General features: G+C 47.8%; 1 protein-coding gene and 2 long non-coding RNA genes across 9 annotated transcripts in view; 1 reads left to right on the plus strand and 2 right to left on the minus strand.

The window, feature by feature from the left end:
* The window catches only part of LOC122223728, a 26,630-nt gene extending 25,812 nt beyond the window's left edge, over positions 1-818 (minus strand). For both annotated transcript variants that reach the window (XR_006204437.1, XR_006204438.1), the window contains exon 1: positions 694-818. This is a non-coding gene — a long non-coding RNA (uncharacterized LOC122223728). The remainder of the gene's footprint in view (positions 1-693) is intronic.
* Positions 819-39,853: 39,035 nt separating this feature from the next.
* NUAK1 (NUAK family kinase 1) lies at positions 39,854-112,301 on the minus strand. 6 transcript variants are annotated; one of them, XR_006205068.1, is made up of 8 exons: positions 111,766-112,301; positions 79,848-79,968; positions 62,391-62,542; positions 59,247-59,312; positions 49,862-49,981; positions 47,923-48,055; positions 41,843-44,175; positions 39,854-40,471 (listed from the first exon to the last, which is right to left on the minus strand). XR_006205068.1 is itself a non-coding variant. In XM_042947596.1 (8 exons), exons 3-8 carry the CDS (start codon positions 79,918-79,920, stop codon positions 43,022-43,024), a joined length of 1,698 nt encoding a protein of 565 aa, XP_042803530.1. In that variant the 5' UTR covers positions 79,921-79,968; positions 103,395-103,510; positions 111,766-111,837; the 3' UTR covers positions 41,751-43,021. The 6 variants fall into 6 exon arrangements, 5 of the variants coding, with proteins under 5 accessions (XP_042803530.1, XP_042803527.1, XP_042803528.1 ...); XM_042947596.1 differs by lacking the exon at positions 39,854-40,471 and adding an exon at positions 103,395-103,510 and having other exon boundaries at positions 41,751-44,175; positions 111,766-111,837; XM_042947593.1 differs by lacking the exon at positions 39,854-40,471 and having other exon boundaries at positions 41,751-44,175.
* Positions 57,664-61,447, plus strand: LOC122225032. The gene is made up of 2 exons (XR_006205069.1): positions 57,664-58,554; positions 61,288-61,447. It is a non-coding gene; the product is annotated as an uncharacterized LOC122225032 (long non-coding RNA).
* Positions 112,302-142,123: the final 29,822 nt, after the last annotated feature.

Genomic DNA, 142,123 nt, shown 5'->3' on the forward strand with positions numbered 1-142,123 from the left:
AAGCAAACAAAAACAAAGATTCAGTAGGAGCTGGGAGCGCCTTACAAGTATACCCACATCAGTCAGCTCAACGTCAAAGAAACACCCCAAGTCAGACTCTGCCCAGTGTATGCCTCCTCCATGTGCTAACTGTGTGGCCAAGGACAATTTTCATAACTTCTCTGTGCTTCCTCTGTAAGTACAGATACACTCATAATGCTACCTCGCTGGGTCATTTCACAATAAAATGTACAACATGAACAGGTGCCTAGGTCATGCCTGACCACCGTATATGCTTGGGTAATAGCCAGCCCCTCTCATTCCTCCTACACATTCGCTTTTTCTGAACAGAATGAAAGATCAAGTAGAGGTGTATTGGCCAAATAATGGACTCCATTTGCCTGGCGTTTCTTAGCCTACTAGCTTCACCTGATTATTTCTAGGAGGCTAATACCTCATTACAATAACACTGCACTCTAATACCAGTGGGCCCATAAACAGAGGCCCCACTAAAATAAAACCATTATAATCATGGCTCAGATTTAATCACTGGCTAGTGGGCTCCCCAGTGGTTTGACCAAGAGCCAGGCAATAGTCAAATAATCAAACTGCAGATGCCGGGATAGCAAATCAGCTCAAATTTAAACAGTGGCAGAGACCCAAACTACAGTGGGGAGAAAAGGGGGATGGGGAGGGGGGGAGACGCAGGCTTACACAACGTCGGAATTTCCCTTCCACGGCCTCCCAAGTTAATTGGCCCGTAAAATAACTGGGCTTGTTAATGAATAATAGGCTCGTTCCTGAGAGGCATCTAGGTCAGGCAGTCACTCTGGGCCTGCTGGCTGTTGAGGCTGCTCTTAGAGGTGAAAGGGAGCCCTCTTGAAGACAGAGGCATTATGATCTCCATCCTACTGGTTGCTCACGGGCACTCCACTGGTTGGAAAGAGGACCCCGAGCCATAGAACCAATAATGGGAGGGAAGGAGAGGCAGGTCAGTTTTAGCGGGCTGAAGCTTACACAGTTTGAGTGCCCACTAAAGAAAAATAAGACTGGGCACCTGGGCGGCTCAGTCAGTTAAGCGTCCAACTCTTGATTTCGGCTCAGGTCAGGATCTCACGGTTTGTGAGATCGAGCCCCGCATCAGGGTCTGTGCTGATGGTGTGGAACCTGCTTGGGATTCTCCCTCTCCCTCTCTCTCTCTCTCAAAATGAATGAACATTAAAAAAAAAGAAAAGACAAATAAGACAAACTATGCATATAAAACATGTTCGACCATTCAATACCACCTTGCATGAAAGAGTGGTCATGCCAACCAACCAACCCAAGGAGAAGTTTGAGGGAGGGGAACTGGAATGGGAAGAGTTAGCAGTCTTAGCCCACTGCAGCTCAAACACCTTACAAAAACGTAGGGCCACGTGGGCGTCAAGCTAGAGCTGCTCCTCGGCGGGTGAGAGGTCTGAACCTTCATTAGCTTCACGGTATGCCCACTGCAGTAGGGAACTAAGACCACCAACTCCTGAGTGTTTCCCGTTTTGCTTCCCGCTGTCATCCCATCAGCCCATGAATGCTGGTGCTACCTAACTTCAGAGATGGGCTGCCACTAAGAGCATGGTGAGCGGAGCCCATCCCAGGGTGAGTGTCTGAAGGCACACCAGACTCTTTCCAAACCCAAAACACCAAGTGCTTTTGATTCCTCGGCGGGCAGTGCTCTCCATGAGAAACTGTGTATTTAAACACTAGGTGCTTCGCGAAATAGGTAGACATATTGTTTCAAGGAACCCAGACGTTCAAAGAGAATTGCCATTCAGACCCTCCCCAGGCAGGCTGACCGTGGCAGGAAGCATTGTGGCTAAGAGGAAATTCAGCAGATTTGGGTTCAAGTTCTGGCTCGGTCACTTGCGAGCTCTGTGACCTTAGGTAACTTACTTAACCACCTTCAACATTGATTACTTCTTTTCTTAAATGTTTTATTTATTTATTTTAAGAGAAAGAGAGAGAGAATATCCCAAGCAGGCTCTGCGCGGTCAACACAGAGCCCAACATTGATTACCTCTTATGTAAAACTGAAGTAATGATAATATGTTTCACAGAAGTGGAAAAGGCTAATGAAGGTAAGTCACATAAGTCACTTGACCTCATTTCTGACACATAATCATAGGAGACCAAGATTCCCTGGGATTAAGAATAAATCTACTGTCCCTTCCCATTATAGAAGGAATGTCTATTCACCCCCGCCCCCACCCAAATCCATACCTTGAAGTCCCAACTGCCAGTGGGACTGTATTTGGAGACAGGACTTCTATGAAGGTAATTAAGGTTCCATGAGGTCATGAGGGTGGGTCCTGCTCCAATGTGATCAGTTCCCTTATAAGAAGAGACACCAGAGAGCTCTCCAGCATGTAAGGACACAGGAAGGAGGCAGTCATCCATAAGCCAGGAAGAGGACCTTCGTCAGACACAGGTACTGCCAGACTTTGGCCTAGGACTTCCAGCCTTCAGAACTGCAAGGAAAGAAATGTCCGCTGTGAAACCACCCAGACTGTGGTGTTTTACAGCCTGAGCACATTAACACACTTTCACATCAGTCCTCTGCAGCCAACATTGAACTTTCTTTTTGCAAATGTGATCAGTCCAGAAGGAAAGCACCATCCAGAAACATTGAGGCTGGTCCTTCCAGACTGGGTTCTCAGGGGCTCAAGAAGGAAACAGACATGCATGAATAACTTCAAGTGATGGCCTTCTTGCCAGGATCCTTGGAAATGTGAGAAATGGAGGGAGAAATCGACACACTGTACATCAAGAGTACAATAACCTCATCTTGTTCTCCTTTGAGATGGCTTCAGGGTGATGGCAAATGTTGCCCACTGAGGCTCAGAAAGCAACTTAAGTGAGGGGACCCATCCTCCCTAAACTGAGCCTTCATTTGTTCTTCCTATAGTGAACACAGATTTTTATTGTTCAGGATCCCTTCCATCCTGCCCACTCCAACTCCTAGCTCTGGGGACTGCCAGTCCCCTGCTCCAGCTCCAGGATGACCAGTCAGAACACCTTATTTACCTCTCCAGCCACAGTGATTGCACAAGAGGGGGGCATTTGGCCTGAGCCGAGCGAGTCAGTCTTCATCGAGACTTTTCAGCTAAAGCAATCTGGGAAGATGGCTTCCTATTACGGGATTGCTTGAGAGGATGTGAAGTCAGGGGTTTTGGTGGTTGTCTTCCTCCATCACAAGGAGTTAACCTGTCTGTAGGAGAGAATAGGAACAATGCAGAGAGGGAGGAAAAAGCGTAAAGCGATGAAAAAATAGAGTACGCTCTGAAGATGCCTGAGGCCTGGATCCAGCTATGCCTGAAACCTGTGGACTTCCCAATCACGCAAGCCAACAGCTTGCAAGCCAATCAGCTTATGTTTTCCTTAAGCTGATTCGACTTGGTTGGGTTGATTTGTTGTTGTTGGTGGTGGTGGTTTGTCACTTGTATCAAAGTCTTAATACATTTCCCATGATGCCCAACCTGACTAGAAATCGTTGGCACCATCTGGTCAGGTGGGTCACTTTCGGGCAGCAAATTTCCCACAGCCCTTCACACTCAGCGGGAGCTAGACTCCCTTGCAGCCTCCTCTTACGACTTTTCGGTCCTCAGCCACCAAGTGGCTCGGGTGGCATCACATCCGCAGCTACCCACACCGCAGCATTTGAAGCAGGAGGGACAGAGCGGAGGCAGCGGGGCTGGTGTCTACTCCAGGCACCTTAAAACCTGCAAATCCAGTTTTCTGAGGGAAAGTTAGTGGAGTGCCAGCCGAGCAGGGGCAGCACGGAGCAGTTACAGTTTTCCTGTCGCCCAGACGGACGGCTTCCAAAGCTGGTACCACACGTCCAGTGTGTGCTCTGCGGAGAGATGCATTTCGTCTGCCGTGGCTTGTCTTTGTGCCACGGGGAGGGCGGGGCAGGAAGAGCCAGCCCCTCCATCCACAGGACACAGAGACGTGAAGTTGGCTTGCATCCGAAGACCATCCTGGCCGTGTGACATGTGACCAGGGCACCAACTTCCGAGGAAAGCACAGCCCCACGTGTTCATTGGATAGTCCAGGGTCTACCAAACAGACCTGCTCCTGTCACCGCCCCGGCCCTGTGGGTGACAGCACATCCGGGAAGTAAGAATCCACAGCTTGATGGCATTTCCTTCCCTTCGGACCCGTGAGGGGCTCTCACAGGAGTCGGCTCCCACCAAGTCTGAGGACAGGAGGAGGGGACAGGGCAGGAGTGAGTCTCTTCCGTGTGTTTCATGGAGAGAATGAGGTTAAGTGACACCAACTGCTTCCTCAAAGCCACATTGTCAGCCCCATGCCTCACTTTCCCTTCCTCAGCCTCTCCCAGCTGTACCTCATCTTGGCCTCTGGGCCCATCCACCCACAGAACTCATGAAGACTTAAGCAATCCTGTGGCAGCCTGCCTGACCAGCCGGGACTGAGGCAGAAGTTTCTTCAGCACACACACCAGCAACCACCTAAACACACACACATCCTTACACGCATGCCTATACACACGAACGTACGCTCACATGTTCCCACGCACGTACGTATATACTATACATTCACGCATACAGGCTCGTGACAAGCACACACGCAAACGTCCATGCAAATAAATACGCAGCAGAAAATCACACCCACACATTCACCTAGGGTGGCCTATCGTACCCTGGCACATTTTTTAGTCAAGTTCATAAAACTGAGGCCTTTTTCCTCCATTGAGCTGAGTCACTGAGCCCGTAAATCCCTCCCCTCTACCCCCCATTCCAGTTATTTCATCCAGGATGAAGATCTGAGTTTTTCTTCACTTACAGCCTCTCACGGATGCTCCAAAGATATAGCTCTGTCATGACAGCTGGAACAAAATCTGTCACTAACATATGTGGAAATGAAACAGAGAGGAGCCAGTGGAAAGACCACGGACTCACTTGCGCCAAAAGCCCAACACTGAGAGCACACAAATAAAAAACCATAGTCCACAGGGGCGCCTGGGTGGCTTAGCGGGCTAAGCATCCGACTTCGGCTCAGGTCATGATCTCGCGGTCAGCGAGTTCGAGCCACGTGTCGGGCTCTGTGCTGACAGCTCGGAGCCTGGAGCCTGCTTCGGATTCTGTGCCTCCCTCTTTCCCTGCCCCTTCCCCTGCTTGCATTCTGTCTCTCTCTCTCTCTCTCTCTCAAAAATAAATATTAAGAAAATTTTAAAAAACCATAGTCCATATTTACCGAAATAGATGATAAATTCCAAATGAATATTAACAGATCGCTCTCAGCACTCTAATAACTGAAATACAAGCATCATGAAGTAAGGCATCTATTATTGTAATTCACTCCATTAACATTCAAAACTAGTTATTGTGTTATTTGAATACTCACTCTTTGCCAATGTAGTATTGGCTTCATTACAGAGAATCAGAGCAAAATAGATGGATGAATATGATGACGCCTATAAATACATTAACAGGAGAGGAGATTCCAGAGACGGACCCACACAGAGGGAGAAATTTAATGGTAAAGGTGACAATTTATTTTTTTAATTAAATATTTTTTTAATGCTTTTGTTTATTTTTGAGAAAGAGAGAGAGAGACAGAGGACCAGCAGGAAAGGGGCAGAGAGAGAGGGAGACACAGAATCAGAAGCAGGCTCCAGGCTCTGAGCTGTCAGCACAGAGCCCGACATGAACTGCGAGATCATGACCTGAACCAAAGTCGGATGCTTAACCCACGGAGCCACCCAGGTGCCCCAGTGACCGTTTAAATCAGAAAGGAGAAAGGAAAGACCATCAGTATGTGGCCCTGACACAACAGTTCATTTACAGGGGAAAAATAAAATTAGATCCTGCCCCACGTCATTCAAAACAATAGATCCCAGATGCATGAAGCTTCAGTATAAAAACCCAAACCAAGAAGCTGACTCGTAACTACAGAGAACAAACTGAGGGTTACTAGAGGGGAGGTGGGCGGGGCGGCGCCTTAACTAGGTGCTGGGGATTAAGGAGGGCACTTGAGATGAGCGGCGGGTGTTGTTGGAAGTGTTGAATCACTATATTGTACACCTGAAACTAATATTACACTGTGACTAACTACCTGGAATTTAAATAACAACTTAAAAAAAAAAAAACACCAAAACTACAGAGCATGCCCAACGGCAAATGAATTCAGATAACATGACGGGGCTTGCCAATTAGCACAGTAACACTGAGTCCACATTTTGAGCCATAATACTTTGGGCCCTGCTTCTAGCATTATGCTGGGGTTTCGGTATGCTAGGAGAGAACACGGTAGAACATTCTTACAAGCTTTGGACGGAGAGACGGTCTTCCTAAGCAAGAGGGAAATCTCGAAGCTGCAGAAGGAAGACTGACAGATGTGGCTGAATCAGAATTTAAGATTCTAGGGGTGCCTGGTGGCTCAGTTGGTTGAGTGTCTGACTTCGGCTCAGGTCATGATCTCGAAGTCTGTGAGTTCGAGCCCCGCATCGGGCTCTGTGCTGACAGCTCAAAGCCTGGAGCCTGTTTCGGATTCTGTGTCTCCCTCTCTTTCTGACCCTCCCCTGTTCATGCTGTCTCTCTGTCTCAAAAATAAATAAACGTTAAAAAAAAATTAAAAAAAAAAAAGAATTTAAGGTTCCATCAAATGACCACCAAGTGAAAGTTCAGATGTGAAGCGCTACATTTTTTCAATAGAAATATCATCAGTGTGTTCGATTACATCATTTATTATACAGCCTTAAGTAGTGGTTACCAAAAATGATGCAAAGTTGTATATACAGGTTTGGTAAAATTTCCAAGACACAGAGCTAAGGGTCCAAAACAAGTTACAGAGCTGACTAGATAGATAGATCCCATTCATGTTTAAAAAGTGTGTGTGGTTTGGCCATAAGAGACTCTTAAAAACCGAGAATAAACTGAGGGTTGATGGGGGATAGGAGGGAGCGAAGGGTGGGTGATGGGCATTGAGGAGAGCATCTGTTGGGATGAGCACTGGGTGTTGTATGGAAACGAATTTGACAATAAATTTCATATTTAAAAAAAAAGTGTGTGTGAGGGGCACCTGGGTGGCTCAGTCGGTTAAGCGTCCAACTTTGGCTCAGGTCATGAACTCACGGTTTGTGAGTTTGAGCCCCTCGTCGGGCTCTGTGCTGCCGGCTCGGAGCCTGGAGCCTGCTTCGGATTCTGTGTCTCCCTCTCTCTCTGCCCCTCCCCCACCACACTCTGTCTGTCTGTCTCTCTCTCAAAAATAAATAAACATTTAAAAAGTTTTTTTAAGTGTATGTGAAAATTATTATAAAACTTCATGGAGACTCCTTTTTAAATTTTATTTATTCTTGTTTATTTTTGAGAGAGAGAAAACCTTAAGCAAACCATGCTCAGCGTGGAGCCCGACGTGGGGCTCGATCCCACATCCCTGGGATCACGACCTGAGCCGAAATCAAGAGTTGGACGCTCAACTGACTGACACACCCAGGCGCCCCAGCGGGGACTGTTATCAATAGAGAACAGACTGAGGGTTGCTGGAGGGAGTGGGTGGAAGATGGACTGGATGGATGATAGGTATAAGGAGGGCACTTGTGATGGGCACTGGGTGTTGCACGTAAGTAAGAATTACTGAATTCTACTCCTGAAACCAATATTGCACTGTGTGTTGGCTAACTAAAGTTAAACAAAAAAAAAACTTTATGGAAAATGGACTATATTCATCCATAATGAACTGTTCGTGCTGGTATCTCTGGGCAGGAGGCTGGCATCAGGGGGTGAGGGATGGATTTCACTTTCTAGTCCATAAGCTTCTGAATTACTGAGTTCTTACAAAAAGAACGGATGCATGCATTTCATTGTGTCACAGGTAAGAGACAAAGAAAATCATAACATTTGGAATCGGGCCATTGTCCTGACTCCCATGTATTTTTAGCTTTGTCGCCTGTGGCAATTGGCTCCATCAAAATGAGGCAATAACCGCCTGCCTCATAATAATGATTTGAGCACTGACTAAGATAAATTACAGCTACCCTTTATTGAGCGCCCACTGTATACCGGGCTTTATAAATGCACTGTTACCTTTTCAATATACTATCGGCTAATTTTAGTGATTTGCATATAAGGAAACTAAGGCCCAGAGAGGTGAACTAACTTACCCAGGATCACAGAGCTGCTACGTAGCAGAGCTGGGGGGAAACCTAGATTGTTCTGATTCTAAGATCAAGCCCGTTCACCCATGTTCGCCACTCGAGCTCCTTTTGTTTGCTCTCCCAGAAGGGTTCTGGCACTGGCTTAGGCAACACCCAGGGATCGACCAGCTCTAGCACAGCCCCCAGGCTGGACCCTGCAGAAAGGGGACCAGGAATTCCTGACTCATAGCCACAGCCGATTGCTCACAGGCCGTGTCTGGAAGCGCCCATCTCCCACTTCCTCTGAAATAGATAACAGCTATTTTAGCCTCAAATGCCCCTGGCATAAACACATGAACAGTAATAAATCTGAACTGAAAAAAAAAAAAAAAAAAAAAAGAACCTCCTAAAATAGCAGCCAGGGACCTGCATTATAAAACTCTCCACCCCTCTACAGCCTGCTAGAACCCTCACTCTGGGGACCCCACCCCCCCCCCCCCCACCAAGGAAAGGGAAGGAAGAAGAGATCAGGAGACAGGTACCACAGTCAGTAGGGACTAACTAGAAATAATCAGTGGCGGAGGCTACACATATGTTAAGGACTAGGAATGGCTAATTGGGTATTCTAACTTTTCAGAGTATACACAGTCTGACTTCTCTCTATGAACCTGAAATTGTAGGTGAAGTCAGATATACCTACAAATACTAGCTAAGCCCTTCAAGGACTTACTACGTGCCAGCAACTGTTTTAGGAATCTTCACAAATTAACGCATTTAATCCTCCGCAACAACTCAATTGTTACCCCAATTTTCCAGATGAGGAAGCTGAGACACAGAGAAGGCAGGTATGTTCCCAAAGCTAGTAAGTGACAGGCCCAGAACCACTTCAAACCGCCTCCCACATGCTTGGCGTGGGGAAATTGTTTGCACTGAAATCAAAGAAGGAGCTGGAAGTCTGGATTTATGCAGTGCAGAGAGGTTAGCCTCAAGACGAAAAAGACCTTGAGGATATCAAGATACTCAGAAGTCTGGAGAGAAGAGAGTTGGACTGGCCAGTGAATGGAATGAGGTTTCAAGCTGATCTTATCTGGATCAGAAGGTTCAGAGACCCAGCTGTCACCTGGGTTATGCTTCCGAAGGATGTTACCCTTCCTCTCCTCCAGATCGCCCTTGGGGGTGAAGAAGTCCTACTGTGTGCCTGGCCTGGCATCCTCTGGTCCTTGGCCACTGGGGTTCTCCCTCCCAGTTCCCCTCCCAGGTGTCCCACTTCTGCCATACCACTGTCCTTGCTTCGTATCACTGGGACTTCGTATCATTCTAACTCTGCCCCACGACCTCCAGGACAAAATACGTCTAGAACTATAATCACAGAGGTCAAATGAAGGATACACAGCCCGGCTATATTGTTGGTATCGCCTGAATGGAGGGCATGGCTGGTACTCCCTGGCTAATTGGTTCCATCAGCTTTCCCTGAAGTCTAGCCCAGTGCCATCCAACGGAACTTCCCGCGATGAAGAAGATGTCCTGTATCTGCTCTGTCCAATAGGAAGCCACAAGCCATGTGTGGCTACTGAGCAGCTGAAACGTGGCTAGTACAACTGAACAAGTACATTTTAAATTTGTACTTAATTTGAATGCCAAGAGCTATATATGCCTAGTGGCTACTGTTTGGGACGGCACAGCTCTAAACCATGGGGAAGAACCAGACACCATGGCAGCAAGAAGGGGAAAAGAAGCCTAATGTCACTCGAGTCTGTATTTGTTTCCTATTGCTGCTATAATAAATTACCAGAATGTAGTGGCTTCATGCAACACAGCTCTATTATCTTATAATTCCGGTCGTCAGAAACTCAACACATATTTATTTCACTGGGCTAAAACCATGGTGTCACAGGGCTGCATCCCTTCCGGAGGCTCTAGGGAAGAATCTTTTCTTCATTCCTTGGCCCACAGCCCCCTTCCTTTATCTTCACAGCTGGCATTATCAACACATCACCTTCCCTCTTACAGGGATGTTGTGATTACATTGGGTCCACACAGATAATCCAAAAGAAGCTGCTCATCTCAAAATCCTTAACTTCGTCACATTTGCAAAGTTCTTTCTTGCCATGTAAGGTAATATATTCCGAGATTCAGGGAATTAGGATGTGGACATCTCTGGGAGTGGGAAGTCATTATTCTGCCTACCACAGAGCACTATACTGGGACAGTGAGAAATGGACTTCCAGATCTGCCTCTAAAGCCTGTCTCTGGGGCCTGATCCAGAGGTGTTTACCCCATTGGGGCTGGAATTGGAAAAGAATACAGGGTACCTGGATCAACTCCAGGGAGTGCAATTTGCTCCTTTTATGTAAAGGAGACGCCATGGAGTTTTTGCAGCGCACAACCTGAGCAATTGTACATGGGGCTCTGGGAGAAAGCTTCTATCCAGCAGACAGGCCATCACAAAAGGAGAGAGAGAGAGGAAAGGTAAGCACACATACTCAATTCCTTTTCCTGGTTTGGTGAATCAATAAGGCCTTCTTCATCCCTTGGGGAAAGATTCAGTGAACAAAAGGTAGGAAATGCATTACTTCCAAGTACTTTCCTCCTCTCCTGGAAAGTGGGGTGAAAGTTCCTCATAGAAACATTAGGATAGGAAAAGAAATTTCCACTAAGGGGCTGTCTAGCTCAAAGTATCCAGATCCTAGTTGGCTGGAGATTCCTCCCCACACCGCAAGACATATCCAATACCTCCCCACCCCAAATGCTCTTGGACTGACGCAGCCACAAGACTGATAAGACCAAATGTCCCTCACTGGCAAGGATCGCCCTTTACGACAAGCCCACAAAAATGTCCTGTGACACTTGGCCTTTCCCCACTGTGGAGGACTCAGTGAAATCAGCATTTTTTACAGTTCTCTCTGCCTTTGGCCAGTTAACTGAATCCCAGCTCCCTTAAAGAAGAGCGTTTGTCATTTTAGCCTAAATTTTCCCCCTGAAATTCCCAGAATTTCTCTGGCTCCTTCCCCACAGTTGGGCAAGCTCCAGCTACCACGGGGGAGTTCTCTGGGAGTCCTCGGGGAGGGCTCATGGGTACTCACCAATGTCCCCTCGCAGCCACAAGGTAGCCTCATCGGACACTTTCTCTGCTGCTCCAGCAATGGCATCTCGTGGCCCCTCCCAGCGTCCAGGTGCATCCGGGCCTCTCCAACTTCTCTGATGGTGTGGCGGGCTGGGCCTGCTCCCAGCTTGACCGCTCTTTGTCCCAGCCCCTCCCACAAAGGCTACCACCTGAGCTGCCTCGAGTGTCCAGGGTCTGACGAGAGCCACCGGCATCATTCCCTTAACGTCGCCTCCTACTTTGTCACCATGGCCCCTTTCTGGGGCTCTGTCTTAAATAGCAATGAGTGTCAGGAAAGCAGTGAAACACAGAGCTCTGTGTGTGACTTGAGGGCGACGGGAGGGTAACTTTAATCAGGTGGGCGTGACGTCTCCTCTGAGGAATAAGATTTGATCCCTCCCTTAACCTGAAGGAGGAGACGAAGCAGCCTGCAAGAGTGCCCCAGGCAGAGACCCCCAAGGCCAGAGCAGGCTGGCTTCCGTCTGAGGAACAGAAAAAAAGAGCAGGGTAACTGGCACTACGGGAGTGAGGACAGAGGGCCCAGAGACAAAGTGGGTAAATGCAAGAAAAGAAAGTGGTCAGGTCATCAGGGCTTTGTCGGCCACAGCCAGACATTTGAGTGACTCCTAAGTTGGGGGGTCTCGGAAACTCAGTAGTTGGGGTACCATTTACTGAGGTGGACAAGTGGGAGAATAGAGGAACGGGTCTGTGAAGGATTGTGAGGTGGAGTCAGACTTCCCATCCAATGGAGCCAGTAGGACTGACTGCCGCGAGCTTGACGCTTGGGACCGTTGTCCCAGCGAGAAAGGTGATTTGAGCAGGGTGGCCCAGTCTCTCTTGTGGCTGCAAAATCAGAACGAAACTCATAGACACACTGACAGACGACATTCCCACTCCATTAGCCCCACCCTCGCTAAGTCAGCTGACAAACTACTCTGTCCGAAATATTAAAGCAACCACGATTTAAATCAGGTGGTTTTGTGCTCCCGCTGAAAACCTTCTGCTGAGCTCCCATTACAATTAAAGGAGAAAAAAAAAATCATGCCCCCTTTCCAGGTGTTGAGGCAGCACTAGCTGCCTCTCAGGCACATCCCCGAATCTCGGTGGCCAAACCCAATAGAAGTTTACTTCTGGCTTATATGCTTTAGACTGAGTGTGTGCCCTGCAAAGAAATATGTGGAAGACATAAGCCCCAGTGTGATGGTGCAAGGAAGTGGGGCCTTTAGGAGGTAATTAGGTTCAGATGAGGGGTGAGGGTGGCGCCCCTGTGATGGGACTAGTCTCCTCCTAAGAAGAAGAGACTAGAGCTCTCTCTCTCTCGCTTGCTTTCTCCTTCCTCTGCCACAAGAGGATACAGCAAGAAGACAGCCTTCTGCAAGAGGGCTAGCACCTGACCTTGGACTTCCCAGCCTCCAGAACAGTGAGAAATAGATGCCTTGGCTAAAGCCACCCAGTATGGTATTCCATGATAGTAGCCCAAGCAGACTAAGACAATCAGCACAGTCCAAACAGGTGATCCTGGTGAATGGTCAGCAGGCCTCCAAGTAGTGACTCAAGAATTCAGGTCCCTGTCATCTATGCCTCCACCATCCCAAACATGTGGCTTCTAATGTCACCATATTGGAGAAAGAACAGCAAGCACCGCACCATTGGAGGTGCCATTGGCTAGAGCTCAGTCACATGACCACACCTGCCTTCAAAGAAGGCTGGGAAATGTAGTCTAGTTGTGTGGCCAGGGGGGTGAGGAGGACAACATCTAATGGGCTCTGCCCTCCACGCTTCCAGAGTCCCTCACAATCTGGCTCTTGTCTACATCTCCAACCTCATCTGCCACAATTCTCCCCTCACCTACTATGCCTCAGCCTTCTTTCTGTTTCTTGAATACCCAAACCCAAGCCTTCCAAGCTTTTTCCTGCCTCAGGACCTTTGTACTGTCTGTTCATCTACCTCTCACTGGCCGATTCTTCCCATCATGCTCACTTTCATTCAGAAATTACCTGCCAGACGCCACAAGATTCCAGCCTCCAGTCAAGTCCCAGTCCTTGATTGGGACTTTGATTGTCTTAATTACATTTGCAGCATCCAAAACTATATTATTTATTTGCTTATTTATTGTGTCTTCCTCTATTAAAATGGAAACATCAAGAGTCCAGGAACTTTGTGTTGTCCTCCGCTGCACTCTCCAGCACACATAGGGGCTCAATAAGTATGTGTTGAACAAAAGGATCAATATCACCAGGATTGCATCTCTATCAGGGATCCCCTCGGCACTTTCAAGGCAGCCTGGAGCAGGGCTTAAAGTGTGAGTTTTGCAACCACGCAGCCTGGAATCAAATCTCATTTCCACATGGTCTGGGACAATAAATTGACAAGCCTCTTAGCCGTAAATCGTAATTATACCGACTTCAGTTTTTGTGAAGATTAGCAGTAATGTCTCTTAGATGCCTGAGACGTTATAGGTGCTCAGATAGGTGGTAAGTGTTGAGAGAAATAAACGGCTATTTTAACTAACTTTTGAAGAGATTCCACTCCATGCCAGCCACTGGGCTGATGACTGGGATGAGCGATCGTGGTGATCATATCATGATCATAAGAGAGGGACTCCTCCTATTCCTACTGTGCAAATGAATAGGGTTGCCAAATAAAAACATAGGATACTTAGTTTAATTTGATTTTCAGACAAATGAATGATTTTTCAGCATAAATGTGTTCCATGCAATATAGGAGACATACCTATGCTTTAAAAAATTGAAACACAATGGTACAACTGAGTTTTATGTTGAAATCTGTATTGCATAATAGATGTCAGGCATGGCCTAGTAAACAAAGGTAATAAAACCGAATCCCCGTCCGTTGAGGAATAATGTTGTCCCAGCTGCGAGCATTCTGGATCAGTCTTTTGGGGGGAAATTTGGCAATGACTATCAAGGGTCTTAAAGACATTCTCATTCCTGGGGCACTTGGGTCGCTCAGTCGGTTAAGCATCTGACTCTCCGTTACAATCTCACAGTTTGTGAGTTTGAGCCCCGCGTCAGGCTCTGCACTTTGGATTCTCTCTCTCCCTTTCTCTCTGCCCGTCCCCTACTCATGCTCTCTCTCTCTCTCTCTCTTTCTCAAAATAAATAAATAAACTTAAAAAATATATATTCTTATTCCTTAACCTAGAAACTCCACCGCATATGAATTTCTGACATATTAGCTGATTTTCTAAGTCCTTAATATATTTCACAATTTTTTTTGGCAAAGCAGGTTACACTTGCAAAACATCTGTTGTTTCAGAAAAATAAAAAAGAATGATCAGGACTAATATCCTTACGGTAGTAATTGGGAACTGTTATCGATTGAAGTGTGTCCTCCCCCCAAAAAATTCTGCTGGAGACCTAACCCCCAGGACCTCAGAATGTGATAGTACTTGGACATAGAGTCTTTGCAGAGGCAAACGAGGTAAAATGAAATCATTAGGGTGGACTGTTATTCAATATGACTGGAGTCCTTATAAAAAGGGAAGGTTGGGACACAGAGACAGACACACAAGAGGGAAAATGATAGAAAGAGGCACAGGAAGAAGGTGGCCAACTATAAGCCAAAGAGAGAGGGGACAGGTCATTCCCTCACAGCCCCCGGAAGGACCCAACCTTGCTGATATTCTGATTTTGGACTTCTGTTTAAGCCATTCACTTCGTGGTATCTTGTTACGACGGCCGTAGCAAACTCACACAGGAACATCTTAGCTCATTTTCAAATTGGGGTATGAAACTAATCATGAGTTTCTTTTTCCTGTTTTTTTGTTTTTGTTTTTTTTTTAATTTGGCACACGATTTGAAACCCATCTACCTTTTGGGTTAAATGAATCGTGGTACAATAGAAAACACGGCAGCCATAGTTATGCACAAAGTATTACTATGGCAAGATATTCCCATCTATTGTTAAGTGAAAAACATCGGGGGTCAAGCTGCCAAGATTCAAATACTGGCTCCATCACTTATCGCTGTGCCACCATATTTAACCTCTCTGTGATTCCGTTTCCTCATCCCTCATTTGGGGATGATTGTATTAATACTTACCTCTTAGTATTATTTTGAGGATTAAGTAAGCCAGAACAAAAAAAAGATTAGAATAATGCCTGCACATAGAAGGTCCTCTATAAATATCAGCTATTAGAATTAGTACAGTTTGATTCCATATTTGTAAAATCACTTATTTAAATGATATAAACGGTGTCAGGGATAGAGATAGAGATGATAGAGAGTGAGATATGGAGATGATAGAGCGAGAGAGAGAGATGACAGAAGAGAAATAGAGATGATAGAGAGATAAATGTCCTAGGTAAATAACAGCTATTAATTCTGGAGGTGGGATGACAGGTGATTTCTATCTTCTTTTTTTTTTCTTTATATTTTTTAGCTGCTACAAGAAGCATGTGTTACTTACATAGCACATTTTAGTGAATATTTTCGTTATTTTAGAAATGTTGTGTCTTTTGACATTCCTAAAATTATACTGCATCACAGTGATACAGAAGGAGTTGATCAACAGCCAGTTAACAAAAGAGCATTTCATCCCTGTGGCCTGAGCTTGGGCTTTTGGTGGCAGAGAGAGAGACCAGCAAGTTTGCCATTGGCAGAGCTTGGCAGTTCTTGTTTTGGGACGGTCAGCCTGAGGAGGAGGACTGTGGGCGAAAAGGGGAAGGGGTCACGGACCGCAGCCCAGGAACAGAGGGAAGAGCTAACCTCTGCCAACAGGTGGCGTTTTGATGATTGCTTCCTCTGTATACGATGTGTGCCTACATTATATGATGCGTGCCTCACGTATCTACTCACGTATGTTCGTTCTACTTACGCGTTCAAGAAACATTTATGAAGCGTCTACCGCACGTCAGGTCCTATGTTAAGGATAAAAAAGACAATTCAGATGTAGTCCATGCCCTCAAAAAGCTCACAGTCCAATGCCGAAGACAGACGACAGATGCCACACCATGAACGGTGACAATACACACCAACAGCCGCAGCAACGATCCACGCGGGAATGCAAAGGCCCTCAAGAAGGCCGATTGAGCCACAGGAGCTGTGGCCAGCATCTCATCTCAAGGACTCCCGCAGAGCCTGTCTGGTTGATTCGGAGTTGTTACGCCCCATACCAGATCCCCTGCACCCCTAACCCAGGGGCAGGGTCAAACACTGCCCTTGACATTTTGTTCTTTGATATTTATACAACCAGCTGCGGAGATGAACCCGGACATCTGAGAATAAAAAACATTCCAGTCCCACCAAATGCAAGCATTCCACTTTCGGACACAGGTATACCCCTGTTGGCTTAATAACAGGCATCGTAAAAGATCCCGGCCGGTGTTGAGAGATACGTCAATGTTCCAGTAACAAGCAATCATAACTGGATAGCATTCGATAAACTCACTCCTGAATCTCAGGCCTCGGGCCAAGAAACCGCCACTGTTTCCCGTTATGGTCTCCGGGGCCTTGCCTTCCTCCCCAACGCTGAGCTGTCTCCTTTTAAAAGCTGCTCTGTGGGCTGTTCTTTGCAACAGGTGCTGCCTGTTATCCTCAGGATGCCAGAAAGACCCAGGGCGAGGCTCTGAGGCGGAGGTAGGTCGGAAAAGGAAAAACAAATCTGAACCTGGGAAGGAAGGAGGAGATGAACGAGTCCTTCTCGTCGCCACCGATGCCACTGCCACCATCACCGTCATCAGCCTGCCCTTGAGGAGGTTTTATTGAGCACCAACTCTGTGCTCAGCATTACTGGGCCTGTGGCATGAGCAGCACAGAGGAACTCACGTGGAACTCCCATGCTCCTGGAAGAGAGACAATAAAAAGTTCTCAGAAATTTCCAGATGATGATGAATGTTAGGACAGAGATAAAACAGGGGCACCTGGGTGGCTCCGTCAGTTAAGGTCTGACTCTTGGTTTTGGCTCAGGTCATGATCTCACAGTTGGTGGGATTCTCTCTCTCCCTCAAAATAAACAAACATTTTGAAAAAAGAAAAGAAAAGAGCTACAACTAGGTGACGTGCTAGCGAGGAGCTTGGGTGAGAAGAAAGCTTACTAAGGTGATGAGAGGGTGTATCATTGGAGGTTAGAGCCTGGTGATAAGAAAAAGCCACGAGGCCAAGAACCGGTGAGGAGAGTTCTCAGCACAGAGGGAGCCGCATGTGCAAAGGCTCTGAGGTAGGAATGGGCGTGGCCTGTTTGAGGAGCCGAAAGATTGGTGAGCTTGCACAGCAGACGATAAACTGCTGGGAGAGGGTAGGAGATGGAGTGGGAGACACACAAAGGGCCGGATGAGGTGGGGCTTGTAAACCATGACCAGGAGATTGGATTTTGCTCATAGCTTTATTGAGCACCTATTGTATGCCGGGCGTTTTACGGACACCATCTCTTGAAGTCCTCCCATAGTGGACGTAATGACCACCACATGATAGACGACGATGGTATGACACAGAGAGATTACAAGATGTGTTTTATCTTGGCAGAGTTAGAACTGATATCCACATTTGTCGGACTCCAAAGCCCGCACAGCTAACCACTACACCATGCTTGGTAAAAAGATAGGACTTTAGCGGTGACAGTCCCTCCACGGGATCCCCTCTCCTCTCTCCTCTTCACACCCCCCAACTTCCTGTCCCCCCCTCACTTCCCCTGCTCTTCCCCCTCAGACTCCTGTAGTATAGGAATAACTGGAGGGCCGGGGCAACACAGCCTCCCCAAGCCTGACACGACTCTCAGAGCCCAGGACCCTGCACCAACGACCAGTCCTCGTGCTTCCTCCCATGCAGTGCAGGAGCTCCCCTGGGGTAACTCTCTCTGCTTCTCGGGGCCCCTCTCTGCCCTCCCCACAGGGCAGAAGGGCTGACAACGTGATTGGAGAGGTGGAAAGGAAGCCCCTTTCCCTTCCCTCTCCTCCTCTCTCACTTCCTCCTTCCCCTTCCTCTTAAGACCATGTTGCCCCCCCACGGCACATCCGCTGTGCCCTCCCACATCATGGCAGGCTCTGACCTCACTGGGGTAGGTGGGCCAGGGCTGGCTGCCTGTGGCTAGTGGGCAAATTCGTCCATTGCAGGGTTAGCATCAGGACACCCACGAGTCCGCCATCCGACCCACAGCTAGCTCACCTCGTGCGTTCTGAGGAGCAAATGGCATAGGGGAGCCATTAGTGTTCAAGGGTGTAATGCCTTTATTAAACAGCCAGTGCATGCCACCATCATCCACAGGCCTCCGCTTAGGTCCCCTGAGCGTGGTTGGCACAGCAGGAACAGTTGAGTTAATAATCTGAGCTCTGCTTACCTCCCTGAGTTGCTGTGGGAACCAGCTGGAACAACGTAGTGAACAACAAGGTGGTCCATATTCAGAGACCTGGATAATTGGAGCATGAAATTGCACTCATAGCCAAGGTGGCTTGTTCAGAAACAGACACATGAATCTCTTCTCATTCTGAGACTTTAATGGAAACTCTCAAGAAGAGGGGATATCATCCGATTTTGAAGTGGGTAGATTATCAAACTGGAGCTACTGGAAGAAAAAATTGTCCCAACAGGCAGCCTGATTGAGAAGCAGATCCAAGGGGTAGAGAAAATAAGACGAGGGCCTGATGACATTTTCTGAACTCCTGGATCTAGCCATACCTGAAGCACAAAACTTTTCCAATGCAAATAAATTATCTTTATTTTGCTGAAGCCAGTTGGAGAGATAACCTGTTACTGAAAGTTTCAACTAATTGAGCATTTAATTTAATAATGTAGTCCAAGTGCTTCAAGCCATGCCTGGCACACCGTAGCTACTCAATATCTCAAGGCCATTATTCTCAAGCTCGTATGAATCCACCTCGGTAATAAGGCCTGAACTGAAGGTCTTAAGGAGGCTTAAGTTAAGTCTATATCATAGAAAGCAAAGGGCACTTTAGCCCTCTTCTACAGCTTCTTGCCTCCTACAAGGAGCCTGTGAGGCATCTCTGACATTGGAGCCTCTGGCTGCCAGCCAAGCACTGTCTGACACACTAAAGTTCTGCCATCCTCGGGACACTGAAGGAAAGGTCTGATCCCTTCTTATGCCTCAAAGCAGATCCAGTGACTTCCTTCCTCAGTTACATCTAAGTCAGAGTTCCTTAACCTTGGCACAATTAACACTCTGGGCCACATAACTCTTTATTATAGAGGACTTCCTGTGCTTGTAGAACATCCCTGGCCTCCACCTCCTGGATATCAGTAGTGCCCCTAGGATTGCAACAACCAAAATGTCCCCAGACCTTGACAAATGTCCCCTGGTGGGGGGGGGGGGGGGGCGGGGGGGAGTCATCCATCTGAAAATCACTGACCTAGACCAAAGCCATGAATGTTCATTTCATTGAGTAACCTTGGTATTGAAATGTACAACCCAAAGACCCCACAATTTTCAAAGCACAAGCAGTGTGAGGTTAGGAGAATTTAGTGGACAGCTTGGACAGCAAATTACATGATAGTGGCGAGAACCACTCCGTGGGCAAAAAATACAACAAAGCTTGTGAAGCATTGTCATTGTCATCATCATCTCCATCATCATCATCACCATCATCATCACCATCATCACCATGACCATGACCATCACCATCATCACCACCATCACCATCACCATCAGCATCACCATCAGCAGCATCATCACCATCATCATCACCATCAGCATCACCATCATCATCACCATCACCATCACCATCATCACCATCACCATCACCATCAGCATCAGCATCATTATCATCATCACCATCATCATCACCATCAGCATCATCACCATCATCATCACCATCACCATCAGCATCATCATCACCATCATCATCACCATCAGCATCACCATCATCATCACCATCACCATCACCATCAGCATCATCATCACCATCATCATCATCACCACCATCAGCATCACCACCATCATCATCACCATCATCATCATCACCATCATCATCATCACCACCATCACTACCACCAGCATCATCACCATCATCATCATCACCACCATCACTACCACCAGCATCATCACCATCATCATCACCATCACCATCATATCATCACAAACCAGCATGTATTGTGTGCTAGCAAGCACTTTTCACTTATTATCTTTTATAATCCTCATTGAACAGCCCCATAAGAGGCACAAATATTAAGACATAAAGCACAGATGGGTAAACAGAGGCATAGGGAAGTTAAGTAACCTGGCGGGAGTCACACAGACAGCAAGGGGCAAAGGGCTTGTCTGGGATTCAAACATAGGTAGTCTGACTTCCCGGCCCAAATTTTTAACCATGATGCCATATTTAGATTTTGTCTGAGATCCATCAACTGAGTGCTAAATTTATTTGATAATAATCATAGGTGACATCTAAAGAATTCCTGAGACATAGCCTAGATAGATAGATAGATAGATAGATTATTGATAGATGATAGATAGATAGATGGACAGAAAGACAGATGATAGAATCAGAACTATGGAGCCAGAAAAGGTGTTCGATATCATTAAGATCTGTGAGTCCCATCTGGAGTCCTGGTATTCCAACACTGCTTACACTGATTAGAAGCCTTATTTGGCTACCAGGGCCATCATAAAAATTCCTAAAATGTGATTTCCTTATACAATCAGAAATACTTCCATATCTGAATCATAGATAGCAGAAAAGAAAATTAGTTACTATTTAACAAATAGTCTGCCCCGAAGATAGTATCTTTCAAAACACAGGGAGGAAAGGAATCAGAAAAAAGTCCCAGGCACTGAAAAGTGTGAGACCCTGCTTCAGTCTGATCTTGTTGCTTCTAATGAAGGTGGGAAATTATGTGAGCCAACGTAGACAAAACCATAAAAAGAAAAATTCAATTTTCCTAAATTCATAGTCCTGTCATAGTCCTGAGGACACTATCAGAGGAAGATGTACACATACAAGTGTATTTTTTTTTCCAGTTATGCGTGGACTGAACTTTCCAAAGGACTTCTTATTATGGCCAGCTAGTTGGCCAACCTTTCTAGAAAGGGAAACATTCCCATAGAGCCTCATAAGATGATCATGTGACCAGCAGGTGGCTCTGGAGAAGACAAAAGAACAGAATCACCAGCCTCCTGTATCCTGCCCGGACTAAGCGGGAGTCGGAAGAAAGGCTGGCTTGTCCAGTTCACACAGACATCGATGCAACACACACACATTTGCAGATGGAAACTATAAACCCCAACAGTTTGCCCATTTACTGATCTCCCTTACAGGGAGACTATAACCTCCTCTTTGCATCTCTAGTGCCCAGCACATTTCTTGCCATACACTCTATGAATGCTGGTTGAGCCATACAGTAAGCACTCCATAAATGTTGGTTGAATTAATTCATTTGAACAGACTAAGGTGTTACTCAACAATGATTAACACAGACTTACAGAGGACTTACGGACCCACAATTCAAATCCTGACTCTCACTGGAAAACTTTGTGACCCCGTCTAGGCCTCCTTGACTTATCTGTAAAATGAGTAAATTTGAAAAGTAAAAACTCTATGTCGTGTTGGTGGAAAAGTAAGTCATTACGGACATTTCAGAAAGCAATCGGCCAGCCCTAAGTGAAATGAAATGTGTATATATCCCGCTGCGTGCATGTATCCCAGAGAAACCCTGGCCTGTGGTAATGGGTGACACTGTCGAGGGGCGGTATGGGGGGGGGGGGGGCGGGAACAAAGTGAAACTGTGATGAATACGGTCTGTGGGAAGCAAGGCCGCAGAAAGAAGCAAGAAACTAGACATCCCTAGAGCAGCGTGGACAGATTTCAATGCAGTGTTAATATGCAAAACAGGCAAGCAGCCAGAAACACATAGAAAGACCTAGGCAAACTAATAATAATAAATAGAATGGAAGCAACCTAAATTTCCAGCAACAGGAAACCGGTGGAACAGCAGGCAACTGAAAAATCACCACCGCAAAGAAAGACCAGAAACCAATGTTAATAATCGTTACTCTTAATGGGTATGGGGGCCGGAAACAGGCTCGAGGGGGAGGGATGCAAGGGAGATACCTTCGAGCGGAATTTGTAATTTACTTTTGCCTGTTCAACTATGCAGCTTATGTAGTCAAAAAGTAAACCAAAGAGAGAAGGGGTGGGTGGGAGACAAACCTCAAAACTGAAAGCAAGCTTTTGAACACAACGTCCTAACTGTTCCTCCTGGAGTGGACTTTATTCAAAGAACCGCACAACAACCCAGGAATTTTGCAAAGAAGTCTTAAGCTTCACTCAGTATCTTTATCGTCAGTCGTAACATTTGTGCTTTTAAAAAAACCATAGTCTTGGGTGAGAAACTAAGGAAAGAGTAAGATTTCTAGCACAGTGCCATCTGTGAACATTAGAAACACATACACTGATGCCACCTGACAAGGACGCACCCCTATTTGAAGATGGAATTAGAGGGAGTGCCTTCTTGGGGAGAGGGAAGGTCACGGGTGTTGGGAGAAAGCGGGAGATAGAGGGCAAGAGTCTTTGTGGGACTAATGGTGACAACGTGCTGTGAGCTGACAGGAGTGACTTACAAGGTTCTCGGAGCTGAGGGAAAAGGTAGTAGGGACATAAAACAAATGAAGTGAATGGTCGGACTTGAGTAAGTGTCTGGAATAATTTCTCCTTGCTCTTATCTAAATTTTAAAGAAAGAAAATTTGCGAAGGAAATGAGCTACCTGATGTCATTCTTTTGCTTCCAGAACCCAGAACATCTGGCTTATGACAGGTGCTCATTAAATGTACATGGAGTCGATGCACATACAATATGAAGTGCGCTTGACTGCCACACGAAAGAGAATTAGAAGTAGGCAGTCCAGGACAAGGATGGTGGATCCCTGGTCGTTAGGGTCACAGACATTTATCTTTCTGCTCCACTGACCCCCATCTTACAGCTTTTGTCCTCAAGGTCACTTCATGGTCCAATACAAATGCCAGAGTGCCGGTCATTTCGTCTACATCCCAGGCCAGACGAGGGGGGAGACGTGGAAGACCAAAGAGAAAGAAGAATAGCTTGTCCCCTCCCTTTTAAGGAAACTTTCTGGAAGTACTAAAGAGTACTCGCCATTACATTTCATTTTATATAACTTAGTCACTTGGTCGCACCCAGATATAAGGGCCCAGTAAGGGAAGCTGGAAAATATTGTCCCTTATTTTGGATGATGTGCCCAGCTGGAAATTGGGGTTTGTTACTGAGGAAAGATAGTGATAGTTAACAGGTGTTGGGTAGACAGCCAATAGTCTCTGCCACTGGAGAAGGAAACGATTTTGGTTAGCAAAACCGAGTAATCCTATACCCTTAGGACTTAGTAAAGGTTAGCAGTTGATTGGGAGGCATACGGCTTAGTGGTAAAAGAAGGCAGACTCCAGAGTCTGAGTTCAAATCCGCATTGAGGATATGAACTTGAATAATTTCTTAGCCTCTTCCTACGCTTCAGATTCTTTTAATCAGAAAGTCTCTCTTAGGATGCGCTTGTCAGGATTAAGATGAGCTACGTGAGCAAAGAACCTAGGGCAGAGTATGTCTAAATAGATACAGGAAGTGGGGTTTGGACAATGGACCCCAGCCATCATCTTGTAGTCCCACCTCTCGGACACCCAATAGGCTGTGGTCCAGATAACACCCGTTACCACTGACCCTATACGTTTTGTAATCATGACTATGACCAATCATGATGATTAATCATAATAGCAGCAATTGTAATCATCCATCCACTGCACTTGGCAGGATAGGAGACCCATCCCCCGCACATTAGATCTTCACCGTATCATCTATAAAACACCAATGACGACACCCACCAGTGGCTGATACGGCTAGTGAATGAGATCCTGTGTGTTGAGTGCCTGGCGCATAGTAGGTATTCAGCAATCCTTGCACTTAATTCCTATACTCGACCGCATAGCCCTAGGTGTGCAACAAATATCAAAGATTTATGTATTGACCACTTTGTAGATTTGAGCGTTAAATGTATATTTATATGTGTCTCGAGTATATATGTATGTATTAAATATGTACCAGAAATAAATGTCTAAAACGAAGCGATTCTTGCCAGAGCTACTAGTCACCCTCACAGATGACTTTTCCTGGTGTCCCCTACTGCGAGATCTGAGTGTGGCTTGTTTGCCTGTAGCCTGGTCCTCGCACCAGTAACTCAAACCTCTTTCGATCAATGGCCTGTGTCTGGATGTGCTCCAGAAACCCCGTGTCAGGAAATAGGCTCCAAATGAGGGCTTTTTAGTTCTTTCTGGTATTGGCCTGGATTCAGAGCGAAGGGGATGGGGGCAGAAGGAAAGAACTACACAAAGGTGCCAGACGGTGCCCAGAGTGCTGGACGCACCAGGGGGATCCCATGCCCCACGAATGCTGGGATTTGTGCCGTCGTGCCCAGGCACAGTCCTGGGTGAGTGGGATTCTCAGGACTCCATCTCACTTCCTTTGCAATGTCGAGTGGGGAAGGACAGCGAGGCAGGGAGAGCGTTGATGTCTGGTGTGGGTGGGCAAGACAGAGACAGGTGAGCTCTCCCGATGGTGGTCTCCAGAAGGGCCTCAGACATCCCTTGTCTACATTTGAGGTTGACAGAGGGCAGGCCGTGTCACAAAATAAATGGTACAAAAGGGGACCACCTCGGTGTAGATATTAGAAAGCGTATTTTACCAAATAGGGAAGATAAAGTTCTGCCATGCTCAGGCCTCGCAAGCAAACGGGACAGGACTGTGTCTGGCGGGCTCCTGCTCCCATTCAATCCATCTATCCAGAGTCCTCTGAGCCAAGGACTAAACAGGATCCACCTGGCTCTTCTTTCCTCGGAAGAGATCTGAACCTTGACTTTCACCCAGCAGCGACATCCCATGTGATGTTCTCAAGGCTTAGGTGACCCGGGTTCAAGTCACTTTACCTCCCCAAGGGGCCTCAGTTACTTCATCTAAATGGGGATAATAAGAGCCTCCTGTGGATTAAATGAAATGACATAGGATGATCTGTCATTTGTTGTGGGTCATTTTTTTGGCTTCCCTACATCTGAAACTTCTAGGTCTACAACCCAGTCCAGAGAAAGCAGGCGCACCTGCCCAGGATTTCAAATCTCAGAGTGAGTATCCACAGAAGCAGGGAAGGAGGAGGGTCCATTTTGGCCATTCTGACCTGGACCGTCTCATTTTCTAGGGCAGCCGAGCCCTGTGGCCAGAGGTCAGACCCGGCTGAGGTAGCAAAGCAGCCAGGAGGGTGGTGGAGGTCTCCTCAGCAAACTGGCTCCGTGGCCCGATTCTGGCTGAGGTCTGGCCACTCGCTTCCTTTATATTCCCAAGCCTTTAGTTTCCCAAGCCTTGTTTCCCAGATCTTCTGGAGATTCTGGGAGTCATCTCCCGTCCTCTTCTGCTGAGATCAACTGGGGCTCCTCTCTGGTGTTTGCCGCTCAGGACGTGGTCCGGCCCAGCAGTGGGAAGGACCCACCACAGTGCCTGGCCAGGAGCAGGTGCACAGGGCGTGCTCAGCTCCCTCGGAACTGGCGTCCTGTTTGTACGAGTTTGCTAGGGCGGCCACGGCAAAGTACCGCAAATTTAGGGGCTTAACACAGCAGCCACATGTTATCGCACAGCTCTGCAGTTCAGACATCTGGCTTGACGTGGCTGACCTCTCTGCTCAGGGGCTCACAAGGCCGTAATCAAGGTGCTGACAGAGCCGCATTCCTTTCTGGAAGCTCTAGGGAAGAACCCACTTCCGAACTCATTCGCAGTGTTGACAGAACTCAGTTCCTTGCAGCAACAGGACTGGGATTCCCGTTTCCTTGACCTGCGGCCCCTCCATCTTCAAGCCAGCCATGGCTGGCCACTGAATCCTTCTCGTACTTGGAACCTCTGTGGCTGTCCCTTACTTAGCCTCCCTCGGCTGCCGTGAAGATTTCCTGTGATCGCACCTGGCCCACCTGGGTCTTCTCCCTATCTCAAGGTCAACTGATTCTCACCCGAATTACCCGTGCCAGGTAGGTAGCCCATTAGGGCTGGAATCTCGGGGGGGCCCCAAGCGTGCCCACCATACCCTTCTTCCCAAAGCCACTCTGCGATGCGTGAAATGCCCCTCCTTGCTAAGCAGGTCGATGTCACCTAGAAAATGTCTTGAAGTGGGGTCGGATGTATGTTTTAGAACGACAACTCCAGAGTCTGCGTGCCTGCGTGCAGGAGTGAGAAGGGGCAAAGCAGTTGGGGAGTTCGGCTCCTGAGAGAGAAGGTGAGGGTGAAAGCCAAGGTGATGGTGGTGGTGGTGGAAGGAGAGGCAGCCTGGAGACAGAGAGGGGGAGGAGGAGGGGGGAGGGGAGGGGAAGGGAAGCAGGGCTGGCTCCTCCCAGGTTTCCATCCTGTACATCCGGTGCCATTAAGCAAAATGGGAAACCAGCGAGGACGGGAAGCAGGTTTCCTGCGCGGGAGGAAGGGATTCTGATTTGAACGCAATGAACTGGAGAGGCCTGAAGTGTATCAAAGTGAACATGCATCCCCAAGCGCTGCGAGGATGCAGGCGAAACCTGAGAACACCGCAGCTGAAGCAAAAAGAAAAAAAAAAAAAAAAAGAGCGAAAGCAAGTGAGAGGGGAGGAGGAAGCCGGAGAAAGTGCAGTCGAAGGAGGAAGGATGAGACACATGGCGAACATATGACCACTCTGCCGGGGAGTCAGATGCTGCTGGCTGTGGCCGCGCCACTCCGCCGCGCGATTTAGGCTCCCATCTGCGGCAGCACCCTGCGCGGCCGCCTCTTCCCAGAGCACAAGGCTCGTGTGCTTCCGTGCGAAGCTACAGCCCAGCATGCACCTGCTGTCCCGATTTTGCGGGAATAAATGCTGCTTTGGGGCTCCGTGGAGCTCCAGATGGCACTCCGGGATTCCTGCCCACACGCCTTATGCTTCCCAGCCCCAAGAGGGTCGTCGCCACCTGAATGCCCCTCCACTGCCGCCCACCTTCTCCAAATGTCCCGCGCTTCTTTGCCTCGCTCTCCTTCGCCCTTCCTCTCTTGCCTCGTGCCGCTGCCCCATGACACGATGGAAGGATCATGGGCTCTGGTATCCGACAGACCTAGGTTACTACCTTACTTAATAACCCAGCTGTGTGGCTTTGAGCAAGTTACTTAGCCTCTCTGAGACCGAGGTTCTTCACACATGGAACGGAACCCATAACACCTGTCTCAACGGGCCTGTCACATTAACTGCCTAGTCCCTTAGTCTGACACAAAGATGAAACCCAGTCTATGTCAGTCCCCCTCCTCCAGCCTGGCACGCGGGCCTGCGGGTCTCTTGGCAGAGGCAAGAAGGCACAGCCAGAGGCGCCACGGGGACTGGTGAGCGCGAGCTGTATAGTGAGGGGAACGAGCCGTCATCTGTCTTTGCCACATCTTATTGCTAGATCCTTGGGCTTGTTATCTGGCCGACCGCTCTGAGCCTTGGTTTCCTTGTCTAGAAAACAGGGACAATGGCAGCATGTGCCTCTGCTGGGCACCTCCCACCCGCCCCTCCAGAGACACCCTCCGTCTTGCCCCACTTTGCTCAAGGTGACCAGTGGCAACTATGCCAACCGAGATCCCCGCCAGCGTGGTCATTTCTGAGCTTCCTCCCCACAGGGTCACGGTCGAGCAGAATTCCGCACACCAGCTCCAATCCCAGCAAGGACTCTAAACGCTTCTGCCCCCTGCATCTTGGTACCGGAGTTGCAAGAAGAACATGACACAGCCAAGTACCGAACAGAACAATGCTTTCCATACACAGAGAAGAGACAGAACAAGGTCAGCTTCAATAGTGGGCATGGGTCCCCAGGGCTGGTAGGTTTCTCCCAGTGGCCAATGCAAGGAAGTCAGCCTCTGGGCACCCTTCTGTGCCACGGCAGAAGACAACTCTCCTCTCCCCATGGAGGACAGATCATTAACAGTGGGGTTGGCCAAGCACCATATGACATGCATGCTTTGGACAAAAGAGTATCCGTCCTGCCTGAAACAGGGGAAGATATTCCCACACAAGGGGATAAGCCTGGCACGGGCCATAGAGGGTCCTTATCTCCCGGGAAGGCCTGAGAAGGCCTGTTCTTGCATGGCCAAGTGGGGCTGGAAAAACTGCACAGGAGACAGCCTTTTCCAGTGGTCACCTCTGGCCAGCCGCTTTGCCTGATGACAGCTCCTGTCACGGAGGCCTTCCTGACATAGCTGTGTCCTTCTAGAGCCCAGGACCCGCCCCATCCTCACTCCTTCTTCTTTACCCCTGGGTACTGAAGTTCCCTGGCGTCTGCCCTACTCCCTAACCATACCCCCAGAAACTGTCCTTTTATGAAAATCTCCTCAAGTTATCCTATTTCGTGCCAGAACCCTGCTGGTGAGAAACGAGTGAATAGATGCCAAGGGCTTAGAACATTTCCTGGCATAAACACTAAATATGTGTTAGCTCTTATTGGGTCATTTCATCAGGTTTTCATGAGAATTCAATGAGATCATTTTTATAAAGTGCTCAGTAGCCTGTCTGACACAGAGGAAGACCTCAAGTAATGATGGTACCAGGAGAGCATTTACTGCTCCCGTTTGGACAGAGGAGGGCGGATGTCCCTCCCTCTTGACAGAAGGGAATATTGGTAAGAGGGGCACACGCTGTCCTTACCTTTTCTCCTCTCTCCCATGGTGCGCAGCAATTATCTGCCTGGTCAGACGGGAAAAGGGGCATAGGGCAAGCTCCCCTGGGGCCATTTGGGGTCACTCTTTTCTTACCATCTGCCCACAGGAATTTCAGTTTCTTCCCCTGGTCCCAGGTGATACATCCTGCATGGGGGAGGCTGTGTCCATCCAGTTTCTCCACCTCTCCCTGCCTCCCTTAAAGACAGAAAGAGCAAAAGCCCCAATATGGCCGAGGGCCCAAGCCATAGCCTCTAATTTTTCTTTATCAGCAATAAAGCTAGTAATCAAGCTAACTACCTAGGTGGGTTTCTCCATAGACTCAGAGCTGAGAGTAGAAAAAGTGAGATTATTCGCTGCCTTATCAATCTCAAACTGGAAGTTAATTTTGTCTCATGTTTATTATTATGATTCTACTAGAAGGTAATTTGCAAGCAGGAAAGAATCAGCGTTCGTTGTGTGGCTTCGTGGGGAAAAAGGCCACATGCACCTACTTTGCAAAGCTCGTCCGACCTGGGCCTTCCATGCAGCACACTTCATAGTTCTTGGAGTTGGGGCTGAAGATGGTATGTGCTCAAACTTAACCTTCCCTAATATGGTCAACACTGTGGGGATTTGTCATCCTATCTGGCTACCTAACATATTTAAGGCATGTGCTATGTCCAAAGACGTCCCCATCTTGTGAGGCATGATGCAACGTAGAGGTTACTAGAGAGACCGGGTAATCACTTCCACTGCCATCAGAGTGCAGGCATGCAACCTCGTCCCCACCAAATCCATGCTTAGCTTTGACCCAGGTACAGACCCCACAGAGGGTCTATTCTAGGAAAGGTGGTGAAAGCTACCTCCAATTTTCAGAAGCAGTCACCGTGACAGATACTGTGTTAATAGTGGCCTGTCCCCAGCATTACCCTGTCAGATGTTGGCAGTGCAGGGGGCAATGTCTATGACCACTGGGGCTGGCTGGGGGGGGGGGGGGTCCCCTCCTGACAAGTTCTACAACAGAATTCTGTTTCTGCACCTATAGTCTCAAAGTCTGGCCTTCCTGAAGGTTCTGTGTTTACTGAATAACCTTCAATAATTTCCATTTCTGCATAAAAGAACCAGAACTTGGTCTGAAGTGTCTGAAGCTAAAAACTCTGACTAATACAGCCATTGAAATGACAGCCCTTTGGACCATGAACAATGTGAGGGCAGAAGCCAAGTTTGTCTTCATCACCACTATTCTACTAAGAGCTTCTTTTGGCTTTTGAGTCCATGTTATGCTCAGAGACTGTATCAGTCAAGAATCCTTCAGTTGCAAGGGACAGAAATCCAAATCAAACTAATTAAGCCAAAAACCAAAACCCAAAGCAAAAAACAGGGACTAAGTCTCATAATTGTAAAGTCCTGGGTTAGTGTTTGCTTCAGGGACAGCTGGACCCAAGAGTTCAAATAAAGCTACAATACACATTTAATTTACCTTCTTAGTTCTGTTTTGTTCTCTCTTGGCTTCATTCTCAGGTCATCTTTCTTACCACCTGGTGATAAAACTGGCTGCCATTAGTATCTCTAGGTTTCCATCAGTCCCATGGTCATTCCAAAAAGAAAAGAAAGAAGGAAAAGAATACAAGTCACTCTACCCCAACATGCACACTTAACCACCCACATGGTACTGCTGGGCTCTGTTTTGGAGTGAACCCAGGGCCAATCATTGGGTCCAGGAGAAAAAGAAATCCAACCAGTTAGGGTGGGTGAAGAGCTCATTCCTCCTTCAGGGTAGAAGGTGACGCCCGCCTGGAGCCACCTTGCATTGGGAGTGGTTGATCCCCACAGAAAGTGGTGCAGGACCAACAAAAAGAGCAGATTTGTATTATAGAGCTTTCAGTGACAGAATATTATTCAACAAAAGCTACTAGAATGGAAACTAAACGGGCTCGTCTAAGACTGATACATTTCTCTGTGTCCCTCTCTCTGTCTCTCTCCCTCCCTCCCTTTCATTGTCCCCTCCCCCCATGCACATCTCACATACGCATACAAGGCAGCGATTTCAAACAGTCCCTGTGCCACTAACAGAGGAAAAGGACCGTGAGGATCAATCCCAGAATTGCTCAGAGGACAGAGCTAAAGTCTCTTGTTACATCAAGAGGAAAAGAAAAATCATGAGCTGAAGCATAAACTTCCAAATTGTAAGGACCATGATTGCTAATGGCAGCGAAAACCTCATCATTCTCAACTAGACCATAATCTTCAGGAAGCTTTCAATAAATAACCTGCTACTTTGACATGAATAAAGTTGAGAAGAAGTGAGCTGTGCTGCGACAGTAAAGGCTGAAAGAGAAAAACAAAAGTTGTTTCTGATGTCCCTTGGTGTCGCTCTCTTATCCAGACACTGAAATTGAAGCACCACAATGAGCCAAGTATCATATTCTCAAAAAATCTGCCAGACATTCCTGCCATTTCAGCTTTATTGAATTACTATGGAGTGCAAGCTTAGAAATATAAATCAAGGGGAAGCAGGAAGTGCGTTTATTTCATTAACCCATCTAGCCTTCATCTGAGGCCTGCCGGTGCCTCTGTTGTAAACAGCCTTGCAACCTCACCCTGCAAATACGTTGCATTTTGTTTTCCAACGGCAGCAAACCAATGATAGGCTATCGCTTTGTTCCTGCTCTCCTCAGAAGCGTTTTCTGCCCAATTTAGTTGCCCAGATGGAGCGCAGAGCTTTAAGATGAGAACATCTCTGTGTCCTTTTGTTTGTCATTTCTTGGTCTCCCAGGCGCTCGTTGGCCAGACTTGCTTTTCACATCCATTCCAACCGACCAGCCACAAAGGGGAAGAACTGGTTCCCAAGATGGGCCACAAACATCTGGAGGACACGCCTGAGCCCAGATGACCTTTGGCACAAAACGTAGTGCTGTGTAGAGGGGTTGCACATGCAAAATGCTTAATAGATGGCAGGGGTAATGAAGGCAGAGATTTTTTGGTCAAAGCAAGCAACTTTGCATTTTCAGATGACAGAGCAGACTTGGGACGGGAATCCCCGTAGTCAGATTGACTGAGTTCAGGTTCAGACCATGCACTTACCAGCTGCATGACTTGAGCCCGTGACTTCCCTTCTCCAAGCTTCCATCTCTTCTGCGGTGTTGATGTTTACTTCCAGGGACTATCGAGAGACAGGACAAAATGAGCTTGGGGGGGACCCGTAACCTACAAGATGTCACTCACCTTGGTTGTCATTATGACACCCAGACCGAAGAGGGCAAGAGCCAGATCCTTAGACGGCTCAGCTTGAGGCAAAATTTCAGTCTCTCTTGCCACCTTTCTTGTGAGAATTCCCTTGCCTTCGCCTTCTGTCCCAAGGATTCCCAAGGGGTCTGTGCTGTTCTCCATTCTTACTCCCAGTTAGCACTTAATAAATCTTTCCTGAAACATTAATGGCTGGCTAAGGTTCAGCTGACAATAGCTTAATGTGTGATATCCTCCCAGGGATCCTGGTGCTTATTTTAATATGGGAAGAGGCCTTAACTTCCCTCCTAACCACTCAGAAGCTCCACCAGAATCCAGGGAGAGACAAACCTACAATGTCACCATCTGGGCCCTTTCCACATGCTCACGTTAAAGGTTTGGGGGAGTGAGCAAGGAGAGGGGGAAAGACAGTGAAAGAAGATCTTTAGGAGTTCCCTCTCCCTTCCCCTCTCAAAGAGAAGCCTAGTGCCCGGAACACAGTAGGTGTTCCATAAATAATCTTGAATGGATGAATCAATGATAGAATTGGTAAACGAGTCAGCAAATAAATGAAGAGCTGTCCCACGCTTTCTCCACTCACTCACCGGGGAAGAAAATAAATGAAAGCTCACTTTGGCAATGGCACCTCTGAGAAGCAGCCCAACTATAATAGCAAACTCCCTGGCTAACCCTTTTTACTGAAATTACCAGCAAGCAAAATAACCAATTTGCTTTTCACTGATAGAATTTTTACTTGACTTCTTTCTGGAATGTGATATTTTAAAAAGAGAGAGAGAGAGAGAGAGGTTGGGGGGAGAACAGGATCTTGATAAGAGTGAAAAACATAGGGGGCCCCTGGGTGGCTCAGTTGATTAAGTGTTCAACTTCAACTCAGGTCACAATCTCACAGTTCATGAGTTCGAGCCATGGGGCCCTGTGCTGACAGCTCAGAGCCTGGAGACTGCTTCGGATTCTGTGTCTCCTTCTCTCTTTGCCCCTCCCTCACTCACAGTCTGTCTCTCTCAAAAATAAATAAATATTAAAGAAAAAAAAAGAGTGAAAAACATAGGCTTTGACGTTTGTCATATATGAGTTTAAGACCCAGTTCTGCCATCGCCTATCTCTGTGATTGGGCAAATGGCTTAATTTCAACTTTTCTTCTATCTATGAAGGAGAAACTCCTATGAAATACCTCCTAACCCCATTGTAAAAACAAAATACAAGACAGAACAGATTATATTAAACAATTGTGCTCAGACATCAGGCAACAAGCAATGTAGAACTATGATCCCCAGTAGAAAAGAAAACACAAGGTAAACCCTCCAATTATACCAGCTTAACCTGGGGGAAATTTCTATGATAAATCTCTTCCCCAGAAGGAGGAACCCAAACAGAGATCATGAAGGCCATGGGCAGCTAGATTGTAGGGCACAGAGTACTGGAAAGGAGGGCACTATACAATCAAAGAGCTCCAGAAATCTGCATGGGGATACTGAGACTTTAGATAAATACTGATCCGTGCATGTGTAGGGAGAAAGCCCATGAAGCTGGGCAAAGGAAAATAACAGGAAGAAGAAGAAGAAGAAGAAGAAGAAGAAGAAGAATCATCACTGGGAAGCTACAAGCTAAACAGTTCTCAGAGTTCACCCAGGGCTGGAAATATTCATGTTTCCACCAGCCAGAGTACAGAGACATTGCTGAATGCATATGTATACCAAATGGAACTTATAGGGATGAAAAACACAAAATCTGAAATACAATTTCACTGGGTGGAATTAAGAGCAAATTAAACACTATCAAAGAAAAGATCAGTGAATTTGAAGACACACCAAAAAAATCCAAAACAAAGCACAGAGAGAAAAAAAGATTGAAAAATGTCAACAGCCTCATTGTCAGAAATGTCGACAATATCAAGTGGCATAACATGTATGTAACTGGAGTTCTAGAAGGAGAGGAAGAAGAGGAATAAATATTAAAAGTACTTGAATACATAATGGAAATTTTAAAAATCCAACTTTTGGGGACACCTGGGTGGCTTAGTTGGTTAAGCATCCAACTTCAGCTCAGGTCATGATCTCGTGGTTTGTGGGTTTGAGCCTCACATGGGGCTCTGGGCTGATGGCTCAGACCCTGGAGCCTGTTTTGGATTCTGTGTCTCCTCTCTCTCTCTCTGCCCCTCCCCTACTCTCACTCTGTCTCTGTCTCTCTCAGAAGTAAAAATGGAACATTAAAAAAAGTTTTAAATACAAGTTTTGATGAAATCTATAAACTTATAGACATAAGATCAATGAACCCAAAGAAGGCTAAACACACACACACACACACACACACACACACACACAAAGTATCAAGAGAAATCATAATCAAATTGCCAAAGGAAAAAATAATAAATAAAAAATATTAGGTGTTGCACAGAAAAGAAAAATGTCACAGAGAAGAGAGAGAAAAATGATCACAGACTTCTAATCAGAAGGTATGCAAACTAGAAGATAATGGAGTGATAACTTTGAGGAACAAGAGACAAAAATGATCACCTAAAATATTATAACCAGAAAAAATATCTTTGCAAAATAAAGTTGAAACAAAGATTTTTATTTCAAAGAAAGAAAACCTGAGAGAAGTAGTCTCCAGCTGACCTTTACTAGAAGAAATGTTGATGAAAGTTCTCCATGAAGAAGTATGATACCAACGGGCAGCTTGGAACACAGAGGATAGAAAACACAGCAAACATAAAGTTTGTGTAAATATGAAAGATATTGTCTGATTTTTAATTTTTAAGGTAATTCTATTTATTTGTTTCTTCATTTAAAAGGTCATTTTAAGGTCATTTAAAAGAAAACCAGTAATAATGCACAGCCGTCTCAACAAATTGCTCTCCAACAACTGAAGATCTGTATGTAAAAAAAATGAAACTCGACCCTTTCCCACACGGTAAACAAAAGTTTACCTCAAAATGGAGCATACACCTAAGTGTAAAAAATTCAATGTAAAGCTACTAGAAGAAAACAGAGAAAACATCTGCAACACTGGTGTAGGCAAAAATTTCTTTGGACACGAAAAGCACAAACCATTGAGTATTTTATGAAAAGGATTCTGGCAAGATTCAAAACATCTGCTTTTCAAATCACTCTGTTAAGAAATACAAAGGCAAACAAACAGAATGGGAAAAATATCTGCAAACATATATCTCATAAAAGCCTGTGTCTAGATATATAAAGAACTCCTACAACTCAATAATATGAATATTACCAACCAAATTTCTAAAACTGGCAAAATTTTGGAGAGATACTTTACAAAGGAAGATACTCAGCCCAAAAGCACATGAAAAGGTGCTCAATATCATTAATCATCAGGAAAATTCACCTTAAAACTATAATGAGATACTACATACCCACTAAAGTAACTAAAATTAAAAAGACTGACAACGTCAAGCGTTGGAATAGATATGGAGCAGCTGGAACTCGCCTATGTTTTCGGAAATACTGTCACACGGTACAACCACTATAGAAAACTCTGCGGTTCTTTTAAAGTTAAGCATACATGTACCATAAAATCCAGCGATTCCACTCCTAGGTATTTACCCAAGAAAATGCTAACATATGTCCCAATAAGGATTTTTACGCAAATGTCGAGAGAAGCTTTGTTCGTAATAACAAGTGGTGGTATGTTCATACAATGGAATACCACATAGCGATAAACAGGAATGAACTACATGGGGTGCCTGGGTGGCTCATTCGTTAGGCATCTGGCTGTGGCTCAGGTCATGATTTTATGGTTCATGAGTTCATGCCCCGGATCGGGCTTCCTGCTGTCAGCACAGAGCCCACTTCAGATCCTCTCTCTTTCTCTCTCTCTCTCTGCTCCTTCCCTGTTCACTCTCTCAAAAATAATAAATAAAAAAAAAATTTTTAAAGGAATGAACTACGGCTACTTGCAACCACATGGATGGATCTCAAAAGCGTTGGGCTGAATGAAAGAAGCTGGACACAAATGAGTACATGCTGAAAACTTTCATTTATATGAGATGGTGTCAGAAGGCAGATTGGGAGTTTGCCTAAGACCAAAGGTGTGGAGCGTAGACAAACTGGGAAGAAGCATTAGAAAGACTTGCGGGTGGTGAAAATGTTCTCTATCCTCACTCTGGAGGTGATCACGTGCACATACTCATTTTTCAAAACCTCCTCAAAACTAAACTCACGTATGTTTTATTGTATGTGAATTGTACCTCGATAAAGCTTATTTTTAAAAAGACACCCCCTTTATAATGGTACAGATAATGGAATAATAGCAGCCTCTAGCATTCTAGGTCGTAGTGATGAGGAGAGATGAGATGTGAGCACCGCGCCATGTGTCACTTCCAGTGGAAACGTAAAGAGCCAGGACGCATTTCCGCACCCTCCCTTTCCAGTGGGGCACTGGACACAGAAGAAGCACATGTCAAGATGCTCTCTCATTAGCTCCAACAGCCTCAAGGGCAGCAGCATCCCACGATTCTGGATCCCAAAAGGATCTGAGCATGTGATTATGAGTTGTTTCTCTGAAAAGGGGAGCTGATGTTTCCCAAGCCTCCACGAGTCTTTACTTTATCACCATGGTGCCCAGATTTACATGTTTATGAGAAGCCAGTCTAAGCAGCTTCCCCTGCCAGGAACCATCTGTAACCCACAGGGACTGAACCCACAACCATGGCCTCTTAGGAGCTGACCAGCAGGCCTGGTTCAGAGGTCTGCATCTGGCTTTCTGCTCTGCACACATCCTTTTGTCTGGGCTCCAAAGCCTAATGGTTGAAGCTTCTGGAATGCCCCAGGCACTGCCGCATCAGATGTTTTTCAGCTTCAGCGATTCACAAATTTCTATTTGAAGTACTTTCTCAGGATAGCTATATTATTGGAGCCCCTTTTCTCCAGCTGCCTCCAAAATGAGCTGTTCCCCACCCTCAGTTTCTCCTGACAGGGAGGTGTTCCTCTGGAAGTCTGATTTGAGGCCATGCCTGTATTGTCACCTTGCTCTAGGTTTTGAAAACACAGTGATGTTCTGTTTTTTGTGATGGAAGTTTTCGCAATGCCTGATGCCAAGCAGGTCCGTGCAGCCAGCCTGGCATCCTGTGTTTCCATGTGACTCCAAAGCAGTTGCTTTGAGCTTTCAGCCCTCCGATAGTGGGCTCCCCTGAGATGACACATCAGCACAGGAGAGAGTTTATACAGCACTGTTGGGTGTGTGTGAATACACATCTTTGGACAGAAGAAATCTAGCCACTGAAGGCCTACTACTGAGTTTGGAGCCACAGCATGTGCTCAGAATAGAGAAGGACTCATTCTCCATCCCGTTCCACTCAAGAGGAGTTAAGACGCCTGAACCCACTCTATTAATTTTATCTACTGAGATGAAATCTTCTAGACCGTGACACCATATTTGTTCGGAGAGTGCATTGATTTGGGCCCGTGTCTTCATTCCCGATTGTGTCCATTTAGCTCCTGCAGGAAAATGCCATTTACATGGACAAGGATAGTGACAAGGAGGGCCTTATGATCAAGGAGTTTGACTTAAGGAAGGATCATCCCAGGGGCACAACACAGCAGTTAAGAGCTTGGGCTCAGAAGCTAGTCAGCCAGGCTTGAATCCAGCTCCACATTTAATAGTTGGGTGACTCAGGCAAGATGCTGCACGTCTCCAACACCGTTTCCTCATCTTTAAAAATGGAGATCAGGAAACATTGAAACATTAAAGGAGCATTAAAAGGGATGATGTATGTAAAGGGTAAGCACACTGCCTGCAGCACAGTAAGCACTCAGTTAATATCAACAGAAATGACTTTTCTTTGTGCTGGACCTCCCTGTGGAGAGCAGACATAAGCTGTGGAAGAGCCGTTGTTATGTGCCCATCTGACTCCATTTTATTTTCCACTTTTTAAGTATTATAGGCTCAAAGACTACCCGGGAAATTAGGTTGGAGTCAGGTGACTGAGTTGTGGCCAACAGGAGGAGGGTACACGTGATGTATACACATTCAGGCCTGACCCTTACAAGGTCCTCACTTGTGGTCTCTCTATCCCTCATTTGCATATCTAGAAATGGAGGACCCCAAGATGGCAGACCCACAGGATGGAGGAAGCTCAGATCCCTGAGCGCCTGTGTGGAGAAGACATGACAAAGAGAGCTGCCCCACATGTTTTGGACTTGGAGACAGTAAGAAATAATCGTTGATCATATTGAGCCACTGACATTTCGGGACTTGTTACTTTAGCATAACACAGCCTATCCCGACTGATTCACAAATGGAAACCAGCACAGGGGCTGGATGGGGAAAAACTAGCAGGTCGTGACGCAATGCACATTCCCAGTCAGGTGGAGATGAGCACCATAAAGTTTCCTTCACTAGGAAAATAATTGTCATAATTTAAAAACATTGACTGCCAATTCCTCCCCCGCTGCCCAATTTCCCACCAGAACTAGACGGTTGTGACAGCATGGGGCAGGTTTTGTGACATGAAACCCTTCATCTGAACTTTCTGGTCTTCATAGAGCACTACTGTTGCTCTGCTTCCATGCCCCAAGCTTTGCATGAGTCTGCGGATTAAAAACATCTTCTCCATAAATTTCAATAAATTGGCAGTGATTTTTCTGCAGTGGAAACATATTCTTATTTAAAATTGCACGTCATGGCATGTATCTCATCTGGGGACCACCTGTCAAAGGAGGCAGCCATTTGTAATTAAGGGTACACAGAGTCCTAAATGATCATAGCCAGTCCATGTTAGAACCTGACCACATATGTTTAGCAAAACACCAGACTCCCGGGACCAGGACTGTCCTATGCCAATGGGCCAGAAATTAACCCTGTAAAGCTCTGTTTTGAAGACCCCAGGGCCTTTGCATATACTATTCCCTTTGTCTAGAATGCTCCCTCTTCATAGAACTAGTTCTTCTTCCAATCTCTTACCAAATGTCACCTCTTCAGAGATACCTTCCCTGACTATTCTTTCTATAAAAGGTACCCCCTCCCTTAATTCTCTATCTCTGTACCCTATCCATATCCTTCATAGAAATTATTACAATCTATAATTTGGGTGGGTTATTTGTTTACTTGTTTATTATTCATTTTCTCACTCCAGTCCAGTTTGAAGGAACCGGGCCAGTAGTCTCTTCTGGAACGCAGAACTGAGACTACCTGCAAGGTATGGGGTAAGTCATAAAATCAGGGAGAAAGCAAGGTTACAAAAGGAGGAGAAGAAGAAAGCTGGTGGGCAAAGAAGGGCAGAATAAAAGGGCCTGGAGTTCTCTTGGCTCCTACTGCTCCAGTGCTGGTTCCAGCTGCATTTCCTTCTCCAAAAACTTCAAATAAATTCCCCTTTTGTGTTTCAGCTAGCTTGGGTGGGTTTCCGCTACTTACACCCAGTCTGTCACTTAATTAACTCAGAGGAAAACAAGCAAATAAAGAAGCAAGGTCCCAGTTCAGTTCAGTTCATTGCAATTTATTTAATTTAAAAAATAAAAATGGAAACAAAACAAAACGAAAAATGAAAAACAAAACAAAAATCAGTTTCCAATGAAAATACACACACTTTGGGTGGTTATCCAGCTTTTTCCCCCCTGTAGGCTGTTCTGGGCTCAAACCAATCAAATGAATGAAAACCAATTTTGACTGGAGCCATAAAGCATGTTGCACCAATTAAATTACACCAATATATTATTATAATACCTTTGAAATGCCTTTCAGACCAATAAATAAAAAAAGACAAATTCAAATAAAAAAGTCAACTTTTTATTACCAAAAAAAAATAGAAATTAAATAAAAGTCACAACACGGATTTAAAAAAAAAATGTGCAGTCAAGTTTCTCTCTCTTTTTTTTTTTTTTTCTTCTTCTTCTAGGAATGATACCATGCCAGTAAATCCCTACAAAACATTTCCAGTTTGGCAATAAGCAGTCAGTCGATCATTCACATTTGTACTCAAGACAGCAGGCCAGAGCAACACTCACCTGAATTCCCCACCCCCCGCAAAGGGCTCCCCATCATCTGAAGAAGCAGCACCTTATAACAGGGATGGAAAGTCAGAGAGCACTTAGCATTTTCATCTCGCCTAGGGTCTTGAAGCACTTCCTGAAAACTGATCATGCCTTAAAATTTACCTGTAAAAAGAAGTAGAATTCTACTCCTTTGGCAGATGTGTAAACTAAGACACCGAGAGGCCCACAGAGGCAGGGAAAGGACCAGGACAGCTGACATGGATTCTCCTGCTTGGTCCACCAGGTCATGAAAGTGTCTCTCACCTGTAAATTCCATGGAAATGAATCGAGCATGACTTCCTTGGTTGGGGATTGACTGGTAGGGATGATAGGACTTAATCAGGAAGCAGGGGAGCTGCTTGTCAAGAGCTCTTCTCTCTATTCCAAGGTTTTCCTTGAAAGGACACAGTCAACATGGCATCTAGAATCACAGGATGTTAGCAGAATGTCGGAACCAGGCAGGGCGTGAGAGACTGGCTAATCCACCCCTCCAGCCCTCGCTGAAGGGAGAATTTAGCCCTCAAAACACTGCAGGTGCCTAAGGCCATCAATTGGTTAGCAGCACACCAGGACTCAGCTCGGAACCTCCGCCTCTGGGTGGAGGCTGTCTTTGCCACAACTCACTGTTGGTGTTTATTGACAAAAGAGAACATGCAGGTGTGGGGCTTTGGGGGGAGGGGGAGAAGCAGAGTGATTTTCCTTAATAGTGTCATTTTAGAAGGATGGAAAATATTAAACAAATGCAATCACTTGGCAAAAGGAAAAAAAGATCAACCAGTAGGTAGGCGCTATACCTTCATAGGTGTTATACCTTAAGTCATACTGACAGCCACCAACTAGGCTGGCCGAGCTGCCACGCATGACGGACCAGCAGGGTGGCAGTATAGGCTGTTCAGAAAAGGTTGCATGAAACGAGACATGGAGTGGGGAGCTCACAGGCTGCAGGATGCCCTCCATGCACCCACACATCCCCCACACACAATTAGCTATCTACAGATTCTTTTCCCTTTGAACCTATACTGGAGTTCAGGAAGGAGGCGGCATTGAAGGAAAGGAAATCGAGAAGCTTCCCGTAATGCACCGCTCAGTTCAACCTGAAGGCACGCACAAGCCACAACCCCAGAGCTAGCGACAGGGGGCAACTGGAGCCATCTCCTCAAGAAAAGGGCACTTTCATTCCAATGACTGTTCTCAGTGCCTTAAGGTGAATTCTTTCTCATCTCTTTATGAACTACTGTCTATTGGTTTTCCCAAAAATACCCCCAAGACTAGTCCTCCTTATATATCTATGTGGCTACCAGAGGTTGGCCATCTTGAATCAAAGGGTTCAATTTTCCCAGGCCAGTAGGATCTGAAGTCATCCCAAATTCCCCAAAGAAACCACTAATTCCATACCCAGTATCTGAAGATGTCCCACTGTGAGACTGACATCTTACCACCGGCAGTCTGGGGGTCCAGAAGTTAAATACTTAGTTATATTACTTTTTAACCGAAGAGTCCTGCTACACCTCTTTCCTACCTCCTCCAGAACCATCTGGATGGCTCCTTGGGAAATGTTCCCTCTCCTGTACGCTTTCTCCCAACCCACTCTGCTCTTTCAACACCTTATTCATTTGAATGGATTCAGCTTTCTTTTCCCCCAAAGCCTAAGAGTTCAAACCCATGACAGAATACTTAGATATGGGCGGGGGGGGGGGGGGGGGGGGTTGGTGAGGGAGTACCTTCTGCCTAACTTTCCTTTTCTCATCCAAATATCCCACACCAAACATGAACTCCCTGGAAGCAAACTCACCTGCCTCTGTGGATTCCACACTCGGTGGATGGGAACCCATCTGCTATTAGCAAACAGGGTAAATGGTTGGGCCCGTGACTCCTATGGCAACATCACATCCAATTCGTGCAGGTGAGAACCCCAGAGGCAGCATTCCAGTTAACAGTGAGATGTTAAAGAAAGCGACAAGTTGCCCCCTTGCTGGTGAGGATCAATTTCCATTCATCTGCCCAAAGACCACAGAGGGTCCCGAGCTCAGTTACACACCATGGTTTGACCTCTGATGCCACCAACTTTTTCCCTGTCCATCCTCGGAAGGCTGTGCTGAAGAGCAAGGCAGACATCAGGAAAGAAGAGGCAGACGGCAAAAAAAGCCCCCAAATCACCACGGGCTGACTCTTTCTTCTAAGTCCTTAGCAGTGTTCAGAGCATTCTCCTCTGACCGAAGCCCTGTCTTCCATTCCAGGTAGACTAGCAAATTAACAAAGGTCACACTAGCGGCATGAAGGACAAACACAGAGCCCACAGGATGCCTTGACCCAACACTCCCAGGGCTGAGCTGGGTCCAGGATGGCGACTACGTGGCGTGGGCACTACCACCCTCTCTTTCCAATCCCGTGGCACCACTGCGGTTCAATCACGACACTCCTTCCCATTGTGCCTAGGTGACTCGAACCAGCACCCCCGGCAGCCACTATCAACAGATCACTGACTCAAGTTCAGGTTGCTGAAATCTACTTGCCGACCCCATGCAGTCAGACCAAGCCTGCCAATGTGAGGAGGAGAGAAGCAAGCTCTGAGCTCACCCCAAGCAGACGGCCCCAGGCTCTCTTGCCCCTCCTCCAGAAGCATTTGGATGATGTTTAGGGAGATGCCCCCGCTCCCATATGCTTCCTCCCCACCCTCTTAGCGCTGGCCACCACCACCTCCCCCGGACAGCCGGTCCTCCGAGAGGTGCCTCAAAGTAAATGCCAATTCGGACCCAAATTCTGACTGGCAGCTGGCAGGACTGGCAGAGAACCCACTTCTCCCTTTCAGGTGCTGGCGCAAGGCTGAGGACTTGGCCAAGCAAGATGGTACCAATCCTTTTTCAGTCTATCATCGTGGCCAGCAAAGAGGTAACCAGCTCACAAGCACAAGTCATTGCTCCCACTCCTCCCCCAAAACCCACCCACAACCCACCCCCTGCACCCTGGGGAGCTAGTTAAGCTTGTTGCAGATCTCCAGCGCTTTCTTGTAGACCTGAGTCACATCGTCCATGTCCACGAGGAGGGAGAAGCTGCTGTCTCCCAGCCGGTTCCGGTACCGCTTCAGGTACTGGGGCCGCGGCCGGTTCTGGAGCCCCTCAAAGTCCTGGATCTGGAGGAAGTTTTCAGCAGAGACGCAGCTGCGGATGCGCTGGCGGGCAGGGCGATTCTCCTGCAAGTCCAGCAAGTCGAAGGAGTCGCTGGACAGGACGCTGTCGTCACTGATGACGCTGGAGGGCCGGCTGTAGCTCCGGGAGAGGCCTTCGGCGGGGACGCCGGGCTCCAGCAAGGATTCCAGTGTGGGCATTTCGGGGCTGACGAGGGCCGGGTCCATGGTCCCTGCTGAGTACTTGCTGCTGTGTTTCAAGATGCCCTTCCTGCGGCAGGAGAGGCTGTGGGAAGTGCCCCTGGCTGGGTCTGGGGGGCTGGGGGATGGGATGCTGCTGCCCAGCCCATCGTTACTGTCCAACAGCTCGGAAGATTCGCTGCGCTCTGGGGAAGAATAGTACCCCGATTCTCTCTGCTGGGTCTTCTTCAAGATGCCCTTCTTGGGCATCGTGGCCGACTGCTTGGGGCTGAGTTTACCCGGCACCTCTGCCTCGGGGGAGCTTGGGAGGGGCACACCAGTCCGACACAAGTCCTGCTCCATCTTGAAAGCAGAGGGCAAGGCAGGGCTGACCACGCCTTCGATGAAGCCCGTGCTGTGGGAGCGATGTTCGCTGTTGCTCCGCTTCTTCAGGATCCCTTTGGGCCTCTTGGAGCTCAGCTTGGATGGGCTTTCGGGCACCGAGTCCTGGCCAGACTGGGCAAAGTCATTCTCTTTCTTGGACTTTTTCAGCGACCGCTGCCGCTCCAGCATGACTTCTGAGGCCCCGGGTTTGGCCAGGCCCTTCATTTTGGCTTCAGCCTCGGCCTGCAGCCCCGTGGAACGGTGATGCCAGTCGATAATGCGAGCCAAGAGCGGTGACTCGGAGTTGTGCAGTGCGTCACAGTCACAGACGCTGCTCTTGTAGCCCCAGTTCACCCACCAGTGGTTGGCGATGTCCTCAATGGTGGCCCGGCGATCGGGGTTCACCATCAGCATCCACCGAATGAGTCCTCGAGCGTCTGTGGGACAAGAGAGGAAGAATGATACGTCGCACGGAAGCCTTTGGCCTTGACGGGGCCACCACTGTAGGGGTAAGGAGACCCTACCAGGGAATGGGAGCCAATGTCTTCCAGACAGTACATCAAAAGCATCATCAGGACGCAGAACCACAGGCCAGTGCATTGTCACATCTTGGCACGTTTTTCCATAGAAATAAAGGAATGTCCTAGAACTACCAAGCTCTCCATCAGCTCAGATCTTCATTAAATGGGGAAGTCCAGGTAACCAGAACAGATTCCAGACCCGACCCCAAGCAGGCCCCATCATTCCTCCGGTGGCTATCGTTTTACCAAAAGGGAAAACAGGTGGAGGTTACCGAGGCTTTTCTTTCGACCTCCAAGGTAGGCTCGTGGAAACACACCATGCTCAAGGTCATGGGGAAAGTGTGTCAGCATGAAAAGGAAACTGAGGGCTGAGATGGTGAGAAAAAGGCTCCTCATCAGAGAAGGAAAGACAGAGAAGGGTGGAGAGGGGCTCACATCTGGCATACCTGGGCAGGGAGAGGGGCCATCCCCAAGGCTGGCCTGACCCCGGGCCTTGGCCAGGTTCTGAGACCCACACCCAGTGAGCTCACCTCTTCTCCCTCTCTGACATAAGCTGACGCCTACCGAGCTGTCAGATCCGAGAGCTCATCTAGATCTGCTATCTGCTTATAGCCTGGCTGAGACATACCACGTGCAAATCTCTGCTGCCAGAGGATTAGGGGAAAGGCCCAAAGGGATGTTGAGGAGGCCACAGGAACCAACTGACTCTCACAGCTTATAAATTGACTTTTCAGATCAAACTGTGCTTCCCCCAATGGGAGTTGAATTAGATCCTGGGAAGGATCTAAACTTCCCAGGCCCCACCGTCCCCTCAGCTGCTTGTGTAGGCTAATGAGTAGCTGGTGGGGGCCAGGCAATGAGACCAGGGGTGAGCTACACCCCTGAAAAGTAACAGGATGATCGTTCCCTTCAGACATTCAGGAAATATCTTCTAAATTCCTGCAATGTGCCAGGAACTGTGTTTGTGTGTTGGTTAGCCGATGAGGCAAATAAGACCACCGCGAGGGTCACCTGGAAATTTCTTAAAAAAAAAAAACAAAAACAAAAAACACCAGGCTGGCCTATTTAAATAAATAAATAAATAAATAAATAAGCATCTACATATATACATATATGTATAACACAGTAGTCAAGAGTCAACCCTCATTCTTCACCTTCTCCTGCTTACTAAAATGGATTTGTAACCCCAAAACCAATACCCGGCCACTCTCCCTGTCATTTGTATACATTTGCAAAGTGGCAAAAATTTGAGTCACCCCCAGCCTGTATGTGTGTTCCCAGCTGAGTTCGAAGGAGGTGATGACGCCCTGCCTTCTTCTTACCCTCATACTGTAAAAATGTGTACTTTTTACAGCCTGTAATAGTCCATTTTTTTCCATATTTTTGTCCTTGTTTTTTGGTGATTTCACCGTGTAAAATGCCCCCCCCCCCCACCATAGTGCTAAAGCACTGTCTATGGTTCTTAAGTTCGAGAAGGCTGTGACACACCTTATGGAGAAAATACGTGTGTTAGATAGGCTTCATTCAGATAGGAGTCATAGCGCTGTTGGCTATGAGTTTGATGTTAATGAGCCAATAAGATATTTCAAATGAGGTGTCTTTAAACAGAAATATACATAAAACAAGATCATATGCTGATCAGTTGACAAAAATATTGTGACCAGAGATTGAACCCTGTATTTCCTCTCAGAGTCGTGCTTCAGTATTCACTACCTCAGTGCTCAGAGCGACTTTGTAGAATGTAACTACTGGGAAGAATGAGAATCCATTGTGTGTGTGTGTGTGTGTGTGTGTGCGCGCGTGTGTGTGTAGCATGTCTATCTATGAAGGTCTGTGTTAACTACATTTCAAAGATGTGCACAGACTTTCCATCCACACATGACCTTCTCCTATCAAGGGATGAAGCTTATGACCTTGGCTGCTTTGACCCACAGAACATGGCAGAAGTGACATTATCTGGCTTCCCGGTGCTGACATAAAAAAGGCTTGGAAGCTTCTTCTTTCTCTGTCTTAAGAGCCCTGAGCTGTCATGTTAGAAGTCTAGGCTTCCTCCTGGAGAGAGAGGCCTGGGGAGGGACTTCGTGGAGGGGAGCCCACGTGGAAGGGCAGTGAGCAGGGGTCATACAACCAGACCCAGCCAGGTGGCCATCTGAATGCAACTGTAGGAGAAACCCAAGCATGGCCAGGAGAGCTCTAGCCAACCCAGGGAATCGAGAGATACGGCACCTAGTTGTTGTTTAAGCCACCGAATTTTTTTTTTATTGATTACTGAATATTTTATTTTGTGATTCAATTTTATTTTGATATGAGAAGAAAAATCAGGAATTGAATTAGATTTGTTATCCAAAGTAGTAAAACAGATCAGAAAAACTTCATGAAAGAAGAACCATTCAGAATCCTTCATGACCCAGCTCGTCTATTTTCATCCTAAACATACAAAGAAAAGAGCTAATTCAGAAACCACTAACTAGCTGGATGCGTTTTGATAATTGTTCGTGAGTAAGAATATTAGAGACCCAGCTCCTTCTAAACCCTTATGTAGCTACTATTTCTCGAGGTGTGTATAGTTCTTCTCTCACTTCTGATCGGTAACTATAATTCATGAGAGAACACCTTATTCTGTAAGAGTAAATATCCCCTGCTTTTGTATATTCAGCTCAGCTGAATTTGTTAGTGCTGTCTCTTACAGGACAACTGGTTAGGGAAAAATTTAAAAATTGGATATATTTAAGGCGTATAACATGATTGGTATACATACACATAATTAAATGATTACTACAGTCAAACCAATTAATTCATCTCCTGACATAGTTAAACTGTGTGTGTGTGTGTGTGTGTGATGAGAGCATCTGAAATCTATTATCTTAGCAAATTTCCAGTATAAGAAAGAAAGAAAGAAAGAAAGAAAGAAAGAAAGAAAGAAAGAAAGAAAATAAACCACCAATTTACTTGGAGTGGTGGGGGGAGGGGTAGAGTTGCTATAGCAATAAATGATGCAATAAATGATGCCAAGTGCCATACCACATGCCCCTGGGGCACAGCAGTGAAAAAGAGTGGTTGCCACCCTCCTGGCACTGAGTCTAGTTGAAGGTGGTTTATATGACTGCATGGGCTAGAAAGGACTTCATAGGATATCTCTTCCAAAATTAAAAAAAAAAATTAATGTTTACTAATTTTGAGAGAGAGAGAGAGACAGTGAGCATGAGTTGGGGAGGGGCATAGAGAGACAGACACAGAATCCAAAAGCAGGCTCCAGGCTCCGGGCTGTGAGTACAAAGTCCGATGCAGGGCTCGACCTCATGAGCCATGAGATCATGACCTGAGCCGAAGTCAGACGTTTAACCGACTGAGACACCCAGGCGCCCCTCTTCCAAAATTTTAATTAACAGTGGAGAGACTAAATCCAAATGGTAAGGGACTTGCCCAGGTTCGCGTAAGCAGGACTCCCAGCCTGCCTACTGTATAGAGCATTTGCTCTAGAAATTCCATTTGGGAAGGTTTGGGCAGAGCAGCGTTATCAAGCCAGCTTTGCCAAAAGGCAAAAATCTGAAGAGGAAAAACAGGAGACTCCTTATAGACATTCAAACAGAAGCAGCAAGTGTGAGCAAAGGCAGGACAGCCAACCACTCCCGCTCGACCTCTGACCCTCCAAGGGCACCGCACCTGAGGGCTGCGTGGGCTCCCGATACTCTCCACTGCTGATCTGCCGAATGAGGTTTTTGTGATCGAAACCATCGAAAGGCATCGTTCCATAAACGAGGGTGTAAAGCAACACGCCCAGGGCCCAGCTGTCCACCTGGAGCAGAGAGACAGGGTAAACAGGAGCTCAGAAGCAGGTTCCAGGATGCCTTCCAATCCATCGGCCTCACTGCCTGTGAGCAGCCACCCACAACGACCCCAGGAACTGAACGTAGCCCCTGGCAGACAGGTTCCCGCCCGCAGCCTGACAACTATAGGCAAGGCAGCTGTGGGCTGCTTCAGAGCCTGACCTTTCCATTTCCAACAGAGACCGACAGTACCAATCTACGTGAGAGTTTTCTTAAAAAGATTATCTTCTTGGATCCTCAGTATAATGTGAAATAGGTAGGGCCTGGATTATATTCAACCCCATTTGACAGATGAGACTACTGAGGCATAAGAAAGCCAAATGATATTTCCCCAGAGCCCCTCTCTGCCAACGTGATGGGTACAAGACTGGGCCATAGGACCCTTCACTCTGAATCCAGGAATCAATTCCTTCCTGCACCTTCTTCAGATGGGTCAGGGGCTAAAGACTCAAATGCTTATGAGAGCCAGGCATGCAACAAACATGAACAAAGCAAGAGAGAATCTGGGGTACGACGTGGAGCACTGGGGACGGAGACAAACTGTAGAGTGCATTGATCCACCTTACAGAGGCAGCCTCCCCTTGGCAAACTGCTTCCACATAGCCAGGCGAGCCCAGCACTGCCAGATCCTCTGGTTTTTCAGGAGAAGTCAGAAACTGGACTTTGATGTGAAATCTCCCAATTATTAAAGGTTTGGTCAATTTTCTTTTAGAAAGACTAATGTGGCCAAATAAAGCCTGCTTGCTGGCCAGATCGCAGGCTGCCAGCTTAGAACCTTGGGAAGAGATCATCGAAGATCAAAGAAGCATTTATTACCTCTGATAAATGTAGTGTGTCAGGTTTTTAGAGTTTCGTAAATTGAGTCTGATGCTCCTTCCTTACACTCTTATTTTAGAAAGACTTTCTCTTCATTACAATTGGTAGGGGGCCTTGGCATCCTTCTTTCACCCTTCAGCCCTGCCTTCAAACACTCTCAAACAGATAAATATTTGGAAGGAAACATTTCAACCCACTGAGCAGCTGCTATTTAAGGGATAACCAGCGGGTGGATCTCTCCATAAAGAGAACCTTCCTTTTAAAGAGAATAATCACTCACAACTCACGCATTTTCAAAATAGCATTTACACATACACATCTCTCACAGTGGCCCTGAGAGCCTTTAGGCATATAAAGAAATAAACACATTTCTCCTGAATTAGAAGGTACAATTAAAACTGTAATTCCTTAATCAAAAATACATGCTGTCAAAAATACATGCTAAAAGACAGTCACTGCAGAGTTAGGGGTTTGGTGGTTTGTTTTTTGATTTGTTCTAACAGGGAAAAACTAAAAACAATCTGTCTAAATCTAGGGAAGTGATTAAGTTATGGTATATTCATACAATAAAACATGTCTTTATCAGAAACCGCGCTTTTAAGTAATAACAAATTTAGAAAATGTCACAATATGATTTTAAGCTAATAAAAAGCCAGACACACATATGTATACACATATACATAATGACTGCAATTATTTTTTGAAATGCAGAGATCTACATTGGAAAAAAGTCTAAAAGAGAAGTCACAAAAATGTTAAGGTAACTTTATCTTCTGGATTTCTCAAATTTTCTCCCAGGTGTCTACATTATGGCTTTTATAATCATATAAGGAAAAGTCTTCTTGCATGGCATGCTTTTTTGTTTGTTTGTTCTTAAGTATTGCTTAGATCCAATTCTCGCCCTCCCTCCTCCCTTTCCTCCCCCACCTCCACCCCCCATGCACCAGCAGCTTGCTCACCTCTGGCCCCCGGTAAGGTCTCCCATTGACAATCTCAGGAGAAGCGTAGAGCGGGCTCCCACAAAATGTTTGCAAGAACTTGTCCTTCTGGTACAGGTTGGAAAGCCCAAAGTCAGCAATCTACAAAGAGAAGCAAGGCCAAGGGGGGCCTGTTAGTGTTCCAGTGAATGTCTACATTAGATCATCTGAGCACGAGGGCGCCTGCGTGGGTCTGCGGCTGGGTCACCATTCTCTCTCCGGTCCTTAGTCTTCATAAAGGAAGGAGTCCACAGGACCGGGCCAGGGACTCCCAGCTGCAGTCCCTGCCACCCACCACAACTCTGTCACATCCGCCCACTACATGCTCTCTTACTCAAAATTACTCCCCGCGTGGCCTTTACCTTCACTGCAGTTTAGGCCTGCCCTGAGAAACACCCAGGAAATCACTGGCTTGATGTTTCTGATGCACAACGAAGTACACAACTATTAATCTGGAAACCGCCCATCTGTGGCCCAGCTAAACTCACTCTGCACCCACAGAGCGTATCACACTTTGGAAAACCCCGACCAGTGCCGCTGATACCCCGGCATTTTCATCTGCCCGCACTCTGACCAGAACCGTATTTTGCCAAACCTTGTGACCCTAGATGAAATGGACCCGGAGCCCTGGATTTTGAGTCATTGTACAATCAGGCCAAGCTCTGCCGCCAGCCCTCTGTGCGACATGGAACAGGTCCCTTAGCTACTCTGAGTTGAACCACCAGAAAATGGGAACCCAGGATCCTTTCCTGTTCTGGATCACAGGATTACTGTGAGAATTTAAAAAAAAAAAAAAATCAATCCAGATGAGAACATGAATGTAAACCTTTAAGTCTTCAAGCTCCATGCAAATGTTTTACCTAACCCTGTTTCTCTGGTACTGCACATCCCTTAGAATCACTGTCTTCTGTCCTGGTTTCACTACCCTCTATGGCAGTACTCTTCTCTGTGTGTGTATGCGTGTGTGCATCATGCATAAATATATACATCACATAAATACACACCCATATTTACAGATGTTGTACATTTACGTACGTATATATACACACATGCCGTATATATAACTTTCCCTTGCCTGTTAGACTCCAGTCCCCGAGGCAGGTTGCATGTTCCACGTCTTCCCTCCCCACCCAACGAATACTTGCCACGCCAATAGGCAAAATATTTTGAAAAGCACAAGGTAATTAATAGAAAAATGAAGAAGGTGGAGGAGGAGGTGGAGAAGGAGGAAGAGAAGGGGAACAGGAAGGAAGGAAAGAGGAAGGAGAAAAAGAAGGGGAAGGGGAAGGAGGGGAAGAAACTTGCACCACTTACTGAACAACCTCCAAGTATCGAGCACTGTTCTGAGCACTTTCCCCTTCTCTAATCTCATCCAAAACCCCATTTACACAACAATGCAAATGTACTTCATGCCACTGAACTGTGCAGCTAAAAAGATGGTTAAAGTGGCAAATTTCATGTTATGGATATTTAAACACAATTCTTTAAACAGATGAGGAAACGGGTTTAAGGAGACGAGGTGATGCATCTCAGGAGAGCTGACTAGTAGGCGGCCGTGGAAACCCCGTGCCTCTAAAGCTTCAGTCCACTGCGTGCACAAGACCACCCCCCGATAATCTGCAAGCTTCACCCCAGCCTTCCGAGCTGAGCTTCTGCCATTCTCCAAGCCGATTTCCATTTGGGGCTTATAAATAGGCTGAGTGATTCACATGCCCAGAGCTCAGCCTGGCCCCAGTGGCGCTGAGGCTCTGTCTTGAATGCAGCCCCCAGAATAAGGCTATTTTCTAAAAGTTGTCCCTGAATGAATGAATGGAATGTCATTGAAAGCAGCTGGTGTATAACCACGCTCAGAAAATGCATTCTCTGGGCTCACATTGCACTTAATTGCCCTGAATTCCACTTTCTTATCAAGGCCTCCGATTTGCTTGCAGGAAGTTGGTTGGAAGCTTATGAAGTGTGCCCTGTGGATCAGGAAAGGAAGGGAATGGCTGGATGCCCTGGGGCCTGCCCCGAAGTCCCAGGGCTTCGGCCTCTGCAACTGCAGCCAAGGCAAGGTGCAGACACAGCGCAGTGGGCGTCCCGAGGAAAACGTATCCCCTTCCTACCCCGCGATGTCCACGGTTGCCAAATACATGCGTGAGAGGCACCCACCACCATGGCGTGCAAATCCCTGCACGCACACACTCGCGCCAGACTTCTCTAAGTCTGGGCACCCTTGCTTTCTGTGCAGCTGTCCTGAGAAGCATGTTTATGTTAGGGACCCCTCCCGTCCTCTCAGACTGATGCTTATCAGCCTTGCCCAGTAAAACTGTCATTGCCACTGACAGATTTATAAAAATGTAGATTAGCCCCGTGTTCTTGGCACTTCAACGGAAAAGAAATATTAATCAACACACACACACACATACACAGAGTTCTTAAACCTTGAACCACCTAAACTTAGGCTCCAGCTCTACGATTTCATACCATTGGGAGTGTCTATCGACTATAAGAGCAGAAATGGCCACTGGTTAAAACTTCTCAAAGCCTCAATTTCTTATCTGTAAAATGGAGGTAGGGAGGCGCCTGGGTGGCTCAGTCGGTTGAGCGACCCGCTTTTGGTTTTGGCTCAGGTCATGATCTCAAGGTTCATGAGATCGAGCCCTGTGCCAGGCTCGGCACCAACAGCAAGAAGCCTACTTGGGATTCTCTCTCTCTCTCTCTCTCTCTCTCTCTCTTTCTCTCTCTTCCTCTGCCCAGCTCATGCTCTCTCTCTCTCTCTCTCTCTCAAATAAAATAAAATAAAATAAAATAAAATAAAATAAAATAAGATAGAGTTAGGAACAGTACCCACCTCCACAGTGTCATGGTGAAAATTACATGACAAAAAGTATGTAAAATGCTTAGGACAGACATTGGCACAGAGTTGGGTCTCCATAAATATTTGCTCCCCACCATTAAATCTGTATCCATAGCTTTATCAACCTCACGATATTCAAAACAACACTGGCTTTCCAGTTCAGGAAATTATTTAAGGCCCCTTTTTCAAATTAATACACTTTTTACAAGTGAACGGAACAAAATAAAAATATGAAGTAAAATAGCACAGAAGATACGAGGGAAAGGCAGAAACCATGAAGACAGTGTAATACAAAAAATCTGGGAAATTTGAAAAACCTGAAATTTTGGAAATAGTGATTTTAAACATAATAAAACAAAAATAACCGAATTAAAGTCGTATTTTGCCGACACATCAGTAACCTTTGGAGAAGGTAACTACTTTGAATTTTTTCTGGTGATGGGCTTGTTCTGCCCCGTATCGGCTCAAAATCACGTCCCCACACTGGGCCAATACCCGTTCAGCCTGGGCCCCAGAAAAGAATCTGAGAAGACAACATGCAGGTCCTTAATTTTTGGAGTTTTTGTTATTATCAAGCCATTCTAGAAGGATGTCCTGCTGGATAAAAATCAAAGGTAGAAAGATACGGTAGGAAGTGATTATTCACATTTCCAAATAGCCTCGCGACAACACAGATGCACTTTGAAGACTCCCAGCTAAGTGAAACAAGCCAGACACGAAAGGGTAAATATTATATGGGTCCACTTATACGCGGTACCTAAAGGGGAGGGGCGGCGGTTAACCCTGGGTCTCTGTGAATAATTGCTGTGAGCTCACAGGATGAAAAAGGAAGTATCTGCTTGCCGGTGGGTAAATGATGGGGGAAAATGCTGACGAGGAGGGTGTTGGAAGCAATGGTCTGACGGTCATTTGCAGTGTCTAAGAGGAAGTACAGCAGACTGGACAGATCAGAAGAATCTGGGGCTGACCGTGGACGTGGCACTGGTGGGACCTGCCACGTAACTCAGTTTCCTCACCTGCAAAATGGCACTAATAATAGAACCCACCTCGGAAAGCTGCGTGAGAGAGAAGAACAGGCACGAGACGCCCTTGGAATAGTCCTGGGACGACAGACTCTAGATTACAGCCGTCATGATGTTGCTGGTGGTTTGGTCTGCTTAACAATTGTTTGCTAAGAAACAGTGCCCACCAAAGAGCCAAAGGGAAATTACCATCACCCGCTTCTGGAATAGGCATGCCCAGGGTGGGAGGCTGTTCTGCACGACGGGAGAAGTAAGGGATGAAGGGTTTGAGGGTTTGGGTTCAAATCCCAGCCTTACTGATTACCAGCACTGAGTTTAGGCCGTTCGTTAATCCTTCCCTGCTCCACTGAGGTCCGCGGGTCAGCAGCTTCCGCACCAGCTGGGAGATGACCAATCCCAAGTGACCTGGGAAAGCTCTTAACTGAGAGCACCTCCGAGAAGCAGCTTCTCAGGGGATGCTAATGAGCAACCCATCACGGCTCACCACGCACTCGACTGGGGCGTCCCGACACAGCTGCCCTGGCCATCATGACTCCGGCAGCCTGGCCGGTGGCTACCAACAGCTTTTGGAGAGTCCCTCCTAGGAACAACTGTCTACAAGCTGCCTCCAGACAAGGCAAGGCAGACTGAAGCAAAGGCCAAGAAAGTGCCCGTGTGTGATGCTCGCCTAGATTTGGGGCAAAATTGGGTAGTAGTGGTAGAAGGCAGAATTTATCAGGTGCCTGGGTGTTTAGAGTCCGGCGGCCTTAGGTTTGCAGCCAGCCCCATTGCCAATATCAGCTGCAGGAACCTCCTCATCTGTAAAATGGGGATAATCAGACCCACCCCAGTGGAGACGTTCTGAGATCCAAATGATGTAAGGCATGTGGCAGGTCCGGCACAGGACTCCGGCTTCTAGCAGAGGCTCAATGAAGGTCACTTTCCTTTCCCAGCCTCCGTGCACTATTCTTGTGCTTGCTGCTCCTTCCCTGCAGAAGGCTGTTGGCACATTTCTATCAAACTCCTACCCATCCTTCAAAACCCAGTTCAATCACCACTGCCTCAGCAAAGGCTTTTTGGTCCTTTTATAATTAACAGAATCACTACCTCCTGCTCAGCACTTCCAGAGCACATTATACGGGCACTATGAGGCACATAGCAAGGCCATCTGGTCCTGCCAAGAGAGGATCAGGGAAGGCTTCCTGAAAGAAGAGGCATTCAAGCTGAGACTGAAAGGAGGGGTAGGCAAAGAGCAGTGGGAAGAGCATTCCAAACACAGGGAACCACGTGTGCAAAAGCCAGATTGTCCTCACCACCGGACAATTACATTCTATATCTGTTCGTCTGTTGCTTGTGTCCCCAGCTGGAATTCTAGGTCAAATTCAGTACCTTATCTTCCTCACTCACCTCTATATCCTTCTCATGGCTCATTATGCTGGTTTAACAACTGTGAGATTCCGAGCTCCGAGAAGATAAGGACCTGGCCCTCTGGTTCACGCTTAAATCCCAGCATCCAGCACGCGGCCAGGTACACAGTAGGAACTTAGTACATGTCTGTGGTCGAATATGTACTGCCCATAGGACATAACTCAATTTGCTCAACAAGTAAGTGCGGAAATAGATGAGTGAATGCAGCCACGCACGGAGACACGCATATACACAAACACACACGTAAATGGGTGAGTGAACAAATGAACAGATTAATTAATGCACAAATGCAGAGTTCTCACGCGCATGTAATCAAAGCCCAGAGGCCATATCCTGAGCTGCCCCATTTGGCCTTGTGAAGCCTCAGAGATTTCTATCTCATCTTAGCCCTAGCCATTCAAATTTCTTTTCTTGTCCGCAGCCGCTTTGAGTCCATTGTCATCAGGGGCAACAGGCCATCTCCCCTATGCCCCTCTACTCTGAGCCCTGGGAGCTCACCAAATTCCCAGCCCTCTTTGAGGAGGCGAGCTGACCCCAGTGCTTGGACCTCTTACTTCAAGGCATTTTTACAGGACCCTTCTATGGGAATTGTCAGCATTCCATTCTCCCAGAGAGTGGGATGTGAATCTGGCCCATTTTTATTAATTGCAAATTACTGCTATGCCGGGCGTCTATTTTAGTAGACATAGGCTTACTCCACAGAGGCTTTAACAGGCCTCTCCGCAGTACGGAATGCAACCCAAAGAGGCACATTGCTCTCATTCTTTCTGCCAACAGACTATGTGAATATTTTTAGAAGCCACGCCCTCTCACAGTGGCCCGATAAATAATTTCCAGTGCCAGATGTGCCCTTTGCAAATCAACACCAGGCAGAGAAGAGGGGACAACGAGTTACCTGGCTCGCACCAAAGTGCAGTGGCATGGGTCACATTTAAACCAGTAGCATGCTCAGAGGCTTCCTGGGCCAAAGCCCCCCTCCCCCCACCCCCAGCCTTGGAATCCCGGAGAAGGAATCGGAATCGAGGCTAGGGAGGCACCAGCGGGGGCTGTGAGAGGGACCTGGCTGCTCTTATCCCGCTGGCTTTCTCCCTCCGGTCCAGACGCTGATGCCACGGGCTCTCCAGAACACGGAGGCCGGTGTGTGGTCATGTGTCTGCTGCCTCTGCCACCAATGCCCTTTCTAAGTATGTTTCCAGCAAAGTGCTGAGTCAGGAAGAGAAGAGCCAGGCAGATACAGCCGGAAGACAAATCAACACCAGCTGAAACGTATTTAAAAAAAAAAAAACCTTGGGAGTGCGTGTGAAATGATGAAAGAGAATTTGCCCAGAAGTCAAACATGGGAGTTGTAATCCTGGCTGTCATCCTTTCACCCCAAACCCAAACAGCTTAAGGGTACCCGCTGTGTGGCAAGTGCTGGGCCACACTGCAGAAACAGAGACACAGAAAGCCCACGTGGATTCACTGCACATGATCATGGGCATGTCACCTAGACCTCCTGGGCCTTCATCATGCAAACAAGGGGGTCAGAAAATGACCCTCAACGTTCTTCAAGCTCTAGGATTCTCAGATCCTAGCAGCATCCCTTGAACAAGCAGAAGGAAAAATTCGTGTTGGGGAATGGGGAGGTTTGGTTTCTGTGCGGAGGTGGGGGGGAGGGGCGCGCGTGGGCCCATGCTTGTGTGTTTCACCTTGGGCAATGCCAGGAGTAGAGATTCTTAACGAAAAGACAAGGAAAAAAAACATGACCGACAGTTCAATTTTATTAACGTTCTGTGGGTCTGCTATGCACCTACACAAAGGACAGGGAGCGCAGACTGAAGGGCTCAGTCCTGGGAGCCTTGAGGCCCAACACCACTGCCCTATGGCTCATTTGCATGAGCCATTCCCCTGGGCTCCTGCACCATTGTTCCCAGAACAATTGCCTTCAGAATTCTAACTATTCTTCTCCTCCATTGGGAAATTCTATGACTCCATAGGAAGCTATGTGCCTTATCACTTCTGGGACTACATCATGGGACCAAGAGGTCACATTGTCCCACTGAAGCCAATCCCCAAGCCAGAGGCTCACATTCCAGGCCTTGTAAAGACTACATTTCATTTCGAGAGCTCCCAGAGCAGGTGGCAGGACGAATCGCTGAGAAAGTTACCAGGGTGGAAGGCACAAACCCTTAGAAATGTGTCCCTTGGACAAGAACCCAATTATCTAGCCATGGCCTGGCCACCACTCCCCAGGACCCAGGCACCTTCCCAGCAGCTGACTCCCTGTTCAACGTCCTCTCTGGTGGCCAACCATTTGCACAGGTGCTTCGGACACGAAGACCTGAGTGCCAAGTGCTCTGAGTATATATGGTCTAAAATCCTCACATTTGCCATGGACTCCCCAGGACTGGGCACAAGTCATGGCACATGGTAATTGCTCAGGAAGTACTCACTGTAAACTTGGACAAGTAGACAACAACCCCCAAAGACAGGACCAGCATCCCTACTGGACAGACAAGGAAACTGAGGCTTACTTTATCCAAAATACTGCCATTAGTAAGGGGCAGAGTTGCAGTTCAAATTCAAATTCCAGGCTACCCAACTTCGAAGCCGCCGCTGTGAACCCTGACTCACTGCATGGTGCTCAGCAATGTATGAAGCTACACACGGGGTATCTTGCTTAGTCCTCAAAACAAGCCTGTGAGCATCACGGTTACCCCATTTTATAGTCATAGAAGCAGGATGAAGTGGCTTTCCCGATGGCAAACAGCTAGTAAGCCATGCAGGACAGAATTTTCCAACCACACAGTCAGTGCTCCAACGAGAATAATCCAGCCACTTTGCCAGAAAGGGAGAGACCTTGAGACTGCACCGCCTGATCCTAGGAAGAAATTGTTTGACCAATTGTTCCCTCCTTATTCTGTGGACTAACACAGAAATGTGTGACCACAGTCCACTACTCGCAAAAACAAGACGTCACCTTAACAAGGCTTCTGGGAGCCTCTCAAAGGATGATGCTAACTCATGGTTGCCACCATGATCTGCAAACAGAATCCAAACTCCAAGAGAGGAAACAGTCTCCCTGTGATGCACCCCCTCAAATGAAAGCAACAGCAACAAAAAGAAGGGACGATGCGAGGTCATTCCCATGCTTTGTCCCGGGACCAGGGATGAGGCACTAACGTCACCAGCGGCCAATTAGAGGGATCCCCTGGTGGCGGGAGTACTGAGGCCATTTCATAATGAAACCCATGCGGCGGGCTCCGTTTATTTTGAAACCGTATTTGCTTATTTTGCAGACGTGATCAAAAGGACATTCAGAGAGCTCCGCAGGAGGCACTTGAACCCCGTTGGCCGGGAGAGCTTGCTTCAGCTCCAGCGGCAGCCAGCAATAACACTCTCCGTAAAAGTACGCCCATCCCTTGATGGTATGCTCCTTCCCGGCAGCACAGGCCATCGTCCTGTCCGGCAGCTGCCCAGTCCCAAGGCTGGCTACGGGGGTGGGAGGGTTGGGAGGGCGACGGAGGCGGCACGGCAGTGACAGGAGGGTGGCAGGGAAGGAGTTCCAACTCTTCCATAACCTGGGACCCTGCTGGCAACTCAAGCATTCAGGAGTCACGCAGACATGGGCTCACACCCCAACTCCACTACTTACGGCTGTGTCACCTTGGGTTGGTTACTTAACTTCTCTGTGCCTCACGTCCCAATCTGTGAAATGACGTAAATGACAGTGCCCGTGTCACAGGGTTGGGAAGATTAAATGGAAGTGATATCCGGCAAGTTGCATATCAGTAACATGTGCAACCTGTTACTGTCCTAAGTGTTTTTATGGCGATGATTATAGACCATGAGCTTCCTGGGGACGGGGACTGTACTGTAGTCATCCCAGCGTGAAAATCAATGTGTGGCATCCAGTTGGAGCTGGAGAAATGCTTGTTGAATTTCAGTGTTGGAACTGAACTGATGGCTTAAGCCCCATGACTGCCTGCACCTGCCTGCCAGGGCAGGACCCAGCAGCCTCCTGATGCCTGACTTCTGGGCTGCAGCCTGGGGCTGCTTGAGCCCCACCAGCCACAATCCCCAGGCTCCGTATTATCAATCAACGAGACACGAGCTTTACCTTAATATTGCAGTTGTCATCAAGCAGTATGTTTTCCAGCTTCAAGTCCCGGTGGACCACACCGTTCTGAAACGAGAACACAGGCAGGGGACTGAATGGGATGGCTGGGATGAGATCAAGAAAGAGGGAGCAGGAGCCGGGGAGCAAAGGGAACGATTTGACAGATTAAAGAACTGCGCCAGCCCGGTGGTCTTCGCCTCCATCCTTCAGGGCCTTTCTCACTGTCATGAAGCTCTCCGCCAGCCAATGACCAGGGACAGGAGAGCATTAGTCACTTGCTGTGTGGTTAAGGGAAAAATGACTGGAATCCATTCTCCCTCAGAGCCTGTAAAACAGCAGGGGGATTCTTTGTCGGAATGTAATTCCACTGTGTGAAAGCAATATAGTCGCAGGCAGGGACAAACAATGTCTGTCTGTAGTGTGCTTCCCAGGGAAGAAGCAGATATCTCTGCTGGAGACTCAGAAAGTGGGGCTCACAGACCTGGCTTGTCTGTCTGTCTGCCTGCCTGCCTGCCTGCCCAAGGCTGGAAAGGGGACTTGCTCAATCTATTCTGACCCATGAAACTAATCCAGATCTGTTCAGAGCAGAACAGTAACACCCCCATGGAAATTTCCTAAGCAGCTGGGAGGGAAGGTTCAATAAGTCCCTCTCTGCTGGCAGGACTCAGGTGATGGGAGGCGGTGGGAGGGGCCAATGAGACCCTAGCCACTGGACTGACCAAAGCGGGTTCCTGCCATCCTATGTGACCTTTCCATTCAAGCCAACTCTGGCAAGGCTGGACGCTGAAGTGCAGTGACAGGCTGCTAGCCTACAGAGGGTGAAAAGCAGTCATTAACCAACAGACTGCTGGTCTATACAGCAGTAACGACTAGTACTCATGATCCTTTGTAAAACCCAATGATCTTTTAAAGAGGTGGGTGGGCGTGGGCAGAGAGGTGGAACGGAGACAACCAGCTACATTGGGCTGGGTGCACAAACAGCAGGGAGGAAGTTTTTAATATCATTCGGCATAAAGGGCATTTGCAATCGAACCTGCTGTTGTAAGCAAACCAACTGGCTAGAAGCTCTTAGTGTTTCATTCAAGATTTCTTTAGGGGAGCCTGGGGGGCTCAGTCGGTTAAGCTTCAGACTCTTGATTTCAGCTCAGGTCATGATCTCACGGTTTGCGAATTTGAGCCCCCACATCAGGCTCCGTACTGCCGGAAGCTTGGGATTCTCTCTCTCTCCCTCTCATTCTGCCCCTCCCGTATGCACTCTCGCTCTCTCTCTCTCAAAGTAAATAAATAAACTTAAAAAAAAAAAAAAGATTTCTTTAGTTCAGAATCTGCATGTTTATAGTTGGTGCTTTATTGTTTATTTTCCTTTCCATCTGACAGTTCCTAATATCCCCAAAAGCACTGGCTGAAGACACAAAAGTTGTATTTCTGCTACGCTTTTTCTAACACAAAACTTCAAGGATGTGTTTTGAATTCAGAAATATACAAACCAAGGCTCCTGGAGGAAAGATACAGAATACAAGCTACCCCATTTTTCTCTAGTTTTAAATATTGGGAGCAGTTTGGTTTATATTATTGCATTCTTAGTTTTCATACTAAGATGGAATGAGTCTGATAAAGCCCCATTCAAACAAAAGCCTAAGTCTTCACCCACTTCAAATAATGAAAATATGATCTGTAGTGCTTTAAGATGATGCCTGATGATAAAGCATAAAATACTGTTTGATCTGATCGGTGCCTTTGGAGTCAGCAAAGTGAAGTACAACAGTGTTCATGTGGATTAAAGGTTTTAGATTTGAATTATCAAATTTTTTTCAATTTTTTTAATGTTTAATTTGAGAAAAAGAAAGAGAGAGTACCAGCAGCAGAGGGCCAGAGAGATAAGGAAACAGGGGATCTGAGGCAGGCTCTGTGCTGACAGCAGAGAGCCTGATGCAGGGCTCAAACTCCTGAGCCATGAGATCATGGCCCGAGTGGAAGTCGGCCGCTTAACTGACTGAGCCACCCAGGCGCCCCTGAATAATCATCTTCTAATTACTTACAGAGCCACTGTCAATTAACCAGAATATTTAACAAGCCAGAAGGCCCCATGTGGCAATCATTTGAATGAAGAAGCTGACTCTATTTTGGACGCCATGTTGGATTCAAGTCACTATTGTCCTCAAAGTGAAAGAATGTTCCTGAAATAAACAGCATGAATAGGATGGGATCATGATTAACATAATTAGTAACAATGATGGCTGAAATACGTCTTGGAATCATTTGTGCCCTTCATTTCCTTCTCCAGAGACAAAGGGTATCCAACCTGGCTGTATCATGAGCACATCCCATTAGGCGTGTTGCAATAAAACGTACGTGTAGGTACGTAACCTTTGTGGGTGTAATCTATGTGAGGAAAGATACCGAGAGCACAGGAAGTTCACAACCAGCGGCTTAGTAACGCCACTTCTGGAATATCCCTCAGGTAAATCATTCAGATGAGTGGAAGAGGTTAATATATAAAGATAGCGATCACTACAATATATTAACCAGAAATTGGAACCAGCCTAAATGGCCAACAATCACAATAATTACAGAGAATTTTTAGTAATGTGGGAAAATGGTTTACATTAAAATACTAAGTGAAAAGGCAAGACACCAATATAAAAAATACACATACTGTGGTGCTCTGGATCCTGGAGTGGAGAAAGGCCATGGGGGGGGGGGGGTGCGGTGAACTGGTGAATTCTAAATAAAATCTGTAGTTTTGTTAACACCAATGCCTGAATGTTAGTATCTCGGTTTCAACAAATGTACTGCCGTAATGTCAAATGTTCCCATTAGGATAAAAGTGAAGGAGGGGCAAATGGCAGCTCTCTGTATTATCTTGGAAACTTTGCTGTACCTCTGAAATCATTCAAAATAAGAAATTCGAATTAAAAAATAGATGTTAGGAGTAGGAGGAAAAAGACTGGAAAGCAATGCACAGAAGTGTCACTTGTGGGCTATGCCTGGATTCTGGAATCACGGGGGGTGGTGATTTTCTTCTATTTTATAAGCTCTCCATGCATATGACAATGAACAGATATCACCTGAATTCTATGAAAAGGATCACGTGGCACCATCAAAACCATCTGTGAGCAAAGCCCCGGCGGGGCGCAGCCGTACCTTGTGACAATAGTGCACGGCGGAGACGATCTGGCGGAAGAAGTGTCTGGTCTCCCTCTCGCTGAGGCGTCTCCTCTCACTGATGTAATCGTACAGCTCCCCCTTGCTCGCGTACTCCATGATGATCACAATCTTGTCTTTGTTCTCAAACACTGTGGGGGGAACGGCAACACACAAACACCCTGTTTATCCAACAAGCTCACTTATGACTGCAGAGGGTGCGAGGGAGGACGACGGAGATGTCACTGAGCAGGGGCCAAGAGACAGCAGTCAGGCCATTCCACGTCACGAGGGGCTGGGCGAGTGTTCCGGCCAGGTAGATGATGACATCACGCTATTGTTACTGGACACACCTCTGTAACCCTAAGGGAAAGGTGTCTCTCTCCTCCGATGGCCCCCTGCCCTTGATCAGGATCATTTTCCTAAGCCCCGCCCACCAGAACAGCCCCCTGTACGACAAACAACTACCATCCATTAACCATTCGATATGGACCAGCGACTTGGACCTCACGAGCTACTCTGAACCCAAAATGGGTGGCTGGACTTGTCACCTCTTTGCTCAAAACCTTCTAGACTTTTCCATCTCACTCAAAATAAAACCCAAAGTTCCTAATGTGGCCCACCAGGTCCTGTGTGGTCCTGTGGACCCTTCCCAGCCCTATTCCGTGTATTCTGCATATTTATTGATTTAGTCACCCCCACTAGAATGTAAATGAGGGTTGGTCTATTTCATTCACGGCTGTATCCCCAGCACCCAGAGCGCTGACATGGGAGCTCAATGAACAATTATCGAATGAGCGAGCTCAAAACTTCCTAAATGCATTCTGGACAGTTACAGTAAATAATTACATAGCCTTTACTCTGTGCCAGGCGCCTGTACGGTTTTGAGTGCCCCACATGTACTGACTCATTTAGATCTTACAGCAAACTTTCAGGGAAATACCAGTAATTGAAAAATGAGGACACTGCGAGCGAGAGAAGTTCGGAGACTTGCACAGTTTGGCTGAGCTGCCAGACTGGGACACGGCTCACCTCTGGCTTCTGGCCTTGGTGAGGACCCGTGATGACATAGCCTAATGTGGTGGCATGTCAGGACCACTGCAATCCCCCCCGCCAGGCTGGGTTCCCTGACTCAGCCCCTTCCTACTCAACCCCCACACAACCAGGGAACTTGTTTTCCAAAACACTTGTAACCGCTTCTCTCTCCCCAACCCTGATACTCTCTCTAGCAGTGATGTTCACACTCTGCCAGACTAAGTCCTTGGGAGGGAGCATCAAGCAGATGCCCATGGGTGCTGGTCAGGGGAGGCCACAAAGCACAGGCACTAGGTCCTCAACACCACCTGCACCAAAGCCACTTTGCTGCTACTGGGCTCCACTGGGCTTTCACAAAGATGGACATCCTTTGAGCAAAGACAAAATAAAGAATAATTGTTTTGAAAGCCATCACTCCCAAGGGACATGGTATAAAAACCTTTGTAGGGTACCCAAGACCGTCCCTGAAGGACCCCTGCCTACATCCCTCCATCTCATCAGTCTCTACCATTCCCCCATCAGGCCCCTGATGTCCACCAGTGCTGGACCATTTGTCGTTTCTCACAATCTCTCTCTCTCTCTCTCTCCCCCCCCCCCCCCCCCCCAATGACTGCTGTTTCCCACCTCCTTCCCCCTGCCTTTACTCCTCCCTGTCTTACCTGTCTGGGAAACTCCGGCCCATCTGTCAAGATTGAACTCAAATATGGCTTCTATTTTGCTTCCCTCTGCCCCTCACGGTGGCTACTTAATACGTGTATCACTTTCAAACCGCATATATTTATGTGCTGATTTACATACCCATTTCCTCTGCCTGGACTGTGAGTCTGGACTTTTAGACATAAAACGTTTGGTTTTAGAATCAGACATGCCTAAGTAGGATTCCTGGGTCTGCCTCTTAATTGCTGTGTTACTCTGGGGGAGTTGCCCGCCCTCTCTGTGCCTCAGTTTGGTCAACTGTAAAATGTAAATAACGTTAGTAAGCACTTCTTAGAACTGTTGGGAGTGTTTATTGACACTGGGTTTGTTAAATGCTGAGAACAAGGCCTGCACTTATGGCAGGTGCTCAGTGACATTAGCTAGTATTGTGACGATTGATATTATCGGACCCCAGGGCCTTAGCACTGAGCCAGACTCCCAGATACACTCAATGAGAACGGAATGGAACTGGAACATGCCCCAGGCCTGGGTCCTCTGTCCTCCCACACCTTGTCACTGGCTGTTAGAAGCTCAAGCCCCTCCAGTTCCTTCTTGGCTCCTTCAAGTCCAGCCAAACGTCTCTGATAAAATGAAGGGGGAAGGAGGAGGAGGAAGGAGAACAGCCAGGCAAAATTGGCTGCTTCTGCGTCTGCTGGCCTCGGGGTACCCTGCAGCCTTGGCTCCTGCCAGGGATTTCAGCCTGTTGTGCCCTTTTCATTAACAATAAACTATGGAAACTGGAAAAGCTGCCTCGGGAGACACGGCTCAGGCTCCAAAAATGATGGAGCGATATGTCCTGGACAGGACGGCGGGCTTTCTAATTTTAAAAGGTGGGGAAGGAAGAAAGAGGGAAGGTTCCCTGACAGGGGAATAAAGAAGGAGCCTCACCCCCCTACACACAAAAGTCTGATGCGTCCCCAAGGGAGGCCAAACCACTGGTCCCCTCAGTGACTATCAGAAGGTGTGGGTCACTCGCCTGGTACAGACACAGGACCGTTTCGGTCTCTTTCCAATCGGCTGACTTGGTATCATGCAGACATAAACACACTCGTTTCAACAGTTCACTGCACCGGACGTTTTCCTACACAGCTTCCATCAGTAAGTCCTGCTAGGCCTCCCTCTAAAATACATCTCGATTCTGTCCTGTCTGACGTCCCCAGCCACCCCTTGCTCTGCAGGCCCCGTCCTCACTGGTCTCCTGTCTTTCACTCTTGCCCCTCAGCTGGCTTTCTGTATTTAGAGGGGGGCCGGGGAACGGTTCCAGATGCATGTGCTGTGGAGCACAGTCCTGCAAGAGACTCTGGAGGAAAAATAGGGTTCCGCGATCAAACGTAGGCAAAATGTTTGGAAAATGCTAATTAATGCTCGATCGCCCTAGGAGAGTCTGGTTTCTTTGACTCTGAGTTTGGCGGGTTGATTTGGCCATTTCAACACCCCTACTGACATCCAGAGGAACTAACCAGGAGCCAGGCTGGGGAACAATGGGTGAACGAGGTAATATCCAAGTGATAAAATCGGCCCCTCAACTGTTGCAGGCCGGGCTTGCGGGCAGCGGGTGACAGAACTGTCCAAGTGGCCACGCTGGGCTCTGCGACCCCACCCCCACCCCTCCCACAGGAAGCAGCACAGCCAAGCCTCAGGGTCAAGGCCCTGATTGTAACCCTAGATTAGCTAAATGCAAACAACAGTTCCAGACTTGGTACCTCAATGACTCACCAAGGAGGCCACACGGTGATATGTATGAAGCTTCCAGTCCCTCCTGGTAATAGCGCGCTTACTGAAGGCTACTGTGTTCAGGCACTGAGCTGATCAGTGTTTTGCAGGAATTGTGTCATATGGCTTTGGTCCTATGAGTATCCTCATTGCACACGTGAGAAATTCTGGGTTCACCCGGGTTAATAACTGCCAGGGCCACAGAGTCTGAGGCGGAGCCAGGCCGAGGCCCGCAGTCTGACCACACCCACCACGCTCTTAGCCACTACACTAATACACCTATATGTGAACGCCCTGACCCTTGGTCTCATCAGTCAAACACAGGGCACTCCGTGAGCTCACGGGTCTTACTCCTCCAGCGTGCTGCCTCGGCCAGTGCTCCATAAACGGGAGCTCTCCTCAGAATTACTTCATCTGCCTCTTAGCCAGCTCCTGCAAAATAAAACCCTACGACTTTGCTCTCCCCGCTGCCATCGCTCTTTAAAACGTGTTGTGGCTGCCGCAGAATCACAAAATTTTCAAGCAGGAAGGGCCTTAGAGATCAAGTACTATTTTTTCCAGAAGAGCCCAGGGTTTCTAACATATAAGAAAGCGCAAGGCCTTGGGGGTCTGTCCTGAAGAATAACCAGCTTCCGCGCCCTTGGCCCCAGACTCCTTGCCCACGTTAAGGTCACTATCAGCGAGGTGATAGGAACTCTTGGCCATTCTTCTGGCAAAAAGGGCCGCTTCCCTTGGGCACTTTTACAACTGGTTATTTATAAGCCCAGAAATCTTGTCTGTGTTTATGTTATTAGTCACTAAGCAAAAGCTTATTTTCCACCAGTTGGGAAGGGTTTCCTTTCTGAAAAATGAAAGCCTGTGTCTCTTGGCCAGTCTTACCCAGAAGCCCAGTGGCTCCAGAATGGTAAGGAAAACTATGGCCCTTGACATGCCAGGCCTACCAGGAAAATCAAAACCCTGAATAGAAACTTAGCTCAACTTGAGTCAGCCCACAGCACCGGGCCATGTCCATTTGCTGCAGATCCAGGATTTAAGTGTAACGATACACTTCTGTAAAGTACCCATGATGGGAATGGCACGGGCGGGGGGGGGGGGGGGGGAGCGGGGAGTCACTTGAGAGAAGACTTGACCAGGTTAAGACTGGAGAAGGCAGGCCAGGCAGAAGGAGCTGCATGACCCAGGGCAGAGACAGGAGCAGAACCAGCGGCAGTTGGCAGGTGCTAGGAACTAAGGGAAAAGAAAGGAGAGGAGGGCTATGAATGAGCCGCAGAGGCCTTGAATGCCCACAAGGAGTTCTGGGGGGGGGGGGGGGGGGAGTCAGATATGCCCAAACATTGCGAAGAACTATCATAAATAGACGGAGCAAGGGACAGGGCAGCACCCAGGATCCTGGGCCTAAGAAATAGACCAGAGCTCCCTTCCCCTCAAGAGCCTTCCCTGTCAGATGGTAATCTCTCCTTCCTCAGAAGGCTTATTTGTGATAACAATAGTTAACACTTAGTGGACAATTACTGCATGCCATGGATTGTCACCTTTAATCCTAACAATCCTACGAGATAGGTATTAACATTATCCCTACTTCATAAATAGGGAGCCGGCACTCCGATGGTGAAACAACAGGGCTGACCCCCTGCAAGGCTACATCCTCCAGGCTGAACATCCTCCATGATGAATATCGGTCAATACCAGGGATAAATTTTGCCAATTTTCTAAAAATGGAATCATGCAGTATATCTTCTTTGTGTCCGGCTGGCTGCATTTAGCTCAACACTGTAAGAATAATCCATGACTGTTCCAGGTAATGGAAGATCGTTCACTCTCCTTGCTGACCAGTACTCCGTTGTGTATGTCAGGGCTGTGTCCACTCTACTGTTGATGGGTATTGGGGCTGTTTCCAGGTGCGGGTCATTGTGAATAGTGTTGCCATAAACATTCTTGTGCATGTCTTTCGATGCTCATCTGTACGCATTTGTGTTGGGCGGGTAACCAATATGGATTTGACCCCAAATTTATATGACTTACAAGTTTCTGTTCTTCCCACGACTCTCCACCACTTTCCACCATCATCCATTTACTTTCCTTGCATAATACTCAATAAAGAGCCTCCTTCATTGAAGAGACCAGCATCACTGCTTTTCTGAAAATGCTTTTTTACCAATCTGGAGCACTTTTTGCTTTGTTTAGTTAAAGGGGATACAAAGGCAACATAAGGCACTGTTTTTGCCCTGAGGAGCTGCAACCTAGCTGGATACAACTAGCAGTGTTTATAAAATAAATCAAGTGCTAACCTGTGTGATACAGACTTTAAGTACCTAGATGATCAGAGAGAAAAATCTGTGAGATAACTCGAATGGCTTGAAAAGATTGCTAAAGAAACAGGCATGGAACTGGACCACCCAAAATGCCTTGAGAGTTTTGCTTGCATGAGATGGTTTTACCATTGTTTCTGCACAGACTGATATGCAAACTCTGTCCATTTTCTTCTACTGTCCCGCAGAAAGGCCTTCTTCCCAGACACCAACTTGAATGATTTCTCTTGTTTTCTGTTTATTTTCCATTTCAAGGGAGAGTGGGGATTGGTTACTATAGCAACAGCTACTTCTCCAAATTAATTCTGAATTTCATCAGATGTTCAGTTTGACAGTCCAGCTCTGCCTTCTGATTGTCTGGCTTTCACAACCAAGCTAATTACCCAGCTCCTAACGACTCCCTCCTGCTGCCCCCGGGGGGAATAACACAACTTGTATAACTCGAGAAAATGAGTATTACAAAACAATGCTCTGGCCTGGGAGAAACACTGATGAGTGAGGAGATCTTGGGATTTTAACCATCCGCCAGCCATTTTAGAACCAAATACACAAGGCCATTTGGGAAGAAGACGGGCTTGGGAAGGGAGAGGGTGGGAATCGTTTTACAGGATGCTCCGTGGAGAGCAGGTTACAAAAAATGGAGGATGTCTTTCTGGTTTACATGTAACGTCAGAAGAGGAACATTAGTTTCTGTCGATGTGAAGCAAAATGGCCAAGGGCCTTAGCACCTGGGTGGCTCAGTCGGTTAAGCGTCCAACTTCGGCTCAGGTAGTGATCTCGCAGTTTGTGAGTTCGAGCCCTGCAGTGGGCCTCTGCTATCAGCACAGAGCCCACTTCAGATCCTCTGTCCCCCTCTCTCTCTGCCCCTCCCCCACTCATGTTCTCTCTCTTCCTCTCTCTATCTCTCAAAACAAACATAAAAAAAAAAAGACAAAGACAAAGCCAAGGGCCTAGAGTGGACCAGTCAGGATTCTCCTCATGCCTTTGCCTTCAATTAACTCCATATCTGAAATTAGTTCATTCTTTCCATGGGATTGCCTCCCTGCATGACAGCATTTTACTGCTTTCCTGAAACCTCAAACAGACACACCGTTCCACTCCTCAGAGATGTGCTCTTATTAAAGGTCATAGGATCCTCATGGAAAGTAGTTTATTTTTCATTTCAGAAATGGAGTTATCTTTCCTTTGCAAGAACTGTCTGCAACCTAATTATAGGCTCTTTAGTCAATACAAGATCCATTCTTCAAAAGTTTCCTCCCCAGAACTAAATTTCAAGCACCTCATGGGCTCATGGCTTCATAAAATGGTCCTCTGATCCCTTAAGTCCGAAAGCCCATGGCAGTGAGAGCGAGAAAATTAAACTGGGCTGGCAGCTCTCCACTGTCAATGAGTTGGTCAGAGTTGAATCAATGTGTTTCCTGGCTTAGACAATGAAAGGCTCTTTAGTTCATTAATTGTCTTTTCTTAAACCAAAACTCTCTCTGGATGTCGGTTGGCATGTGCAAGGAGAACCATAGCCAACCAGGCCACTCACTACCAGCAGTGGACCCCACAGAAGGCAGAAGAAATAGTAAGAAAGTGTATGAGCTACCTGCAGAAGAAAGGATGCAGAAGGCTTGTCAAGAACCATCCATTCCTGGTAGGACCATCAGTGCTACTTGGGAGCCCAATAACAAATCCTAGGAGGGCAGGGGATGTGGCCAGGAAAAAGGAAGGAGCTTCATGGGAGGGAGAATCAATGGCACCATGTTGGCCCAGCCATTGGACTCCATCTTCCTTCCACAACCACCCCCTGGAGGTATTTCCATGGAAACAAGCAGGGCTATAAGGTGATGCGTTCCATCAACCATCACCACACACTCATCAGCCATGCCCCACAGTCTCCCTGATCGTTTTCTCTATTGCTCTGTCCGGGCCTGTTTGTTACACACACACACACACACACACACACACACACCCAATCCTGAATCTGAGAGAGCCCTGACAATTGATCAGAACATCTCAGAACCACCCCAGGCTGATACTAAGGCTCTTGTACTTGACACAGTGAAGTTCCAAAAAAAGCATGCAGTTTGGGCAACGAGTATAGTAGAACCTCTCCCCACGGTGAAGACCACCTTACTGTTCCCCTCCCCACAGAGGGCTTTGCTACAGGGGCTCATCCCACCCTTACCAGCAGTCAGGGTGGAAAAGTCAGCCCTGCTGTTATCACACCTCTGCTTCTAGCCATTGTTTGCTCCACCACGTATGGTTCAGGACTATCTTGTCAACTCTGAATTCTGATCTGCCTCATCATGCAACACAGTACCATAGTTAAGAACCTGACTCCCTGAGCCAGGCTACCTGGGTTCAAATCCAGGCTCTGCCACTTACCGGCTGAAGGACCTTGGCAAGTTACCTTACCTTTCTGAGCCTCGGTTTCCTCATCTGGTAAGTGAAGATCACCTATCCTCATTGTGCAGATTATCACAGCACGTGTACATGTGTTAGCCTGTTATTAGTAAGGAGCGAGTCTTAGTCATGCCTGAATCAAATCCAGGACTATTAAGGATATGTATGGGCAAAATCTGCACCTGAGGTCACAAGTGTGCTCTTGAGGGATGAAAGGGAGGTGGGAGAACAGAGAAATAGAAGACTAAGACTCAGGGACGTCTTCCTCAACGCATGCCTCTGACCTCTGAGGCAAATTAGCAGAGCCATCCCACTTAAGTTCAAAAGATCCTATATTAAACGACAACACAGTTCCATTTTTTTTCTCTTTAAAAATTAACTTCAAGTGGTATTATTTGAGGCATTAGAAAATATTGAATTCCAGGAAACCCAAGAGGGCGAGGCAGGACAACCACGGAGTAGCATTAGTTTTTAGTTGTTTTATTTCTAATCTCCAGCCTCTAGAAAAATGACTTGGGTGTAATCAAATGAAAACAATGAAAATAATACACTTGAAGGTCAAATAGCTAACTTAATAGGAAACTCATTAGAAACGTGGCTGGACAGATTCAGGGCCGAAGAGCTCGTTCGTCTGACTAACAGTGAAGAAAACTCCGGTGCTGTGTTATTAACCAGGGAAAGTCCTTACTTTTGGATCCGGTCTGCAGAGACGTCGCGTGGAACTTGCGAATCTGGCAGCAAAGGCAGTGTGTTAAAATGCTCAGCGATTCGCCATGGGTTCAAAAGAGTAAACACAAGCATAATACACTACTTTGCCAAGTTCAACAAACTGTTTCATGGGGCTCTGAGTCCCTGATGAGGGCAGCAACCAAATGGCTAAGTAAGTAAACCCAAGCCCAAAGGTATCGCTCACTGCTCACTGGGGATCACTGCCAGACACACGTTCTTCTCTGGAATTCACCGATGACAAATGATCGGACCAAGACAAGTTTCTAGAGCAGGGCTCATTTCCTCTTGGTTGCGGGATTAAGTCCATATTTCTCAGGCTGGCCAATTAAATCTGAATCCCCAGGGGTGAGGCCCAGGCATCAGCATTTTTTACAGACGCCCCATGAAACTTCAGTGTGCATCCAGCATCCAGAATCCCTGATGTAGGCGATCTGGCCTCAACCTTCTCTTCTAGCACCTCCCAAAAGAAGGTGATACTCTAGCCATGAAAAGACCTCTCAGAGCCCTAAACATCACATCAGGAATAATCAATATGCTTTATTAAGCATATTTATTAAGCATGTACCTGCCACTGTACTTAGCAATTTCATTCATGATCTGGTTTAATCCTCACACCCTTATCTAGAAAGTATGGAGCTACTGGCCCAATATTATAGATAACAGAACTGAGCCTCAGAGAGGTTAAGTCACTAGCCCAAGGTCACATAATAGCAACTAGAAGAGCACCTGGCTCATTCAAATCGAAGCCCACTTGGATCAATAAAATATATATTCACCCTACTGGCAAAGTACCTGGGACATAAGTCCTCAATAAATTTTTGTGAAGGTAATAAGTGATCAAATGAATGCATGACTAGACGAGCGAATGAATGAATGAGAACACTGGGTAGAATTAATGACCAACAGCCCTTGTTAGATCAATTCTGCCATCCCCTGCCTTCAAAAAGGCCTCAGTCAGGATCTGCTTGCTGCCTGAGAAAGCTGGATTAAGGCACTCGAACCTGAGAAGAAAAATGTGAACTGCTTCGACTGTAGGCATTTCCAAACAATTGATGCTAGAAATGAGCCCTGCCTTGGTTTGTGACCTGTTGAGCTGCTGTTTCTCTAATAGAGTGGTTCTCAAACTTGAGAGTGCATCACAGTCACCCAGAGGGCTGGTTATGACACAGAACAGGGGACTCCACCACCATCTGGGGGGGGGGGGGGGGACAAGCCATGTTGTCACTGTGGTCTGGGCTCCCTCTGAGAACTGTGGCTCACGTACATTACTGGAGTTTATCAGGGTTCTGCCATTCTCAAGGGGTTACTTTCCAGAGGCAGCCATACTCTGGGACTCCAGGACCTCTGCTGTATCCCAGGGACGCACGTCTTGCACCAGCCCCACCGCCCCTGGCTGTAAGTTGAGAGGTGGAGGTAGAATGCTGTCCTCCAAGCCTGCAGCGCACAGTACAGCCTTTGCGCTCTTGCAAAGACCCTGTCTCTTGGTTTCTCCTCTGCATCTCTGGCTGCAGTTTTACGGCAGTGATTTTCGCCAGGAGGCAAGAACAATAATATGCCCTTCCGGAAAGGTCTATCACATCCTCAGGAGGCAAAGGTAGCTTGAAAAAGCATACTGTAATGTACACATCTAGGAAGGTGGAAGGAGCTTTTAACTGATAGAAAACCCACCCAAAGTGTCTTTATGGTAGGAATTCAGAGAATTTTCTAGAATGCAGACTCCTTTACATCTTCTCCAGGGCGGCAGGTCTAAGGCTCACAAGACCCACATGCTTATCGAGGAAGGCACGTTTGTTTGTTTGGTTTTGCTTTTTTAAGCTTCAGAAACTCTTCCAAAGGTGGGAGATCACAGCTGACCAATGCCCAATAGGCTTCCCACTTGGTTCCAGAATGCCAGGACCACCCTTACCTAAGATAGGAGACGTGATGAAAGAGTTGGCCCGGTCTAGCATATGGCAATGCAAAGGGCCAGTGAGGCGATATAATCTTGCAGGGCCAGGAAGAGAGATTTCCAGGAACAAAAACCAAGGGCAGACACGTGAAGGCACCAGGGGAATCTCCCCCACTCACTCCACACACACCCATCCCCCTCCCTCCCTCCACCCACCCCTCCCCCCCACCCCTACCCTGAGGGGTGCTGTTACCAGACAGGGTGCTAAGTTTCCCTAAAGTGCGGTGCGGCAAGAAGTTCATTTCTGGTGGTTTTGCGGATCGGTCTCCTAGGCTTTCAAAGGGGAAGCCAGGGCGAGACAAAGTGCCTTTGATGTTTGCGCTCTGGGTCCTGAAATCAGAACCTCAGGCAAAAACTGTTTTTATCTCTTCCACCCTAGGCAGCCGAGTTGAAAGCTCTGGCGGGCACTTCCTTTTCAGCTGTTATTTCCATACTGTCAATTCCCACCCTGCTGAGAGAATGGAATTCCTTTGACTGGAAACAGGGTCCATCTCAGAGATGGTGCCGGAGATTTCTTTTTTCCTCTTCTCTCTCCATTAAGTGATTATCCTTAGTACCACATACTAGAAGGTGTAGGTCTATCCTCTTTTATTTACTTAGCATTAGAAACCAGTTACGGCTTGTGTTGACACAGAGTTGACAAATTTGAGGGTTAATCACCTTCACCCACAGGTCAATAGGAAAGTAACCCCAGGGTCTGGTTTGAGAAAGAAACATTTGAAAGGAAACACTTGATCTTCGAGTTTACCAGATCTGGGCCCCACACTTCTTCCTGAGATGTCTGCAGAAATATTTTCTAAAATACCCACAAAGCTGGGATTTAATGCTCTCACATATTCAGGGCAGCAACCCCTATGAACGCCAGGGAATTCTCTCGATCATGGGTTCCAGAATAACGCTTGTCCCCAATTAGGGGCATCTGTAGACCACTAGATGATCTGGCTTGGATCAGGAGCACCGGCCTCAGAGTGCCAGGGACTAGGTTCAGCTCTCGGGTCCACCACTGGTTAGCTGGTGTGACCTTGGGAAGTTATTTGGCCGCTAAGACAAAACTTCCTTACCATAAACTAGAGCTGTTAACAGTATGCATTTCGTGGACATAAGGAATTAACTGAGATGATGCAAGCACACATCCTAGCACAGGGTAAAACTCAATAACTCATAGCTATTATTAGTATTATTTTAAAGTGCAAATAAAAACTATTCTCTTCCTCAAAACCGGTGGCTTTGCCCTATTCCTGGAATGAAAGCCACAGCCCTCCTTTAGTCAATGTGGTCAAAATCTGGCCCTCCTCAGCCTCCTCCACCCCCTCCTGCTCACTGGCTCCCTCAGCCTCATAGACCCTCTGTCACTTCTGTCAACACGAGGTCCTTCCCTCCTCTGAGCATTGGTTCGTTTGCACATGCTGTTCCCCTTGCCTGGCATGCCCGCAACTTCGGCGGGCTCACTACCTGTTCCACTGAGGCTTCAGCTCAGTAGCCACGTATCTGTTCACTCACTGAATGTCAGCCCCGTGAGACCAGAGCTTGTCCTGTTCACCCCAATATTCTTAGTGTCTAGAACAGGCCCTGGCATGTAATAAGCATCCAATTTGTATTTTTATTTTGTTAATGAATGAATTGCTTTTTCTCTGGCACTAGTATGTCAATATCATGGATAGTACAGTCCAAGATAGTGCCTTCCCCTTGTGAAAGCCCAAAGTTCCTAAACATACAGGGTTAGCTACATCATTGCTCTGCCACGTTGCTACTGCTGGGACTGCTGCTGCTGCTACTGGTGTGTGTGTGTGTTGTGTGTGTGTGTGTGTGTGTGTGTGTGAGTGCGCACGCTTTAAATCATAAAAGTCCTGGCTAAAGAAGAAATTGTAAGGATCTTCAATAGTCCTATTCACTTGGCTAATGTCCAAACAGCCGGTTAGATGCGAAGCACTGATTTTTCCTTTGGCAAATTTGTACATTTCCTACTCAGCTAAGGCTCTTGATTGGCCTGTCAGGCAACCAATCAGCTTCCAGGGAAAAGGTTCCCCTTCACACTGTGATTGGCTGAGAAACCACACACTCAGGTCCCCCAACATTGTTGCCACCACGCTGCCCCTACCACACCCCAGGGATGCAAAGGATTGAAATGGCCAACCTAAGGAGGATGCCTAGGGCACAGAGGTAGGCTGCGGAGCCTGCAAATTAAGACACAAGATCAGAAATACAGGGTTGAGGCCCGGCGGAGGAAAAGACAAATGGGGTCACTAGGCCTGTGTGCCAGGGCCACCAGCTAGCCATGATACCCTGTGTTATGAACTGAATTGGGTCCCCCAAATTCATAGGTTGAAATTCCAATGCCCAGGACCTCAGAATGTGACCCTACTTGGAGACAGGGCCTCTAAAAAGATCATTAAGATTAAATGAGAACATCAGAATGGGCCTTAGTCCAGCGTGACTGGTGTCCTTATAAGAAAGGGAAATTTGGACACAGATGCATACAGAGGGGAGACCACATGAAGACACGGGGAGAAGATGGCCATCTATAAGCCAAGGAGAAAGGCTTGGAGGAAAGCTACCCTCTGACTCTGACACCCAGAACTGGGACTTCTAGTTTCCAGAGCAGAGGAACAACACGTTTCTGTTGTGCAAGCCACCGAGTCTGTGGCGTCCTGTTGTGGCTGCCACACCAAACTGATACACCCAGCAAGTCCTAACCTTCCAGAGTCTCAGTCTGTACAACTGGAAAATGGGACACCCGGCCTGCCCACCTCACAGGTTTGCCACAGGGAGCAAATAAGGTGAGACGTGCGGGCGCTTTGCAAATTATACAGAGTTCTACAGATGAGATCGAGAGATCCAACTTAGCTCTCAAAGCCGGGTCCCAGGGTCCTGGGCAGCAAAGCAGATAAAGTCAGAAGACCCTGGAGACTGTGGGGTCACAGGTGGAGGTGTAGGGGCTGGAAGAGCGCCTTGGCGATCCCTGGCTCCAAACCTCCGGGGAAGGGAGGGGAGCTGCCCTCCTCCACAGTTATTTAGTGGATGTGGGAGAAACAGAACTTGCGTGGGAGAAGGGAAAGAGAACAGAACAGAAACCAGAGATTTCTAAGAAATTAAAAGCCAAAAAAAAAAAAAAAAAAAAAAATCCACATTTAAGTCCCTGGGAGTTTTCTGGATAAAAACAATTCATTTCATTTGTATGGTATTCTGCAGGCCATAAAATGTTTGGTGGCAGTAGAGGGTTTTTTTTAACCTATTTGAGGTCAGGAATCCCTCTGACAATCTAACAAAACCTACCCACCCTCTCCTCGGAAAAAACTGATGTAGGCACTGCCCAACATCTAAAACATTACATACCAGCATGGTCCTATCCTGCAAGGATGAACAAGATCTGAATCTACGCTGTCCAATATGGCAGCCAAGACTCATGTGGCTATCGAGGACTTGAAATGTGAGTAGTGGGGCTGACAAGTTGAATTTTTAATCATTTTATTTTAGTAATTCTAAGTTAAATATCCACCTATGGCTAGTGGCTTCTGTATTGGACAGTGCAGTTATACACTATTTCAGGGGGTTTATAAGCACTCTGCAGTTCACCCACTGGCCCTTGCCAATGGACCAGGCCAAAGGAACCACTTGTAATGAGTACACTGTCTTCACGATAATTACCTTTTTTGAGCTTACCAGAACATGTATCATCTAATTTACTCCTGTCAACAACCCTTAGAGGTAGAACTGTTACCCCCGTCTTATAGGTGTGGTTATTGATGCCCTGAGAAACCCCTCAACTTGCTCAAAGTCTCATGTTGAGGCCACGGTGAAGGATTTGGGACTAAAACACAAGAGTCTCATGTCAGAACTCAGGCTCTTTCCTGACTCCCGAAAACCTATTGATAGGGTTTTATGAATTGAGGCCCAAACTCCCGCCTGAGACCTTGATGGAAATTATTTCTAGTCACCCAAAGAACTTTAAATTATGTGGTACCCATCTTTAAAATTATAAGCAAGGGCTTCTCTTCTTCTTGAAGCCTCCAGCAGGAGCTGAACCGAGACCAACCTGACCTTGATAAGAGAATGTTTTTCCATTAAGTTTCATCTCTGTCCTTCCCTTGAGAGTACAGATTCCTGTTCTCCATTCCACCTTCAGGATTCCCAAGGCCAAAGTGAGCACGATGCCAGTGAAGAAGTCAGGCTTCTCTGTGCCAGACTTCAGTTATCACAGACCATCTCCCAAATAATCTGCAAACTTCATACTGGGCTTGCACTCTCTCCAACTTCCTGATAAAGAAGGCTCCTCCCCTGAGCCAAGAAATCCCAAGCACAACACCGCACACAGAGCATGGCACCCACACGGGTCCACATTGTACTGGTCATCCTTTACAGCTGCCTTCAGGTTTTCATGGTAATCAGGTCACATGGAGGAAAAACACTCAGAATTGTATAAAACTCACTCTCATCCTGCATTTTGTATCTCCACTCACTTCTAAACTCTAGAAATTCCCCTCATTGACAGGCATATTCAGATTCATTTTATCAACGTAGAATTCTACTTTTGCCAATTCTTCCTCAAAAAAAACCAAAACAAAACAAAAACAAAAACACACCTCCTTCATGGCCCAGCCTGTATGTCATGAAAACATCTAAGCTCCAGGACTCCACAGTGCTAGATATGTTGCTTGTATATCTACATAGTATTTTTCTATCATGCCTTGTATTGTGCCTTGAAAATGAGATTTTTAACCACATTTAACACAGTGCTTAACCAGACACTCGGTAGGCCACTGGTTCCCATCCTCGTTAAAACACAGACTTCTGGGCCCCACCCCAGAGTTGCCCATGCATCAGATCCTCAGTGAGGCCCTTGAATCTGCATTTCTAACAATCCTAATTTATACTAATGTTACTGGTTCAGAGTCTGCACTTGGAGAATGACTGCAAGGGATGTTTGTGGAAAGAATAAATGAATGAACGAAGATTTCCCTCAAGCATTCTATCCTCAAGGGCTCCAAAAATGAGCTTCAGAAAAATCAAGATAAAACCTGTTACCAACATTTACTTCTGGATGAGGAGAAAAAATAGAAACAACAGGGGGGAAAATGGCAAAAAACAGCAGAGAACCAGAAGAAGGAGCACTTAGAACAGATACCAGAAAAACTTTCAGGTTACCATCTGGCTTCCTCTTAGCCACTACTGTGTAACTTATTATGCTCAGACCATAATTAAAAATATTATGATTATACCAAATTAAAAATAGGTCCATTTTTCTGATTCAACTGTATATTTAAAAATATTCTGGAGAAACACTTTGACTCAGGAAGTCCAAGCCTAGAAAATTTCTCATAAGAAAAAAAAAAATTACAGAAATGAATATAAAAATGATTACAAGGAGGATCACTAAAGCTCTGTTTATAATAACTAGAAATCTGAAACAACTTAAATATTTAAGAAAAGGAATTAGATTCAGTAAATTATGATACATCCATAAATGGAATACTATAAAGTCTTTCCAACTGTCCCTACAGGGAATATTTATTGACATAGAAAGAGATGCATGGTATAAAACATGAAAAAATTTTAAGTTAAAAAATGGTATAAACAGTAAGATCTAACTTTGGATAAAAATCATGTACAGATATAGAGAAGTAGATAAAATATAAATAAATATAGCCAGAGTGATATTAGAACTGGGGGGTTAGAACTGAATTATTTTTTAATTATTTTTTAATTTTTATTTACTTTTGAGAAAGAGAGACAGAGTGCAAGCGGGGGAGGGGCAGACAGAGAGGGAGACACAGAATCCGAAGCAGGCTCCGGGCTCTGAGCTGTCAGCCCAGAGCCGGATACCGGGCTGGAACCCACGAACCGCAAGATCATGACCTGAGCGAAAGTCAGATGCTTAACTGGCAAGCCAACCAGGTGCCCCTGAAAATATTTTTAAATTTTAACTTTTGTATTTCAATAATTCCTGCAATAAATACATATTGCCCAAGTAATTTTTTTACAAGATATTAAAAAAAAGAAAAGATAGGCTATAGGAAGTTTATACTCTCCATTTCTTCCCAGGAAGGACCAACGAGTTGAAGTTCAAGCACTTTTGTGACTTTTTTCCCAGGCCCACTCTTCCACAAACAGCACTTATGACTTGGACTCCATTTGTGAAGCATCTGCTCCGCCAAGAGATCCCTCTTCTTTCTTGGTACTTCTCGGACCTGCTCAAAGCTAATTCCCAACTCAAAGAGCCTAACTTGGAGTAACTCATTACTCCACCACCGGGGCATTTGCGTTAGGCAATGACCTTTACAATGGATCCACCATGACCCTGGTCACCCAGCAAACTGCCATTTTTCAGAAACCATGGCTGTCTCGCATACTGGCTTTTAATAAGGCGGGTTGCCTAGCAACCGCCAAGGAACTGGCCGGGAGGCGGAAGAAGGCACCAGCCGGAGCTATTTATGACCAAAGGGAGCCGTGCTCCGTGTGTCTGGTTGCGTTCGAGGTAACCAAATAGGAGATAACACCCAGCTATTTTTGCATCATGAAGAAAAAAACTACTTGGCTCTTGCCCAGAAGGGCAATTACCTAAAAATCTTGGCAGGCCCCATGGTATGAGAAATGGTAACTGATACGCGGGTGAAAAAAAAAAAAAAAAAAATCACTGACCTTCATAAATACTGATGATATGAGGATGGTTGAGGGATGACATGATCTCAATCTCTCGTCTGATGTGAACCATGTCTTGTTCATCCTTAATTTTGTCCTTACGAATGGATTTTATAGCAACCTATAAAGTCAGGAAATGAAATGTTACTCAGAGGACTAAACAGATGCAAATCAGCCATTGGGGGAGTTTGGAAAATAAATACAGATGTTACTTGTTGGCAGAACCGACAATAACCAAAACAAAGCTTCAAAATACCCCCTGTCACGTCTTTCATTTATAGCAAAAACACCCTTCTCCTGACAACAGAAAACATCAGAGTCCAAGAGCCTGGGGTTTGGGACGCTGGGTTAGGGGGTTTTATTTTGGTCTTGTTTCCCTTGTTTTGTTGTTGTTGTTGTTTTTCCATAAAGCAGAGGTTGCTTCACGTGGCCAAATTCGTTTACTCTAGGAATCCTGATGCTTTGAAAAAAGGAAACCGAAGAGCTCAGTTTACAGGGTATAGATGATTAAACATGGATGGGTGAAATCAGTATCACTCAGCCCCAGCGGGCAGCTGCCGCAGCAATGGCTGGTAAAAGCTTCCTTGCACGGTGCTTCTCCAGGCCAGTTCTGCTCAAATGCAGGGTTTTAAGACTCCAGCCTATGCTGCGGTTGTGCAACTGCTCAGAGGCCAAATCCTTCCTTCATCCTTCCTCTGGCCCCAGGCACCTTCCATCGCACGTGACGTGACGTGACGAGACAAAAAGGCTCTGCTATAGAAAAATCAGGATGAAACAAAGGGAGGGACAGCCAGACTCCCTGCCTGGCCCCAGATGATCCCCGTGCCAATGTCTGCAAATGCAAACTGTAGAGGGCTGCCAGGGCCAACGAGCAGAGCAATCGCTCAAAAGAAACACATAAATAAAAAGGCATTAAATGACAACGGGAATCTAATGAGGAAAAATATGTTGGCCAGTGGATTCATCTTTGCTCCTAAACAAGTTGCTTGGTAATTTAGTTCACCCTGGCTCTAAGGGAGGCAAAAAGTACTCTGGGGGTGGGGGGGAGGAAGGTGTCCGTGGGTAACAAGGAAGCTTGTTACCAACAGCCAGCTTAGTCCCTTCCAAAGTGGTCCTCCTATGACGTCAGCTCTCGCCTGGGCCACCCTCTCCTAGATGAAAGGCATTTAACTCATCCCTCTGGATCACAAAGACATGAAGTACTCTGGAGAGACAGCATCCTCATTACCAACAGCCCACGACCACACCTCGATTATGACAGGGGGAAGCCCTGTCAGCCTCAGCAGGAAGCTACTCACATCTGGGAACGTTTGCATCTTCTGGTTTACACCGGGTCCCCACCGGGCACTATACATGGAAACTACAATCAGCCCATCTATAATTCAATGAGAATTGGGCAGCTACTATTATTATTGCTGTTTTTGCCATTTGCTGCCCTCCCAACAAATGTAAATGGACTAGCAGGCCCACATATCCCTCCTTTGCAAAAACCTCCCCAGCTGTAATGAAATCAGTATATGTGTCATTACTTGGCTCTGAACTATCGGGGATCTTATTCACTGCTTTATCTCCCGTGCTTAACTCCTCGTTGGCACGTGGCAGGCCTGAAAAACCCTTAGTGTGGGCAGGCGGGCAGGTGCTAGGTAGACAGAAGGGGAAGGAGGAGGGAGGAGAAAGGAGGGATGGGAGGGGGGGGCAGGGGTGATGTCTGCGGTTAGGTGATGAGAGCCCAGACCAGAGAGGCGACAGTGAAACCGGAGCATAAAAAGAAGGACCCCTCTAGTCAAACACCACCATCAAGACAGGCACACTGGGAAGATGCTTCGTTTTTCTCTGGCACCCTACTGCAAGGGCAATCGAGGAATGGACAAAGCAGACTGGAAACGCTGGACGCCCTGCTGTAAACCCAGGGAGAGGCACCGTCCTCCCCTAGACTGGGAGCAGACCCCGAGGCGGAGGCCGGATAAAAGGAGGCTGCCCAGAGATGAATGAGCCTCCAGCTTCAAGGCCCCTTTTCACCAGGGTGCCGGGCTCAAGGCCCTCCGAAAGCCCCATTCAGTATGCAGCGAGAAAAGCCTCCCTGCGCTGACGTCAAATATAAAGATATGACTGGAAGGCTTTATTTTGTCTGAGCAGGGCCTGCGATCCTGGGAGCTTGTTCTGGGAGGAAGCAGACAGTGAGCACACACAGGCCATGGAGGATGTGGGTGGCTGTTTGGACCACCTCCTGCATTCCTCCATGGACTAAAGATGGACCAGGGGAGAAACCACCCCTTTGATTATGCAGCAGGCTGAACTTGGCCTCAAGGAGGCTCTACTGTCAAAGGACAATAGGAAGAAATTCTTTCCCCATCCAGGGTCAGGGGAGGGTAAAGACATTCTGGGGGGTAAGAAAATAAGCCCACTGGTCAGTTCCCCCCAACAGTGGGGCAGGAGGCCGACTGTCTCACAGCGCCGTTTGCCAGGGGGATGTTTCCAGCCCAGTGTGAAAAGGAAAGTGCTCACATTCTAACAAAACCCCACTCAGCACTGAGGAAACTAAAAGGGCTCCATAAATGTTAATAACCATGGTGGTTGTCCCTCCACAAAAGTTTCCCTCTTCCTACAATGAATCTTCTATTGAAAATGTAAAAGAGGGCTCATTCTGCCCCCCCCTTTCAAAGGGTCGGTGGGAAGTCCATCGAACAAGGCGGGCTAGAAATCACTTAGAACCATGCAATTGTCAAGGCCAGGGGGAGACTCTCGTTTCAACTCCCAAGGGCAGTGAGATGACCCACCCAAGGTCGCAGAGCCAGTTAATGGCAAACCACGGACACAGTAACAACCACTGTAATAACAGCAGGTGGTCGTGGAGCACTTCCTATACGGTGCAGACGTTATGCCAAGTGTTCTACACGTCACGGATCTTTACATCCTTATTCAGGCTTCAGCTCCAGGATCCCTTAGGTTTCGGAAACCCTCCCTGACCCCTTTAGGGGATGAGGCAGCTCCTGGCCACCTCCCTCTCTCCACACCTTTCCCTACTTCATCTTCGTGGGGACATTCTGCACCATCTGAAATGCTTCTTGGTTTGCTGCATAGTCAGCCTGTGACCAAATCCAGCTCATGGCCTGTTTCTGTAGGTACCCAGAAAGCTAAGAATGGTTGTCACAATTTTAAAGAGTTGTTTATAAAAGGAAAAAGAGATCTATAAGTGTAGTTCCTGTAACTTAAGGTGGTGCCTGCTTCATGAAGTCGAAGGATAACCTGAGCCAGCACAAGGCAAAGCCGTGTTGTGTAATGGTCAGGAACATGGCTTTGAGTCCGGGCTAAAACCACTCATTAGCTGTGTGACCTTGGAGAGGTGACATAAGCTTTCTGTGCTCCAGTTTCCTCATCCATCAAGTAGGGAAAGAAGGGGACCTGCCTCACAGGTACCCTGTGAGGATGAAACGTCAGGTGCTTGGAACATGCCTGGCCCAGGATAAGTGTTCAATAAACGGCAGCATGTTTAACCTGAAGAGACTGCCCCCTATATAGGGCCTTCCTGCTTTCCTTCCTTTCATTCTTGGAGCACACTTGAATTCCTCCTGGTTCCTCATGGGCCAGCAAGTAAAGGCCTAGGGAACATATGTTCCCCAAGTACGTAAAAGTCAGGAGAATCTCTCTCCAGGTCTTTAAACTGTACCCTCACCTGACATGTCAGGAAGCCCAGAGCAGCTGGGGCTCACCCACCATGATCACCATGGCATCTGAGCCTGAGACCAGACAGAAGGATAAAGCAACCCCAGGACTATCCCCCCCCCCGCCCCCATCTCCTTCTTATGGTCACCTGTGCAGGTGACCAGGGGAATAGAATGGCCTAGAATGAGGCCAGAAGATGGCCTCAAGACATCCACTTCAGCCTCTCTGCATTTGGACTGTTCATTCACTTACTCCTTTTGGGTACCTACCAGGCACCAAGCACAGTGCTGGGACTACACAAAAGGGAAAACCAGCAAGATTCTGCCCCAGCCCTCAAGGTTGGGGTGGGGGGTGGGGAGCAGAGGAGGGGAAGGACAAGAGCCACAAGCAAAAATTACACAAGTGATCACACAATTTTCCTCGTGACCGAAGGCTACCAAAGAAACACACACGGGTGCCAGAATTCTGGAGAAAACCTTCTCTCCAGTTTCCCTCAGTCCTCGCCCACATCGACAAAGAAAGATAGAGGTGGGGAAAGGGCCCAGCAGGAAGAGATTACCAAATGTCTGAAACCATACACCCTCCCCCCAAAACATCCAATTCATTCCTGCACGAGCCAGAGAGATGTCACTCCGCCTTCAGAGTGACGGGAACTCACGCGCAGTACAACCACTTTCATAAATGTTCCCAAGTCTAGACAGCACCGTGTGCCTTATAAAACGGTCTGCCTTTAAATAAGGCCACCCTATAGTTTAATGTTTAAACCGTAGGCAGCAGCGGGGCTGGCTGCGGACCTGTGAATTCTGCCCTGCGGTGCCTGCCTGTTTAAGAGGCACACTGAGCCCAGCCAGTCCCCAACCCTTGTTAAATGTAACAGGCCCAGTCTCCTCTTCCATGGAGGCAGTTTTTCCTTTTTGGAATAATCACCATCAGCCACCTGTTCTGCAGCCTGCTGGGTGTCCTTTGCCACAGCGGCTGCTGTGAATGTTAAGAGCTTGGTCACTGGGCAGGGTTCTGGGAAGCAGACGGTGGCTGCGAAAGCCAGGCTTTTACTGACTAGCTGACCTCGTTCCGGGAGCCTGACCATCACAGATCTCAGTGTCCTCATCGGTAAAATGGGGCTAGCAAGGCCCACCTCTTGGGGCTGTTGTAAGGAGTGGGAATAACCTAAGTAAAGTGCCTGGAGCACAGTAGGTGCTTTTACTGATGGTGATGACTATAAACGAGGCCTGGCAGACACAGGGTCCTGGACCATGTTTTCGGGGGGACGAACCCACAGCAAATCATCTTATAGGCCTCTCCCCTCCCCTTTTGGTACATACCTCCTCCCCTTCCCCAGATTTGTAATAAGTAAGCAAGAGCAGGTTAAAATTCACATCCAGCCTGTGCGCCTGCAGAGAGGGGGGCAGCCAGCCGTCTTCCTGTCCTGCTTTGGGGAGTGGAGGTATTTCTGGGCAGGTTCTACATTTGCCAGGCTCTGACCAGGAGAATCACTGCCCTTTTCCCTCCACAGCCACCTCCCACAGATGCTCATTCACTGCCACGTCAGCCTGCAGAGACTGTCCTAGAACAGTGTTTCTCAGACAGGGGCCACGGACAGCTTGTTAAAATGCAGATTCCGAATGCAAAGGTCTAGCGTGGGGCCTGGGATTCTGCACTTCTGGCAAGTGCACCCCCAGGTGATGATAGCGATGCACGTCCAGGGACCACACTTTGAGTAGTGAGGTCTTAATGCTCTTTGGCCAGGACATAGCAACAGTTTAAGATCAGTGGCAATATTCTTAATAATAGCAGTAACTAGCATTTATTAAGTGTTAGCTGTGTGTCAGGGGACCTTATCTCATTTAATCCTAACTAAAACCTCATTTGTTACAGGAGGAAACTGAGGCACAGAAAAGACAAATACTGCCCAAACTCACGCAGTTTGTAAAAGATAGTGCTAAGACCTCACCCGCGGCAGCCTGAGTCCACCACCTGCTGATTCTAGAAGCTGTGGATGAAGCTGGGGTAGACAGCAAACACGGCAAGTGACAGAAGCTCTCAAAGGTCAGTGTGAAGGGACCCTCCAAGCACATGAAGTTTTATAGGGTCATATGTGAGGTCTCAGGAGGCAGAATTGGGGGTCTGAGTAGCGGGGAAGAAACATGACCATAAACACGGCATTAGAATCACTTAGTAGGAACAAGCTTGCATTCTAATCCCGGCAATAGGAGCTGGCAGCTTCCCGGCCATTCACAAGGTGTGATCTCATACCCGGCCACGTTCCACGGGAGCTCCAGGGCACTGAGTCAGAGCAGCTCGGGGATCTTTTCTCACCAAGGGGCCCGGAGGCCACTTGCAGTGGAGGTAAGCAGCCAAATCAGGGCGGAGGCCGGTGTAGGGGTTCCTGCTCTTATCTGGTTGATGGTCAGAGTTCATGGCAAGGCACAGTTCCACACCGGCCACACAGATCCAAAGACCCCAGGATCACCAAATGGCTTCCATTCAGAAAGGCTATGCGTGGCCATCACCACGGTGATGCCACCCAGGAGGCCATCCTGCAGCCAAAGCCCCTAATTAATTAAATGACCCCCAGCTCTTTGTGAGGAGCCTGGCCAACTCGAGACAACACCCGAGCAAGTTGCCATGATGCAACCGACCCTACAGGGACCTGAGCCAAGTCCTCCACAGGGCCCATGGGCCTCTTCCTCTCCGGCTTGTTGATTCATGTCATTACATGGATGTTTTTTCAGACAGAAGCAGGTTGGAAGCCAAGAGCTGTATCAACACGCGCTGAGGAGATGCGCCCAGACGCCAGGGAGCATGGCGTGTGTAAGGAAAAGCTTTTTCTTCAAAGAACGGCAACCCCCTTGTACCACCACCAGCCCTTTAATCTTGTAAAAGGTTCTGAAAATATAATCCTCTCTAAGTCGGTTCTCCATCCTTGATTTCCAAAAACTCCCCATCAGACATGATGTGTCCTCCGATGATGCTCGTTTTTCTCCTGCCATGAAAAATGTGTTCTATTTCCAGAATTTGAACAGCAAATCAGATGTTTATGCGACGGGGCTAGGGCCTGCTCACAGGACCCCCAGAGAGGCCTGGGATGTTTATCGACGTGCACAAGGCTTCCCTTGCTCTCCACACCCCCTCTTCAAGGACTGGCCTAAGCGTGTCATTGTTGCATGGGGTGATGCCACAAAGGAAGTGGAATTCACAGCTCAGAAATTACAGGCACATTTACACTCCTTGTACTGCGCTGGGGTTTGTAAACACCAGATAGCGGCCGTGGCTGACCAGGCAGGAATCAAAGGATGGGGGGCAGGGGTGCGGAGAAAGGCCAATGGAAAGTTAACAACAGCGGCCATGGCAAAAGCAAGCAACAAGCCAGTTCACAACACATAATCTGATTGTCTGGGAGCACAGTTCCTCCCTCAAAGAGTGGGGAGCGAGAACACCACCTGCACCAGGCCCCGGCAGCCCAGTGGGGGCTGTGGGTGCTGAGTGTCAAAATGCAGCTTCCGGGCCCCACCCCAGATGTACTGAATTCCAGCATCAGCAGTTGCTACAAGCTTCCCAGGTGATTCTGCCGCACTTTGAAGCATGAGCACTGCCATTATGTTACTTAAACCAGAGTTAATGTCGCCATGATGGCACTTCTTACGCCATAACCCAAACACTACACGGTCATATTCAACACTGGATGATTAATGAGAATTAATGAACTGCCCATCTATATAGAGGGGGACTGAACACAAGCTGCTTCCCTGAGGGGACGCTGCGACCCGCATTAATTTAACCCCCGGCAAATGGAAGGTTTGCTCCCATGCTGCGAGGCCCCAGAAGCTGGCTGCTAACGGGTTACTTCATGCTCTGCACACAACCTGGGGCTCCCACACCTGAAAAAGTAAATGTCTCCAAAGGAGGAGAGAGGAAGCGAGCCCCGGAGCCTCGCGTTCTGACCGCTCTGTGACAGAGGATGTGGCTGGGGCTGTGGGGAGCCTTCTCTTAGCAGAAGCCTCCAGAAGTCTCTCCAGGCTCTAATGAACAACCCTAAGCCCCCCTGTGTAAAAAAGGCCTCTGCTAGCACAAGAGATGCTACACAGACCACAGCAGAGTCACAGAGAGACGGAAAACGCAGGCCTGTTTAGCTGGAACTCGAGTGGCCAGGCAGCTGTTTATTTTTGGGCTTTCACGTTTCTAAAAGCCAAATGCAACACCAACTCAGAATTCTAAAGTGCAGCTGCTTTTCTTCCAGATTCCAACTGTCCTGGGGAGGGAGAGGAAGGGCCTGGCCGGAGGGCAGAGGTTGGACAGCCTCGACCGGTAGCATCCAATAACTCTGATGCCGTTCGTAACCCGGCTTGGATATGCTTAGGGTTGTGTAACTTGTATTTATCAATCTCCAAGCCCAGCAGAACCACGGCCAGAATTGCCAAGAAACCACATCAGCACCTTGGCCTTGCCGTCAGTCACGGCAACTTGGCCAGGGGCCCCTGAACAGTGGTACTCAGGCAAGCCTACCATAGACTCAGTTTCCTCATCTGCAGATGAGGATGACAAGCGGTCCAGCCCCACCAGGTTGACAGATTGTGTACAGGGTGGAAGGCTGAGAAGGCAAACAGTCACAGGCATGAGGTGTAATGATCACTGATCACCGTTACATCAGATGTCAGAGCTGCGAGGACCTCAGAATGTTCTATGCCAACCCCCTCATTTTATAGGTGAGGAAACTGAGTCCCAGGGAGGTTAAAGCACAGGCCCAAGTTCACAGAGTTAATAACAGCACTGGAGCTGCAGGAAGATTCCTGAATCTCACTTCAGTCTGAGATTAATACTCTGGGCAAGGAGTGCTAATCAAATTCCAAGCCACAGCTGGCAGCAGGACTAAAACGGCCACCCAAAGATTAGCCATGCACACACGAGGCAGGCCCCAGAGCAGCCAAGCCCCAGACCTGCTGCGTTAGTAATAAGCCAACATGGGGAGATACTCCCAAGCGTGCTGGCAAAGTAGGACCTGTCTCACAGCACGGCACAGTATCTCACCTCCATCTAATGTCAGGGGGCTCTCTGCCCACAGACATGCAGGGGACGCGGTCTTTAGTCTAATTCAGTCCAAACCTCGTTCCAATTTCTGAAGCCTGATTTGATATCACACATGAATAGGCATACTTGGGAGGGTTTTATCCCATTATTTCTTAATTCACTGAAAACAGTGCTTTTAAATATTAACTTCAGGCTGCTGCTGTAGCCCTGACCTTGCGAACAATGCACAAGGGCCATAAAAGACCTGAGAAACATAATTAGTTTTCCAAAGGGGGGCAAAAAGAATTAGTCACTTGAATTTAGCTGATCCGGGTGAGCAGAACAAAGAAAAAAAAGTGTTTTTTTTAATTTCTTAAGATGGTGAAATATATAGAATGTGCAAAAAAAAAGGGGGGGGGCGTAGCTTTATATTGCATGTTTTAACCACAGATGATTTTATAAATAAGTGAAAGGAAAGATTCTTCAGACGTTATTTTCATCCTGACAGAGCTCCTATTCGGAAAGCTGAATCGTGGCAATCAGAGTGTGCAAAGACATACCGGACAGGTAAGGAACAGTGGATGGGCTACAATCCGTCCTTCTGGGGGCCTCATTCAGCATCTTTTCACAAACCAGAGTTTCTTTTCCGTCCAAAGGAAGCTCTCATTGTCCACTGCCCAGAGAGTGAGCAGGCTGGGCCCTGCTCCAGAGCCCCACTGCACAATCTACCCCGATGCTTCCCAGCCTGCTAATCAACTCCCTACAAACCTGCCGGGCATGCCTGTCACAGCAGCACCTCCAGCTATACATGCCCAGCCCCAGGCAATGCAGCCTGACCCCCAAGGAGCACGCTCAGTCCCCAGCGGGGCATCTTCTGCCACCCCCTTAGGCAGGTGACCTCCATGAGCTTCATCCAGCACCCATCACTCAGTGCCTACCCCCAGGGAGGTTGGGGCAGGGGACTGTGGTTCTTACCGGGACCCAAAGAACAGCCCGAGTGGAGAGTGTGATGCTTCTGGACATCTGTGCTTTTCATTTTTTTTTTTTTTTTTATTAAATATAGTTTTTTTAATGTTTATTTATTTTGGAGAGAGAGAGAGATACACACACAGAGTGAGAGCAGGAGAGGGGCAGAGACAGAGGGAGACGCAGAATCTGAAGCAGGCTCCAGGCTCTGAGCTGTCAGCACAGAGCCCGATGCAGGGCTTGAACTCACGAACCGTGAGATCATGACCTGGGCCGAAGTCAGCCACTTAACCACTGAGCCACCCAGGCTCTCCTGTGCTTGTCATTTTATCTGCCGGGATCCCTCCACTCCCTATCATCTGCAACTAGCTTCTTCAGCTGGCCAACTCCTCCAGATCTGTCCCCTACCATGAGCCCCCAGAATGCAGATATAGGTCTGCTTTGCTGACCTCGGTTGCCATTCACACAGAGACCATTTCTGTTTTACTCACCTTACCCTCCAGTGCCTTGCGGGCAAAAAGCTGGGGCTCAAATGGACTCCAAGATATTAAAAAGGAGCCTGAACATTTTGTTAAGTGAAATAAATCATACACAGAAAGGCAAATACTGTACGATCTCACTTATACGTGGAATCCAATAAAGCAAACCTCATAGAAATAGAGAATACGTTGGTGGTTGCCAGGGCCCGAGGGGTGCGGAAATGGGAGATGTTGGTCAAAGGGCACAAACTTCCAACTATAAGATGAATAAGTTCTGGGGATCTGATGTGCAGTGTAATGACCACAGTTAACAACACTGCCTTACGTACTTGAAAGTTGTTAAAGAGAGGAGATCTTAAGTGTTATCACCATGCATGAACTTGTGCACATGCACGCACACGCAAACACACACACACACACACACACACACACACACACACAATGATAATTATGTGAGGGGATGGAATGGTTAACTAAGGGTTAACATTTTGCAATATATATGTGTATAAAGTCGTCACGTTCTACACCTTAAACTTACATATGTTATATGTCAATAATATCTCAATATAGCTGGGGGGGGTGAAAAGGACCCTTAAAAAAATGTCAAAACACAGCCACCTGCCACTGAGTCTTCTTTTATTTATCTGCCTCTCAAGTGTTGAATCCCTACTTGTCCTGGAATCACTGAGCCTGACCTTGTCTCTAAAATGGAGATAACATGATGGTACTTAGAAATGGGGCCTTCGGGGAGTGATTAGGTCATGAGGGTGGAACCCTCAAGAACGGATTAGTGCCTTTAGAAAAGAGACCCCAGAGACCTCCCTGGTCCCTTACGACAAATGAGGACAATGTGAGAAGATGGTCGTCCACAAACCACGCAGGGAGCCGTCCCCAGACACAGAATTCCCAGGCACCTGACCTTGGACTTCAGCCTCCAGAACTGTGAAAAATAGATTTCCATTATTTACAAGCAAATAAATACATCAATAAAATGGAGATAATAATAGTACCCAGAAGCACTGGGAGATAATTCACAATAGCTGAGAGTAAGCCTAATAATTACTGGTTATAAGCCCTGACTATGGGCCAGGCACTGGGCACCACCCTGTTTCTCAACCTTTCACTCATTAAATTCTTGCAAAAATGTTATTATTTCTGCTTTCTTAATGAATATAAACTGAGACTGAGGGAGGTGAAGTAACTCACCCTAGGGCACTCAACTAATACATAGGACATCTGGGTCTCACTAAACCTAATAACTGTATTCTTAAGCTCTGTATCTCACCCACAAAGTGAGTGCCACAGTGCCTGGCACATAGTGGGTATCTGATAAATATGAGCTGTATCAGTCTCTGAAGACACCGCCTTATCCCCACCCCACGTCTTGTTTTAAGCTAATATTTAAATGCTTCCATCTTCAAAAGCACATCCATTGGTCTTCCTTGGTTTTCTCTGTGAGCCCAGCCAATGCACTTGGGCAAGAGGCAGAATTGGAGAGGAGGGTCTGGGAGGTGTGGCCCCAAAAATGAAGCAATCATGAGTCAATTCTCCTGCAAGCAATTTTGGGAGATCTGCTCTGGATAAGGCACTGATCCAGGTCCTGCAAAACATGACCCAGGCATTCCCTTCAAGTTGCTTGTAATCCAACTGGAAAAGGAGGGGGACATGGGAGCTCCTCCCTGTCCTGCACCCATTCATCCTTCTACTGGCAGAAATGCCCTGACTTTGCTCTGGGAATGCCATTAGACGCAGTTTTAAAGAGACTGTCAGTCAAGATAAAGCACCCTCCCAATACCAGTGGGTGGACCCATGATCCTAGAATTTGGCTAAGAAGACGCTCTTTCCCCAGAATTGAATTTTGAGTGGTTTGAAGATGGCTGGGGCATTGGGTTTTTTCCTTCCCCCAGCCTGGTCCTGTGGGATGCACCAGACCTTACAAATTAATTTTCTCCTTAAATGAGTCACAGAGTCATTAGCAATGTCATTTCTGTCATTAGCAACCAAGACCCCTAACTTCTACTGGGAGATGTCAATGCATTGGCGTGAGAAAAGAGAACAAGGTTACTAGGGAGGCAAGCACCCTTGGTGTCGTGGGCTAGAGAAGTCAAGGCAGGTGCCTGGGAGCAGGTGGGGTGGGGGATGGGACCAGAAAATACAGAGGGTTTAGCATGGACAAGGAAACTACCAGTCCCTCCTGATGCCCATAGGTAAACACATGACCCTAGAGTTTGGCCAAGAAGATGCTTTTTCTAGGACTCCCAAGACCCTTCCCAGAAAAGTGTCTTTTTGTGAGATCACAGGTGAACTGATATATGTGCGCAGAGGTGGGGCCTCCTGAGAAGTCCTTCCATGCATCACCCCCACACACACACACACACACACTTCTACTTCCATGTCTCACTCACACTCCTAAATAAGACCAGAATTGAGTCTTACTTTACCCACTCATTTTTCCATCCCTAAAAAGGACACATCTCCACTGTCCCTTTTGCTCACACATAGTGCATGCCTTATACTCAGTCACCTCCTCCATAAAATGGGCCATGTCTCACTTGACTGGTATGAGTCAAGATGCCATCCTCAGGAACCATCCAGATGTAATTTTTACAATAATTTCCTCTCACACCACAATAAAGCTGTATCCTATTGCCGTGCAGTTTTGCCTTTTTTTTTCTGGCTGGTTGGGGGTTCCATAAGGATCATTTTGACCTATGTTGGTGGAAAAAGTCTCGCCATTATTCTCCGCCAAAGAATGTTCACGTGTATAAAATATTTACCAGTTATTGTAGACTGAATTGTGTCCCCCCAAATTCAGACCTTGAAGCTCTAAACCCCAATGTGACTATATTTGAAGGAAGTGCCTTTAAGGAAGTAAGTACGGGTAAATGAGGCCATAAGGGTGGAACCCTGATCCAACAGGGCGAGTGTCCTTATAAGAAAAGGAAGAGACCCCTGCGAGCATGCAAACACCCACAAAGGAGCTGCGAGGACACAGTGAGAAGGTGGCCGTCTGCAGGCACAGAAGGGAGGCCTCACCAGACACCAAACCCTGCCAGCACTCCAGTCTTGGACGTCCAGCCTCCAGAACCATAAGAAAATTAATTTCTGTTATTTAAGCCACTTGATGTATGGAATTCTGTTATGGCCACCTGAGCACATGAATGTACTAGTCCTCATCTGTGCCACCTAAATCACAGTCAACATATAACCCAACAAAAGGGAGGATCATTCATGGTCAATACCACACACACAGCAAACAGAGCCTACAGGACAGGAACCCTAACTGCCTTGTTCACCCTCGTGTCCCCAATATCTAGGAAAGAGTCTGGCACACAGCAGACATTCCAAGAACATTAGTGGTGTTGAATTTAATCAGACATGATGAACATAATATTGTCTTAACTTCTGTAAGGATGAGAACATCCATCCACTCACTACCGCCAAGCTGGCCCAAGATCTGCAAGCTGCTAAAGTCAGACAACCCACCCAGATAATATCCCGGATTCCACTCCAGTCTACATCACCTCTGTACTTGTAGGTAAGACCACAAACCCATGGATGGAATACCCGGGTGTGCAAACAACCCCCACACACTATGTTAGAAATGCTGCCCTACTTGACTGTACTCTCCCCACCACCCCATGAGACAGGCGACTCATTTTGCAGGACAGGAAAATTGACACTAAGAGAAAAGGACTCCCCAGGCCCCCACAGGGTCATAAAGGCAACATGCAACTGTCAGCCCAGGTACTTGGATTTTGTGGCTGGTGCTGGGTCACACCTGTTCCTACGTTTCATCAAACCTCCGGAACCATGGGGCAAAGAAGAAACACCCTGAGTCCTGGCATTGCGACCCTCCCTTCTCCAGGAGTTCGGCCTTGGGGAAAACGAGCTCAGATATCAGACTGTTGAGACTTCGTGGATGAGCCGGCCAGGGAGCTAATCAGAACAATTTGAGTGCGCGGCTAAGCAAGGACAGCCCTTCCTGGAGCGAGCCTTGCCTTTATGGCAACACTTCATAAGAACTTTTCCCTTACAACAAAACTGTCAAATCCAGCAACCACAGGCCAGAAACATCCCAGCTGAGCCCCACCAAGCTGCTTTCTGATGTACTGTACACACAAATACCAATATTCCCCAGATGTTCTCTATGTAAAACATTTGGTTTGAGACACAGCCCTTTTTCCCAAAAACCCTTACATTTGTTTAATGGACTCATACAGTTCAGCTAAAATGTCCTGGATCAGACATCTGAGGCCAGCCCGGCTCTGATGCAAGCATCCCATCTGCAGAAAAGACGAACAAGTAAATAAGACAGTCCTCCCCAAGATTTATGCTCCCTGCATCTTTAAGCAGGTCATAAAATGTAAGCTATGTACGGATAATAATGCAAGTTGCTTTCAAGTGTGTTTCTGAGTCCATCTCGGTATTAATCTAAGACTGATGTTCAAACAGAGAGTGGGTCTGGTGTGCCGAACAGGAGGCCACATTCTGCTACTTACTCCCGCAGAAAAGAAGTTTAAAAATCTGTCATTGGAGCCCCCTCCAAGGTAGGTCTTTTCCTGGTCTTAGTTATTCAAATACAGCAGCATCTCCTTCATTCCAATGCCACATATCCCTTAACCCGCAAACACAGGGAGACGGTGAAATGGAAAATGTACTGGACCCAGCTTGGACGCGGGCTCCCTGAGTGACCCTGGCCAGCCCTACGCCCCCCACAATGGTTCATCCTGTTACAGGAGAAAACGGAAGTTCACTAAAGTCACCGTTGGGGCCTGTTCAGCTGTGAAGATTATACAAGGAAGGGAAATAAACCCTTAGGAAAGCCACCCAAGAAATGTCATCGAATCCATGCACTGAGCCCCCACAGATGGTAACCCACAATTCTCCTACTAATATTTATAACAAGCGTGGTCACAGCAAATCTTTGGGGAAGTGGAAAAATGGAAGTAGAAGGCCGCCAGAGGCAGCCTCACCGACAGAATCAAGACAGGACAACTTTAATCTTTAACTTTTCTGTGTTGTGTGAGCTTTCAGTATTGGGCACGCATTATTTTTGCTATAGGGGAAGAAGAATTTTATCATTTAAAAAGGTCACAAAAAGCAATGACAGCTGATGAGGGAGAAAGCAGACAAACTATAAATAGCAGACACAAGAACTCCAAAACAAAGTTCTGAGGACCATTCAGGAGAAGTTCCCCAAAGACATCAAAAAAAAAAAAGGTCTTATTTTCAAGGTACTTTGTTTTAAGAAGGAAAGAAAGCATAAGAGATTTCCATCATAAATGGCTATAATTTTTTAAAAGACTGGCTCTTCAGTGGGTGAGCTTCAATTACCTGCAAAAATACACTTAGAGTTCTCTATGGTAACTCAGTATGTCCACTTACCCGATGCATCAGATTAACCCGTATTCTCCATTTCTTTGACTGAGGCTCAAGGTAGGTTGAACACTAGAGGCTGTAGCACTACCCTCTGCTTTCCCTACACCCTCTGTGCAATCAGCCAACTACCCATTGTCATCCCCGCCGAGTCGACTGCCCCAATATGGTGGCCTCTACAGTCCATGGAACCCTTCATCCTCCGACAAGGCCAGCAAACCATGACATGATTGTAAGCCCTTCCATGCTAGGGATCAAAAGCCCTAGATAGCAAACTTTACTCTCTCACTGCCAGGAAAAGGTAAAATACAATAAGATAATGCACAGAAAATGCCGAGCAGTGTGCCCAATGCTGCTAAGTGCTCCAAATTACTTTTATTATTATTGTTAACAAATGGGTCTTATGCAGAGATATGCGTAAGTAAGAAAACTACAATGAGACCTTCAAAATCTCAAGAGGTCGAGAGGACAATGTCAGAGGGTAGAGTGAGAAGGGGGTAGGAGAAGGGGACCAGCTGTGTCCTCTTTCAAGAGGACATTTCAGGTCACCCCCACTAAAAGAAATCCCTCCAAATGTACTTCTGTAGCCCCCAGGGAATTGATTTTGCAGGATGGAATTATTTCCCTGAAATAAACAGACACACAAAGGTCGCTACAACTGGGGCCTAGAAAGAAAACAAGCCAGCTGCCGATTTACGGGCAGTCTCTGATGCAACAGAGCAAAAGGTCCCGGCCCAGGTCCAGTGGGATGGCTTCGGACACACCACTCCTCCCTGGAGAAAGCAAACCGGTGGAAAGGCTCGGGGAGGGGACCTGCCTTCTTGTGGGGAAGGTCCCCACTTGGCCAGGCACCAACGGGGGCATCTTCAGGAGTACAGACCCTCGGACCTCTGCAGTCAGCGTGCGCCGGCCAGGGGCTCTCAACTCACTGCATGACAGTGACGTTGGGGGACTGTTAAAAAATGCCGATGCCCAGGCCCCATCTCCAGAGAGCTTTCAAAAGGTTATTTATTCCACTGCTCAGCCAGGACTGAGAACAAGTGGTGTAGTGGGAATTGCCCTCAGCGGGGTCGGACGGACCAGAGCTAACCCAGGTGCCGCCTTGACCCCGGGGGCAGATCAGCTACTCTTCTTTCACTGCAAATTGGTAGCTACCATCACCCCATGACAAAGCTGCTTGAAATGAGAAGTCACGTGTCAGCTGCCCTCCTTCAGTGTGTCTTGTAGGAGGCACATAGGGAGTACCTGTCGGTGTCTATCTTTCTCTCTAAGTGTCTATCTTTCAAGGCTCTCACAAGTGAGTCGAAAATTCTGGGCCGCTCCCCACTCTAAGGGGTTTCCTGAATTTCTAAGTGGTTAAAAAATGGTGGGGGAAAGACCCCTGTCACACATACACACACACACACACACACACACACACACACACACACACACACACAGAGGCCCTACTGGGTGACAGGCATACAGCGGAACTATGTAAAACAGCAAGAGTCACACGCAGCAAAATGAGGGAACACCTAGTTTTTAAGATGTACGTTGCTTTCCCTGTCCAGAAGAAAGCCTATCCTGGGTGTGACACTTTCTCAGGAAGCCCCTGCCTATCCCTCGTGTCCCCCGTTAGGTCAAGTGCGAGTCCCTTACACCTGGCGGTACTGCGCAGGGCTGGCACGTGGTGGGCTCAAGGGAGTATCTGACAAATGGCGTGAGTTAATTCCGCTCCTCGAGGCCAGAGATGGGCATTTGTAGATCAACAGAGCTCATAATGGCCACAGATGTTAATCCCCTAAACAGGCATTTCATCAACACACCTGAACTTCGCTTGCAAGCAACTGGCAGAAAAGGATATAAAGCCCCGTCCAACATTCAGGAGACAGCTGCTCAAAGCCCAGTGACTGTGAGCAGCGGCGTCACAGCATTTCAGGGTCTGAATTCCATCTACGGGTACCGCAAACGTGGGCAAGTGACTTCGTTTTCTGTGCCTCAGTCTATCCACTGTAAAATGGGAAGAGCCATAGTGTGCACCTCTTAGGGTTAGCACGGGGATGAACTTAGGTCAGTGATTTAACACGCTTAGGCTACAGCCAGGCACGATCACTGCTACGTAACTGTTTGCCATTATTATTACCCCATGGGAGGGTATCAGGCAAAGAGACCTCAAGCTTCAGGCCCGATATAAGAACCCCAAGGTCATAGGGTGCTCCGGTTACCACAAGAAAAGCTGTGCACTGAAGAAAGTGGGGTGGTGTATCCAGATGAATGCAGCAACTAGCTTCCCACTGTCCAGAGCTGTGTTTTTCAAAGCAGAGACCACGAACCAATTCCACCAGGCTTACTTGAGTTGCTCGGTTACAATGCTAAAGACTCCCAGGTCCCCCTAAGTCCTACCCCAGCCGTGCTGGATCAGATTCTCTGGGGTACATGCCACGGATGGTGCATTTCGACAAGCAGAGGAGATTCACGTGTCCCCACAAATTTAAGAACCGCTGGATCGGCTAAGCTAGAGGATCCATGTCTGTATCACCCCCGGAGCCTCCCACATCGCCGGATACACAGTACGTGCTCAACAAATACCAGGTGAATCCATTCAATGATTACAATCCTCTTAAGTGTTGGTTCGATTATCTGAAGACCCCCTATGCGTAAGCCACATGCAGACCAATGCTGAATCAGACTTCATTCATCCTAAAAATCTTTACTGGGTGCTTACAACATACCAGGCAGTGTTCTAGACCCAAGATACAGAAGAGATGATGAATGAGGTCGCTCAGAGATAATCACAGAGAGTGACAAACACTGCGTATGGAGCCAATAACGCCAAGTAAGGGGGTGGCACACTTCTCCCATTAAACTCCGCATCTAGAACAGTGCTGCCCTTTGGAATTTCTATGGCGACGGAAAAAACATTTTCAGCACCGTCCAGTGGTAGGCACTGGCCGCACAGGGTTATCAGACACTTAAAAGGGGGCTAGTGTGAGCAAGGAACTAAAGTTTTCCTTTTAACTGTGATTAATTTTAACAGCCACATGTGTCCTTATTAGACAGCACAGGTCTAAAGGCAGAACAAGAAATGGAAACGGGAAATGATAACACAGGCAATATGTACTACGGGGGCGGGGAGGTGGGGTGGGCGCTTAAGAGCACCATGTGTTATCAAATGCCTCTCACCCAATTACCAGATGCCCTAATGTTCTCTGGCTCCAAGAATTGAAAGTACAAGGTCAGGTACAAGGCATTGTACTCGGGCTGGAATTTTTATAGCCCATGATCAGTTGGAAGAGGTATGCAGCCCAGCCAAGCCCCAGAGACTGCAGTTCAGGAACACAGCACCACCCGCAAAGCCTGCCCACAGCTGCCAGAGACATCTCTCCTGGCCCCGCCACTCTGTTGTTGGTCGGTCATTCTGTCCCTGGCTGGAACGTCCCACTGGGCCTAAGACACTGCATGGATTTTATGAGATTTCTCCGCTTCAAGCATAAGGACAAGGACAAGCCTCCTAAATTCCACCGGAAAATTGGTGGCTAATCCAAACATTTCATAAAATTAGAACTCATTGTGGGGCTGAAAGGAATTCAGACTGTGCCGCCACCAGAGAAATGCAAGATATTTGTTATAATTTTTTCCTTCATGAGCTGTTTTAAGAAGCAAGTGCGTTTTCTGCTTGAAATAAAGAAGGCATGCGGGGGGGAGGGGGGCTGGAGGGGAGAGGGGCGGAGGGGCAGAGTTTTTGTTTTTGTTTTGTTTTCTCTGTGGTTTGCAAAAAGCATCACCAGATGACAAATGGAGGAATCCTGCCTGACTCCCTAATCCCACAGCTAGCAGAGATAATAAACCTGCCTTCCCAACCTTGGCTGCATCTTGCTTTTATAGAGACGCAGTTTTTCCTGGAACATGGTACTTCTGTGCCTTAATTTTCTTCTTGGGCTTGAGCCCCAGAAGTTTCACAGGCAGTGATTTTATTAGCAAGAGAGATACCTGAATCATTCATTTGGGCCTGCGTGCGTGCACGTCACTGACATTCATTCACCAGGCATGGGGCTAGGCGCTTGGGATTCATCGGTAAGAAAACCGACGAAATCCCTGCCCTGGCAGAGCTGGGATTCTAGTGGAGGGACAAGGGAAGCCTCGGTGACCGCCACTTCAGAGCAGCGTGGGCACAAGACACACAGACTCGCCGAATGCGGACTCTGGAAGAGGCTGGGAAGGGGGTTCTGGGAGAGCAGGAACCCCATCTTCTGACCATCACTCTCTCGCTATCACCCAGAGCAGAGCAGTGTCTGACACACAGCTGGCCCTCGACAAATGTTTGTTGAATGAATAATCAATCCTGACAAAAAAATCTGCCCCAGAGCCCTCATCTTACAGACAGCCCTCATCTTGCAGCCTAGCAGGGACAGTTCAACTTGTGGCAAGAATGGGACGGACCCCAAGACTCCTGACACTATTCGCTGACTCTTAACGCCCCACAGCCATTCAACAAGTATTTGTTGCATCCTTCTTGTGTGTGAGGCCCTGAACTAGGCACCGGGAGGACATAAACGAGAAGGATAACTGAATTAGTTGAGATTATGCAACAAAGTTCCTCCAATTGCCATGTTCACAAGCTTGGAGACCACTTCTCTGAGCCTGGGTTCAGTGGGTGTTCACCATCCAGTGTGTGGGTGAAAAAAACCAAAGCAGGGGGCTCCAGAAGCTTCCAAGGTCCCATCCCACGAAAGGCTAGGGAACCGAGGGATTATGACCATGACCCTGATGTCAGATAGCCCTGCCCTAAATCCCAGCTCTGAGACTTTGGGCAAGTCGTTTGACCTTCCTAAGACTCTTCTTCCTCAACTGCAAAATGAACACACTGATGATAGAGGACAGAAGGCATATACTCAGAACAGCGCCGGCACACACACTCGTCACCCAGTAAATGTTTCCTGCTATTAAGACTGTTAGGGAACATACCCTCCATCTGCTCTGAACCTTCCTACACATTCGAGAAGGTGGATGGGTCTCAGTGGAGATTTCCACTTAATTCCTCCCCTCTCCAGGATTTCTGCTGTCAGCTGCTTGCATGCCCATTCATGCAATGAGGGAGGTTTCCCTCCCTCAATGTTGCTTTTTTTAAGTTTATTTATTTATTTTGAGAGAGAGAGAGAGGCAGAGAGGAAGAGAAAAAGAACCCCAAGAAGGCTCCGCACTGTCAGCACGGAGCCCAACACGGGGCTGGAACTCACAAACCTCGAGACCATGACCTGAGCAGAAATCAAGAGTTGGGCGCTTAACTGCCTGAACCACCCAGGCGTCCCCAGGACGTCCCATTTGATTCTGCCTGGGAAACAGATATCCCATGACCACGAAGAAAATGCAAGCTGGGGTTCTCCCTAGAGTGAGCACATCCTTGCCTTGCCTTTCCATCCAAACACATTCACATGCTGGGCTCGGAGCTCACCTACTCAATGGAGTGTTAGCCTCTTCCGCCCCACTCATTCTGCTAGTTGAAGGAAAAGTTCACTTTCAACTCTACTAAGAACCATTACAAGGTAATTATCTACCTAGGAGGCATGTTCTGCTATTACCGTCCCACTTTCCACATGAGAAAACTGATAGGTTCTTTAAAAGTGAGAATTTTCTGTCTCACACAGAATCTGGCACAGAACCTGCCTCACAGACATCCTTGAAAAAGCGGTGCCTGCCTTGAGCTGAAGGGGAGTGTATACAGATCCAATGGGATCCGAGAACCGGGAAGGTAATGGCCCTCCGCATGGGAAAAGTCTCCTTACACTTGTCAAAGCCTGCACCAGACAATCGGAAAAGAGTTTTGAGAAATAAAGACACTTCCCTTCCCCTGCAACAAGGAGTCCTTTGGCCAAAAACCAAGCAACAGGAAATGAAATCTACATTCTACCAATTTCCTTCAGTGAATCCCAGGATTCTCTTCCTGTGAGCCCGGAGAACAGTCTGTCTCAGCCCCTCGATTTACAGGTGAAGAAAGGGGGTTCAACACTAGGGTACCTACTTCAAGTGACACGCAGCACCCAGGCGGCCGGGGATACGAGGACAGCCGGCACGCTGGCCTGCCTTTCCCAGGAGGGCTCCTTCCAAGAATAACACTTAAGGAGCGTTTGCTATGGACCACACACTTTTCTCAGACCTTGACACACAGCTCATTTATCTTCACAGCCACTCCCATGTCACAGATGAAGAAACTGAGCCAGGCTGACCATCTCAAGGTTACACAGGAGGTTCAGGCAGGCTCTGAAACCCAACCCGCCCCCCTGCTCCCTTTCAGATCCATAGATTGGATCATCCACTTCCTTTTCACCATCCTGTAGAAGACACAGAGTGTCCCTTGGCAGTCATGTCCCTTGGCACTTAGGCAAATCACACGTGAGCTGAGCCCAGGGCATGAGGGAAAGACAATGGCCAGCAAGGATTCCAAACCTGCAGCAATCAGCGGTCTTGGTGGCTTTGGAGCCACTTGAATATGAGGAGCTTGACACAGAGGAGGGAGTGGGGGAGGGGAGGGGGCCCTTAGAAAATTCTAACACAAAGAAGCAGCTCCCTCCTTCACACTGGGAAATTGCCCTTGGGCTCTGAGACACTGGAACCCGGCTGTCCCCCTCCCCTCCCAGGGAAGGGGGAACCTACCACACATGCCTCCTAGCACGGTCCCCGGGGAAACTTCATGCTGTCTCAGTATCTCTAATGAAAGTAAGCGACATGGAATTCTTCTCTTGAGTTTAAAAGGCAAATCATGATGGTGTTTTTTCCAGACATACATTAACTCTGCACTCCAGTCGGTTTACAATTCCTAAAGCACTTGATTTACAACCCAGGGAGAAAACGGTTTGCAAATCTTGCAAATGCACTTTGCATCTAAAGCTTGCCTCCTCTGCAGAGCTGACCACCAGGCTTCTCAGATGGGGGGCTGTGGGAGCAGCCCAAGGAGGCGGTGGGGGGCGGGCGGGGGTGGGGGGGCAGGGGCAGCTGCCCAGGGTGGGAAACAGGTTCCTCCCTCCTCCTATTCTTCTCCAGCAGGGGTGCAGAGCTGCAAGAGAGAGGCACTTACCTGACAATGCTAGGCTCTCCACACCTGTCCACACAGTGGTGAGGAGGGGGGTGACCCAGAAAGGGAAGAGGGTGGGGACCCAAGGGACCTTTCCTGCTGCCTCCCATGGTCACAGAGCCCCCCTTCTCAGGATTGCTGCTGCACTCCCCAGTCATCCATTCATTCATTCATTCATTCTTACTGAGCACCTACTATAGGAAGGGCACCAGGCCACAGGCCAGAATGCAGTGAGGAGTAAGAAGGCACCCCTGCTTCCCTCCTAAAGGGGGAGGAAGGGGAGGGCATACACAGACAATTCGTCAAACCCACATAGTTCATATGTTCTTTTTTTTTTAATTTATTTACTTTGAGAGAGAGTGCGCACACATGGGAGGGGCAGCGAGAAGGAGAGAGAGAGAGAGACAGAGAGAGAGAGAGAGAAAGAGAATCCCAAGCAAGCGCCACACTGTCAGTGAAGAGCCCGACGCAGGACTCAAACCCACGAACCGTGAGATCATAACCTGAGCAGAGATCAAGAGTTGGACGCTTAACCAACTGAGCCACCCAGGCGCCCCATAGTTTACATGTCCTGAAGGGAACGGACCAAGGGCCGAGACAGAGTAATAAGGAAGTGGGAGTCTGGACACCCAGGTGGGAACCTTGAAGGACGTGGCAAATTCCGTGTTTAGCAGGGAGAGTCATGATCCAAGATAAGAAGGTCACCGGGTACTCTATGTGGTACTTCTCACCAAAATAGTAGCACCAGCCCTTGTTTTCAAGAGCCTGCTAGGCGCCGGGCTCTGCGTCAGAAGCTTCCAAATCCTATCTCTCCTACCAATCCCACTTGGTGGGATGCCGGCAGCCACACTTTCTAGACGAGAAAACAGAAGCTCGGAGACAAAGTGTGGCTCGCTCAGGATCATCCAGCTGCCAAGTAGCAGGGACGACACTGAACTTCTTCCTCTACACCCCACTGATAGCCTGCCTTGCATGTTCCCAGATTATTCCAGATGTATTACTCACACGCCCCAACTAGGTTCTCAGGATCTCGGTGGCAGCACTTGTCATATTCTCTCCTCTGAAATTGCCAACAGTCCTGAGCACTTAGTACGCACTCATTCAATACATCTGCTTTACCACTAGATTAAAAGAAAAAGAAGGTACGTCAGCCCCCAGCATATGTTGTGTCTTTGTTATGTGTTTTTATATGTCGTGTCTGAATATCACAACTCAGCCACAGAGCAGCGATGAGTGGCAGCTAATAAGAATATTGAAAGCCACCGCCAGGTATGCCAGGTGGCGGTGTGCAGAACATATACACCCGGGGGCCCGGTGGAGGGACGAATGAATGGCATCGGTTCTCCCAGAGCCATCAGTCTGGGGCTGCTGCAGGCCAGGAGGGGAGCCTTTTCCTATTCACTCGCCTAGAGGGACGCCATTTTCTAATTCAGACAAATGTGCCCTTTTAGACCAGCAAAAGCCCCAGCTGCATCCGCTATGCATCTGTGCATCCGCTATGTGTGAGGCACGGGTCTAAAGGCTCAGCCGCATCGTGGCATCTTCTTCCATCTTCTCAACAGTCTGGGGAAGAAGAACCATCATAAGCCCCAGCTGAGGAAACAGAGGCTTAAAGGAGATGAGTAACACCCCCAGGTCACAAAATTGTCAAGCGGTGGGACGGAACGTGGGTCCGGGCATTCCGGTTCCAGGGTGCTCTCGTGGCCACGGCACACAGGTCACTGCTTTCCTCGTCTTGTCCAACATTAGCACGAGACTTCTATGGACCCACAGACTGGAATCTTGGCGGCCTGACAGACATGGGCCTCCACCCCCGAGCCCCTTACTCCCCCCACCCCCCTGAGCCCCGGCTTGTTGTTGTTTTGTTTGTCAATTTTTTTAACATTATTTATTATTGAGAGATAGAGAGAGAAAGAGCACAGCAGGGGAGGGGCAGAGAGAGAGGGAGACACAGAATCCGAAACAGGCTCCAGGCTCCGAGCTGTCAACACAGAGCCCGACGCGGGGCTTGAACTCACAGACCGTGAGATCATGACCTGAGCCGAAGTCAGACGCTTAACCGACTAAGCCACCCAGGCGCCCCTGTTTTGTTTTTTTAGTAATAGCTTTATTGAGATATAATTTTCATATCACCAAATTCACCCGTTTTAAATGTACAACTCAGGGATCTTCGGTATATGCCCATATTTGTGCAACTGCCATCACAATGTTAGAACATTCTCATTACTCAAGAAAGAAACCTCGTGCCCGTCAGCAGCTGCTCCCCACTTCCTTCCAACCTACTCAAGCCCTAAGCACCCCCTCATCTACTTTCTGTCTCTACGGTTTGGCCTATTTGGGACATTTCACAGAAATGGGATCAAGCCATGTAAGATCTGTTGTGACTGGCTTCATTCACTGAGCATGTTTTCAGGGTTCATCCGTGTTACAGCACGTTTCAGTATTTCATTCCTTTTCACTGTTGAATAATAACCCATAAGTATTCCATAAATGGAATTGTGGAATGGATCAGATATATAACATTCCACAAAGAAAAAGAACACACCACGTTTGATTTACCCACTCATCAGTTGACGGATGTTTGGGTTGCTCTTACTTAGGGCTCTTGTGGATCGTGCCACTGGGAACATTTGCGTTCACGTTTCCGTGTGGACGTGTGTTTGCATCATTGGGTAGGCTGACGAGTGGAACTGGCCATCCCCGTTTTAAAACGCAGTTAAAAGTTTACCGAAGGGCCCCGCCGTGAAGTCAACATCTGGCTGCTCTTGGGCCGTTTCCAGAGAATGTTATCAATACAGCCAGACTCTGCTCACGGGTGGGTCATCTGGCCGAGCCCCTCCTACTCTGGGGCCTGGGATCTTCTCATTCCTGCCCTGTGTAGCGTCGTCTGGGCCAGCGCGATGATAAATGCATTCTGCTTTAAAACAGATACTTCACAAATCATAACTTACAGATGCTCCAGGACTTTCATGTGGGAAAGACAAATGAGACTGAGGCTGTCTGACTCCGGAGCCACTGAGGACAGGAAGCCACGGCCAGGAAGCCGACAAGCCCTGGACAGACGTCTCTCTCCCTAACGAGTGCCTGAGCACATGTAACAGAAAGGGAATCCGTGCGGAGAATGGTCTGCCTGGCTTTGCAGACTTCGCTGTGTAACCGGCCATTCGTTTCCAGCCGTTGTTTTTTCTTCCCAGCAAATCAGAAAGCTCCTTGAGGTCAGAGACGATGACCTACGGCCTTTCCATCTCCTAAGATCTTCCCTAGCTCAATGCATTCACTTCAGTTCCATCCTACAAGACTTTGTTGAGGACCTACTATGCGCTTGGCACTACGTGAGGCAGTGACAGGAGGTAATAAGACAGGGCTTCCCAACAGACAAGATACTTTGCCTCAATCCTCCTTTCCTGCGGCTTCCCAGGAGGAAGTGAGACGTCCTGTGCGGTGTGGGCACATCTCTACCTGTACGCGGGGAGGTGAACCAGCTGACCTCTCCAGACCCGCTAGGGATTCCACAATCAGAGGCTACTCAAGGAACAAAGAACTCAGTGTGTGTCCAGATGGAGAGCTCCCTGACTTGACTCATTAAAGCATACTCACGGCCCAACAAGCAGTTTGCCAGAAGCAGACATATCAACGCGGTTCCGATCCTTATCTTCTCATACCTCAATTCTTGCGAAAACCTGCAGGCTAGCCTCCCCTCTCCAAGCCAGCACACCAGAATGTTGGGCTCAGAGCCCCGCTGCGACCAGAACCCAGGTCAGCCCACCTAGAGGAAGAGATATGGTCAAGGTCTCTGCGTTCACACTGCCTGGGTCCAAACCCTGACCCTGCAGCTGCGTGTGACCTTCACAGCCGGTGACTCGGTTTCCTCGTCTAGAAAATGGGCTCATTATGAGAATTAAATCAGTTAATATGTACGTGGCAATGGGGGCGCCTGGGTGGCTCAATCAGTTAAGCATCCGACTCTGGCTCAGGTCACGATCTCACGGTTCGTGAGTTCGAGCCCTGTGTCGGGCTCTGTGCTGACAGCTCGGAGCCTGGAGCCTGCTTCGGATTCTGTGTCTCCCTCTCTCTCTGCCCCTCCCCTGCTCATACTCTGTCTCTCTCAAAAGCAAATAAACATTAAAAAAAAATGTAATATGTACATGGCGATGTACCTGACCCATGGTATAAGCCCTCATAAAGTATTAGCTGCTATTACCATCATGAAATATTATTATTACTAGCCCCATCCTATCTTGTCAATCTTGCCTCCCAGCACAAACCCTGCATCCTAAGCAACACGGCCTGCTCACCCTAAAATCTCCCTTTGTCTGAAATTCCCTGTATCTCAGTCTCCTGAAACCCAAATCAAGGGTCATCTTGAACATCAACTGCCCTCGCTAATCCTCCACTATGCCACTGCCCCTTCCCAAACAGCGCAAAGAAACCCCCCCCCCCCCCGGGGAAAAGAATCACCCCATGGCTGGTCTTCTGACACCATGAGCAAAGAACCACGCCCAAATCCAGAGGCCATCCATTGTGCAACATGAGGAAAGTTCTCCGTTTCTGTAGCAGCAGCGGGTTTCGAAAACGACTACTTGACATTCTTTAGCTGTATGACCCTGGGCAAGTTACCCAACTTCCCTAACCATCATTTTTCCCATCTGTTAAATGGGTCTAGCTAGACTGCACACCTCTCAGGGTTGTTGTAAGGCTTCGATGAGAGGAAATGTCTGTAAGGCAGTTAGCATGGCACGTCACACCCCAAGCTTTCAAAAATATCAGCCAGTAATAATCACAGCAGCGGCGGCAATCGGGGAGGGGGTGTTCCTGTCCAGGACTGAACTCAGCGAAATGTACTAAGCTTCAGGGAGCTACATTCCAACGTGAAAATCACCTGATATGATCCAGTCCTACACAAAGGAGGTACTCAGACCTAGTGACTGCTTACTGCCTCCTCCACCAGATGGGTAGCCCCGTGGGTCTCAGTCATGCCTGTGTCCCGGCCTTTCACACGGAGAGAAACACAGGGGAGATGGTAATAACTCTTGGTTGAACTGCACAGAATTAGCTCAAAATTTGTAAGTACATTTTATCTTTGCTACTGGACTACGAGCTGTTTAGGAGTGAGCATCACATCTTGCTCTAGTAAAGATTTATTAAACAAGTGATGGAAAAACACCAAAGTGAGAATCAGATTGGTTAGACCCAGCTCGGTTACTTCCTGGCTGTGCAACTGCAGAGAAATCACTTAACGATTCTATGCCTTATTTTTCCCGTCTCCAAGAGGAGAAGTTTGGACCACGTGTTTGCCAATGTCCCTTTACTCCCTGAAAGTGGGTTGGGGCCATAATTGCAATAAGGCACCCCAGCCACCCCCACGGGACAGCCACACGTCACCTGCCTCAGCAGGCCCGCTTACTACATTGTGCCCCTCATTTGCAGTTTCCCGGCACCAGGCTAGGAGCAACTTTGGGCTAGGGTTTCAAACACCCATTTTTGGTGAAAGCAGTTCCTTTGCTAAGTGAAGATGCCCCATCACCCAAGCTAGAGCTCCGGCAGCCAGGAACGCCGCGGCAAACCAGGGGCACACTCTGCCCGCTGATCCGCCACTCCCGGGCCAGACCCCTCCTGGAGACCTCGCCCCCCGGCTCGGGAGAGACGACCTGGTGCAGGGGAAAAGTCGAACCCTTGACGGTGAGGTGATCCCATGACACCTCTCCTCAAAATGTTGTTTGTTTTGGGGGTTTGGGTTTTTTTGGCAATAGTTTGAGCAGCCTGAAGGTCTGCGCAGTTTGGCTCAAAGAAAATGCATGCCGTGTTATGCCACAGGGCTCCACTCAGCAGCCCTGCCCAAAACTGTGTCAAAACAAAAGTTGTGCAAGAAACAAAGCCCAAATTCAAGGCTGTAGAAATGCTTTCAGATCCTATCACAATCTGGCTGATTGTCTCGGCTCCTCATGGGCGCACTTTTCTGTTCACCTTGTGTTCCCTAATCAAGCCGAGAAGCCGACTGTTTCCCCTACCACTCTGAGTGATACAAGGCTAATTTGTCCCATGCACCATGTCCCTCTGATGGTCTTAAAATCTAAATGAAAGTCCACGTGAGATGAGGAAAAAAAAGAATCTGCTAAAAGAAAGCAACTAAATTGGTGAATTTCACTTTTTGAGGCTTTCTATAGACGATTTTATTCAATTATTACAACAGGTCCATGAAAATGGTACCACTGCCAGCCCATTTTACAGATGAGGAGGCTGAGGTTTCAAAGTAACATAGCCTGCACAAGGTCACAGAGCTGGCGAAAAGTCAGGATTTGAATGTTGGCCAGGGCTCTCAGCCCCTGTGCGAGAGTGCTTCCTGGTCGGATGTGTTCATCTCCGGAACAAGCCACTCGGAGCCCTTGTGTCATTGACACCCTCAGGCAGTGGCCACAAACCACATTTGGGAATCAGAGGGGAGCATGGCTGGACCAGGCCAGGCCGAGTCGGCCACTCTGAGCTCGGGATCCTGCAACTCTCTTCGGAAGTGGCTTTCACAGAACACAGAAGACAGTGTTGTGCAGTGCTCTGATTCCGAAGGCCCTTCCAGATGTGCAATTAAAAGCCACAACATTTTCATTTTTAAACACTTGTCTGCCTCTGAGCTGCTTTCAACAGGGGGAGGGGGTGTCCCACTGATTCCACAGCATCTCCCACCTGGAACGCCAGCTACTCTCACAGGCAAAGCAGCTTCAAGCCTCTGCACCTCTTGAGAGGACGTGGGCACAAATGAAAACAAAACAGAAGACTGAAAAGGCAGGCCGGAGACAGTGCTCTCTCGGGTTTCTTCAACCGCACCCCAAAAAGCAAGGTGCATCCTTAGAACCAGAAGCAAACTCCAAGTCCACACTTCAGATGAAAATTTCTTGCTGCTCTGGACAGATTCTGAATCGCCAAGCGCTGGACAGGCAAGAACGACTTGCTGACCGATTTTTTTGTGTGTTTGTTTTATTTTCTGTTCAGCCAGGCATAGGGAATTTTCCACCTGACAATTCCTGTTTCTCACTTAAGTTCTTACACCATCTGTGAGCACTGTGCTCAGCAGGGGGAGGACTCAAGGCCAAGGAGGCCTTCCCATCTCCAAACCTCAGTTTTCCCATCTGGTTAATGCAAGGTTCTCACCACATGATTGTGCTAACATTCGTAAGTTTATGTATCAAATAGAAAGCAGTTTGAGGATTTCCAGCTTCTGAGCTGGGATCTGCTACCAGACTCAAAATCTTCACCTAATTTTTTAGTAAAACAAGAGATTTAGCTGAAATTAAGAGCACAATGGGAAACAACCAGAGCTGGACAATAAGAGAGCAGGACTTCAGTCTCCCTGCTGAGAAAGGAGCTTCTCCCGTTCTCAGGGCGCCCCCTAGCGGCCGTCCAACTAAATCCCGACGGAATGTTCAGAGTTTCTGCAAATAAAGGGAAAGACACCCACCAAAAGAGAAAGGCAGGCTCCCGTCTCCTGATGCAATCCCTTTCACTCTAGCCTCGTCTGTGGATCAGACAGCAAGACGAATGCTTGACAGGAAGCCCCAGGGAAACTCAGAAAGGTGTCTCCCATAAGACGAGATCTCATTCTTTCAAACAGCTGGCGGCCGCTCCCCAGCATTCGGGCTTCTGTGTCCTCCAGACACACCCTTACCACTCAACCCCTCACAGGCTCACATCCTCAACCTGCAGCTCCAGCCGCGTCTGTTTTTCATTATTCCGCCTTCCAGCTTCCCAGCGCGATTCTTCAACAGCTATTAAGACAACACGAGCAAGGAGCGAGGCTTACTTCTTGCTTCTTCAACATCCAGCCTGGGGAATATCACCTCAGAAGAAAAGCATGAATGAAGTGCACGTTTCTCAGCCTCTTCTTCCACCAACCTGAAAGTGCGTTCCTCAAAGTACATCTTTACAACCGTCTCTACAGAATTTTCAACCTACAAAAAAGTGGCACCTGCCCAGAATGAATTCTGAACCACTTGTTGGCTGTAGGATTTGTTTACTGAAGACCCCTTTCAAAATACAATGCACAACGTCTCGAATTTCCAATTAACCTATCACAGACCCTTTTTTTTTTTTTTAAGCTATAGAATACAGTTGGATCAGCCCAAACAGGGAAACTTAGGATGCGGGAGTTATCCAGGTATCCAAACATTTGAGAATTGAGGGGCTAAACTTTCTGACTGGTACCCCCTACCCCCACCAGAACTGTTCCTGTAGAGATTGAAAAGAAAAATACCAACATCAATCTACCACTTCCCTCGCCAGTTCGTTTTGCTTTTTTGCCGTGGTCATTTGTTAAGTGTATAAGCAACTCTGGGCCCCGAAACACCCCCCAAAAGTGCACGCAAGGAGTATCATAATTAGTTCCTGACTTTGGCCCTAAATCGATTAAAATACATCTGATACGCTTCAAATCAAAGAACCATGTTAATTTTCTGCCACACACCACACGAAATCTTTCTGCAACAGTCAGTCACTTTGAACCCAACCCTCTAGCCACAAGCGGTGTGGATTTCAAGGGCCTGTTCTGCAGAAAGGAAAACGACAACAAACCAAGTTCAGGACAACGCAGAGACCCCAAGGCACTCAAGGAGCTGCAAATGGGGCTGGGACCCTGGCAGGGTTTCAGCTGTCACGAAGAGTGGGGCGGGTGGGCCAGACCCCGCAATTCAGTAGCCCTGAAACCAGGACCTGAAATGCAATGGAGTCGGCTGCAACTCGGCATCGGTGTGGCTACCCATGCCCTGGGCATTTCAGTCCTCCCAGAAGCAGGAGGCAAACTGTCACAACCCACAGGCATGCAGCAGCCTTTAACTTTTGCTCCCAAACCTTCTCTTTTAAAAACAAACAACAACAAACAAAACAAAACAAAACAAACAAACAAAAAACAGAGGCAGGAGCCCACCCTCCCTTGCAGCTACAGCAGCATCAGGGTGATAGGGAATAGGAGTGGGAGTGGGGGGTCGCATTCATCTACAGGACACAGGACTTGGGGAACCACAGCACCCCGCTGAGGATGTGGGTCTGTTCGGAGTTAGAGCAGCGAGGCATTCCAGGGCTTGGTCTGAATGCGTGCCCGCGAGGGAGACCTCCACGGTCCCAACGTTGCAAAGTGTTTGCAAATCATAAACACTACTTTGCTGCTGGGAGAAAAACCCCCAAAATATGCGCAGACAGGATGTAACAAGTGTTTCGAGAGAGAGAGACACGCCTGAGCCACGGCGAGCTGGGGAGAGCGAGGAGTCTGTCTGGGGGTTCCTGGGAAGCCGCTCTCCGACGAGAGAGTCTCGGTGCCCAAGACCCCCGCCCCGCGCGCCCTGGGTCCGCCGCCGCGTCCGACCCCGCGCCCCCGGGGGCTTCCCGCACTCACCACTCGGCCCGAAAACCTCTCGGTGGCCCTCTTGACTTTGCCGTAGGTGCCTTTGCCCAGGGTCTCCTGCAGTTCGTAGCGGTGCTTCAAGTTGTGCTTGTGGTGATGCCGCTTCACCCCGTGCGGCTTCCTGGGCTCCGGGGCCGCCGCCACCGCGGGGGCGGCGGTTGCCCCCGCCACCGCCTCCGGGGGAGAGCCCGGCGCCCCCGGCCGCAAGTCTGGGCCGTCCCCGGCCGCGGGCGCAGCGGCCCCCTCCATGTCCGAACGCGGGGTGAGCCGGGCTGGAGAGGGCAGGACCGGACACGGCGCTCGCGGTGTCGGGGTCCCCGCCGAGGAAGCCGGGGCGCGCTCAAGGTCGCCCCCGCAGCATCGGGGAGGCGGCCCGATCCCGCTCGGGCTGCGGCTCGGTCACTGGCGGCAGCGGCGACTGCACATCTGGCGCCCCTGGCGCGCACGGTCCGCGCACCGCCCCCCGGCCGCGGCGAGCTGCGGAGCGTCAGGCGAGGTGGCGGCGGTGGCAGGGGAGGCGGCGGTGTTTGCAGGAGGGAGGGGAGAGGGGTGGCTCCGAGCGCAGGAGGGGGAGTGTTATGTGGGGCGCCGCGCCCCCCGACCCCTCCCCGGGAGGACGCGCAGACGGGGCGGGGGCGGGGGCGGCGCGCTCGGCCGGCCCCGGGGGAGGGGAGCGAGGGGCGGCGTGGCCGGGGCTTCCCCACCTCCCCGCCGCCGCCCGGGGCCCGGGGCCACCCGAGCTGGGAGGGGGATGGGTGCGTGTCGCGACTCGCCCTTTGTGCCGCGCGGGGTAGGCCGCAGCGGCGGCCAGGGGGCTTTGTCCTCGCTCGGCCGGGCCGGGGCCCGGGGGCTTCCAAGCCCCAGCGCCCCCTCCCCGGGCTCGCCCGCCGCAGCTACCGCGGGCCCGCTCCCGCCGCCGCCTCCTGCTCCGGCCGCTCGGCCTCCCTGCCTGCTGGCGCCCGGGCGGCGGCGGCGGCGGCGGCTCGCCGAGCCCCGAGACGGGGGAAGCGGGAGCGCTCCGAGCCGGAGGCCGCCGGGCCCCGCTCGCGATCCGGCCGGGGGCGCCACGGGCCCGGGCGCCCCTTCATTTTCTTTTAGGTGTCGCCGCGGCCGCCAGGCCGGAGACGGAGGAGAGGCTGGGGGAGGGGAGCAGGGCGGGTGTTGGGTTACAGGCGGTGAGTCACGGCCCCTCCGCCGCAGTGCGCACCCCTCCCGCCCCGCCGGGGCTGGCACCCCGCCTCCGAGGCCCCCTCCTCCGGCTGGGGCGGCTGTGCTCGGCGGAGGACCCCAAGGGGGGGGGTGGGGGCGCCTCGACCCCGGCCCCGCGCGCTCGCCGAGGACAGGCGGAGTCGGGGAGGAAGGGAGGCCCGGAGGCTGAACCTGGGGCCCGCCGCGGGACTGCCTGCCCTCCGACACCAGCCAGGGCTCCGGCCGCCTGGGAAGGGAAGGCAATTGGGGGCGTGGAAGAGGTGCGGATCCAGGGGCGCCAGGACCGAGCCGGGCGCCCACCCTGCCCGCGAAGGCTGCCTTCGGAGGTGGGCGAACCGGGGACTTCGAGAGGGAGCAGGGCCGGAGCCCTCTGAGCAAGAGGCGACCGGCAGGCCTCTTGGTCCCCTTGGGCCTTGGGAGTTTTCCTCTAACTGAAAGGACCAGATCTCGGAGGTGGTAACGGTGACTGTACCCCGCAGGCCGAGGGTCGGGCGGAAGGGCGTCCCACCGCGGTGAAGCTGCTCCCCACCCCCATACAGACCTTCTCCTAAGAAGCTGCAAGGCAAGAGAAAAAGAGGCCTTAGGGAATTTTTTTTATAATGGTGCAGTATACCAGACTGGGATAGGGAGCATGAGGTATGAATAATGTCCCGTGCGTTGTACAAACCGCCTGGTGGTTCTTTACTTTTCCACCAGTGAGCCGCTCTCCACCTTCCTCTGCAGCTCTCAGGTTCATCCCTTCTGCATTCCTGCTGTCTTCACTCATGTCTACCCCTTATCACCTTACCCTGGGCTCCCGCGACAGCCTGTCCTGCCTGGGAGCCCCCTCCCTGCTGCCAGAGAAATGGCCTAAAGTGCTGCAGTCATCGTGTCCCCCAAACCTGTGCCTCTGCCACACTCCAGCGTTAGGCATCCTTCTCTGTCCAAACTTCTGTCAATCTGCTGATGATGACATAAACCCCTCTCTGCCCCCTCCTGCCTTCCCCGAGAGCACACTGGTTATTGCATAATACAAACAGGAAGGCCATGTCTATGCAAATCCTATTCTATCCACCACACTTTGCAGGCCCCCCCCACCCCCATCCTGAAACTGTATTCTGCTTATATATAAAGTCTCTAGACATTGTGCATGTAAATTAAAGAGTCAGAGTGAGCAAAGTATCGGTTTATCCCCCATGGATAGGCTGTGTGACCTTGGTCAAATGACTTAACCTCTCAGAGCTTTTGTGTCTTCTTCTTAAAATAGGGTTTCCCCGATCTGTTTTACAGGTAAACAGACTGCATAGTGGTGATGAAAATTGTTCATCAAGCATTTCCTGGTTCTCCCCCCCCCCACCCGCCCCCCTTACTCCCAAGGGATGTGGTAGGAATCTACTACCTTATATGACTCACTTGGGCCAATGGAATGAGAGCAGAAGTGATACGCATTGCTTTCAGGTAGAAACTTTTAAGGGCCAATGGGCAAATCCGCATGTCTTGAGAATCCCAAAAGTTCAACCCTGGCAATCTTACATTGACAACCGTGGAAATGCAGAGATAGAGCCTCACCAAGCCAGTGTGGGTCTCTGTAAAGATGGCAGAGTAGGCCCAGCTAATCTGCATTAGAAAAGTAGCGTAAGGGGCGCCTGGGTGGCGACTTCGGCTCAGGTCATGCTCTCCCCCCACCACCGTTCGCAAGTTCGAGCCCCCTGTCAGGCTCTGTACTGACAGCTCAGAGCCTGGAGCCCGCTTCAGATTCTGTGTCTCCTTCTCTCTCTCTCTCTGCTCCTCCACTGCCCGTGCTCACTCGCTCACTCTCTCTCTCCCACACACACACACACACACACACACACACTAAATAAATACATACATATGTACATAAATACATTTAAAAAAAAGAAAAGTAGTGTGAGCAAATATTAAACTTATGCTGTGTTATACCAGTGAGATCAGGGGTTTATTATAACAGTGTAATGTAGCATTCTGGCTAATAGTGTTGCTTCCAAATGCTTGCGACTTAATCAGTATTTGTTGAATGAATAGCACAACGTATTCTGATACTATTTTATGATAGTAAACCGTCCTCTGTAAGGTGGTTGTCATACTCCCTATTTTCAACTAAGGCCACCACATCAGAAAACTGACTTTGCCTGAGATTGCACAGGTCATAAATAGCAACGCCAGGATTTAAACCCTACCTGTGCAGTTCCAAAACTCATGCTCTTCCCCTTCTGCATGTGCCATGCTACCTCTCCTTAAATGGGAAGGGTGGAAACACCCAGTCCCATGCCTGGCACACAGTCATGCCCGAGCACTGGGAGTTCCTCTCCAGACTGAATTCCTATAGCATTTATAATCTGAGCCACACTTCAGCACAATGTTATCACACATTGTGCTCAAGTGTTTTCACATAGATAAAGTGTTTCCTCCAGCAAGATCCCAGGCTGCCTGATTAAGAGCTTGAGTTCTAGAGTCAGACTGCCTGGGTTCAAATCCCAGGCAATTGTCCTCCGGGCCTGAGTGTATGGATGGATGAGAGACTACTGACAGTCAGCAGAAGGCCACAGCGGCTTGTGACACTTGGATGTTACATTTGCGGGGTGGGCAGGTGGAAGTCGGAGGGGGGACTCCCTATGAAACTCATAAATGGGGAGCTGCCACCACCAGGCTTTCTATAGGCAGGCACTGCAATTCCTAGTGATTTGCAGCACATTTGATTGGCCTCTGAAGAAAACCCATTATCTTTGAGGAATTCGGTGCATTGTACAATTATTGACTTTAATTGCTTCTACATTTCCAGATATCTTCCCCTTTCCCCAGGCAATTCAATACTTCACTCGGCCCATACCACAAAGTACTCATTTAGCAAGTGCATTTCTCCACCCTTAGAGAAAGAGACGGGGCAGGGGGTTGGTGGGGAGCTTAAAAGCACCCACACAGTTTTCCTTCATTTGCCAGGACAGCAAGTGCTGTTACCTCTAGAGCAAAGGTGATTTTTCAGTATGAATTTTAGGGTCTTTAAAATCTGAGCTCCCCTGATTCTCTATTGAATATAACCTAATTATATCATGGTCTCTAAATGCTTGACGTAATATATCATATTGTTTTGGTGCAATTGACAGCAAGTTTTCAAATAAAGGTCAACGCATACAAAAGTGCCTATAATTTATGACAAAGTATGCGGTGTGAAGTGTTTCTGTACGGTTGGTGACCTAATTACCTTGCAATTTCTACTCAGATATAAATTCTGATTTCTTTTCACTAGTTTCTATCTCCTGTATAAATTGTGTGAGGAGTGTTTTCCAGTAGTTTTCAAAAAAAAAGAAAAGAAAACAAATCTTTGACCTTCAGGGAAAGTTCCTAACTATGCAGTTATACTTGAGATGAGAATATTTGTTCAATGTTTCTTTGTTACATTGAATGGACTCCCTGCTACCTGATCCATAACTGATAATAAACTGTATTACTTATTTATAAAAAAAGAAAATAGGGGTGCCCGGGTGGCTTGGTCGGTTGGGTGTCTGACTTCGGCTCAGGTCACGATCTCGCAGTCCGTGAGTTCAAGCCCCGCGTCAGGCTCTGTGCTGACAGCTCAGAGCCTGGAGCCCGTTTCGGATTCTGTGTCTCCCTCTCTCTCTGACCTTCCCCCATTCATGCTCTGTCTCTCTCTGTCTCAAAAATGAAAAAACGTTAAAAAAAATTTTTTTAAGAAAATAAACAAGTTTTTTTTTTTTTTTTTAAGTGTGGTGGTGGTGTTAGGGATGGTAACAATAGTATGTGTGAGGGCTGGTGTGAAGGTTAAAGGATATAAAGTACGCACTCAATCAGTCATTGTTTTTATTATGCTTATTTTTCATCTTGCATGACTCCTACTAGCATTGAGGCAATGAAAATCAGTTTAATCATACTACTCGATTAGACTCTGACTCCTAGCTTCATTCTGGCTACGTGACAGAGGTTATAACATCTGAAGTTGGAAGCATGACATCCGCACTGTGCTACAACTTATATTTACGTAAGGCTAATGACTTGTTCTGTATTACGCTTTCTGTTTTCAAAGCCTTTAAAAGAAAGGACGTTTGCTTTCTTGAGAAATACTTGTTCAGAAAACATCGTAATACCAGTATCGTGTATCCACGATCTGTCTGCCAGGACCTTTCTGTGTATTACCTCCAATCATCGTAAAACTGCAAGGTGGACATTATGATCCCCCGTTTGGCTGTTAAGAACCGGGAGGCTCAAAGAGGTCAAGTTGCTTATGACCAGGCAGTAGCTGCTTTAGTCAGAATTTGAACCCAAGTCTCTGACTCGGGTTTTGTTCTGACCCCTATTCCAAGCTACCTGGCATCTCAGTTCATCTCAATGAATGCCTATGCTTTGGTTGACGCTAGTCTGCCATTTTTCTAGATGAGGTTTTGGAAAATTACCTAAGACTGTGACGTTTCTGACTTAAGAATTTTGCCTGGTAGACATCTTACATTAAAGAGCAACCTGAGAAGTTACATATTCTTCACTGTGGCAGAAGCTTGCTAGCTAACCACCAAATATTCATGCTTGTCCTTTCACAGAGGAGCTGACAGACAGCTGGTCAGCTGGGGACAGATTTCCCAGCCTCCCTTGCCTCCAAGCCTGGCCATGTGATTAGTTCTCTCTAATGGAATTTGAGCAAAGTGATGTTCATTTCTTCCAGACCAGGGTGTTTAAAAAAAAAAAAAAAAAAAAGCCTAGCTGGAAGCAGAGGGCTCCAAGACACCAGAGGATGGTGGAGTCACAAGATAAAAGAAGCCTGTGTCACCAGGGGCACCTGGGTGGCTCTATCGGTTAAGCGTCTGACTTCGGCTCAGGTCATGATCTCACGGTCCATGGGTTCAGGCCCCACAAGTCAGGCTCTGTGCGGACAGCTCAAGGCCTGGAGCCTGCTTCAGATTCTGGGTCTCTTTCTCCCTCTGCCCCTCCCCCAGTCCCTCTCTCTCTCTCTCTCTCTCTCTCTCTCTCTCTCTCTCTCTCTCAAAAGTAAATAAACAGCTGTGCTGACAGCCAGATCCTGAAGTCTGCATCAGATTCTGTGTCTCCCTCTCTCTCTGAACCTCATGCTCTGTCTCTCTTTCGCAAAAATAAATAAACAGTTAAAAAATTTTAAAAAGGGGCGCCTGGGTGGCTCAGTTGGTTGAGCGACCAACTTTGGCTCAGGTCATGATCTCACGGTTTGTGAGTTTGAGCTCTGGGTCTGGCTCTGTGCTGACAGCTCAGGGCCTGGAGCCTGCTTCGGATTTGGTGTCTCCCCCTCTGTCTGCCCCTCCCCTGCTCATGCTCTGTGTGTGTGTGTGTGTGTGTGTGTGTGTGTGTGTGTGTGTGTGTCTCAATAATAAATGAACATTACAAAAAAAATTTTTTAAATAAAAAAAAAAAGTCTGTGTCCCTGAATCACCTTGAATAAGGGGAATGAAGACCCACCTCGCACCAGAACATTGGACTGGTACATGAGTGAGAAATAATCTTCTATGAAGTCACTGAAATTAGAGGGTTTATTTGTTACAGCAGCTAGTGCCCTAACTAATACATACAGCTTACGCTAAGTCTGTATCTACACGTGAAAAGCAAAATGGAAGATCCTAACAACCATCTGAAGACTTAGAACTGAAAGTGCCACTTTTATATGTTCCGTCTACTCACTTATTTAAGGAGAAAGCAGATCATTTGGGGCCAGAATTTTTCTTTTCATTTTTCCTGGATTACACGTATCAGGGATCCACTAAACACAGTAATCAACAGTCATAAACCGGTAAGACAAATTTAGTCATTCAACAATATCTCTTAATTTTCTCCTCTACGCCAGGCATCTAACACAGGCCCTGTCTCATCCTCATGAAGCTTCCAACCTATGGGTAATAAACACAATTTACAGCATTTAACTGACCGCTGGCCACCAAACTTCTTGGGAGAACCCAGGCTCCTGGCTCCTTGAAGGTGAAACAGAGGACTAAGATAAAAAGTAAAATTTACTCACAAGTCAAAACAGAAAGCTATGTGTCTTCCCCTGCTGAGCAGCTAGAGAAACAGGAAGAAGGGCAGGTACAAGCCTAGTCTCCAGTGTCAAAACCAGCTCAGTTCAAATCCTGGCTCTACCACTTACGAGGTGTGCGATCTTGGGTGACTTCATCTCTGTTTCTCAGGTTGCCTCGCCTTTCGAATGGGGACATTCAAAATACCCAGCTCAAAAGGTTTTTGTTGAGGATTGATTGAGCTAATGCAATAAACAGCCTGGGATGGTGGTAGCACCCAATAAATGTCAGCTGCTAATACGATTTGCCACCTTCCCTATGATACGCTATCGATATCTTATATTCGGTCTTGTGCCTAACAGGTTACAAGGGAAGGCCAGGAACAGAATTATAAGTAGAATCAGTTGCTATTACAGGGGTTCAACTGAAATAACCCAGACCAAGTACGCTTGCAATGTTTCTCACCTATTTGGTGATGGGGAGGGCAGGGGATCCAACTGGGAAGGACAGCATCTGTTTAGGCATCCACCGTAGTATGGAGACAGCCAACAGGACGAGGTAGGGTTTCTGGTCCCTGTTGTCCCCGGGGGTGTTGCCTCGGGCAGGTGCCTTCGCCTCTCTGTGGAATGACATCACCAGGCGAGATGACCTCTGATGCCCCTCTGTGCTGACAATTTTGATTCCTTCTGGAGGCTGCAGCTTCGAGCCCCTTGCCCGTTTCTTCTTTTCCTCCCTTCTCTGCTCACGTGTGCAGAAGACAGAGCAAGCAGATGACTGCCAGTGGTTCCACTGACTTTGTTTCCTCTGTCCTGAACATTGTACTGGAAAAGAAGGTAGCTTGTCTCGGAGGGCATAAAACAGTGGGGATTCGTTGGAAGGGTCTCTTGGGGAGAAAAGAAACTAAGAGTGATAAACTCCCCATCAACAGGGGAAGTGCGGGCAGGACTCCAGAAGCAAGAGACCACACCTTGCCACCCTGGAAAGTGGAGAGTACATATATCACATGCAGGGATGCACTGGGGTCATGTGGGACAATAACTCTAATTGGCTATCATAGAATAGCCTTTGGATGTCATTGGGGTTACGTGGGGTGGGGGTGGGGGGTTGTCCAGGCAGGGAGATAGAAAGAGCTCATTTCCACATTTTGCTCCCTGGATGGGTGAATACACTCAACCACATTAGCTAAGTATTTACCATGGATCTGTCACGATTCTAGGTACTGGGGATACAGACGTGGACAAAAACCCTGTCTTCCTTAGGTTGACAGATAAATAGTGAGCCACTGACAAATAAATGTACTACCAGTCAGGTGATGGTAAGGGCTGGCCAGAAGACTAAAGCAAGTTAAATAGGTAGAAAATTATCACAGTGGTAAGGAGAAGACTTTCTGACAAGGTGAGGTTTGAGCAGAGTCCCTAAGGAAGCAAGCATGTGTACGATCTGGCTATATGGGGGATAAATACGGATACCTCAGGGAAGAGCCTCCCAGGCACAAAGCCTTATAAGTGCAAATGTCCTGAGGCAGGAATATCCTTGGCATGTTCATGAAACAGTGAGGGGGTCATCATGAGTGGAATGAAATAGAGGAGAATAGTAGGTGTTAAGGCCAGAGAGTGACTGAAGGACAAAATCCTGTAGGCTTTGTGGAATGATGAAAGAACTCTGGGTTTTATACTGAGTCAGGCAGGAAACCATTGGTGGATTCTGATTAGAAGAGTGACATAATCAGACTTGGGTTTGAAAAGTCTCCCTCTAGCCATTGTATTAAAAATAGATTTAAGGGGCGCCTGGGTGACTCAGTTGGTTAAGTGTCCAACTTTAGCTCAGGTCATGATCTCACACTTCGTGGGTTCGAGCCCCGCATCAGGCTCTGTTCTGACAGCTCGGAGCTTGGAGCCTGCTTTGGATTCTGTGTCTCCCTTTCTCTCTGACTGCCCCCTGCTCACACTGTGTGTGTGTGTGTCTCTCTCTCTCAAGAATAAATAAACATTAAAAAAATTAAATAGATTGAGGAGGGAGGGAAATGATAGGGGCAGGGGACTATGAAAAAGGCTAAGGGGAGGCTCCCGCAAGAACCACAACACCTCAGTCTCCTCAGTGCCTTCCTCCTCGTGCTCACCGTGGTTCATTCCTAAAACACATATCTATCTGATTCTGTGTCTCCCTCTTCTAAGATTCTGCTGATCTCCTGTGGCCTTCGGGACAAAGTCCAAACTCCTTAGCCTGTCAGGACAGCATCCCAGGATAAGAAGAACATTGGCTTTGACCTCAGAAAGACCCAGGTTAGAACCCTGGCCTTGGCGCTCACCAGCTGTGTGATGTGCCCAAGTCGCTGGAGCTCTTTCGACCTCAACTTGTCCTCTTTCCTCCTTGTCCTGGGTGTTATCACCTGCGTGTCAGCTCCATGAGGGCAGGGACTACGTTTGCCTTGTTCCTTGCTATATACTCAATACCCAGAACAATGCCTGGTATACAGTAGGCCCTCAACAAATATGGGTGGAGTCAACAAACGAGCTAATGTAGGAGAGAGCATCTGGCAGAATGGCTGGCACACAGGTGCCCAACAAGTATACCTTTTTGTGGCTGATTAATGCTCTTTCCCTTTCCCTGCAAGGTCTGAGCCTAACAGTACTCTTCCTGATTCATATCCACACCACCTCCCCCCACCAAGGACCATGGGCTCCAGGGGCCCCTCTGTTTCATGCCACTCCACATTTATACATGCTGTGCCCAATGCCTGGGATGCCCCCTTCCCTGTCCTCCAGATAACAAACTCCTACTCACCTTGGAGACCCAGCTTAAGACATCACCTCTCCTCTGCTCCTATGCTAGACAGAATGAAAGTCTCAGTTCTCTGTCCCCAGAGTACTCAGTTCCTGGGTCTATTACAGCACTTACCTCATGGCATTACAATCATTCAGTTATGCGTCCAGCTCCGCCCCGTTGCCTGGGAACTCCAGGATAGTCAGGGATAGAATAGCACTGCCCAATTAGAAACATAATGTGAGCCACATATGGAATTTTATCTTTTCTAGCAGCCACATTAAAAACAAGGTTTAAAGAGAGAGAGAGAGAGAGAGAGAGAGAGAGAGAGAGAGAGAAATTAATCTTAATAATGTATTTTATTTAACCTCAGATGCCCAAGATATTATCATCTCAATATGTAATCAGTACAAAAACCCACTGATAAGATATTTTATATATCTTTCTTTTGGTACGAAGTCTTTGAAACCCGTAGTATATTTTCCACTTAAAGTAAACCTCAATTCAGAGCTACGTTTGCAATGGTCAAACTGAAATATACCCCAGCAAAACGATAAAGTTGTATTTCATAAAAAAAATTATTTTACACTGCTCCAGGGTTTTTTAACTTATATTTTAGTTAATTGCATAAAATTAAATTTTTCATTCCCCCGTGACAGAGCCTCATTTCAAGCACCCAATAGCCACACGTGATTAGTGGCTACTGTATCCAACAGTATAGATCTAGATCTTATTCTTCATTTGGATAGAAGTATAGATCTGACTTGTAATCTATGAGCACTGAAAGGATGGATGGATGGATGGATGGATGGATGGATGGATGGATGGATGGATAGATAAATGGAGGGATGGATGGATGGATGGATGGACGGACAGATGGACGGACGGATGGAGGGATGGGTGGAAAGATGTATAAATGGATGGATGGACAGACAGATGGATGGATGGATGGATGGATGGATGGATGGATGGATGGATGGATAAATGGAGGGATAGATGAATGGATGGATGGATGGATGGACAGACGGACGAACGGACAGATGGATGGACGGATGGAGGGATGGGTGGAAAGATGTATAAATGGATGGATGGATGGATGGATGGATGGATGGATGGATGGATGGATAGATGGATAAATGGAGGGATGGATGAATGGATGGATGGATGGACGGATGGACGGACAGATGGACGGACGGATGGAGGGATGGGTGGAAAGATGTATAAATGGATGGATGGATGGATGGATGGATGGACGGACAGACAGATGGATGGATGGATGGATTTTACTAAATTTACCCCCTCCCTAGTTTACCTTCTTATTTCTTACTCTAGAAATGCAGAGCCCAGGAAAGAGAGAAAGAACTTAAGGGAAAGGTGAATCCATAGAAATCTTCCATGGACTCCAATTTTTCAACTTGCCCCGTGGGACAAAGTCCAAAGTCATCAAAGTTCTACTCTCTAATCCAGCAGCTCGGCAACCCAGCATATTCAACTCTTTGCTTAGATGTCAAAGCCACATGGGGTCTTTCCTGGCCATCCTGTTTAAAATTGCAGCCCACCCTCTCCTCCTCCATCCCAACACTGGTCCTACTTACCCCTTTACCTGTTTCATTCTTCACCATTGCACTTACTGGCATGTCATCTGTTACACATTCTATTTGTTTGTTGTGTTTGTCTGGAAAACCAGGGATTTTTATGTATATGATGCTCTCATAAATCCCCAGTGCCGGGAATATGATAGGTGCTCAGTAGTTATGCGTGGAATGAACAAATGGGTGGATGGATAACTTCAGTTCCAGCTCTTTCATCTGCCGGCTCTATGACCCCAGTAAGCAATTAAAGATTAGAGCTCAGGTCCTTCATCTGTAAAATGAGTATATGCTAATATTGACCATACAGAGTTGTCTGATATGATCCTACAGGGTTAATGCTTACCTTCTAGTACTAAGATTATGTCTATGCACTCAAGTACAAAACCTACGCTGGCATGTAGTAAGCACTGACGAAATCACAGCTATTCTTATTCTATTTAAATAATAATATTAGATCCATTCTATCAGGTCTTTAATAACCAGGTAAAGCAATTAAATTTCCCAAGTAATTCTGTCCCAGACAAACAAACAAACAAAAATAACTAGGTCAGGAAAAAATAGTCTTGGGATCTAGATTTCCTACACGAATGCCTATATTTACCTGTCTTGTTTTTATTTATATTTCTAACCATGGGATACAGGTCCCCTCGGCCCTGCCCTGCTAAGACCCAGGGCAGCTCAGTGTCAGGCCCTGAGGCTGCTATGTTTACTGTCACCAGGGACTTAGGCTCCAAAAGCAGGCACGAGAGACAGGGCATTCCACACAAGTCACCAGCCTGCCTGTGACGGCAGAAGCTGTTGGCCCCCCTGCTCTGGAGCAGTCGCCCAGGCCTCAGATGGCCCAGGGCCTGGCAGCTGGGCCCAAGGGGAGCCGGGCTGCCCAGGCGGCCAGCTGGTGACGGATGCATTAGCTGCCTTCCTGACAGATGAGACAAAAGCCCCAAACTCCTTTCAAGGACCTACTCCTCCTGCTCCCTCTCTAGCCTCATCCTCTGACACCCTTAATCTAACAGGCACGTTTCCAATCTGCCCTTCCCTCCATGACTCTCTACATCCACCTGTTCATCCATTCAACCAGCACATGTTATTTGAGCGTCCACGGCGATGCAGTCACCGTGTCAGGGCTGGGGATAAAGGGTAATATAAGACGGTCCCCTGCCCTCGGGAAGTGTCTAATGCCTCCCCCTGATGTGATGCTTTACAGTTTACAAAGCACTCACACATGAGTGGTCTCTCTTAGATCTCCTAATGCTGTTTTTCTTGGGATTAGATATTTTTATTCACCCCCGCCTCCCGTATTTCACTGGTTGTGCTGAGAGACGGGATGCCTTACCCAAGGTCTCCCAGTGCACGCATGAGGAGCCAGGACTCAAACCCAGGTATTTGCCTTATACCCCAGGGCGTATCCATGTGACATCACATCTCACAAACAGCAGTTCTGTAAAAGTCACAAAAAGTCAGCTCACCGAAAGATAAAGGCCATTTGATGGCTCCGAAAGATATTGCATGTTATACATGGGGAGGAGAGAGACGCTCCCTCCCCCACGGCAGCAGAAGGGGGAGCCTCGGAAACTTACAGGTATTCAGATGGATCGGGAACCTCACCAGATCTGCCTGTCCCTTCTTCCTCCAACGCAGGTGCCCGGCTCAGGATTCCTAGAATCTGAACACAGAGCCCAGACGGCCCAAATTAACACAGTGTGGACAAATGCTGGAAACACACGCGCGGGGACGAACCACACCTCTTTTCCCTTGAAGCACCATTTCTGGCGTCCCTATCTTGATTCCTGAAGTTTTCGGGGAGAAGCATCCAGGTGGCTTTATAAGAAAAAAACATCTTCCCACAGCACCACCAAGTGGCTGAGTCTCTGCCCATTAAAAACTCCATAAAACAGAGGCTCACTCCAATGAGCCAAGGCACAAAATATCCAACGACCAGGACTGGGAAAAAGAACTTGGCAAAACCGAGGTGGGGTGGAAAAATTCATTCAGGGGAGATCCAGGAGGCGTGGATGCCCTTAGGACAGGAGGAAGGCAAGTGGTCAAAGCTCTTTATCAAGAAGCAATATGGCAGAAATTTATAGACTAGTACTGTGACAAGTGGCCAAACTTTCCCTTTTTATAGATGGGAAAACTGAGGCCCAGGGAAGTTCATGCTCTCGTAGGGTGGCATAAGGGTGATGATGTACTCTGTGCAAAGCTCATTATCTGTATGGTCTTAGTTAATCCACACAAGCCCAAGAGACAGGCGTTACTGCTCCCCAATTTCACAGATAAAGATAGAATAGGACCAGCACACTATGGTCTTCGCCTGCTTTTTTGTGCCTTACACAAACTGAGAATGGTTTTTACATGTTTGAGCCATTGGAAAAATCAAATAAGAGCAATATTTTATGATCTCTGAAAATTAAGTGAAATTCAGATTTCACTGCCGTAAATAAAGAGCTATTGGAACACAGCCACACCCATTTATTTATGGCCATCGATGGCCTGCTTTTAAGCTATAAGAACAGAATTGGGTGTTTTGACACAGACCATACGACTGTCAAAGCCAAAAATATTTACTACCTGGCACTTTACAAAAAATTACGAGCTCCTGGGATAGAGACTCAAAGAATTTGAGGAACTCCGGGAGAAGCGATACAAGGAAAAAAAAATAGAATCTGACGTTACAGGGCCAGGTCTGTCACTGACAGTGTGATTTGCAAAATGGGAGTTAATAATAAAATTCCCTATGGGGTTTGTTGTGTGCATGAGTTAAAAAGCTAGATGCAAAAACTCTCTGCACTGCAAAATGCTCCACCTTCGTGTCCATTGTTGTTTTATGAGATTAAAGCCACCTTAGGACCCCAATCTTCCAACTCCTCATCCTGCGCACTTTCTGCTATATCACATAGTCTCTCTGGGCCTCAGCTTCCTCATCTATTAAATGGGCATAATGATACCTTTCATCACACGGACACAGTGAAAATGAAAAAAAAAAAAAATAAAGAGCATGTTTGTGAAAGCCACTCTTAAAATATTTTGTGTATGGTTAGCCTCAGGGTCTCCATCTCCTGTTTCTAATGAAATGGAAGGCCATGAGTTTTCAGCATCCAGATTAGGGTCCTGGGAGCCAAAATGAAGAGCTGGGGAAGGGACAGGACAAGAAAATCCAGCCTGGCTTCAGCTTGGCCTCCTGCCCTTTCCGAAAGAGCAGCCCCTTCAGTGTTCTTTTGAAAGGGCAGCTGGTTGGATTCTCAGCACCTTCATTATGCCGGAAGGGCATTTAGGGAAACTAATGTGTCCTTGGGGTATTTCCATCCAGCAGTCCCCTCCAGCCTGACATTCTGCATCTCACCTCCGGCCCTGGGCCACCGGCAGGCTTGCTCTTGAGCTGTGGTACCAGCCACTCACAGCAGGCATAGCACAGGGGATGAGGCCCAGGGACCAGATCCTGACACGAACAGAGCGGACCAAGGCAGCCAGCTGGGTAGTTAAGGAAGGGAAACAAGAGTCTGCTGCTGAGGCAGGAGATGGCGACCAGCCCACCCAGCCCACACCTGGTCACAGCAAGATAGAGCAATTGTCCAGAGTTTGGGCCCCCAAGGCCTTTACCTAGAATCTTCCAGCAGCTCTCACCAAATTGCTTGGGTCATGGACCCACCTGCTGGCTCAGATCTCCATTTGACTATGTGACTCCTTAGCATCCAGTTGCATCTATCTAACACAGGTCCAGCCAGGGGCGCCTGGGTGGCTCCGTCAGTTAAGCGCCCAACTCTTGAGTTTGGCTCAGATCATGACCTCACCGTTTGTGAGTTTGAGCCCCACATTGGGCCCTGTGCTGACAGCTCGGAGCCTGGAGCCTGGAGCCTGCCTCGGATTCTGTGTCTCCCTCTCCCTCTGCCCTTCCCTGCTCACTCTCTCTCTCTCTCAAAAACACATAAGCATAAAAAAATAAACATTGAAAAAATAAAATAAAATAGGCCCAGCCACAGTTGAAAGGAATAAAATGCAGAGAAAGTCCAATGTAGGAGAGGCCATGTATATGGAGAAGGAAAGCTCTGGAGTCAGATCTGGGTCATACCTCAACTCCCTTTATTACTAGCTGTGTCACCTTGGGCAAACTGCTTAACTTCTCTGGGCCTCAGTTTCCTCTGTAGCTCCAAAATGGGACTAATACCTAACAAATGTAATTTGAAGATGATTATACTAAGGTATGCCTTATTGGGGAATATTGTTATTTTTTACTGTTTGACAGCAATTTCTCCTCAGGCATCTTGGTAGCCCTTTGTCCCTTAGATCAGGTCTGCAAAGAACCATTTGCTAAATGAATGAATGAACCAAACAAGGAAAACATAGTATGCTTCATTCTGGCTTCCCGATAACATCCAAGAGAGTTAAAGCGATTGCATAATTGTGTCCAATTCACAGATGAGCAATGTGAGGCACCAGAGCCTAGATCATCCATAGAAATGTGTAATCCCAGCCAAGGTTTTCAATTTTGGCTTCTGTTTGGGCGTCTGTTTCCTCATCAATTAAACAGGTATAATTGTCAAACCCATCTTACTGGATTGTCAAGGGCATCCACTGAGAGGAGGCGATGTAAAAACATCCTTTTTATGGTTATTAAGTGTAAAGGCTCACTCTCTGAGGAATGTATTTTAATAAGACACAGATTACCTGTTTGACTCTAGCCAGAAGGATGACATTCTAATTGTAGAATTAGATAAGCTTGAGAAGTGTCGATATAAGGGAAGGAGAACTGTCCATCAGTTTTGCAAGTAAATGGCATATGGAAATGATGGCCAGGATAAGGGTGACCTTGTCCTCTGAGGGTGTTTTCCTGGATTTGTGGAGTCCAACATTGACTGTGGCTCTGGCCTATTGAGTGAAACCTACAGATGGTATTTTATTACAGAGACAGTGGTGCCCACAAAATCTGCACATTTAACAGAAGTATCTGGCATAGTCCCCATTTAGAAGCACCCGGTCGGAGCCAAAGGGGTCTAAGTCTACAGTAAGCTGTATTTCCTTCACTCTACTGGCCTTGTCATAAGTAGAAACCCATCAGAGTCCACTTTTTAGATCTCACACACACACACACACACACACACACACACACACACACACGGACTATTTAACAATAAAAGATCTTCCAATATAAAATTATCTAAACTGCCTAGACTAAACCTCCCTATTAATGTACATGCATATATTCCTTCGGGATAAAAGGCTTGATCAGTGCCTTAACATCCAGGGAGGTACCTGTAGGAATAAACAGAAGTTCTCACGCACGTCTCAGCAGCTGTGTCCGCCATCACCGTGGGTTGGATCCAATACAAGTGTTCTCATCAGAGCATGATCTAGGGCCTCTGGCCAAAGACCTTCAGAGTTACTTAGGGCAGTGGGGAAGGGGTGCAGAGGCCACGGGATGGCCCCTGCAGTGCCAACCAATGTCATCTAAGAAAGCTCAGTTCCTGGCAATGAGGAACTCCCTTTCCGATTGGTTTCCCTGGGGGTGTTGCTGTTCACACTCTCACTCTGATTGGCTATATGCAAAGAAGCAAACTCTAATTTGTTGATCCTAGACACATTGACTAGGGGCACTCCTGCTGGCTGTGCTTTCCCCATCCAACTCTCTGCCTTGTATGGATGTATGAATTAATATGCTGATGCTAAAAAGATGCTGGTCCTTGCTGGGAGGAAGCAGCCCTCAGGTGCCTATGTTGGATCCAGAACTGGTACTCCCAGTTAAAAGTATATATGTGTATATACTCCACACACCTTGTAGTAGATGTTTAATAAGTATCCTATTTTCTGGTACGATTTGCTCCCCTCCTTCTCCCCCGGCCATGTGGCTGGTTACCCTCCTTTGTACTTCCTACCACCATTGCCTTTTCCGTTTTGTGGAATTATCTGTTCATCGATTTGTTCTTCTCCCTGGGCTGTGAGATCTTCGATGGCAGGATCTGGGTCTCTTTTTCAATGTGTGTCACTTAATGCCATGATACAGTTGTGGTACTAAGTAAATGTCGAACAGAGCTGAGCTGACTCAGGAGTATAACTATAGAGGAATGAGACGGACGTTTTAAAAATGCATAAATCCAAAATTAATGGTGTCCATGTCAGAGTGGTCACCAAAAGAGGGGGTACACTTGCTGTACTTGTTGGAGGAAGAGGCTTTTTAGCATGTGGCACGTGTTTTTGAACAGCCTTAGTGATGGTGTACCTTCCTCCGATGATGGGAGGGTTTCCATGAGAATGCGTTTAGTGACAAGGAAAAAAAAAAAGAAAGAAAAAAACGACTTAAGCAATGCAGACATGTTATTATCTTGCATGATGAGAAGGCTGGAGGTAAATCGTTCCAGGGTTGGCTCAGCACTCCTACATGGTGATGTATGGAAGTATTAAGTCACCATATTGAACACCTGAAACTAATATAACTGTATGTTAACTAACTGGAATTAAAATAAAAATGTAAAAATTTAAAAAAAGAACACAGGCTTTTAATATTCTTTTTCTCTACCATTCTTAACTTATTGACTTTTTTAAATTCTTAGGGTTATTATCTACCTCATGGTCATAAATGGCTGCCATGGTTCCAGACATCACATTCTCATACTACTGCTTGCAAAGAAATGAAGAAGTGGCAGGGTGAGAGGTCTGCCAGGGCAAAGGGGAAGTTCCCTTCATATGTCTTTCTCTCCCTTGATGAGAGATGAAAATACTTCCCAGCACACCCCATTGACCAGAATTGGTTCCATAGTTACACTTAGCTACAAAGCAGCCTAGGGAAGCAAATACTGGCATATTCAGTCTCTACAGCAAGAGGCAGAGGAGGAGAAAGGAGGTTGGGGAAGGCTGCTAGGGAGGCAATCAAGAAAAGTTCTCAGAGACTTGATTTCCATTAGATGTCAAAATTCAGTTAAAGCTCAACCCAGGGAATCGAATGGTTAACTTTAAGGAGGAACTGTAAATGCTAATAACTGTTGAACACTATAGACCAGCTTAGTAATAAGTACTCGGCATACATTGTCTAATTAATCTTCTGAACACCCTTGAGTGACCTTGAGCCCACCATTGTTAGCCCCATTGTATCTTTGATGAAACTGAGACCCAGAAAGTTTGAATTACTCACCCAAGTCACACAAATAATAAATGAGGAACTCCTGACTCAAAAGTAAAGCCTCTTCATCCCAACATTGGACTACAAATAACTCATAAGAAGGTTTCTCTATCATGGTTCATACCATTACATTATGCTTCACAGTTTATAAAGCTTTTCTACCAGGTCATTTGATCCCCAGAACAACTTGTCGAGGTAAGAAATATTATGCTGTAGGAGGATGTTTCGTTTTTCCACACCATTCTACTTCTCTTCATTTGTGGCAGTAGAACTTACGGTTTTTAACTGGGTACATGGCACCCCAGAATAAAGACTGTATTTCCCAGCCTTCTCTGCAGGTCAGTTGGCCACATGGGTTCTAGAAAATGGGATATGAGCAAAAGAGACATGGGCAGCTTTGAGGTCATGCTTTTAGAGAGGATGGAGTCTTACCCCTTCCACCATCTTGAAAGTGAATCAGACGATGAGCCATAATGAACCACATGGTGGGTGAAGCTACAGGTCGTAGCCACCAGATAAATGCAGCCCAGCAGCTAGTATTTCAGCTGTGGTCTCTCTGCCCTGTACTGCTTATAACTGAACTGTTACACGGGAAATATTTATCTTGTTTCTATCTTATGTGAGCCACTGCATTTGAGGTCTCTGTTGAGCAAGTGAATCTGTGTTCTGAGATACTCCCCTAGATGAATCTTGCCATTACTATCCTGCTTCGAGCAGGATACCTTGCCCATATGATTGTTCCTTAATGATGTTTATGCGCAATGACCCTGACTTCATGGAGATGGGAGTGGACAATAAACCCAAGGCAGGCCAATCAAAGTGTCTCTTCTAGTTATCTAAGTGAGTCTAGATCAGTCTTGGCTGACTACTCGAACAGAGAAGATGTAAACTCATGAGCTGTGAGGTGTCCACCTTTGCACGTTTCATGAACCAAAGCACAGAAAGTCAGTCTACAAAGAATGAAGCCGATGGGCGGAGACAAGCTGTATGATCCCAGATGAATTTTACACTGCTGATCTCTTCCTAAGGCCCAGCTGTATCTCTTTCTTAAGTTCCGTAAAGCACCTCTGTAGCCTTACAGTAATTCCTCCTTTTGCTTCCATAGTTCCAATAAGTTTTCGTTACTTGCCCGCAGAACTCTACAGAATGCTGTGAGGCCAGTAACATTAAGCAGATGGCAGAACGGACTCACACTTACCTTCTCTAATTCCGGGTCCAGTGGTCTTCCCACAGCAAACCTGTTATTTTGCAGCTTGCCTCGGAAACCTGATCTCACCTCTCCCTTCTCCTTTTCAACGGGCACATCCAAGTAGGGACAGGGTTCAGGACCTAAATTCCAGTTTGGACCTGGCCCCACTAAGTTCTGCCTGCTATTTAAGGGAGGAGCTAGGTCTCAGCTTTCTCCCTGCTTTCCTGCTTATTCAGCTGGATGTGTTAAAAGTTCAAATTTTATTCACATCACTGTCCTAAATAGCCCTTCAATAATTCCCATTTCCTTCAGTCTAACTGCAAAGACCTTGACCGCTGACACCTATCCTCCCCAGACTGTCCCTTGCCTGCTCTCCGGCCTTGAACCCCATCGTGTTGCTCTAGTCTCCCTGAACTGCTTGCGGCTTCCTGTCCTTGCTCATGCTCTTCCTCCCACTTAGTGGTCACTGACCATCAGCCAATTACACACTTTTAGTTGTCAGCTTTTCCTGCGGTAACAAACAACAAGAAATGTCTGTTTCTCGTGTCTGTGCTTCCCTCTCTTCTGTGGCTCTGCTGGGCACAGCTGGGCTCAGCCCCCCCAGGCTGCAGACCAGGTTCAAGTCTGCTGCACCCGTCTTTTCATCGCAGGATCCAGGCTGAAAGACAAGTACGAGGGGTATGTATTTGATCCCATGACAGAGGCAGATGCCCAGGAGGCCAAGCCAAACAGAAGCACATTTCAAGGCTTGGGCCAGAGGTGACAGACATCGCTCTGCTCCATTGTGTCGGCCAGTGCAAGTCACGCTGGGGAGCAAACGTCCATGAGGCAGGGGTGTGTACATTTCCCGTGGAGAAGTGAGGGACAGTGAATATCCACTAGATAAGGACACAGTCTACTGCGCCGCCTCTCATGTCTACATGTGATCAAGAGAGCTTTCTTTCCTTCCTCTGTTGGGAAAGAAGAGTATTGAAAATTCACTTCCTCCCTCCATAATCCCTCGCTGTCTGAATGGGGAGGCGGGAAGAGGGGGACCGTCCCGTGTGGGGTCTCTCCCAGGGAACCTGTCTGCCTGCATACTACCCAAGTCAATTTTCTCCTCTCCTCCTGCCCTGTGATAAACTCACCAGGGCAGGACTTAGCCCCTGAAAGGGGGTGAGTAAGCCAGTCTATTAGAAGGGCAAAAGGAGCAGGAACACCACACCAGCCTCAAGCCCAAGCTGAGGTCTCTAGTTCTAGCTCAGTATGAAACTGATCAGGCCTCTATCTGACTGCCGTGTTCATTTCTCAGTGCACAACATGAAGGGGAGAAGTGAGTAAGGTCTCACCAAGCCCCCAACCCCAAGAGTGCTGTGACTTCTCCCAGGCCCCCATCTGACTAACATCTACTAATTATGAAAAATAATAATCCTAGTTTACACTCATATAACGCTTATTATGTGCTGGTCACTGTGAGAAGAGCTTTTCAAACATGAGTTCATTTAAAACTCATGCAAACGCTATGAGGTAGGCACTACTTTTAACATCCGCATGTTAAACATGAGGGAACTGAGACTCAGAGATGTCAAACGACTTACCCAAGGTCACACAGCTATATCAGCACTGGATTTCAACTTGGACAAAATGGCTGGAAACCATGATCTTAACCACTCCACTTTACTGCCTCTAGCTTTTCTACATCCCACCCTGCTTCCAGGCTGGCTGAGGGAAGCCCTCATCTTACTGCAATATGGATATGTTTGCAATATCCCCCACAAACTACCATCACCACACTGACTACACTGTGTTAGAATGACCCATTTGTGAGTCTGTCTACCCTCCTGGCTCTAAGTTCTTGAGGACAAGAATGATATCTTATTTTTACCATGATATTCTCTGCCTAACAAGATGCTTTTATGTATTTATCCAACATTTCCTGAGCATGACTAATGGCAAGCGCTATGCTGAGTGCTATCTCATTATTCCTCCCAGTCACATGATATCCCAGATGATAGCAAACTTGTACAGTTAGAAAGGTAGATTATTGGGGGGGGGGGGGGGAAGGCCTGCAATCATGCAATCATATTTTCCTCCTTGAATCTGTGCCCACTTTAAGATTTTCTTTGGCCAATAAACCGCAGTGGAAGTGATGTCCAGATAGTTCTAAGCTTGGACCTCAAGGGGCCTTGTCCGCTTTCATTCTCTTGAGGCCTTGGGCCACAGGAACAAGCCCGGACCAGCCTGTTGGAGGATGGGAGGCCACATGGAGCAGACATGAGCCAACCCAGTTGGTGCCATTTTAGACCAGTCAGCACCAGGCCATCTTGGAGCCGACCACTGATGCATGAGCCAGCAGCTGTAAGCCCTACCCACTTCTGCCCCTTCCGTTCTTCTCTCCCGCCAAATATAGTCACGTGGTCTGCAAGATGAGAAAGGGCCACAATGGTTCCAAACGCTCTGTGCAGAGAAACCAAACAGGCAAACAGGTCTTCCATTCCCGCCTCCAAGGATTTTAACGCACTAGCTCTCAAACCCTACGATAAATCCTGCTCTACCAAGAAGTGATTATTGTGTATCCCAGAATTAGAGCATCTCAAAGGAATGTTCAATGAATAAAATAAAGTGCCAGGAAAGCCTCTTATGTAATTCAAAGGGAATGAGGCCAGTCCCTCTGAAAGTGACTTGGATCTTGGAGAGGACACTTGTTTTTCTGGTTAGTGATGAAGGACTCAGCATTTGTAGAAAGGGATGAGAATTTTGCTGTTTTCTTGCAAAGTCTTGGCTCCTCTGCCCCGAAAGGTTTTGAATTTTCACCTAGTGGGCTCTATCTCAATAAACTCAGATAGCTCTGCCTCCTCTGGGAGGGAGGGGCTGTCTTTTTTATTAGCTTCTTAATTGCTCTGCTGTTTTTGTGTAACCTGCCAGCTGCCTGAAGACGCATGTCTAGGAGTGTAAGTAGCAGGGCAGAGACAAGCCTTTCCTAGGAATAGCCTTTGTTGTTCATTCATTGAAAAAAATTCTAGTATGCTGGCACTTTGGTAGGCTCTGGAAATAGAACAGTGCAAAGACAGAGGACCCGCCTTCCAGAAAGAAGGAGATGGAGAAGGAAGACAGACAAGAAGATCTTTTTTTTTTTTTTTTTTTAGTTTATTTATTTTTTGAGGAGGGGGGGTGGTGGGGCAGAGAGAGAATGGGAGAGAGAGAATCCCAAGCAGGCTCCACACTGTAAGTGCAGAGTCCAATGCGGGGCTCAAACTCATGAACCGTGAGATCATGACCCCAGCCAAAATCAAGAGTCAGATGCTTAACCGACTGAGCCACGCAGGCACCCCCGGGGGGAGAGAAGATCTTATAACTGCCATGGCTTTTATTTCTTCGCTTAGCGGTTTTGGTTTGCTTTGTTGGAAGCTTTCACGTATGGAGAGCCCCGCATTGCGCTGACTAGGGAAGACAAGAGTGTTTACAAAATAAAAAAGGATATACTTTCGGAAAGATAATAGTGATTGCCGTTAATAATCATTATAATTTCCTCAGTTTGGTTTTGTACACTTTTTGTAACAAAATATACATAACATAAAATTTGCCATTCTAATCACTGTTTTTATTTATTTGAGAGAGACAGAGAGAGCACGAGTAGGGGAGGGGCAGAGAGAGAGGGAGAGAGCGAGAATACCATGCAGGCCCTATCGTCCGCGTGCAGAGTCCAACGTGGGGGCTCGAACTCACAAAACCGTGAGATCATGATCTAAACCGTGTTCCCCTCAAACGCGGATTCCCTGTTCCTGTGTCCTCCCTCAGCCCCTGGCAACCCTCATTCTGCTTTCTGTGGGTTGGAATTTGACCCCTCTAGCTACCTCACAGAAGGGGAGCCAACCGATATGTGTCCCTTTGCGACGGGCTTATTTCACTTAGCGTAACGTCTTCAAGGCTCAGCCACGTTGTTGCTCTTGCAGAGTTTCCCTCCTTTTCAAGGCTGAATAAGACTCCAGCGTATGTGTCTACCTCATGGGGTTCATCCGTGTGTCCATCAGGGGACATCTGCTTGCTTTCACTTTGGGCTACTGCAGGTAACGCTACTCTGCGTCTGAGCGTGCGAATACCTCCTTGTGGCTCTGCTTTCATTTCTCTGGGGCACGTACCAGAAATGGGATGGCCGGATCACATGGAATCTCTATGTTTAACTTTTTGAGGAACCGCGTGAGTGCATGGCTCCACATTCCCATCAGCAGTGCATAAGGGTTCCGTTTTCTCCATGTCTTCACCAACACTTAGTTTTTAGGTATTTTTTAAATAAGTCATCCCACTACTGGGGAGGAGGTGATAGCTCACCGTGGTTTTGATGTGCATTTTCCTCACCATCAGTGATGTTGAGCGTCTTCTCATGTGCTCATCGGCCATTTGTATATCTTCTTTGGAGAAATGTCTACCCGGGGCCCCTGGCTTTGTCTTTCGTGACCATGTGCTGCTCTCGTGACCGTATGTTTTGTGCCAGGCACCGTCGCAAGCTCCACAGGTGCGTTATTGTGTGTAACCTCACTACAAGCGAATTTGGGAATATCGTTCCCGTTTTCCAGGTGAGAAAGCAGGCTCTCTGCAAGACCCATGACCTACAAAGTGGCAGGGAGGAATGTGAGAGGGGGCCTGGCTGACCTCACTGAGCCGCCCTGCATTTCTGGCAGCGGAGGCCTATGGGAAGGCAAGGAGCAGTGCCCATCTGGCCCTGGGAGGGCTGTGTGTCTCACACATTCCCTGTGCTCCTCTGTCACACTCCCCCCTTCCTCTTACTTCCTTCCTTTCCCCGGTCTCTCCTTTCTGATCCTGAGCCACTAAATGTCTCCTGCCTGCCAGCCAAGATCTGATAAATTCTTAGCACCTCAGTGAGAACGGCTCCCTTCCCAGGAGGATTTTCATTTTCAAAGGCATAAACTAGAAGAAAAGTGCCCAGAAAGACCCTTTGGAGAGTCACCCCTGGAGATATGACTGGGAAAGTGCAATCTAACCTGGGGTGAGCCAACCAGAGAAACGGGGGGGGGGGGGGGCAAGCTGACAGAAGCCCCCACCCCATAACCCGGTGACTGGCTCTTTTTATTTTTTTTCCACAAAGTGATATGACCCAACTACTCCTTTGTTCTTAATACAATTCTACAAACTGAGCATCTATGTGCCAGGCACTGTTCCAAACATCTTACACAGATTCACTCACCTAAGCCTCCCAACCACCACTGGGCCCATTGAGACATGGAGAAACTGAGCCTCCGAGAAGTCAGATCACCACCTCAGACAGACTCCCACCACTGTGAAGTGGTCCAGACACGATCCCGGCTCATGGGCACTGGATCCAAAGCCTGCACTTAGCTGCTGCCTCACACTGCCTACAGTATTCTCCTACAGGAATTTAGAGACAGATATACATGCTAGATACATGGATGGATGGATGGATGGATGGATGGATGGATGGATGGACAGATAAGGAGTTGGGTGAAAGCAAAGGAGAGGCTTTTGCTCCATCCCTGACTTTTACTTACTTGTAAAGTAGCTGACCATCAACATCAGCCTCCTCCAGCTCTCACCCACCCCTCCCCTGGCAAGGAAGTCTCGGTTGTCTGTTCCTTCGCACCTCTCACCACCGCCAATCCATTGTGCGCTTTCTCTGGGAAAGAGCCCCAGTGGTGCTGCCCGCTGTGGCCTACACCACAGGGCAGCCTTGACCTCTGGCTTTCAGAGGACACAGCCAATGGAAGGACCAGCAAGGGCCAAAGGGTGCCCGATTGCTGGCAGTTTCCACATCCTCCTGTGGCCATGCACCCTGCTCTGTAGCCCGCTTCAAGGCTACAGCCTCTCCAAATGGAATCCCTCTGCCTTCCTGGCATCCTTAGGGCATGCACGTCCTTCAGCCGTTGCTGGCCTCGAAGCGCCACACCACTGCGTATTTGTTCCTTCACTCTACCCACGCCTCTGTGATGTTCCCTCCTCTTCATTTAGATCTTCCCTGCCAGCTCTGCAGACTCTCTCAAAATGTTCAGAGAGCGGATGGGGAAGGGGGCTGTGTCTGCTGGATCCTATAAACACATGGACAAACACATACATATACAGACACATACACACACACGTATGCACACACAGTGCACATGCACGTGGACATGTGCACATGTGTATACATATGTACACACGTGTACATGTGTGCACATACACACATGTGTGCAAACCCATGTACTCGCATGTGCACGTGCACACACATATATGTGCACATGCACGCATGCACACACACCCTCAAATACCAGGAGAACACAGCCCAGATGCTCACGGTGGTTTTCTCTGGGCAACAGGATTATAAGTGATTGTTTTTGTTTTTTATTAATGCGTTTCTGGATTTTCTATGATATTCATGACTCTAAAATTTTGTGTGTTCTCTCTGTTTTCAAAGAAATGCTGATCCATGGGTGAGAAGGCAGAGCCAATGGTGGGGGAGGCAGCTGCAAATATATTGAGGGGGCAGAGTTCTTGTTTCCCCTGCAAATATACTGGTGGGAGAGGACTCCCCTGCCTTTGCAAAGACCCCCACCTTCTTCACAAGCCCTCCTACGGCCCACCTCTGTTCTGAGCCCACCTCTGCTTTCTCACCAAGGCTACCTTGAGGCCTTGAGATTAGGAAAGGCTCTTAAGAGCCCTTCCATGCCTCTGAAATGACCAGAAGTGTCAGCTAGTCCTCTGCCTGGACCCCTGTCCCCCAGTAGCCTCCCCACTCAGGTGTTGAAGCCTCCCCAGCCCCCTGCTTTCCATCTGTGGGAGGAGACCCTGGACTTTCCAGGCAGTGAGAAAAATGTGTGTCCCACAAACCAGGTCCTGACTTCCTTATTCTCCCCGTTGCCCCACCCCCACCCCTACAAGAGCTCCATTCAATCGTCTCTCAGGACCTGCCCTGAGATCTGAGACACTCTCAGGCAACAATAGCAGGTCAGATGGAAAAGTATTTATTAACGTTTCAAATAGAGGAGTTCTAGAAAGGCAACCCTAAAGAAGGCCTTTCATGGCAGCATTTCAGGCAGTGGTCAGGGCAGTCTGTTGAGAAACGGAGGGTGTCACGCTTCCCTTGCTGCCCTCCCGCCAGAACAGAACCAACTTTCTATTGCATTTCAAAGCAGGGCCAACCCAGGTCAGCCAGGTCACTGCCCATGGCTACCTCCGAGGAGAAGCTAATCTAACAAGGATCTAGCAGCACCAGAGGGAGGAACCGGTTATTGAGATGTAAAATTGGGTTAAAGTAAATGAGTCCAGCCCTCTGCTCTACTCCCCAGCCCTGAGGAACCTGTGAGGTAGCTGCAGTGGACAGACCCTGTGGGTGGTAAACAGACCCAAGCCCAGAAGTTTAAAACTCCTATGTTCTGCGCCTAGCCGGCTCCTAATCTGCTGTGTGATGTTAGGCAAAATTCTAAACCTCTCTGAGCCTTGTGACACGGCTGGTAACGTGAAGAGCTTCGGACTGGGTGGATCTAAAGCCTCCTCCAGCTCCAATATGCTGTGATGTCCCCTGCCCTTCCCTCTTCCACCCCCTTCCTCACTCCCTTTCCCTCACACACAGACACACACACCCCAGTCCCAAAGATCGAATCCAAGAGAAAGGCAGAGTTTGGGTCAACTCAGTCCAGAGACTTCTGGGAACTGCAATGAACCTACAGCTTGTATTTGGCCAACTGTCTTAGGGACTGAAAGAGCTTCTCTTCCCAGGTCAACCAAAGGTCCAGGCCTAGATAAAAGGACTGCCCCACGCTCAGCGAGCTGAGTTGCTCAGCCCGCGTCCAGGATGAACCAAGGCTCCTCGCTGACGCTCCAGTTTCAAAACAAAGCTTTGAAAGAGAACTGCATTCAGTGGAAAATCCCCCAGTAACAAGGCCCCAGGGAGCATTCAGGGAACACCATCTGTCAAGCATCACTCCCACAACCTGTGACCAGAACAGCCTTTCAGTGTCAATACCAATCGCGATCATCACATCCTGTGTCTTTAGACAGTGGTCCTGGACCCTGTAAAGCCCTTCATCCGGGCTCAGTTTGGCCCCGTACGACTCTCTGAAGTAGGTGAAGCAAGGGACTTTCAAGTAACTTAGTCCTGTGTTAGACATGGGGACTCTGAAGCCCAAAAACGTAACAGAGGTGGAAAGAGGGATACTCAGAGCTTTAACAAAGTCTCCTGAGCAAAGTTCGATGAGCTCCCCCATGCCAGTGCATCCCACGTGCCCCCGGCAGACGGCTGTCCAGCTGGCTGCACCACAATGATGCTAGAGGTCTTGGAGGTTACCCCAAACCTGTATTTTTCATTTTCCCTAGTGATGCACAGATTTGGGGACCACTGCCCACCATGCCATCTGCACAGAATCTGGGAATCCTGGAAACTGCAGGCTTAGAAGGACCATCAGAGCTCCAGGAGGACACTCACCTGCCCAGTGCAGTTGTCTCTCCGCAGCGTCCACAACCGCTGAGGATACGGATGGTAACGCGGTGACAGAGACCACCAGTAGTCACAGCTTGAATGAAGGAGCAGCATCGTTCTCACATAACACTCCAGGGCTGATAGGGCAGCTCCTTAGGCTTGGGGACACAGGACTCTTCTGCTTGAATTTGTAGGGTCTACTGACGTTTGGGCACGGCAGGAAGCAGACTCCAAGCTGGAGGTCAGCGTGCAGGATCCACACCTGTGGAAAGGGGTACCGGCTGGATTGAGCAGAGGGAGGAGTCGGGCTGTGATACGGGCACGGCCAAGGCTTCAGCCGACCCCTTGGAGACCACTGAGGCTGTGATAGCCTTTCAGGTTTTTCATACTGAGACGAGGGAGCCAAGCCTTTATACACACACACAAGGACTAGTCGTTGGATACTGGCTGCCCGTGGGAGGGTGTATGACCTTGGTCCAGAAGACTCTCTTCAGCTGAGGGCGATTCTCAGCATTGGCTGATAGCTGAGGGTGGGCAGCTGTGGGAATGAGCCCTTCGCTCCTGAAAGGTAATCTGAGCAGCACATCACAGCACCCACTATGAGACTGTTACATGTTGAATTGTGCTCCACCCCCCCCCCAAAAAAAAAATCCGTATGTTGAAGTTCTAACCCCCAGTACCTCAGAATGTAAACTGATTTGGAAATAGAGTTGTTGCAGATGTAATTAGTTAAGTTTAAATGAGGTAATACTGGAGTAGGGTGGATCCCCCCCAATCCAACATGGCAGCTGTCTTTACAAAAAGGGGAAGTTTAGGGGTGCCTGGATGGCTCAGTTGGTTAAGCGTCTGACTCGGTTGTGGTTCAGGTCATGATCTCACGGTTTCATGGGTTCAAGTCCCGCGTCAGGCTGTGCACTGACAGTGAGGAGCCTGCTTGGGATTCTCTCTCCCTCCCTCTCTGTCCCTCTCCAGCTCACGCTCTTTCTCAAAATAAATAAATAAACTTAAAAAAAATTCAAAAAGGGGAAATTTAGACACAGGAAATGCACACAGGGAGTACTCAGTGAAGAACAAAGATTGGGGTGATCCTTCCACAAGCCAAGGAATGACAAAGATTGCCAGCAAACCACCAGCAGCCAGGGAGAGACATAGAACAGCTTCTGCCTCACAGCCTCAGAAGAGACTAACTCTGCCAATACCCTGACGTTGGGTCTTTGGCCTCCAGAACTGTGAGACAATAAATCCTGTTGTTCAAGCCACTAAGTCTGCAGTACTTTGTCATGGAAGCCCTCAGGAAACTAATATGAAGATGTTGCTTTCATCCATATGGTCTGCACTCCAGCCCAAGGAGAAAGAAAAGGGAGAAGGCAGACAGACCTCCTCCCTCACCTCTAGTCATATCCCATTGGTCACAACTTGATCACATGGCCACATTAGCTGCAAGGAACGCTGGGAAATGGAGTCTTCATGCTGGACAGCCACGTGCCCGGCTAAAAATTCTGCTACTAAAGAGGAATAAGACTGTGAGTAAAATGAAGTGAATCCCTTCAAGGAGGTCAAGTAAACTTGGTCAGGGGGGAAGGGGGCAGACATAACAACAAACACTCCACCTAGAAACTTGCTAGGAGGTCTCCAAGAAAGGAAAGCATATGGGATTTTGAGAGTAGAAAATAAATCCAGTCTGATCCTGCCTGAGAGCTGGGGAAGCTTCCAGGAAGAGGTGACACAGGAGCTGGTCCTGGAAGGGCAGAGAAGACATTCCCAAAGTTTGTTCTATGGGTAGTGTACAAGGAGCTCTACACCCATTCTCTCATTTCCTCTTCAGAACAACCCTGCAAAGCAGCCACTCCTATCTCGATTTCGCAGAGGAGGAATTTGAGCTAAGTAGAGAGATTAAGTAACCTCGACAGGTTTCTTGTCAAAGGTCCCATGACTAGTAAGGGGCAGAGCAAAGGTACAAACTAGGTCTTCTAATTCCAAACAAAGGTCCTATTTGTAACCCAGATATCATTTTGGACCCCCCAACCCCTGAGATCTACACAGGACGCTGTTAGGAGACAGAGTCACAGTTAAGAACAATTCTATCCAACGTGTGGGCACATT

The sequence above is a fragment of the Panthera leo genome, chromosome B4 (genome assembly GCF_018350215.1).
Source record: "Panthera leo isolate Ple1 chromosome B4, P.leo_Ple1_pat1.1, whole genome shotgun sequence".
Taxonomy (NCBI): Eukaryota; Metazoa; Chordata; class Mammalia; order Carnivora; family Felidae; genus Panthera; species Panthera leo.

What these genes read in the sequence shown, in the direction of transcription:
- NUAK1 (XM_042947593.1), bottom strand. Translation starts at nt 112,023, where the DNA reads ATGGAGGGGGCCGCTGCGCCCGCGGCCGGGGACGGCCCAGACTTGCGG. An exon ending in AGAGGTTTTCGGGCCGAGTG is followed by an intron (nt 79,969 to 111,765) that starts GTGAGTGCGGGA and finishes CTGACTTTATAG; the next exon opens with GTTGCTATAAAATCCATTCG. An exon ending in ATGACAACTGCAATATTAAG is followed by an intron (nt 49,982 to 59,246) that starts GTAAAGCTCGTG and finishes TTCTCTTTGTAG; the next exon opens with ATTGCTGACTTTGGGCTTTC.